This window comes from Rhinatrema bivittatum, chromosome 11 (genome assembly GCF_901001135.1).
Source record: "Rhinatrema bivittatum chromosome 11, aRhiBiv1.1, whole genome shotgun sequence".
In the NCBI taxonomy this organism is placed as follows: Eukaryota; Metazoa; Chordata; class Amphibia; order Gymnophiona; family Rhinatrematidae; genus Rhinatrema; species Rhinatrema bivittatum.
The window spans coordinates 23,582,159-23,726,337 of record NC_042625.1 but is presented as its reverse complement, the minus strand read 5'-3'; the positions used below and the strand labels follow the sequence as shown (position 1 = coordinate 23,726,337).

Genomic DNA, 144,179 nt, shown 5'->3' with positions numbered 1-144,179 from the left:
AAATGGGGGGAAATCCATTTATACATTTTTTTATTTATTATTTTTTTATATACCGACATTTGATCTCAACTGGGATATCACATCGGTTTACATTCAGGTACTGTAGGTATTTCTCTATCCCCAGAGGGCTTACAATCTAAGTTTTTGTACCTGAGGCAATGGAGGGTAAAGTGACTTGCCCAAGGTCACAAGGAGCGACAGCAGGACTCAAACCCTGGTCTGTAGTCCGCTGCTCTAACCACTAGGCTATTCCTCCTCCCCTTATACATCTTGGCCAATGTATGGTACATTCGCAATGAAATCAGTGGTAAGAGAAAGCTGGCTTCTCCTGAGCTTGCTGGGTTGACAATTAAAATATAAAGTACGGGTGTTATATTTTCCACCCTTGGGGGAAAAAAAACAACGCTTAGTCCACACCTCCGTCTAGTTTTGAAAACCAAAACATATGTTGCGTTGTACTGCATGGTTATGCTGCAGCTAGCACCTACAAGCGGGTGATCTAGTACGCCACCACAGGAGCAGCCAAACATGTTAAGAAGACGGCATTTTCCATGGAAGCAGCAGCTCAAGGGCAATGGGTCATGAGGTGGAGCAAGAAGGCAGGAGGCTCAAAGGAAATTCAAAGCGCCTGGAATGCTCTACCAGCAAAGGCGGAAGCAACCAAAAAGGGGGATGAGAGGGGACTAGACCACAGATTGCATAGGGTCTATGCTAACAACCTAGGCGGGGTCAACTGGGCAGGTCCCCTCACATCTGCTGCCAACTCCGATGTTACTATGCTATTTTAATTACTGTGAGAGTTGGCAAGAATTTATCCGCTAAGGGTGTACAAGGCTGCATCTCAGTGCTAGACACCAGGAGCAAGCATCTCAGCCGAGTCAACCTTTAGACCTTAATGGTTATCGCTAGGTTTGCATGTTTCGTCTGTCAGTCACACTCCAAAAAGCATATTTGCACTGTCTTTCTGGGATGCTGAATGATTTGTTTTTTGTTTCCTTAGGGCATACTCTTGGTATCCCACCAAAATATTATGCCATAAGAACTGTAACTGAATAGGAAATACAATAAAAAAATGATTTTTTCATGCGATGTAAAGATGGCTGGCTGTCATTTAAAAATGACAGTAAAATATCAATGATATCTGTTTAGTTTGGGCCACTGCTGTGTTGCCAGCACTGATGCTGTGCTACTTAAAAAAGCAATAAGCGCAGAGTAAGAGACCTACGCCCTCCGCCCACCCACTATCCCCATTATAAGGCCAATGGTCTTCTGTTCCTCATCCCCCTCCTCAATGAAGCACTGCCCGCCTTCCTTGACACACTACCTCCCCCTCCACCCCCCCCCACATAGCACCCCATCCCCTGACACCCAGGCCCCTTAGCACCCTAAATCCAAAGCCATGGTCCCTGGGAAGCAGGATCAATCCCAGCATGCAGAATGGCACTGGCTGATGATGTCTGTACCTGTGGACACTGCCCCCAGTTTACCTGTAAAAATGAAGGTAGAACGTGCATGCGTAGATTTAAACGTGCAACCTCCCAGTGCATTTTGTCTCCTAGGACCTGACTCTGCCCATTTTTTCCCCCACACAGAAAAGCTCATGCAACGGGCAGCAGAGCGCGTACTTCTACACCCCCCCCCCTCCCCGTACACAAGTTTTCATCATTGCCCCTCCCATCCCCTTTCCTGGAAAATCTTCCTTTTCACGTTCCACAAACTCTCTGATTGTTTCTGTCCCTAAATATAACGAGCAGTTAATTATTAAGTTAGAATCCGACAACTGTTCCCCAGCCGTGCAGGTACACTTTGTTATCTCCGTAAACGTACCGTTCATCTTGGGCTTCCAGCGACTGGTTGATTACCTTGTTCATAGAAACCTTCTGTTGATTAAGTTCTTTAATAAATTTCTGATAGAAGCTATTAAATATTCCTCTTTCAAATCGCAGATTATTGATTTCCTCTCTAAGCTTGGCATTCTTGGTCATTGTTTTGTCAAAATTCGTTGTTGCCTGTGAAAATATTGGCAGACGGGGAATGACCGTTAACGAAGTCACCAACTAATTCGATGCATCGATTACCTTCCCCCAACCCCCCCCCAATAAAAAAATAAAAATGAAGAGAGCAGAAGAAGATGGAAGGCCCCACTTTCCTCTAAGACTGTTGATAGCGGTGTAACACGGGCATTTTTCTGGGTTACCAGTAAGCCCTGGGACATACGTGTTAGTGCAGTTAGAGAGATAATTAGGGGGAGGATCCATTCAGTGGCAGCCCCTCCCATTGCAGGCGAGGTAATGCACACCGCCTGCGGGAGGTTTTATAGCAGAGCTCTGGGGGAAGTCTTAGTTTGAGAGGAAGATTGGAGATTTTTCCCCGACTTGCATTTTGGGCCCACCTGGAGCCTTGGAAGCCATCTGAGATTCTCCAGCGCGTGTCAGGGCTCCACTGCTGTTCTCCCCACCTGAGGTGCAGAGTGCTTGTCCAGAGATTAATTTGGATTTTTTGGATATTTTGCTTGGTAGACCTTGCTTTACACCTGGGCCTTTCCAGGACACAGGGACGGGGGAACCCTGTGCTCTGGTCACCCAGGGATAGGGAATACCTGCCCCTGAAGTGGTGGTGACCTATTACAAGGTATGTCCGGTGTTATTTGCTTTTGGGGATACAGAGGAAGTTGATTTTCCAAGGCCTGGGAGGAAGTGGGGGTTTTTTTCAGCCTCTCTTCCTACCCATCTGTGGACCCGTGAAACCTGCAGGTCCATCCATGACCCTTCCACCAGGGATCCCCATCAAGACACCTCACTGTAAGAACTCGTCCATAATTGGAGGACATCCAATCGGAGTCTTCACCACCCCCGGGGAAAGAGAGGAATTCACTCTCTGTGCAGAGACAGATTTTTGCCATCTGGGAAGGGTTTTCCCATCCACTAAAGAGGTCCTGACCGAAGGAGGATCACCATCTTAACCTAAGCCAGGAGGGTGGCTGGATTCCCGGCCTCTGCCTTTCCAAAAGACTATTGCACAGATAGAAAACAGAGAATTGTACCAAAGAGCCAGAAAGACTGTGGGGCTGTCACGTATAATTATTGTGCTAACAATCCAGAGTTATTTATTGTAAAGTTATTATTTTGGATACTAATCCAGTGGTCCCTGCCTCTTGCTTGGGTGCACAGTGTACAGAAATTCACCTCACCCAGGGAATTCAGGAGAAGGAAGTCAGTAATCCCGCACTGAGACCTGAGGGGACCCCTTTCTGCCCCCAGTCGAAAGAATCCACACGTGGCAGACCTACTAGTCAGCCACTAGAGGGCCCTAGTTCCCAGCCCTTCGGAGTTACATCAACTTGGGTGGAAACACCATTCCTGCACAGGCCCTCCCCCAGAGGCTTGCCTGTGAGCGTCGATCTCCTAATCCAGGCGGGGGGGGGGGGGGAGTGCTAGCCCTAGTTAGAGTGTGGCAGCGTAGATTTGATTTTGAGGGAGGAGTGTTTGCAGTATGCTGTCCAACAGGCCGACGCAATATCGGCGCGCAGAAAACAAACACTCGTGATTGAGCACCCACTCTCCTAAGGCGCGCCGAAGCATCTCTCCCAGGCGCCCAGTTTTATATTTAAATGGGCTGCCGCAGTAAAAAAGAGGCGTTAGGGGAAATTGTGTTTGGAAGAAAACCCAGTACTAATCTACAGCGATTATTATTAGCCCTCTCCAAATCAGAGGCCATGGATATTGGTGGGCATTTATGTGCTCTATGGCAAATCTTCCCACTTGCTTGGGTGAAAGATACTGTGAAGTACTTGGGGGGGGGTCAAAATACACAAAAACCCAGGTGATTGGTATAAATGTAATATTACATCGCTCCTTCTGGATTTTCAGAAGAAATTGGAAGCATTTCCCTTTATCGCTGCAGGGTGGGATGGTTTTGATTCCCAAATTATTCTACTTCCTTCATATGGTACCGTTTTTTGCTGAAGAAACAGGATATTATTTTCTTTCAAAAAAATCTGTTCCCCGTTCTTCTGGGGTGCTAAACGAGCACGGATGAAGTTCTCTGTTTCCTCTGCTCCCAGGGCTGCAGGGGGTTTGGGAGTTGCTCATCTCCGGTTTTATAACAAGGCCTGCCTGTTGCAGATTCTACGAGCACGGATGAAATGTCCTTCAGATCAAGAAAACTGGATGGTGTGGCTGGAGCAGGATTTTGTGAAATCTTATAAATTAATGTATTTGATTCATTCTCATAATGATGTTTTATCATCTTATCTATTTCTCAATCTTTATTAATAAGCTATATGCAGAAATGTTGGCGTGCATTTGGGATTACCATGGAAATTATCTCTGCATTTACCTTTATGGGGAAGTCCTCGGTTTTTACCAAGTTGGGATAGTAATAATTTTGCATATCTTTATAAGCAGGGACTCGCTTATTTAACTCCTTTTATTACTTTACAGGACGGGCGGATTCGCTCTTTTCAAGATTGCTGTCAATCGCTTTTGCTCACTGCTTCTGATCAGTTTGTCAGTTGTGTTAGGGCCTTCCCTGTGGATGATATTAGATCTTTAACTAATGGGCCTTTTCAACGATTTCTTCATTTGTCTGTCAAACCTAAAGTGTCTATATCGTTGTATTACAAATTTCTGCATTCTTCCACTAAATGCTCTATTTATGCACACCTAGCAGTCAATTTGTGGAAAGACCTAGGATGTAAGATAACCTGTTTAACTGTGAGAAACAAGTGGGGTGATTTGTGATGGGAGCAGTGTATTGGGAAATACATGTAAAAATTTTGCATAGAACGATCTTCTGGCTGCATAAAGCTTATCTTGTAGGTAGTGTTACATCAGATCATTGTCTTAAATGTTTTCAGCTCAAAGCCACATTAATGCACTGTTTATGGGATTGTCCCTGCATCCAAAAGTTTTGGACTGATGTAAAAAATGTCTTTAGTTCTATTAAAATTTATGTTTCTCTACGGTCATCAGCCTTTTGCCTTCTAGGTCACCATGACCTGATGCTAGCCATCAGCTCTTCGGATATAGCTTTTTTTTACAAACCATTGTTTAAATTGCTCTACGGCAGTGGTTCCCAACCCTGTCTTGGGGATCCCCCAGCCAGTCGGGGTTTTCAGGATCTCCACAATGAATATGCATGAGAGAAAATTTGCATGCACCAATAACATGCAAATTTTCTCTCATGCATATTCATTGTAGGGATCCTGAAAACCCAACTGGCTGGGGGGTCCCCAGGATAGGGTTGGGAACCACTGCTCTACGGTTAATTTTGTCTAATTGGATCTCCGTTTTAAATCAGACAATTGACAGATGGTCATCGTCTATGTTGGAGCACAGATCAATGCTACAATCATCTAAGAAGAAGCAGTTGACAAGTCACTGCGTCTGGACTCTTTATCAAGGGACTTGAAACCCCCCCTTCAGACTCATTTTTGTACCAATACAGCTTGAATTCATGGGTATCTTTCACAGGCCGTGGATCTCTATAGTTGCCCGCCCCGAGGGTCATGGGTGGGAAAAGTGATCAAAATAAAGTTACTGATGTCAATGTTATGGAAGTACTGCACTATGACCAGTGGTGCAATATTGTTTAATTATGTTGTGGCTGTAAGTGGAAAATCTTTAATAAAAAGATTACAAACAAGTAAGTGGGGATGTTAGAGTTGGGCAGAGAAGAATTTGAGTGAACGTTGTGGAATTCATGTCCAGGAAGACTTGCGGTGGCAGTCCCTCGCTGAACCTGTACTCTGATGGAAGGGGGCACTTCCTCCGTCTCCTCCGTCCTGAAGGTAAGTTCCTGAACGGTGGTGTCCTTACACCTAAAGGCACAGAGGTGCGTTGGACCAATTCTATTTTACGATCTTAATGCCACTGGGATGGAGGAGGAGGTACCCCTAGCAGCCTGGCACCCCTTAGGCAGAGGTTTACACCCCTTAGTTGGGAATCCGGGCCTGTAAGTAACTCCTTACTTCACGTGCTTAGATCCCAGCTAAGGCTTTGAAAACATATCCCTCAATGGTCATAGATCTGGAAGTCAACCTGTAAGAGGCACACAGAAGGGAAATTAACAAAAAAAAAAGTTCTATTTAATTTTGGGAGGAATATGCCCCATGAGCCACTCATTTGCCAAGATGTTCTTCATACTTTTGGTTGTAGAGTAATATTCTAGCTTCAGTGGGCACCAGCTCACAGCCTTACAAACAATGTAAAACTGTTCCCACCGGCTGAGGTGAAGCTGGGTTGCCACTACAGCCTAAGACAGTTGTGGTAACGTAGCTCCATCAGGGTGGTGACCAAAGTCAGGTAACGGGACTGTTCCAGTCCCACACAATGCCCTCCACGTGGAGAGAAGATTCGTTAGAACAGGGGGTGACTGAAGACCAGACGTACCGATGGGTTTCTTCCATTTTAGGGGTAATTTTTGAAAGGGTGTGTTTTGATGCCAAGTTAGGGGTACTTTTACCTGGTGGGTTTTGCAGCAATCTTCCTTTGAAGATCGTCCTGGGGAAAAAAAGTACCTGCAGACATTCACATTTCCTTTTTCTGCAAATACTTTTACTCTTAAAAAAAAGAGCATGCATAGTTTTGAAAATGCTAAACTATGCACGTCACTGCATCCCCTGACCTACCCCAACTCTACACAATGCTGGTACCAGGATGGGCCCTGTGGTACAACGCACCTACCGCTAGTCACATGGAAGGTAGCAATTTTCAAAAGAGCCCTTTCACCCTGATAAATCGGGAAATGGCTTTTGAAGATTGCCTTGTCTGTGCCGAGCCCCCGAACCAGCCTTCATGGTCGGGTTTTCAGGTCAAGCAAAACAACGCAAACAAACCGGGGTCTTACACTAAGTACACGCAAATGTTTCTCGTGTTTATCTTGAAAATCGGACCAGCTTGGGGCCCATGAGAGCCAGCGCTGAGAGCACCTGCTCCTAAAAGGAAGACCGTGTTTATCTATCTACAAGAATCCAGCAAGGTTTTCACATTACCTGGGCGACACTGTGGCCTTTTACTTACATGATTTAGTCGATTCTCCAGCGTTTGAATCCACTTTTGGAATTTTTTGTTTTGCTGAAGGCTTTTAATCTTCGACAGAATATTCTTTTCTTGAGAAATTTTATCATCCATCTCTTTGATCTGATTGAAAATATTTTAGTTATATTATTTTTAGAATTGCTGATGGAATTATTGTATTTGATAACTTCGTAAACCACCTTGGGTTGAAATTGGGTTGAAGGAAGGCGATATATTAGAATATCCTAACATAACATAATAAAATGTCCTACAGGCTCTGTAGCTTGAGACAGTTTTCCCTGAAAGTCAATATTTGCAGTAGAGTACATAATAACGATCAGATCTTTTTTTTTTTTTGGTAGTTGCGTCACAAGTCGATTACTGCAACTAGGCTGCAACTAGGCTGCTGACTAGAAGTGCAAGCAGCCGCAGATTCAAGCACAGACAACTTAGGTAACTGCCTCCGGCATCAAATTTTCACAGTGGCTGGAGCATCCCAGCTGCCCTGCCTGCGGCTGGGCCTGCTCCCGCTGTGGCGCCGATCTGCAGCACCAGCAAACTGGAAAACAAATTCACCGAGGGGCCTGGGAGGCCTAGCGGCACCCTGCCCCTTGCATGGGTCGTGGCAGAGTAACAGGAAACACGTCCTTCAGCACAGGAGCGCTCCCAGACCCCTGTGCTCAAATGTTTTCCAAGAGGCTGCTAAAGCAAGTTGGTGCCCCCTGCCTCCCTCTCCCCACAACTGTTGCCAGTGGGCACCGCCTTATGAGGGATGTAGCTCGAGTCCAGGCTCAATTTTCACCACCAGTAATTCTCACCCCCCCCCCCCCTCCTCCCCATCAAAAAAGAAATATTATGAATTTGAAAATGCCATGGAGGAGACCAATGAGAAGAGAGCTCTGAGCCATGGCAGCTGTCAGGGAAAGGAAAGGAAGGCTCAAAGAGAGAACCAAGAAATACAGAAGCTTACAGACCGGCAGATACAAGGGAGAACATGGAGGAAGGGACTGGAGGGTGCGTGGATGGGTTCGGAGGTGGAGAGGAATGTGAGGGAAAGGTTTGGACTGCAGGATACCAATAAGGATTCTGAAATGTGGGAGGGGGGCCCATGAACAAAGGGAATGAGTGGTTGGGGGAGGGGAGTTTCAAACCATCCACCCAGGCACATAGTTCCACAGCTATCTTGTCTTTCTGTCCATTTGTCCATCACAAATTAAGAGCAGGATCTCTGATGATCATGTGATGGGGCTTTGCCAGTCACTAATATTTTCCCCAGGCATATTTTTGTAGCAATGGGTTGTGGGAGGGAGCTGAGAACTCCACCTATCCGGCTAAGTAGCCGTGACCTCTGCCAGATAGCCGGATAAGTACCGACTTGTGCAGCTATCTGGCCGCTGCTTCCTGTTGCCAGATAAATACCGATTTATCAGCCTAAGTGGAGGTGGCAGTGATCTGTCAGGAATGCTTCCTCACCTCCTGAGTTAAAATGTGCATTCTGCCTGTACCAAATATTTAGCTGCGTTTTTTTTTGTCTATTTCAGAAAATAGACACTCGTAAAATTGGCCGTCGATTTTCTGAACCTGCTGACAGTCACCTCTCCTGGGCGAAGGAGGCGCTAGGGGCGCGTTACCGTCCCTAGCGCCTCCTTTTAGCATGGCCCTTCATTTAAATACAGGATCACGCGCCCAGGAGAGGTGGCTGGGTGCACGTCGGGAGAGAATCGGCCTATATGGCTATGAGGGAAAACGCTTACTAAATGAAGCCCCCTACGATTGCCCGCAGTGAGCCATGGCATTAACGAAAAGCATGCCAAGAAACCGGAAGGACTTTAAGGAGATGAAAGATTTGGTTTTACCTCATTATCAAGTTTGAAAATCAGCGCTCTCTCCTGCCTAATCAAAGAATCGCATTCATCCTTGGTCTGCAGCAGGACCTTCAGATCTATGACATTGTTGCTGTCTAGCGTAACATTTTTAGGACTCTTCAAAACGTTTATGCTCAGCATAATTTCATCATGTTCATGTTGCAATAAAGATAGCTCCTCCCTGTAAAATAAAATTAAAAAAAAATAAGATGTTGCAAACCAGAATAGAAAAGTCCGCAGCTCTCCCGCGCGCACATCAGCAGAGCTCTAGAATTTATTTCGGAGACAATTCTATTTTCAAAAAAACCGGCAAAGCGGCTGGGCAGAGATGACCACCGTGTGTGGCTAAAGAGAGTTTCCAGGCCCAGTCTTTGGTGGAGCACTAAAGTCCCTTTCCCAGGCATTGCCCAAGTCAGACACTCAAAAAAGGAAGCAATTTTCAAAGCATGAGCTCCGGGATAATGTTTACGCGGGGTTTTTTTGCGCGCGCAGCCCTTGCACCAGTTTATAGGCTTGCTGTGATTACGAAATGCCTGGGGACACTTGTGCAGGGACTTTTACCCCCCTGGAAAACAACGTACCTGCGAGCCTTATTTTCCGCCAGTTTGAGGGAGAGTGGTTAGAGGGGGCAATCGCCTGCGGAAATCGAACTGCACCTGCATAAGTGGCTTGGAAAATTCTTCATGCCAGTGTTATGGAGTTTGCACGTTGCTGCAGCTTTAAGCGGGCTCCGTGTGCCTGCAGCCCTTCACCCTCCCCCGAGTAAAACTAAGGGGTACTTACTGCTGGAATCGGATGGCATTCTGGGTCCTCTTGGTGAAAGACTTGCGAGATTCTTCCAGTATCTTAAACTGGGCGTGGACTCTCTTCAGATCAAACTCGCCCGGTTCTTTTTCCTTGACATCGATCAGAGACTCGACTTTTGCAGAACGTGACATGATTCTACTGCATATAGGGGGGGAAAGAAAGCGGGCAGAGTGCATTTAAAAAAACGAGAAAGTCAAGCATAAATTCTACTTACCATGCTCATACAAAGGAAGTCATTTAGCATTTTCCGAAAATATTCTCCCCAGTTGCTCTTTGGCTTCCGCCGGTAATAGCTATGAGACCCAGTTTTATGAGAGGTGATAAAATATTTTCCCACTTGCCTTCCTGGATTCTAACGTGTGCACACCTGACAAGCAACCCTGGATGACACTGATCAAACATTTCATTTTCAATCCATTATCCTGTGAAATTCTTTAAAAGGCGCCCTTACAATTCCCCTAGGTCCTTGGAAACAGCCTTGTATCAATAGTGTTTCCCAATCACAATATTGAAATATATATATATATATATATTTTTATTTTTTTTTTAATTTTAATTTTGAAGTTTTTGTTTGAAGTTTTATTTCATAGGGTTCCATCAAAAACATCATGGGGTCTGATTGCTTCATGCACTGGGTATGACGTCACGCACAATACGAGCCAATCAGATTGAGCGGGTGGGCTTCTCTTGCTGACATCACTGCCCCTAGCAATTTAAGGCAATTGTCGAAGCAGGCAGGTAATTGAGAGTTTAAAAATTACCAGTCTTGCGAACACCTTGAACACTGCACGTTCTCTTTTTGTTATCGGTCAAGCATTCTCCGGGACATATTCTCTCGGAATATTTTTGTTCCGGTCCCGACCGCCTCCCCCATGTTCGGGGTCGGGTCCGCTTACCTTTGTCCTGGTCCACGGAGGACCGCGCCGGGGCTCCGGTCCCGTAGGCCACCAGGCCACTGCCTCGCCATGTGGAGAACGCCGTCCAGGCCGCCAGAAGCTCCGCCCCCCTGGTTACCTCGCGCGCGCGCGCGAGGAGGGCCCTTATGTGCATCCAGCACCCGGAAGTTCAGGACGGCCCCTTTCGCTGATGTCACGCTCCGGACTGCATTTAACCGGCGTCCAGTCTCCGACTAAACGCCTTGCAACGAGGTTCTCCGAATACTAGTTGCCTTCCGTTCCTGTACCTGCTTCAGTGACGTTCTCGTTTGTCTTCCTGGTTTCCGACTCAGGTTTGCTTCTGCACTCTACCTGCCTGTCTGCCGCCTGCCTCGATCCCAGTTTGCTTCAGCACTCTACCTGCCTGTCTGCCGCCTGCCTCGATCCCAGTTTGCTTCAGCACTCTACCTGCCTGTCTGCCGCCTGCCTCGATCCCAGTTTGCTTCAGCACTCTACCTGCCTGTCTGCCGCCTGCCTCGATCCCGGTTTGCTTCAGCACTCTACCTGCCTGTCTGCCGCCTGCCTCGATCCCGGTTTGCTTCAGCACTCTACCTGCCTGTCTGCCGCCTGCCTCGATCCCGGTTTGCTTCAGCACTCTACCTGCCTGCCTGCCGCCTGCCTCGATCCCGGTTTGCTTCAGCACTCTACCTGCCTGTCTGCCGCCTGCCTCGATCCCGGTTTGCTTCAGCACTCTACCTGCCTGCCTGCCGCCTGCCTCGATCCCGGTTTGCTTCAGCACTCTACCTGCCTGTCTGCCGCCTGCCTCGATCCCGGTTTGCTTCAGCACTCTACCTGCCTGTCTGCCGCCTGCCTCGATCCCGGTTTGCTTCAGCACTCTACCTGCCTGCCTGCCGCCTGCCTCGATCCCGGTTTGCTTCAGTACTCTACCTGCCTGTCTGCCGCCTGCCTCGATCCCGGTTTGCTTCAGCACTCTACCTGCCTGCCTGCCGCCTGCCTCGATCCCGGTTTGCTTCAGTACTCTACCTGCCTGCCTGCCGCCTGCCTCGATCCCGGTTTGCTTCAGCACTCTACCTGCCTGTCTGCCGCCTGCCTCGATCCCGGTTTGCTTCAGCACTCTACCTGCCTGTCTGCCGCCTGCCTCGATCCCGGTTTGCTTCAGCACTCTACCTGCCTGTCTGCCGCCTGCCTCGATCCCGGTTTGCTTCAGCACTCTACCTGCCTGCCTGCCGCCTGCCTCGATCCCGGTTTGCTTCAGTACTCTACCTGCCTGTCTGCCGCCTGCCTCGATCCCGGTTTGCTTCAGCACTCTACCTGCCTGCCTGCCGCCTGCCTCGATCCCGGTTTGCTTCAGTACTCTACCTGCCTGCCTGCCGCCTGCCTCGATCCCGGTTTGCTTCAGCACTCTACCTGCCTGCCTGCCGCCTGCCTCGATCCCGGTTTGCTTCAGTACTCTACCTGCCTGTCTGCCGCCTGCCTCGATCCCGGTTTGCTTCAGCACTCTGCCTGCCTGTCTGCCGCCTGCCTCGATCCCGGTTTGCTTCAGTACTCTGCCTGCCTGTCTGCCGCCTGCCTCGATCCCGGTTTGCTTCAGTACTCTGCCTGCCTGTCTGCCGCCTGCCTCGATCCCGGTTTGCTTCAGCACTCTACCTGCCTGCCTGCCGCCTGCCTCGATCCCGGTTTGCTTCAGCACTCTGCCTGCCTGCCTGCCGCCTGCCTCGATCCCGGTTTGCTTCAGCACTCTACCTGCCTGCCTGCCGCCTGCCTCGATCCCGGTTTGCTTCAGCACTCTGCCTGCTTACCTGCAGCCTGCCTTGATCCGGGGTTACTTCAGTACCTTACCCGCCTGTCGGCCGCCAGCCCCAATTACGGTTTGCCTCTGTTCCCGGCTTGCCTGCCAGCTGCCGGCCTAGACCCCGCCTTGCTACTGGACTCTTTCCTTTGGACTCTTGCCCTGACCTTGTCCACGGACCTTTGGCCTTGTCCCTGCTCAGTATTTATTATTTATTTATTTAAAGAATTTATATACCGGGGTTCCTGTATAGTATACATATCACCCCGGTTTACAAGGAACCAAAACTATCGCTAAGGAACCGTAACTATCGCTTCATTTAGCGGTTTACATTGAACATTTAGCGGTTTACATTGAACATAGTTAATTTGAGAAAACATAAATAAACATAAATAAACATAAATAAACATAAAATAGTTAATTTGAGAAAAGGTATATAATATAAGCTGGGGAAGATACGGAGGATATGAAATGCCTTTTTTCTTGCTCATTAGTTCTATGGGAAAGCTTGTTCGAACAACCAAGTCTTAAGTTTCTTTTTAAATGTAGCGTGGCACGGTTCAAGGCGAAGGTCCGGAGGGAGCGAGTTCCAGAGAGAAGGGCCCGCTGTGGATAGAGCACGCTGTGCTCTATCCACAGCTCTATCCACGCTGTGGATAGAGCTCTATCCACAGCGTGTGCTCTATCCACGCTGTGGATAGAGCACGTCAAGTATCAGAACTTCCTCCTCGCAGCCTAAGTCCCAAGGGCCTGGGTCCCTACGGGCTCCTCCCGGGGGGATTCTGGGTCCCGGGTGAAGTCCTACCTGGCCTCAGACTCCGCCTCCTGGCCTGCCAGTCTGTCTACCCTGGCAGCCCGGTCCAAGGGTCCACTAACTGACTAGCACTCCCCTTGAACGGTAACAATTTTGGCTGCTGGGTGGTTTCTTTTCTCTTTTTCTATCCAGAGTAGAGGTGTATTAACCAATCAGCTTTCAGGGTTTGTTTTTTTTGGGTGGGGGTGGGCTATTTTATAGTTGCTTTTTATAATTCCACCCTCACTTACTTTTTTGAAAGATAGTGGCCGGAGGAATGCCTATATTGTGAGGCAGTGTTCCTGCAGGTTAGACATTCATAATAATTATTTTTTTTTATCCACCCACAGAACGCACACCATTATGTTTTTGATTGAACCCTATGAAATAAAACTTCAAACAAGAACTTCAGAAATGTTTTAATGTATTTCAGTATTGTGATTGTTTAAATGTTATTTAGACTTTTTCTTTGTTTGTATTTAGCTTCTATGTAATGGGGGTCATCAAAGTTGCATTTTACCAGTGACGCCAAGGACACTGAGCGATGATAAGATGAGTAGGAGTCAGTGAAGTGTTCTGAAAATCAGGAGCCCACCCGGCTCTCACTGCTTTCAGGGCTGTCTGTCTGAGGGAGCGGAGCACCTCTCCAGCCTGGGGCCCAGGATCGGGAGGCCCTGGTCTTCAGGACGGGAGAGTTTCCTTCTTGAGATTCAAGATGAACCACCGAGACTCTTGAAGAACCAGGAGGTGATCTGTGGCCAGAGGGGAGTTAGTCCCACATCCCTCATTTGCCTTGGGAGATCCTTTCAGCGACTGAGAGTTTCTACAAAACTGCTGCTCGCAGAGACGTTTCTGCCAGGAGGCTGCCGAGGAGCCATTGGAGGGTCCCTTGTAGAGTACCTGCTGCCAGGATGTGCAGATTCTCTGTTGACTGTGACTGATTTTGACTATTTGAGATTTTATTCTTGTAATTACGTTTCAGTTGTGCTAGACTATTGCAGAAGCCCTCAGGAAAAGTCCTAAGGGATCTGGTTTTCCTTTCCCCCTGTTGGAAGAAGAATCTAGGAGCATGGGTCAGAAATCAAATGTAACCCCAGAACCCCTCAGTGAGCCTTTGGCAGGGCAGGGACTACCTATAGTTGGGGGTGGGGGGAGGAGGGAGAAAAGAGTTGCAGATGTGAATTTAAAATGTGTATTTATTTTCTGTTCCTCATTAATAATTTTATAAGGTCACTGAGAGTTCATACTGTTAGCATGGTGCCTTTTGAGGATCCTGGAAGAATGGGGCCTGATTTAACTTCATTACCCCCAACAAACAGACTGGAAGCCGATGCAAGTTGACCGGGAGAAATGGATCGGTGCATATCAAAGAGACTTTATTCTGACACAATGCAATGTAACTTCATTACCCCGTACATGGCAAAATCTCGTTAAAAAAAAAAAGCAGGAGTGAAATATTTTAAAGTGGAGCTGTTTTACCTGCTACCATGAAGTAAGGCCTTCCCCGTGCTTTGTAAACATGTGAGGTGGTTTGGAGCTTAAGATCTTTCAGGCCCCAGGTGAAAGCTCGCCCTTGGTCCACCCTTACTGGTTACTGCACAATACGATGTGTCACAGTGTGTGAGCCCTTGTGCTGTGGCGAGGTTGACGCTACCCAAGTGGTGACCCAGTAGACTCTCGGGGGCCAGAATTCAGCTTCACCTATACCACTTTCTTCCGCTGCAGGTCTTCGGAAAGGGTCCCGAGAGGCCTGGGCAGGTAGAGACAGTGACCAGGCCAAAGGCAGGGCAAGCAGTGTCAGCAACCAGGCATGAGGTCGGGGCAGGCGGAGCTCATGCAAAGTCAGCATCCAGCCAAGAGGAAGTCAGAGGGCAGGCAGGGGGGAGGAGAGGGGGCTTAAGGGAGGAGAAGGAGTGGGACGGAAGCAAGGCGGGCAGAAGCAGGGGGTAAGGAGGGCTGGGCTGGAAGCAAGACGGGCAGAGGCAGGGAGCAGGCAACACTAACTGCTGGCTACGGCACGGCAGGAGGACCTGTTGCTGAGGCACGGCTGGAGTTTAAATACTCACCTGTGCTGACGTTGTCAGGGAGCGCCACTGCCTCTGTTCCCATCTTAGTGTGGCCAGTGGCGTGCGCGCCTAGGGGAATGGCCTGCAGCGGCCCTGGCGTCGGCAAGAGAACGTGGCGATGTTCTGGTCCTCAGTCCAGCTTGTGAGGTCCCAGGGTGAGTGAGGCTGCTTGCGGGGGCCGTCCCAAGACTGGCCCGGTGTTACAAGATGGCACTCTCGAACTTTAATCATTACACAAAACCTTCTTCCTGTCTGGTTCTGCGAGCTCTGGAAAAGCTTGTCAGCCTGAGATTTCCATTCTGATGACCTTCCCTTCATCCGCAGAGGGCCAGTGACAAGTTGAAACCTTCAGCATTCTGGGTTGAGATTGCAGTGGCCTATTCCGCCCTGTGCTCATGCAGTGCAGTATCAATGTCATCAGCCTCTCGTGCAGCGATGCTGTTTATTGGGGGGGGGGGGGGGGTTTTTGAGACAAAGAAGCTGCCATGTCAGCAAATGCCGGGTCTAAGTAGGGGAATATTTTCCTCCCGATTTGTGGCTGGCGCGTGAATGAAATGATCACAGATGGCTGCTAAATTGCAAAGGGCAGCCACATGATTTTAATGATGTACATGCGAAATATTTTCTCCTTTTGAGTTTTGGAGCATGAAGCAGAACAGGTGGTGACAGTGGCCCCCACTCCTGCACAGCACATGCTGTAGGCTCACATGACGAGAGAAACTTGGAGAGAAAGAGTGAAGTGCAGGCAGCCTGACTGTGCTACAGATACCCACCCCCGAGAAACTCCCTGTACTCTTCTCTTGGCGTTTCTTCCCTGTGCTCCTGCCAGATCTTGAGTTCACTGCATCAGATAGCGGTAAGAATATAAGAGGTACCATCAGTAAGAGCCACCATTTGCACTGAGTGATGGTTCACAAGTAGTGCCAGTTTAATTATATGTATTGCATACTGCTGGTATCATTTCTAATTTTACAAAGACAGTATTTGATTTCAAGAAAGCATGGGATAAACACAGGGGGATCTGTGAGGGAGTCATAGGAATTGTAAAGCTGAATTAGCTGATGCGGGTGGGCAGATATGCCATACAGTCTTTTTTTTTCTGCCGTCATGCTTCCATGTAACACCAATGCACAAAAACCTGAGCAGGTGTGCCTTTGTGTGTACATGGATGTGCATGCTTTCCTCGCCCTGACCCTGTCTCCTGGAATATCTACCGCGAGGGTAAGGAAAGGTACGTGCTAATCAAGTTATGCACGTAGATTTCCCCACACAACCTCCACCTCCCCCTCCCCCCCCCGGATAATTTGCAAAAGTTGATTAACCCCTAAGAGTCTAGTGCTATTTATCATTTCTGAAGCACTACCAGCTGAAGGTAGCGTACCCTGCTCCATGGAGCATATAATCTCATCAAGGCACACAACAAGACTAATAAGAGACTTCAGGAGATCTCTTTTTTTAAATAGGAAATATGGTTAAAATCAATAAGGCCGTGAACAGAGAGAGCCTGGGTTTAAGATTAAAAGCAGCTTCAAGAAGATGGAGACTGTAAGCAGGATTTGAAGATGGCCAGATTAATTAACATCAGATTTAAAGCTCTCGTTGTGCTTCAATGTTTAATGAAGAGGATGTTGAGGAAATACCCATGCCAGAAATGGTATTCAGTGGTGATAATTTGGAAGAACTGAAACAAATTATGGTGAACCTGGATGAGGTAACGGAAGACTGACAAACTAAAGAGTAGCAAATTGCCTGGACCAGATGGTTTACACCCCAGAGTTCTGAAAGAACTAAAAAATTAAATTGCAGTTCTATTACTAATAATTTTGCCATCTATCATTAAAATCATCTATGGCAGTGGTGCGCAACCTTTTTCCCATCCTGACACACCTGACAGACAATGTTCATATGCGTGACACACTGCTCATTACAATCCACGGCAGAAATAATAATAATAATTTAAAAAAAAAGGCTCAGTATTACTTTTATTGTTAGGAATGACACAAGGAAAAGATAAGTACTCTGAACAGAAATTTCATAAATAGCAAACCTCCCATACCGGAACAGCACCAAGTTCCAGCACTCAAACAGTAACCGCCTTACTTAAGAAAAGGCAACACTGAAAATATTACACCAGGCCTTAAGACACCAATACTCCTCCTATTAGGAAAATGGGCCAAGCCAGACTGCTATAGAGCCCTACACAGAAACTGAATGCACCAGAATACACTTCAATCACATGTGCAGACCCTCACCTAACAAAGAATAAAGAGACCATAAAACATAAACAGAAACATGCAGACAAAAATTGAACTGGAAACTGCAACAAGCCAGAGACTCTGTATGCAGTGCAACAAAGGAAAAAGAGAAACATCACCAATCCTCATAAAACAAATCAAGAAATATAAAATCAATAGCAGTAAAACCATACTAATAAAAGAACAGATTATTTCAAAACAGCTGATGAATGGAATATTCAATAATTAAAAACTCATATCAAAATGTTCCAGACACAAATAATATATTTCAAAACAGCAGACACAAAGACCTGATAATTAAAAATAATAAAGATAAAAAAATGCTCTGCTCTCCATACCTGGAAACATTTGATTTCCAGATGCCCTGAAATTATTGTGAATTTGTGTGTGTGTGTGTGGGGGGGGGGGGGGTGCTTGCAACTTTCTCCTCTCAGTCACACACAAGCTCTCAATCACACACATATACACAAGCTCTCTCTCTCACCTACATAGGCTCTCAATCACACACAAATACACATGCTCTCTCTCTCACTTACATAGGCTCTCAACCACACACAAATACATGAACTCTTTCTCTTTCACTTACGTAGGCTCTCAGTCACACAATTATACACATTCTCTCTCTCTTTCTCTTATACACACAGGCTCTTAATCATACATATACACAGAGGTGTACCTAAGTATTTAGCACCCCTCCCCATATATAATTTTAAAATTTCCTAAACATTGATAAAAATTTCAAAACAGCAGACACATCGAATAACACCCAATAATTAAAATAAGGATTTAAAAAATCTCCCGCTTTCCATATCTGTCATCCTAAGATTGTCATAGACTGGGGGCACACGTGCACACACACAATATGCGCCCTCTGTCTCACACATACACACACACATATACACATACACACTTGGTGAGAGATGGAGGTAGTGTGTGTGTTTATGAGAAAGAGAGATAGAGGAAGCGTGTGTAAAGTGTGTGTAAATGTGAGTGTGAGTGAGACACACACACACATATACTTCCTGTGTCTCTCTCAGAACACAAACATGCTTCTTCTATCTCTCACCCACACACATGCTTCCTCTCTCTCTCACACACACTAATACACACTTACACATATGCAGACAAAAACTGAACTGGAAACCACAACTAGCCAGATTCCGTATGCAGTGCAGTAATGTAAAAGCAGAACATCACTATTCCTCAAAACAATACAATCAAGAAATATAAATCAATCAGAACAGTAAAACCATACTAAAAAGTTATATATATCAAAACAGATGATGAATAGAATTACCAAACACTAATAAAATATTTCAAAATAACAGACACATCACATCTAATAATTAAAACTAACAAGGATAAAAAAATCTTTTGCTCTCCATATCTGGGAACTTTAGATTTCTAGTCATCCTGAGATTGTTGTGGATTAGAGGAGAGCGCAAAAATGTTAACCCCTCTCACACACATAAATACAGGCACACATGCAGAGGCACAGGCATACTCTCTTACATAAACCCACACAGGCACTCACAGATGCACGCACACATGCACACACACTCACACCCTCTCATACACTCAATCACACACACATACCCTCTCTCATACACAGGCACCCTCTCATACACACACACACACACACACACACACTCTCTCTCTCATACACACACACACACACACTCTCATATACAGGCACTCACTCTCACAGGGCTAATCTCTTGCTCTCTCACACACATTTTAGACTTTTTCTTCAGCGGCTGGCTGCAAAGCAGGGCTTCATCATCTGCCGCCAGCTCGGAGAAAACGGCGGCATGGCATGGCCTCTTCTGCCGTCAGCTCCAGGAAAACCCAGCACCCCAGGGCCTCGCTTTTGCTGGTGGGGAGTAGGAACCCCACCAGCATGTGCATCACCACGAGACCACAGCAATGGCTCCCCTCCCCCTGTTAGCACCTGGGGCAGACTGCCCTCCTTGCCCTCCCCCCCCCCCCCCTTAGTAAGCCTCTGCATATACATGCTCTCTCTCACTTATACATACAGGCTCTCAATCACACACAAACAGGCTCTCAATCTCTCACGTACATGCTGTCTCTCACATACACACACACAGGGTCTCAAACACATATGCTCACTCATTCACTCTCTCCCCCCACCGAACAACTAGTGGCAGCAACAGCTTTCTCCTCTTCCAGCCCTTGCAGCCTCGAGAAAGAGGCCCATTGGCTGCGGGGAGCTGATGTTGCTCCTCTTTCTACTTCGGGCCGCGCTGCTCTTCTCCTTCGGGCCGATGCTGCACACGCTTGTACCTAGCATGGTCTCTTCTTTCCACACGCGAGGCCTCCATACACCACTTCCTCTTCTGGGTCGTGGGGGAGGTGGGGCGGGAGGAAGAGACCATGCTGCTAGTACCTCTGAGTGCTTCTTCCATCTCTCCTGCCGCCGTCTGCCTGGTCGTCAGCGTTTTAAGCCCGGGCGGAGGAAGTGTTCGCATCTCGCTGGGGCAGGGGGAGCAGCTGGGCCAGCAGGGGACCGGGAAGTGTGGCATCACGCTGGTGTGTCAAGACACACTGATTGAGGACTGCTAAAACTATGGTGTCTGAAGACTGGAGGGTGGAAAATGTAACTCTGATCTTTAAAAAGGGCTCCAAGGGTAATCCAGGAAACTATAGACTGGCAAGTTTGACTTCAGTGCTGGGAAAAATTGTAGAAACTATTTATTTATTTATATGCTGCCTAGTCCAAAGAACAAAATCACATTACATATAGAAAGACATAGTTTAATGGGACACAGCCAGCATGGATTTACACAATGGAAGTCTTGCCTCACAAATTTGCTACATGTTTTGAAGGAGCTAATAAACATGAGAATTATTTATTTATTTAAAGATTTTATTTTTTTTTAATATACAGTTTATATATACAGACAAAGGTGTGAACTAATGCTCCATGAAGTTAGTAAGGAGCACATTCAAAACAAATCGGAGAAAATTATTTATTGCGAACGTGGTCCCTTGGGCTGAGGTGGGGTTGGCACTACTCGCAGGGAGGAGCCCTGCAAGTCCCCACCATCGGCAGGCTGAGGCAGAGGCCCAACGGGGGCTTTACCTGTACTTCGGTGCAGGCCTCTGTTGCTGAGGAGAAGAACTGTAGAGGAGGAAAAATCACAGGCCAGAGTCTGGGGCAGACTGAGAACAGACATAGACTGAAACAGGCAGTAATCAGGAACAGACAGCATTCAGACGAGGTCATAAGACAAGCTGAGGTCGGAGGCAGGCAGAGTACAAGCGAAGTCGGGTCAAGCAAGCCTGGGTCAAGGCCAGAGATCTGTCCAAGGAGAGGCAGACTAGAAAGGCAGGCAGGGAGGCCCGGAACAGCATGGATGGGCCAGAGACACAGAAGACACCAAGGAACTGAAGACTGACCCAGACAAAGACTTGACTAAGAACTGAAGAGACAACCAGGAAGACAGATGAGAAGACGAAGACCACAGGGCTGAAGACAAAGACGAGAGATGCAGGGCTGGAACAGACGATGAAGAACAATGGAACTGAAGCACAGAACTGGAATCAAAAACATGCTGGAACAGGGGACACAGGAATGAAGTTGCTGGCAACTCACACTACAGGAATCAGGATGACCTGTTGCCAAGACAAGGGGCAAGAGCCTTTTATAGGCCAGGACTATGACGTCATTCTCAGGGGCCATGGGGCTTTTCCTGCCGCTGTCCCTTTAAATCATAGCATGCCGCGCGTGCACCTAGAGGAGCCCTGGGAGAGAGTACAGGAGCGGCGGCAAATTCAGGTGGTGTGCATCAGGGCCTGGTCAGACGTGGTGGGCAGACGCATGGTCTACTGGGGGGGGGGCTGCTATGGCATCGGGGGAGCCCAAGTGCCAGTCGAGTCTGAAGGGAAGACTCCCGTGGCAGTCCACAGGAGCAGTCTGCGGACCGTGAATTGCAAGACTACCCCCCTTTTAAAGCCCCTCTCCTGAGGGCCTGGATTTGTAAGAGTCCACACAATGAAAACCCCTTCAGGCACTTGAAAGTTTCTTAGCTCGGGTGGTAGCTTCTACAACCAAATGATTAGTTTTCTCCCCTAGTTCATGCAATTACAGGGATGGAGGCAGAGCCACCAGCACAGGAATAAACCCCTCTGGGTTGCGTTGGAGAAAGACTGGCCTCACTACGAAGGTGGGGTGATTCTCTTCTTTTCAGAAGCTGAACGGGTAGGACTAAATAGAAGAACATAAGAACATAAGAAATTGCCATGCTGGGTCAGACCAAGGGTCCATCAAGCCCAGCATCCTGTTTCCAACAGTGGCCAATCCAGGCCACAAGAACCTTGCTGAAATAAGGTATGCAAGATTCATATCTCTTCATCTTTATTAATGATGACGAACTCAGGTCTCTCCTTGACATAATCGTATTCTCTTTGCGGACTTCCACACTCGGACCTCTCTTGTCCCAAGCATTCTTGACTCAACTTGGAGATATCTTCACAGGAATTTCCCTGGAGGTGCAGTGGAGTGGCTTGAGTTTCTTGAGATTCTTTATATGGGGTCAGGAGTCTCGGAAGGGCAGAGGCCACAGTCATTGGACAGAATGACCTTTCAGAGTCCATACAGGATTTGGCATACCCAGGTCTCCACTGGGTAGGTTCTGGCATGGACCAGTCAAATTGCGGCTGGGGTTGCTGGAGCTATGGTAGGCCCAACACAACTGGACATATGGCTCTGGACAGAACGTGGAAACTGATAGTCTCTGTGTGAGAAGGGCCAATATGTAACATGAGTGGCCCAGTGGACCAGGTCACCTGACAAGGAAGAGGGTCTCCATAGATGGATGATGGTGCCAGAGGGAAAGGAGGGGAAATTGTAAGAATTTGGAATCAATCCACAAGTTCTTGCTGTATAAAATTCCCCTGGAGCTGGAGTCCACCAAGGCCCGAGTGGAGACATAAGTTGAAGACTGCTGCAACATGACTGGCATAAGCAACTAGACAGTTGAGGTAGTTAAGCCTAGGGTCATTCACCCAGGAGACTCTGGTCATGGCAAGGGTTTCCTTCTCTCTGGGCATTGAGCTAAGAGATGGTCTTGACCCGTGTAGTATAGACAGAGGCCTAACTGTCTGCATAGATTTCTCTCCTCGGGTGTCAAACAAGTGTGACCAAATTACATGGGTTGTTCTGGTGGCAGAGTCACTGATGTGGCAGGATCAAGGAGAGGGTTGAAATGATGGTGTCCATGCTACAATCCTCTTTACCGAATGACCCTCTCGGGCTCATTCCTGAAGGTGTCTGTCTTCCCCGTAAGGTCAATGAGCGCTTCCAATGAGATGGGAAGTTCTCGGGCAGCAAGCTCATCCTTAATTCGAGGTGAGACACCTTTAAGGGAAATAGTAAACATAGAAACATAGAAATGTCTGCAGAAAAGTGTTGCGGTCCCAGTTGCGGCAGCCGCGACTAGGCCCTTACCTCCTTGGTCCCGGCCCGTCTCCGAGGGTCTGCGGCCTGTTTCGCGGCATCCCCGCGGGAAAGACACCGCCGAGAAGCCCTGCCTGGACGCCTTCTCCTTAGGCGCGCGCTTACAATCCGCGCTTATGAAGGCCGTTTCCCGCCACTGGAAGCTCCGCCCTATCCACGACGTCAGACGTTGCAGCCTATGTAAGGCCGCCGCGGAGCCCAGGACTTTGCCTTGCATCGGGGTTCCTTGTGGTCCTCTGTTGCTCCATGCCCCGGAGTGTGCTATTGCGTTAGCAACTCCGTTTCCTGCCTGAGACTTGTTTCACTCCGTGCCCAAGTCTTGCTTCTGTCTGGCTTGCTTGCAGTAACCTGTTCTGCTTCAGTTCCAGCTTGGTTCCAGTAGCCAGTCCTGCTTCAGCTCCTGTCTGGTTCCAGTAGCCAGTCCTGCTTCAGTTCCTGTCTGGTTCCAGTAACCAGTTCTGCTTCAGTTCCTGTTTGGTTCCAGTAGCCAGTCCTGCTTCAGTTCCTGTCTGGTTCCAGTAGCCAGTTCTGCTGCAGTTCCTGCTTGCTTCAGTCCTAGCCTGCTTCAGTTCCAGCCTGTCTCCTGATCCCTGCCTGCCTGCTCCAGCTCCAGCTTCCGTGATCTCCTAAGTCCCAGCGGCTGGACTCCTACGGGCTCCTCCCGGGGGAGTACCAGCTTCCAGGGTGAAGCTCATGCCCAGCTCCTGCCTGGTATCCGCCTCCTGACCTGTCACTCACCAGAGACTATAGTACACCTCTCCCCAGTCTCTCACAGGTCGGCCCAAGGGTCAACTAAACAGTTCACTCACAACAGATTGCAAGTCCATGGACTCGGCCGAGGTACCAGGATCCCAGGATCTTCCTGTGTTGGCTCTGCAGCTACAACAGCAACTACAGTACCTGGATGTCCTGGCCGGATCCGTTGGGCAATTGGCTGCCCGAATGGATGCCCACGATACCCGTTCTTCGCCTGCTGTGGGTTCGAGACCCGAGGATGCAGCCTCACCCGTGACTCAGCTGCCGCCGCCTGCTCGCTACACTGGAGATGCTAGAATCTGCCGTGGGTTCTTAAACCAGTGTTTCGTGCGCTTCTCGCTATTGCCCCAGCAGTTTCCCATGGACTCCGTCAAAGTAGCGTACATTCTCTCCCTGCTCGATGGAAAGGCCCTGGTGTGGGCCTCCCCACTGTGGGAGCGTAACGACTCATCCTTGGACGACTTGCAGCAGTTATTCACCAACTTTCACCAAGCCTTTGACGAACCCGCCCGCCAAGCCTCAGCCACGTCAGAGTTGCTACAACTTCGCCAAGGATCCCGTTCCCTGGCGGACTATGCATTGGATTTCAGGACACTCGCTCAGGAAGTAGGTTGGCAGGACAATAGCCTTAAAGCCATCTTCTTGGAAGGGTTGTCAGGGTGCATCAAGGACGAGATTGCCGCCCGGGATCTCCCGGAAGATCTTAATGCCCTCATTGACAGCGAGCACGAGAATTACGCACGACAAAGCACAGCCCTGCCCGCAGTTCCTCACGCCCCCTGCCTTCACCCAAGCCTGCCCGTCCTGATGTTTCTGCCTCTGAATCCATGCAGTTGGGACGTGCCCCGCTCTCCCTTGAGGAGAGACAACGCCGCCGCTCGATGGGCTTGTGCCTTTACTGTGGTCAGAAAGGCCATTTCTTGGCACCTGCCAGGAGCGTGCGGAAAACTCCAGAACCTAGGAGGTCGGGAGGAGCTCCTCCTAGGTTGTGCCACAGCTCCTCAGAGTATGATACCCATTACCTTGGAATTTCCCGGAGGGTCCTTGGAAACCCTCGCATTCCTAGATTCCGGAGCCGGAGGTAATTTTATCCAGCAAGATTTGGTCTCTCAAATGCAGATTCCTACGCAGAGACGAGAAGTTCCACTCCGGATTACCTCCATTCAGGGAACGCTCCTGCCAGGTCGCATATTGACCGCCACGGCTCCCATCACAGTCTGCACCGGAGCGATCCACTCGGAGGAGATAGCCTTCCTGATTCTTGAAAAGGCTGTCCACCCAGTGGTGCTGGGGCTGCCTTGGCTCCAAAGGCACTTGCCTGTGATCCAGTGGGATACTCTGCAAATCACTAAGTGGAGTCCCTATTGCCTCGCCCATTGTATGAAGGTTCCCAAGCCTCCAGCACTTCTGCTTTTGCACTCCGCCCTTGGACCTCCAGCACCATACGAGGACTTTACGGATGTCTTCTCGAAGACTAAAGCAGAGATTCTTCCGCAGATTCTGTAGCAAAGGATCTGTACACTCCCATAGGGGAAAGGCCCATGCTAGGGCCTTCCCATCCAGTAACGAGAGGATGTAGGTCATCTTTGTCAGATCGTCTGGATACAGAGAACCTTGTAGGGAGAAGTGCATGTGGCACTGATTCAAAAATCCACAACATTTCAGGGGTTCTTTGGCATACCGAGGTGGAGCCAGAAGCTGAGGTATAGGTCAGTTAGTTCCTGGAGGCAGTGCTGGTGCCGCTACTGGCGGAGGGTGAACGATGGGCATAGTCAAGGTGTCTATCCATGCGGTGAGACTGTTCAGGTCTATGGCTAGAAGCGCTACAGCCACCTGGAGTTCCTGAAGATTATGGGCTAGACCGGACAGGTCCACCGGGTCCATACACTGGAACAGGGGACTCAGGAATGAAGATGCTGGCAACTCATACCACAGGAATCAGGATGACCTGTTGCTGAAGCAAGGGCTGAAGGCAGGCAAGAGCCTTTTATAGGCCAGTACTCTGATGTCATTCTCAGGGGCCCCGGGACTTTTCCCGCTGCGATCCCTTTAAATCATAGCATGCCTCGCGTACGCCTAGAGGAGCCCGGGGAGAGAGTACAGGAGTGGCTGCACCTGCTGCATATCGGAGGTGACTTCGGGTGGTGTGCATCAGGGCCTGATCGAATGCGGTGGGCAGCTGCGTAGCCTACTGGGGGGCCTACCACGGTGTTGGGGAGAGCCTGAGCGTAAATCGAGACTGGAGATAAGAGTGGTGGTCCGTGGGAGCGGCCCATGGACCACCAGTTGCAACATTCTTTTTCACTCAACACAAATTAAGCTCTGGAATTTATTTCCGGAGGATGTGGTAAAGGCGGTTAGCATAGGTTCTTGGAGAAGTCCATAGACTGCTATTAACCAGGTAGACTTGGGGAACGTCACTGCTTATCCCTGGATGTTAGCAGCATGGGATCTTTCTACCCCTTGGGATCCTGCCGGGTTCTTCTGACCAGGATTGGCCACTGTTGGAAACAGGATACTAGGCTGGATGGACCCTCCATGTGACCCAGAGTGGCATATCTTATTTTCTGAGTGTGAAGAAAATGGGGGCTGCATGAGGTCAGTAGATCACCAAAAGTGAGTCGTACATTGGAAGGTGCTTTTTTTTTAAAGTGCTGCTGGGCTTTTAAAAGTCAGTGCATAATCTGAAAACGTTGAGCTTGCCTGTGTGTGACTTCGCTGTCTCTTCTCGCTCGCATCCGGCCCACCTTTTGATTATAAATCCCTTGCTTGATTTTGCTTATGCCTCTCAGCAAAAAAAACAAAATACAAAGTCTGTCTCTGCAGCTAATGTCACTGGACAAACGACTGACATCATGAAACGATGACCAGCTTGTGTGATGACATCTGGTTTCAGGTGAGCACATCCTGACCTTCATACATTCTTTTCCTCCCAGACAGGAATGGGGTGTGTGCAAGGAAATGAAAGGGAAAAAAAGCTGGAACTCAAGTAACCTGATCTCTACAGGACTGTGTCCCAACCCTCTCCTGGAGGCATGAGCGAGATTTGCATATCCTGGGTCTCCAATGTATGCAAATCTGTCTCATGCATATTCATTCTGGATATCCTGAGAACCCAGCTGGTTAGGCGAGCCTCCAGGAGAGGGGTGGGAAACGCTGCTTTAAACCATCTTTTCCACTGGGTTTTTGGACCAAGCCTTTCCATTTGGGATGTTTGCCAGACAGTCATAATTTTACTTTTATCATATGCCCTGCTCGAGTGATGATTATCCAAACCTCTGGCAAAGTGCCTCTTCTGTCATGCCATTTACTTTTTTGGTAGAGCAACATATTTTTAACTGACGTAAAACGTTTTGATTCCTAAGAGCGGTGACTATTTCATAGAGAATTGGCCGTAACAACAGCTTATGACCAAGCTGGATAATGAGATGTCTGAGCCGTGCTATTATTCTCCAGAGCCAAAGCTTTGGGCTGCGTCCCATGTACCGTTCCCAACACCAAAAATATAATGGCTGCCAAAATTCACAGAAAGTTCAAAGAGCGGGAGTTATTCTGGTAGCCCCAAACCTGACGAGAAAAAGCATTTTAAACCAGGTGTACAAATCCCAGTTCTTGTTCAGTCTCAAACAAGCATCGTGCAAGGACGCCGTGCTATAGAGCAACGTGGTATTGTCAAAAGGGAGACAAAGGAGGCAGCCTGATGCCCAGTGGTAAGGGCTATACCCCACCCTGTGGGAGACCAGGAAAGGATCCAGGGCCCCTGCTAGCTTTTTTGCTGCCCTGTGTGAACTATTACTGTGCTCCTACCCCCCCCCCCCCCCCCCCCCCCCCCCGTTCATTCATTCTCTGTCCCGGGCCCAGCTCCCTTCAGTGATACAAACTTTAAAAACTGATCCCCCCCCCGCCCCCGAATCCATGGCTGGGGCAAGGGTATTAGGTGCCCCAGGCGAACCTTATACCTTACACAATGCGGCCCCCCCCCCACCCCATTCCACAGATACAGTTGAGTTATGCCTTTATATTTTACATGAAAAAAATCAAAGTACAGTATTCTGAGGTAAAAATATCCCTTACATTATATTTACATGCACCACTGTGATGCCAACCAGAAATCCCTGCAAAAAAAGACACCTGGAACCCATATGGTATTAGGCCTATTATGATGTGTGCTGGGTGTGGGTTTGAACCTCTGAATGCCCTAAAACACTAATACACTTCCTATTAGGAGAATGCCTCACCTCAGTCACACATGCAGAACATAAACAGACCCTCACCAAATTCAGAATAGAGCAACCATAAAGTAGAAATACAAACGTGCAGACAGAAACTGAACTGGAAACCGCAAGAAGCCAGACACTTTGGGGCGGATTTTCAGAGCCCTGCTCGCGTAAATCCGCCCAAAACCGGGCGGATTTACGCGAGCAGGGCCCTGCGCGCCGGGAAGCCTATTTTACATAGGCCTCCCGGCGTGCGCAGAGCCCCGGGACTCGCGTAAGTCCCGGGGTTCTCGGAGGGGGGCGTGTCGGGGGCGTGTCGGGGGGCGGGCCCGGTCGTTGCGGCGTTCCGGGGGCGTGTCGGCAGCGTTTTGGGGGCGGGTACGGGGGCGTGGCTACGGCCCGGGGGCGTGGCCGCGCCCTCCGTACCCGCCCCCAGGTCGCGGCCCGGCGCGCAGCAGGCCCGCTGGCGCGCGGGGATTTACGTCTCCCTCCGGGAGGCGTAAATCCCCCGACAAAGGTAAGGGGGGGGTGTAGACAGGGCCGGGTGGGTGGGTTAGGTAGGGGAAGGGAGGGTAAGGTGAGGGGAGGGCAAAGGAAAGTTCCCTCCGAGGCCGCTCCGATTTCGGAGCGGCCTTGGAGGGAACGGGGGGAGGCAGCGCGGCTCGGCGCGCGCAGGCTATACAAAATCGATAGCCTTGCGCGCGCCGATCCAGGATTTTAGTGGATACGCGCGGAGCTAAAATCCAGCGTACTTTTGCTTGAGTCTGATGCGCAAGCAAAAGTAGGCTGATCGCGCTTCTTTTAAAATCTACCCCTTTATGCAGTGCAACAATGAGAAAACAGAACCATCACCATTCCTCAAACATCAAACAATAAAATCAAGAACTAAAATAAATACATAATCATAGTACTATAAACATACTAATAATATTATTTTTAAAAAGCTGATGAATAAAAGATAAAATAATTAAAAACTCATATACAAGTTTTTTTAAAGGTCCCAAATACCAGTAAAATATTTCAAAACAGGAGACACAGCAAAAAGCTCTTGAAAAATAAAACTTAAAAGGATTTAGAAAATTCATGCTCTCCACACCTGGGAACTTTTGATTTCCAGTCACCCTGGGATTGTTGTGGAGTAGTGGGAGTGGGATGCACAAACTTTCTCCTCTCTTATATACACACATACACCCCCCCTCTCAGACAAACCCCCAGGCATCTACAGCTCTTCTTTGGTTGGGATCTGCCAGCAGCCTCAGGCCCTCATCTTCATTTCAGTTGCTGGCAGGTTGGGATCCATCTGCAGCCCATTTTCTCTCTCTCACACTAACACAATCCAGGCAGCTCCCATTCTCTCTTTCTCTCTCACACACACACACACACACACACACACACACACATGCATACAAAACCCAAGTAGCTCCCTTTCTTTCTCTCACTTTGTCTCTCTCACACACACAGACACCAGACAAGTTCCCATTTACACCCACACTCCCCAGGCAGCTTCCCTTTCTCATACACAAACCCTGCTCATCCCGGGAAGGCTCCCATGCATGCATGTGCACATACACACACACACACACACACACCCATCACAGGCAGCATCCCATTCACACACACACTCGTGAGAATTCGTGAAGTTTAGCACTGTGAGTGTTGAATCCCGCGGGGCCAGCACTGGAGGAGGAGTTGCAAAATGGGTTTCCTCTGCTGTGGCCTCCTCTTCTTCTGCCGCCGGTGGGTTTGGGACCACCGGCAGCACCATAGGCCTCCTCTTCCTCCGCTGCCGGTGAGATTAGATCGACCGGCGGCACCACGGACTTCCATCTTCCGCCACTGGTGGGATTGGGTCCACCAGTGGCACCACGGGCCTCCTTTTCTTCTACCGCTGGTGGGATCGGGTCCGCCAACAGCAGCACAGGTTTCTCCCGTCTCCTGATGCCACTCCACCGGGTGTGCCACCCTGTGCAATTACACAGTTTGCACACCGGGTGGCGCCGGGCCTGGGAGGACCCCCTTCCCAGACCAGGTTTCTGCTTGTTTTGCTGCTAGGGGCTGGACTCTGCAGAGGCGGTGCTCAGCCCTAAGGGAAGGGAACCCAACCACTGTACAGTGTGGCATAATAGGGTAAATAAATCCTCCCCCCCCACCCCCGAACACACACACTGGAGCAAGCAGGAAAGGGCTAGAATCCTTCCTTTTTCTGGCTGGAAGCTGGCAGCCTAATTTTAAAGTAGGTCAAGCATTGCAAAGGGTTGCCAAAAACAGCCCTTTACCACCTGAAAAATCATCATGGCTCTGCTGCAGAGAGAAGGGAGCAGTAACTGGAATCCCAGGTAGTCCCACCTACAAGCCTCCTGATGACGTTTCTTCAAAATCGCCTTTGGAAACCCAAATCCGGCCTAGATGTCAGTTACTCATGGTAGCAGGGGCAGCAAGCCTTTAAAATGTGCATGTTTTATAAATAGACTGAGGCAGAAATGTTCTCTGCCTACTTACACTGAATAAGAGTAGACTGATCAGGAACCACAAATTTCTCTTATCGCCCAGCTGCATCCAATCGGTTCTTATGGTCTTTGTCTTCAATTATATTTCACCTATTAACATCCTTTGAGAGCTTACATGGTTTTCCCTCATTCTCCTCAAACACTGAGCGGTCCACATTCAGCCGCTGACCAGCTAGGAAAAGACTAACCCAAAAGGAAAAATCCACAAAAAGAACCAAGTAATACACAGGTGAAAACCGAATAATACCCAAAAGTAACCAAAGTTAAGAGAGCTTATAAAGAGACCATCATACTTGGGGGACATTTAATCGCTAAAGGCTGGACTATTCAGCAAAAGGATATGTCCCCTTATTTTTTCAAATCATTGGGCTCAATAAAGTGTCCACAACACCAAAAAACATTTTTAAATATTTTTCTAATATTTTCTTTTATAATATTGATAATCTTATAGATTCTTCAGAAATCTTCAAAGAAAAAGAATTACTTATCTTTTCCAAAATATCAGCATAATCTATCCACTTGGACACTAGCCGGAACTATTGGTATTATGCCAAGAAGATGCCCCTTTCGCTGGATAGTCCAGCCATGTTGAGCTTTGGATAAACTAATCCGGCAACCTTAGCCAGGATATTCAGCAGCATGGACACCCCCTAACTACCTTACAATTAGCCAGATAAATGTAACTAGCTAACATCAGGGCTGCTCTTCAGCTCCTTGAATACCTTGTACAATTCTGGTCGCCGCATCTCAAAAAAGACATTGTTGTGATGGAGAAGGTACAGAGAAGGGCAACCAAAATGATAAAGGGGATGGAACAGCTCCCCTATGAGGAAAGGCTGAAGAGGTTAGGACTTTTCAGCTTGGAGAAGAGACGGCTGAGGGGGGATATGATAGAAGTCTTTAAGATCATGAGAGGTCTTGAACGAGTAGATGTGACTTGGTTATTTACACTTTCAAATAATAGAAGGACTAGGGGGCATTCCATGAAGTTAGCAAGTAGCACATTTAAGACTAATTGGAGAAAATTGTTTTTCACTCAATGCACAATAAAGCTCTGGAATTTGTTGCCAGAGGATGTGGTTAGTGCAGTTAGTGTAGCTGGGTTCAAAAAAGGTTTGGATAAGTTCTTGGAGGATAAGTCCATTAACAGCTATTAATCAAGTTTACTTAGGGAATAGCCACTGCTATTAATTGCATCAGTAGCATGGGATCTTCTTAGTGTTTGGGTACTTGCCAGGTTCTTGTGGCCTGGTTTGGCCTCTGTTGGAAACAGGATGCTGGGCTTGATGGACCCTTGGTCTGACCCAGCATGGCAATTTCTTATGTTCTTATGTTAGCCGGACAGCACTGAAAATCGACATTCATCCAGCTAACTTAGCCGGATAACTGGCTTCACCCTGGAACACCCCCCACTTTGACCCCAGGCTAGTCGGATAACATTTTAGCCATGCAACATTTATCGGACTGTCTTGGGGTCGGTCAGTGTGGCAGGATTTTCAAAACCCTACAATTGTTCGCCTAAGTCCAGACTTAGCTGAACAAATGCTGCTGAATATCAGCCTCTGATTTGTCTGTCTGTCTGTCTGTCTGTCTTAATGAGATTGTAATCTCCACATACTAAAGCCTGTCTCTTATGTGTACTGTATCTGTACAATGCTGCTCACACTTTGAACTACTATATACAGATTTAGTAGTAGTAGCAGGCCAATTTACTCTTTATTTCAATTATCCAGGGATATCCACAGGAAAACCAGAATGCAAGAGGCAGACCTGTGAGGGTAAAAACATCTGAGCTCCCGAGGTAACAAGTCTTTTGAACAGTATTCATTTATTTTAGCAGAATGCAGAAGGCAGACCTGTTGAAAGCAGACAGCAGCTCTCACATGACTATAGTATGCAGCTAAATTGCCCATGTTGAATGCAGTAGCCTTTAAGAAAGGAGTTTTGTATATAATTGTAAACAGATAGGAAACGCTAATAGTGGAAGTAAGTCCTAAACAGTTCCAGATGATTCAGTGTGCTTTGAAGTCAAGAGATCCTGGGAAAACAAAGCGGAGGGACGTGCTCACCCTTGTCACAGTGGGACGCAGGGCCCCCATGGAGCAGCTTCCAGCGGGAGCTGCCATGTGTGCCCACCCTTTCAAGGACTACATTAAGAGTGTTTAAGAGGTTTTACCTGGTTGTCTCTCTGATGCTGCTGACAGGTTTCTCAGCCCTGTTATTATCAGCTCTCAGCAGCCAAGCACAGAACTTTTACATCATAGTGGGATTTCTGAGACCTCAAGCAAGTGATGTCATAAAAGGCAGAACCACCAGACCTGGCTCCAGATTGTCAGGACAGGCTGATCCAGTCCTGGTTTTACCCACTGCATGCTGGGACTTATTCTGGGTTTCCCTATTGCATTCCCTAAGACAAGCAAGACTATAAGTGCCAGCATGCGGGCTCCCTTTCACAAGGGAGCCTGATGCAACTTCAGTGTTCTGGATTTAGATTTCCTTTGGACAGAGGCAAGCACTCCGGGCCCGATTCATTTAAAGTTGTGCCTTGGAAAGGTTTGTCAGCAGGAGGCTATCCATCAACCTCAGCAAATAAAAATACTCATGGTTTCATGGATGCATATATCTCAGGAAACTTGAATAACCCCCTCCTTACCCTCCCTTTACATAAGTTGCTTGCCAGCCATCAGGCCAATGAGAGGTACCTGGGCTGCCTGGTCATGCAGTACAGGGAGGGGGAGCAGAAGATATTGCATGGGAGGTAAAGATGATAAAGAAAAAAAACCAAACAATTTGGGGTAGCTCACAGCAAAATGATGGCCTTTACTGCGAGGAATCTCTAGATATCCTAAACTGATACAAAAGAATGGTGTCTGTCGGGCCAGCCTTGAGGTTCGGCCATTGCAGTGCAGCCTTGGAGACTCGGGTTCAAATCTCCAGGCCGATGCGGTTGGCAGGGCTCTGTCATTTTGCTGAGCTGATGATGTGCTCAGGCTCCAGTAAGGTGGGTGCCACCTCTCCAGTGACCCCCCCTTTACTGGCACAAACATATCCCTGAGGATACTTCACTCCAGGCTCAGGCCAGAGAGAGAATCAGTCAGTGTTGCCCAGCATGACATCTGATGGAGGTGGGGGAGGCAGGGTATGATGGTGGGTGAAATGGGATAAAAAGCTATCCTTGTTCCTACTGATGTTGTATCACATATTCTGGATGGGAAACGGCCTTCCAGAAGTTATAATCTAGTTTCATCAGCATGTCTTTAAATAAAAGCGGCTCCGTTTTCTTTCCATTTCTGTTCATACTTTACTCTCCCCATTTCCTTGTGAAAGATCCCCTCTCATTAAGAAACTTTTTTCTGGATCTCCACTCGCCATGGGAATCCTTTTTTTCCTGCTTGAAAGTTTAACTGATGGAAAATTCTAATCGTAAATCCCTGCAGCTCTCTCCTGAATCATTACCAGGGCACTGCGTGGAGACAGCCTGCTCAGGGTTACAAAAGCGGATACAAAAGCTTGGGCTATTGAGACCAAAACAGGCTTCGGTCCTGACTTGATACACACGTGTTAAGTCATTGCTAATAACAGTTCCCTGCATGCCCCAGCTGAATGTATGTACCTTTTAACAGCACTGTCTGTTAGCCTAGCTTCCTACAGGAAAATTGGCCTTATAAAATATCATCATGTCTGTCTGTCCCACCTTGGCAGTGTGTCCACCAGCCTCCAATAACGTGTGACCCATTGATCCAGTTTCATTCACATTTCTGCGAGAGGCAGTAGAGCATCCCATGACGCCTGGCTCCTGCTTTTCATGTGCACCTCCCCTCCCCCTTCCTGTCTCTCCATGCATTGAGAACCACTGTCTGTCATTCCTTATAAATGGACAAGTTCCGTTCAAGTATAATCTCAGGGAGGCTAGAAAAGCTTGAAGCCACCCCCTGCCAGAGGCTGAGGGTGAGCATTTTGAAAGCCATCTTGCCACTGGTTAGTAGTAGTCATAATCATGTACAAATTCCTGGACCAAAGATGCAATCTAGGCATCATGAACTGTTCACAGATCTCCCTGGTTTATTATTGCAGATACTGCACTCAGATTAAACAACATTGTGCATGATCGTGTTTAACAATTACAAAAGAAAGAGAAGACGCAGGGTATGGAGCATGGGCCAGGAGGCTGGGATGAAGTGTCATGGTACAGGAGCATGGATGGGTCAGGATGCCCCGACCACGTACAGGAAGTTCTGCAGGATATGGCCTTTATCACAAGAGGACCTGCAGAAAATAGAATTCAAAAGGGGCTGTAATTGGAACGGGAGAAATAGGCAACGTGGCCTAATACTGTTAGAATATGTAAACACTAATCGTTCTCTTAAGAGCAAATGTAAGCCTTTTGAGATATGGGATCCCTATTTACAAACGCTGTCTCCAAAGGCACACAGTGATGTACTTAACTATCCTTGACGCTACTGGATTCCTTAGGATTGGGTCAGATATAGAGTACTGGGGGGGGGGGGGGGGGGGGGGCGGATTCCTAGGGATTGGAATGTGTGTCATTCTGGGTCTCCCTTTTCTGTCTGTAATATCTTTCAGTTAACAAGGGGGGGAGGTGAAGGTGAGGGGGTTTGACTGTGAGAGATGTGGAGTAAGGGGACTGCCTGAGCTGAACAAGGCATTTTGTGCATATTAATATAGTTTGAAGGGTTGTTCCCTCGATCTTAGTAGGGCTCACCCCTAATGCCTGGGGGGGGGGGGGTTAAAGGGTGGGAAATGGGGTTGGGAGAAGGTTCATGGGGATGTAAGGAAAACAATTTCATACAATGGATGTCACTTTTTTCTTGTATTCCAAGCTTCTTGTATTTAACTGGCATTTGATAAACAGTTTAAACATAAAAGGGGCTGTAATACCTGAAGTGGACGCAAAACAACAGTGATTTGATCTTAAATATGTCTTTGCTTATTTATTTGTCTTTGGATTTCTTACCCACCTTTTTTAATACAAAATTCAGCCAAGGTGGGGCGCAACATATTAGAAAAGCAGCATACAATCAGATTCTCGTAGCAGCTTAACCATCTGTAAGGAACCGAGATGGAATAAATGAGTGATAATGATTAACTTGGCATCATAAGCATCATCTCATGGAAACCCTGCTGGCAGTGGCGCGGTCAGGCCCTCAGAATGGTGCCGGGCAGGTTATAGCAGTCAGGGGAATTCTTCTGTATGCGGGCAGCAGGTTTCCACTGCTTTCCAGGCCGCAGGACGTTTGGGGTTTGGGTTTCAGCGCTTAGCGGGGCAGATCTCAAGGAGCTCACATAGTTGCAAAGAACGTGGGTGCTTTTAACGAGTGTGCTTACCTGGATAGTTTCTTTTTGAAAATGAGTGTAGGTTGCACCTGCTATTTTGTGTTGATGGCCGAGGGGGTAAAAATGGCCATTTCCCCACTCCTACCTAAACCAATCCCCTCCCCCCCCCCTCCATGGATCCCTCCTTGGAATCTGACTGATAGGCCTGCGTGGACTTTTAAGCCGACAGAGGAGGGCAATCGAAGCGTGTCCATCCATTTTAACACTGCTAGGAGTGCTTGGAAGATTGTTCTTCCAATGTAGAGTGAACTTTAAACCTACCAAAATGTTCTCTTCAAGGAGAGATTTTGAAAACACAAGCAGTAGAAACAGAAAGCTAGAGCTGCAGCTGGTGCACTGGGATCCATCAGCCACAGAGCTGTACAGCCTTAGCCAGGTCCTCCCTCCGTCTGTGACATCTCAATGGCATGAGAAGAAGTAGAGAGCAAGAGCTCCCCAGAGAGTGGATTATTAGCTTTCTTTCCAAAAGGAGGAAGGCTTACTGAGCCCACCATCTCTGTGTGTCCCCTCGTAATAACTTTGGGTTTAGTGTCCCAGCCACATGCCATTTTCAGGACACGGCAATGGATTTGGGATTTGGGATTTGGTTGCATGGACACATGCACACCTCCCAGAAAGCAGACTTCCTTAGTTGTGCAGGGAAGGTCGAAGTTTTTGCTTCGGAGTAGACGTTTGGTCCGCCTGCTGTAGGTAGGTGGCGCTGTTGCTTTTTCTCTACCACTGAGTGCAGGACCCATTTAACTGTTCTATAATTAGCCAGCCTCCTTATTTCGTAAGCTCAGCCTTTTCTATAGGCACAGAATGAGAGCATTTCACATACAAAGTTTAGAAAGGGTTTTCTGCTATTCGTCTTATATTTTGTTTAAACACTGCCAGCTGCAACATTATTAGTATTTGTATTTCTCAATGCCATGTTTTACAACATATTCAAACGTGTTTCCTAATTACCCTTTCCTGTGCTGCCAGACCATCCCTTTGACTGAATATAATGTTAAGGAAAGTAGTTTGAGTGGCAGTACTGGAAACCAAAGTCCTTTAATACACAAAACAGGTACAGGACGGACAGCGGCAGTGCCAGCTTCCCTCCTCCTCCTTTTGCCAGGCACTCCTGCTCCCTCACAACAGGTACAGGATGGGCAGTGGCAGTGCCAGCTTCCCCCACTTCTTCCAGGCACTCCTGCTCCCTCACAGAACAGGTACAGCACAGGCAGCGGCAGTGCCAGCTTCCTCCACTTCTGCCAGGCACTCCTGCTCCCTCACAGAACAGGTACAGCACAGGCAGCGGCAGTGCCAGCTTCCTCCACTTCTGCCAGGCACTCCTGCTCCCTCACAGAACAGGTACAGCACAGGCAGCAGCAGTGCCAGCTTCCTCCACTTCTTCCAGGCACTCCTGCTCCCTCACAACAGGTACAGCACAGGCAGCGGCAGTGCCAGCTTCCTCCACTTCTTCCAGGCACTCCTGCTCCCTCACAACAGGTACAGCACAGGCAGCGGCAGTGCCAGCTTCCTCCACTTCTGCCAGGCACACCTGCTCCCTCACAGAACAGGTACAGCACAGGCAGCGGCAGTGCCAGCTTCCCCCACTTCTTCCAGGCACTCCTGCTCCCTCACAGAACAGGTACAGCACAGGCAGCGGCAGTGCCAGCTTCCTCCACTTCTGCCAGGCACTCCTGCTCCCTCACAGAACAGGTACAGCACAGGCAGCAGCAGTGCCAGCTTCCTCCACTTCTTCCAGGCACTCCTGCTCCCTCACAGAACAGGTACAGCACAGGCAGCGGCAGTGCCAGCTTCCTCCACTTCTGCCAGGCACTCCTGCTCCCTCACAGAACAGGTACAGCACAGGCAGCAGCAGTGCCAGCTTCACCCACTTCTTCCAGGCACTCCTGCTCCCTCACAGAACAGGTACAGCACAGGCAGCAGCAGTGCCAGCTTCCCCCACTTCTTCCAGGCACTCCTGCTCCCTCACAGAACAGGTACAGCACAGGCAGCGGCAGTGCCCGCTTCCTCCACTTCTGCCAGGCACTCCTGCTCCCTCACAGAACAGGTACAGCACAGGCAGCGGCAGTGCCAGCTTCCTCCACTTCTTCCAGGCACTCCTGCTCCCTCACAGAACAGGTACAGCACAGGCAGCGGCAGTGCCAGCTTCCTCCACTTCTTCCAGGCACTCCTGCTCCCTCACAACAGGTACAGCACAGGCAGCGGCAGTGCCAGCTTCCTCCACTTCTGCCAGGCACACCTGCTCCCTCACAGAACAGGTACAGCACAGGCAGCGGCAGTGCCAGCTTCCCCCACTTCTTCCAGGCACTCCTGCTCCCTCACAGAACAGGTACAGCACAGGCAGCGGCAGTGCCAGCTTCCTCCACTTCTGCCAGGCACTCCTGCTCCCTCACAGAACAGGTACAGCACAGGCAGCAGCAGTGCCAGCTTCCTCCACTTCTTCCAGGCACTCCTGCTCCCTCACAGAACAGGTACAGCACAGGCAGCGGCAGTGCCAGCTTCCTCCACTTCTGCCAGGCACTCCTGCTCCCTCACAGAACAGGTACAGCACAGGCAGCAGCAGTGCCAGCTTCACCCACTTCTTCCAGACACTCCTGCTCCCTCACAGAACAGGTACAGCACAGGCAGCGGCAGTGCCAGCTTCCTCCACTTCTTCCAGGCACTCCTGCTCCCTCACAGAACAGGTACAGCACAGGCAGCAGCAGTGCCAGCTTCATCCACTTCTGCCAGGCACTCCTGCTCCCTCACAGAACAGGTACAGCACAGGCAGCGGCAGTGCCAGCTTCCCCACACTCCTGATCTGTGTGACTGATGCCTGCTTTGGAGTGAGGGTAATTCATTCCAGCTTTCATGGCTGGGCAGTCTTTGGCCTCTTTGCTGCCGACAGTGGTAACAGATAGTCTCAAACTGTGATGATGATAAGAACTGGATTGAGACCACCAGCTCCTCTCATATGGGTTAGTGGTATCATTCATCTAGGATTACAGGACAGTGGGATGCAGGCTGTATTCGAGGCCTTTCTGGTATCACTTAATTAAAAAAAAAAAAAAAGATATGTAAAAAAAATATCTTTCCTTATTTTGAGTTAAAGCTGACATCAGAATCACATCATTCACAAATCTGTGCATCACAGAATGCCATTTAAAAAGATCAAAAAGAAAAATTAACAATCTGCTTCACAATCTGGAAAGAGCTACATTTGACCACAGAATGCATGATTAAGACAGGGCTGGGGCCGCTTATAGCCTGATGCCTTTCTCTCCGGAGCTGTCTCAGCTCATTTGCAATGTAATTGATGAGGGAAACATGTCCTTTTAAGGAACATTTCTTGCTTCACCTGCAATTCCCCTAAGTACTTGCCTGCTAGCAGGTTGGTAGCCGAGATCTCTTGACAACACAGTCAAGCAGGTCCCTGGCCCTGGCCTGACTTAGATACAAATATAATTTGCCATAGATTTGATGCTATCTGATGCTGAATTTTAATGGGGTGAAAGTCTGCAAGACCTCTCCTGTTTTGCAGGACTGTAAAATAATATTAATATTAATTGATAGCATTTAAAGCAGAATTATAACCTGGTCTGTTTAAAATAGCAGTTTGCTTATTTCTTGCCCCATGCCACCACTTGCAGGTCTTATTCCTTGGTTGTCTTCCGTGTTTTTTTTAAGTTTTCTTTATACTGAGTATTTGGAAGACAGGGCTGGTTCTTCCATTCGGACCCCCAGGCAGCTGTTCAGGGTGCCAACATCTTCAGGTACCTCCTACCCAATTTTAAGGCTTGGCACCACGAAAAAGAAGGGAATGGGTAGATGGGGAGGGTAGAAACAGAGAGAAAGCTGGGTGGGTGGGAAGAGAGGGGAGTTCTGGCTAGTTGAGGGTGGGGTGGAGAGCGAAAGGATTCTGGTCAGGTACAGGGTGGGGAGAGAGGATGCTGAACGCTGCACTAAGGGGGCAAAGAGATTTGGCCGATGGTGAGCTGGGAGGAATAGGAGGATGATGAACAGAGGGACAGAGAGAAGGGATGCCGGAGGCTAACGTTTTGTTGAACGTAATGGAGACAACAGTATGGGACAAGATGCTCTGAATATTTTTTATCAGAGTCAATTACAGGAAGGAGGAAAGGAAGGTATAATTTGGATGAATAATTAACATTTTCTTAAGGGGAAATACTAACTTTTCCTCTAATTAGTATTTCCAGTACAATTTTCAGATTAGTTTTCCTTTATGTTTGGAGAGGTCAGCACATTTTTGAATGAATCGTTATCACCCCTTGTTCTAAAGGAGGACTTCTTTTTGACGATCACTGGTAGCACTCACCGTAGGGGGCTGCGGTTGTGGACTCCAGCCCTGCTGATTTATCTTTTGGCCATAAATATTTCTAAATGCCCGCCATGCTGCACATTTCTAAACTTCCCGGTCTAAGGGCCATGGTGAGTGGCCCTCCTGTGTTAGATACGTCAACCCATGCCTGGACATAATGCATTCATCAAAGACTCGCAGAGCTGCACAAAAGTAATACTCATGTGACTGTCGGCAGTGCATCTTTCTTTTCTTTGGCCTGGGTCTCTTTCAGAGCATCTGTTCTCCTAACGTAATGAGAACATTTTCAGAGGGCTTCCATTGCTCTTGCAGATGGCATTGGAAGGGAATTTTTCCCGGCCCCTAGTATTAGATTTTATTGAGATGGTTTGCATTTTTTTCCAAGTGTGTGCCATCATGTGAACAAAATCCTTTCAATGCCCAAATGTGTCAGTCATTGTGAGTCTCCTCCCCCTCCTCCCCACCCCCACCTCTGAATTCTAATCCTATGGCATATCCTCCTGCCTCTTATCTGATAGATGAAAGGCATTTTGTTTAAAAGGATCTTTAACTCCTAATCTAGCTGCGCTGGGATGTTTTGATAAGGCTGTATGATGTCAACAGCCACTGTGAAAGAAGATGGCTCAGTGTTATCGATTGACCAAAAGTAACATAGTTAACATTGTGCATGACTGACGGCAGAAAGAGTCCAACTGGTTTATCCAGTCTGCCCAGTTATTCCAGTCTGCACTGCTGAGGACGTATCCCAGCTGCCAGCCACAGACGCTTGACTGCTTGTAGGATAGCGCTCCTTATCCAAGTTAGTTGCGGTTACTGTCTTCCTGTTGATATCTCCGCCATTCCAGGCAGATGAGCATACAAGCTCCTATACCCAATCTAACACCCATTAGCCCTCTCCCTCTCATCCCACCCCAAGACCTGCAACATTTCAAGCAGCCTCTGAAATCAATGAAGTCACTGCCCGAACATTCAGCTGCCCAGGTCCCCATGGCCTTGCTGGACTATATCCAGCCACTATCAAGCAGCCGGCATCGACCTAGTTGATTTCTGGAGAATTGTGGCCTGCGGGTACCGACCCAGCTACTCTGTGGCATGCTGTATCACCAGATTTACTCAACTTTTCAACCCCATTCCTACCACCGCTTTCCATATTGGACCTAAACACGGCCAGATTCCATTGCAAGTGCTGGTCTCCCTCATTTCTTCTGTTAGGCCATGGCAGGCTTTGGTTCTTAGAATTCCATGTGTAATTCTTCCATTTCTTACTATGAAGTTTTGTGGCATTCCTACAGCCATCAAAACTTGTGAGGACATTATCCAAAAACAGCCAGCTTCCCTCTGCCCACTGATATTTGGTTTACCCCATCTTTCTTGGAAGCCTGATATAGTCATACTACCACTGCTAGAGTTTTAACCACTGCTCTTTGCAGATTACCGTAGCTTCCTTAGGAAGCCTGATGCAGTTGAACCACAGCTGTTAGGGTTGTAACCATCGCTCCATGCAGGTACCCAGGGAAATTAAGGTTTAACCATGGCAGCCTAAGGTAGACCTACCAATGATATTAAGGATTAACCAACCCTGATACAGTTTAGCTCTACTCACTGACTGCTGGCCTGGGTTTTTCCTTCCAAATTTTCATCTGCCTGAGCATACACTCAAACCACTGTTGCAATTCTGCTTGTGAGCTAATCTCACCAGCAGCCTCTCATCTCCGTTGCGGCCTGGAGGCTGCTGCCGGTGCCATCCTGACACCGCTGGAGCCACTGCCGCCGACCACCATTCCTTTGCGACTTGGAGACCGCCGTCAGTTCCGTTGCTGCCTGCGGTGAGGAGCTGCCGCCATCCAGTCTCTCATGTGGTGGGCCAGCCACCGCTGACACTCCTCTTCGCGGCTAGGAGACCGCTGCCAAAGTCCTCACTCTTCGCAGCTCAAGCCACTGCCAACCAGGCCTCCCATGCGGCCCGGGACCTGCCGCTGCTTCCTCTTCACGGCCTGGGGCTGCTCCTGTCTTCTTCTGTGTGGCTAGGCCGCAACCGAAGCTCCTTCTTCCTGCGGCCCGGAGGCTGCCGCTGAAGCCTTCTTCTTCCGGACCCAAAGGCCACCCTGGAGTTCCTCTTCGCGGCCCAGATGCTGCCGACGTCATCTCCTCCCCTGCGTGGGGAGTCTCTGCCTGCAGTCTTCTCTCTTCGCGGCAGGAGCCACCTCCGACACCTCGGGCCTGCTTCAGTACATCTCCACAGCATGCCTACTGTCCGAGGTCCTGCCTTCTTCCTTTGGTGTGGGGCTGCGCCTCTTCAGCCTATTTAAAGGGCCAGTCCTCCTGGCTCCTCCTTGTGATGTCATAGAGGCGTTTCCTCTTCAGCCCTACAAAAGGGCTCAGGCTTCAGTTCCTCGTCGCCGTCGCAAGGAGTTGGTCATGGAGTCAGACCTCTCCAGGATCTTCAGTTCCAGCTCTTCATTCCAGGAGTCCTCTGTGATCCTTCTTCACTTCTTCAAGTCACTCTGTTCCTCGTTGATACTCCTCGTCTTTGTCCATGGATCCTGAATCTTTGTCCTGATCTTCGTTCCATGTCCTGGCCTCTCAATGGATCCCGTCCTCTTGTTTCCTGATGTCCTGATGTCTCCATGTCCAGACCTCTCCTTATCTCCGGATGTCCTAATGTTCCTTTGTCTTCGGATGTCCAGACATCTCAGTCTTCTGATGTTTTTGTCTGTCATGTTCCAGACGTCCCTGTGGTCCTCTTCTCTAGAGGTCCCTGATGTCCAGAAACCTTAGATGTCCAGATATCCTTTTGTTTCCAATGCCTTACATTCCAAGTCCTGCTGTTCCAAGTCTCCAAGTCCTGACCTTGATGTCCTGACTTCCAAGTCCTGATTTTGATGTTCCAAGTTTCAAGTTCCACATCTCGATCCTGATGTCCTTTGTCCAATCCTGATCCCAAAGTACTGTCAATTCCTGGCTCTGGGTTCAGCTACGCTCGCCCTGGATCTCGTCTCCAGCTGACCTTTCCTGGGAGTAAATCCATATCAATCCGGTGTCCGTTTCCAGTGGCTGGAGTCCTCTTCCGGCAGGACCTGTCTTCGAGCACTGCCCGGATTCCTCCTTCATCCCAAGCCTCAGTCTTGTGCTTGTTCCACTCTCCACGTGGTCCGTGACCAGCCACTTCAGGTTGTGTAGGGCGCACCATGGGATAGGGTGATCCGCAACCAGCCCACGTCGGCTGTGTAGGGCGCCCTGAGAGGCAGTGCCTGTCTAAGTCTCCGAGTATCCTGAGTCCTTGTTCTCCTCCCTTCCAAGTTCCAAGCGGTCTCGTCCAATTTCCAGGTTCCAAGAATCCTTGTCTCGTCCCATCTGAGTTCCAAGTTCCAAGAATCTTTGTCTCGTCACATCCGAGTTCCAAGTTCCAAAAATCCTTGTCTCGTCCCATCTGAGTTCCAAGTTCCATGTCCTCGTGGAGGTCTTTCCAAGTTCCAAGTCTTTGTGTGAGTCTTTCCAAGTTCCAAGTCCTCATCTGAGTCCTTCCAAGTGTCCTTGTCTCATCTGAGTTCCAAGTTCCAAGTGTCCTCGTCTCGTCTGAGTTCCAAGTTCCAAGTGTCCTTGTCTCAGTTCCAAGTTCCAAGTATCCTCGCCTTGTTCAAGTCTTCAAGCCAAGTCCAAGTCCGAGGTCCCCTCTTGTTCCTAGTTCCAGTACCATCGCCTGTCCTCGACCTCTGTCTGTCCTGCCGCATCTGCCGTTCCCTAGTGGCAGGTCCGAAAGGGCTATCGAGTAGCCGGAGGGCTACCCCCAGAGACCAGCATTGCGTTGCTGGGTCTCTACTGGTGCATGCAGGTTCGGCAGAGGTTAGGGTGGTGGTCAGTCTGCTCCTCCCATGCTTGGACACGTCTTGCCTGCTGCGGTGCTTCCACGGAGCTCCTCTCTGCAGTCGCGTCGTAGTCCAAGAGCACACATCTCCCCAGAATCGGGAGCGTGCCCTAGCTCTCCCTCCCACAGGTTCCAACAACCACATCTTGATTTCTTCCACCTGTCATTCCCCCCAAGCCAAATGAACTGTTATCTGCCCTTTCTACTGGGCTCTTTGTCTGTCCCAAGCATGTTTAAATTATGCTGCGATTTTGGTTATCACTACCTCTGCCAGTAGAATATGCCAAGCACCCATCACCCTTGCGGCAAAGAAGAATTTACTAGCAGGGTGCATTCATTTGAAATGAAACAAACCCCCTCTCCCCCCCCCTTTTTTTTTCTATTGACTTTCATTTGACAAAGTCAATAGAAAAAACTAAGAGAAGCGAAATTTACCACCACCCCCATCTTCCCCTAAGCCTCCCACCTCCCTCCTCGCCCTCCCCTACCCCCCCCCCCTTCCATGCTTATCCCTTTCACACGGTTCTCCGATATAAGAAAGAGCAGGAGCACTCTCCAGTTGCTCCTGCCCCGCTGGCTCCCACTTTGAGAATGGTGGCACCATTTTGTTTTACAGCTGTACAGCGTAATGGTCGTAAACCAAAATGGTGCTGGCCTCAGGGCCAGCCAGTGCCATAGTCAAACATGGAGCCAGCAGGGCAACCGCTGTTGTCCCTTTCTACATCTGATACCCTCCGCAGAAGAGGTAAGCCTGGTCTTGGAGGGGCTAGGAGAGACCATTTCTGGTTTTTGTTTCGGTTTTTTTAAATTTAATGTTTATTTTGATTCAGCAGATAAAACTAACCAAATTTAAAAATAAGCCGAACCCTAAAAACGAAATGACAATTCTTTTTCTGTGTACATCCCTAGCACTTTCTCATGTTTCCTGCAACTTCATATCACGACCCCCTTGTCCTTGATTTTCGTTTTCTATGGAAGATTTAATCTTCCTGCACTTTATTCTAGCCTTTGACATATTTCACATTTTCTATCATATCTCCCTTATCCCTACTTTCCTGCAGTGAGTATATTATGCGCATCTTACACCTTTCTTTGTGCCGCAGACCTTGGTTCGTTTTAGTAGCCCTTCTCTGAGCCTTCTCCATCCTCTCAATGTCCTTCCGCAGGTACGGTCTCCACAAGCGAACCCAACGCTCAAGGCAAGGGTCTTACAAGTCACCTTGCAGAAGCAGTATTTTCTCCTTTTTCCTGCTAATGCCTCTGCTATGACTCCACGCATACTTTTAGCTTTTCCAGTTGCTTTCTTACATTGATCAACGACTGTGAGGTCATCTGAGAGGATTACTCCCAAACAGGTTCGGCTTCTTGTCCTTCTGACTGATATGTGGTTGAGTTCTAGCATCTTAAATGCACGGTTTTACAGTCTTTCGTACAAAAGCTCAATTTCCAAACCCTTGACCGTTCTTCCTGGTTTGTTTGTTTTGTAAGTCCCCCATTACTTTTTTCTTCCCTCCTGAGATGTCTCCTCTGTTAAAGATTTTAATATCATCTGATGCATCGGTGCATTCAGATTCTAGAGCAGAGTTTTAAGAGCTACAAACAAATAAGCAAATGCACACTATAATCCCCCAAAGTGTATTTAATAGTTCATCATATGACTTTTGTAATAGTCATTATTTGGTTCACATATGAGGAAACAGGAACAGCTGAGAAGAAATGTTACTAAACTAGAAAGTTAAGTTAAGCTACAAGAAGTTAATAACACTGCTGCAGGACAATATCTCCTTCAAAAGGAAGCTCATGACATAAATATACCAGAGGAATAAAATTCCCTAACACCAACATGGATAATTCACACAAAACTTGGAGATTTTGGAGGTATCCATGGAGAGCATCCCTCCAACTAATTGTGCATCATTTTTTCAACTAAGAGCTGAATTGTAAGTCGGGATCAGCAAATAGCCTCACTGGAGCATCTACCCTAGCCGATTTCTTGAGCTCATCAGGCGGAGATTCGGTTTAGTATCATATATATATATATATATATATATATATATATATATTTCTTCTTGTGTATCTCCCATCCTACACAGGATAGGTTAGGGGATTCCTAGTGCAGAAATGAGGTCCTGCATTTTCCAGCAGATTGAAGGGATGGATTAATGGTGCCATAGGGCCCCCTACTCCCATTCACATGTAAATACTGTTTACCATGCCTTTGATCTGAACCTGTATGGGCCTCTAGCACCAGCTGGTTGCTAAATAATTCTGGATTCATTGTTCCCACCCTTGGGCTCATGAAAATAGTTTATACCAAAATTTCGGCCTTATGAAAAGCTAGATTTAGTAGCAGATTAAAAGGTGCTGTCCTCAGCACAAAATTAAATGAAATATAAATGTATTTGTTTATTTAAAATGCTTATATACCACTCTATCATCAATTATAAGCAGTTAACGTGACAAAAATGAACGAAACTCATAAACCAGATTATATTGGATTTGATCTCTTTACCTTGTTATTTGTAACTGCTTCCTTCTACACAAATAGGTTATTGAATTGTTCACTGTACACCCCTGTTATATGTAAACCGGCATGATGTGTTTGCAACATGAATGCCGGTATATAAAAATTTTAAATAAATAAATAATAAATAAATAAATAAATCTCAGTCACTCAGTTATACCTCTGGTGCTCTTCTTAACACTTACATTGAGCCTTCTGGTGCAAGAATTAAGAAGAGGTCAGCAGTGTCATCTTCCCTCATTTATTATTGATTTTCTTGCTGACACTGTTCTTTTCTTCTGCATTTCTGTGTTTTTGCATGGTGTGAAATCTTTATATATTTGTCTTAGCTTAATAGTGTCTTTTGAATCCTTGCTACTGTGCTTTTAAGTGATTGTTTTTGTTAATTTAAAAAAAAAGGGCTGATATCTACAAAAGTTGATTGTTGGTGTGAAAAAAAGTGGTTTTGGATACATTGGAGGCTGGGGACATGCATGCAGCAATAGAAGGTTATATGGTAAGGATGGTCTACATTTGTCCTTGGCAGGAAAGAGGATGCTAAACAAGAAATTCATAGCATACATTATCAAGCATTTAAACCAGAGGGTGGGTGGCAGCAGGTGACCAATGAAATTGGCAGGTCACACCCAAGTGATACAGGATGTGGGAGGAGAAAATAACAAAATCAATCTGCTCAAAAAAAGCAGAAAAGGAGACTAGGAAGAGCAGCAAAGCAAGGGAGAAAAGTTGGAAAGCTACGACCACAAATGCTCATGGTCTGAGCAATAAAATTCCAGACCTGCAGGGCCTAATGGTGGAGGTGGACTTGGACATTGATGCTGTTACGGAGACCTGCCATCCTGGGCTACAGCTTGCTAAGGAAGAACAGAAAAGAGGGAGGAATAGCTCTTTATGTCAAAAACAATATCCAGGCACATGAAATGCAAGGGTCTTGGAGTACGGAAGATGCATTATGGGCTGTCCTAAAAAAAAAAAAAAAAAAAGAGGATGGTGCTTCCATTTACATCAGTGTGGTCTACAGGCCTCTGATTCAGAGCTGGACAGAGATCTGGTCAAAGACATCCAGATTTGAATCTGCTGCATGTAGATTGGAATATCCCTTCTGTGGAATCTATAAGAAATAGAGAGATAGTGGATGCCTTTCAAGAGGTAATGGAACCCACGAGGTGGGGTGTGATACTTGATCTATTGCTCACAAATGGGGATAATGTTTCTAATGTCCACATAGGAGCTCACCTGGGCACCAGTGATCATCAGACAGTATGGTCTGATATCACAAATAAGATACAGAGAAGTCACACGAAGACCAGAGTTTTAAATTTCAAAAATACAGTCTATCAAAATGGGGATGTTCTTGGAGGAAGAACTAGAAGACTGGGAGACAATGGATAAGGTGGAACAATAGTAGGCCAAATTAAAAAGAGCTATTATAAAAGCAACACATTTATATGTTTGAAATGTAAAGAAAAGTAAGAGAGAAAAAAAAAAAAGATCTAGTTCTCAAAGGAAGTGGCTGAAAAAAATAAAGGCAAAAAGAACAATGTTCAAGAAATATAAAGGATCCCAAAAAGAGGAACACATGGAAGAATACTTGGTGAAACTGAGGGAGATATAGAAGAAAATCAGGAAAGCAAAAAGTCAAGTGAAAGAAAGAATTGCCAAAATAGTAAAGCGAAAGTAAAACATTTTTCAGATATGTCAGAGAAAGAAGAAAGGTCCAAAGTGATTTTGTGAAATTGAAAGGTAACAAGGAGCAGTGTGTGGAGAGAGATGAAGAAATGGCAGAAGTATTAAATACTTCCGTTTGATGATCACTAAAGAAGACCCTGGAAAGACCGTTGCTGGTTGAGAAGACCATAAAATAGGGTGCGGTAGACAAAACTCTGATCACAGACGAGAATGTATGGGAAGAGCTAGGAAAGCTGAAAGTGGACAAAGCCATGGGGCTGGATGAGATACACCCCAGGATACTGAAGGAGCTCAGAGATGTGCTGGCGGCTCCGCTGTGTGACCTGTTCAATAGATCCCTGGAAACGGGAGTGGTGCTGCGAGATTAGAGAAGTGCGGTGGTGGTCCCGCTTCACAAGAGGAGGCTGGAAACTACAGGCCAATTAGCCTCACCTCGGTGGTGGGAAAAGTAATGGAGACTGTAGGGAGAAGAGCCATGAATTCCAACCCCTCCTCCCTTTATGTGTAAACTTCCTTATTTCTCCAGCAGCTTTTCTGTCCGTTTGCACAGAGAATTACCAAAGTGTTTGTCTGAAGAAATCGTATTTATTGCTAAGCTTAATACATCATCAGAAAACACACAGGGAAACAGAAAATAATAAAAACAATAGTTACAAAAGCATGACATCCGGTGTGTATCAGATTACAATTAACTAATGCCAGCATCACCTCTCTCTCTAGCAGAAACTTGCATGTGAGATATTAATAAGCTCTAACTTCCTAATACTGAGTAGAGAATGGAGCCAAGTTTCTTGCAGCAGCACCTGCTCTCTGGCTGGTCAGCAGTTTCTCTCTCTCTCTTTACAGGTCTTCAGTACAGAGGCAGAGAGGACAGTCACTGTCACCAATGCAACAGACTCTTCAACTCTCCAATCCCTTATACTTGGCTGCTGTGCCCTTGGCCTCCACAACTCACTTCTGCCCAGGATGCTTGGGGGCAGCGGCAGCACTCATATGGATCACCTTCCTCTTTAGATGGGCCATGATCAAACGACAATGACAACAACGACCCTGAGCGCTTGCACCCCTGCTCTTTTAAGGACTTACCTATGCATAACTCAGCAGCTTCATGCATAGTCAGGTGAATGCATAATTAAGGCTTTTAATTAGTTGATTTTCCTGCTTTTTTGCCAGTCCTTTGTATCCTTCTCCCAGTTCAGCAAGCAGTTAGTATGACGAATGACAGTTGTCCAGGTTTGACAGGGCACTGATAAACTTTGATCTTGGATTGGGACTTGGGCCTCTTTTATGGCCCTTAATGATTTTCTGGTACAGATTCACACACGGCACCATTTGTGCTATGTTTCTTTTGGCCTCTTTTAGTGCCTGCTCAGCTAGCAAACGGTCCATAAATCTATCCAGACTAGTCACGTCCACAGAACTGCAAGGTCTCTGCATTGGCTGCTCATAGCAAACAGGCAACGTATATTTTTACTGATGTCAAAGAGTCAATTTTTGGCTACTTATCCTTTTAGCAAGAATTGGGATATTTCCTACAAGACACTGCTGAAGGAGAGGATAGTGAACTATCTACAATCCAGTGGGTTGCTGGACCCAAAGCAGCATGGATTCACCAGGGGGAAGGTCCTGTCATACAATTCTGATTATTTTGATTGGGTGAAAGGAGAATTGGATCAAGGAAGAGCACTCGATGTGATTTACTTGGATTTCAGCAAAGGAGGTCCTGCATAGGAGGTTCGTGAATAAAATGAGAAGCTTGGGACTCGCAGTCACGGTGGTGGCGTGAATTACAAACTGGTTGACTGACAGGAGACAGTGAGTAATGGTAAATGGACCCTGCTCTGAAGAGAGAATGGTGTTTAATGGAGTGCGACATGGATCGGTATTGGGATCGGTTCTCTTCAATATCTTTATGAGTGACATTGTGGAAGGGATAGAAGGTAAAGTTTGTCTATTTGCAGATAATACGAAGATCTGCCACAGAGTGGATACGACTGAAGGAGTAGAGAGGATGAAAAGTCATTTAAGAAAGCTTGAAGAGTGGTCAAAGACTTGACAGCTGGGATTCAGTGCCAAGAAATGCAGAGTCATGCATCTGGGATGCGGTAATCCAAAAGAGCTGTATGTGATGGGGGGGGGGGGGTTTCTGATATGCATGGACTGGGAGAGGGACCTTGAGGTGATAGTGTCTGGAGATCTGAAGATGATGAAGCAATGTGACAAGGCGATAGATAAAGCCAGAAGAATGCTGGGCTGCATAGAGAGAGGGATAAAAAGGTAATAATGCCATTGTACAGGTCCTTGGTGAGGCCTCACCTGGAGTACTGTGTTCAGTTCTGGAGCCCGTATCTCAAAAAGGATAGAGACAGGATGGAGGCAGTCCTGAGAAGGGTGACCAAAATAGGGTGGGGTCTGAATCAAATGACTTATGAGAGGCTAAAGGATCTATGTAGAGAGAGAGGAGGTACAGGGGAGATATGATATAGACATTCAGATACCTGAAAGGGCTTAATAATGCATGTTCCTTGAAATTAAACAGTAGAACTAGGGATCATGATATGAAACTTCAAGGCGGGGGGAAGGGGGGTGACAGAACCAACATCAGGAAATATTTCTTTACGGAGGGGGGTGGTAGATGTTTACAGTATACATATTCAAAAAGACTTGGGATAAACAGCGTGGAGCTCTAAAGGCTGGAGTTGGAAATTAAGAAAAAGGCGCATGGGGGTAACTTGCATGGAGCAGCAGCTGCTCCCCCTAACAGAAGACATGGGGATTACTACCCTTAACCAATTGGTTTACATGATTTTGACAGAACTGCAGCATCGCTCTCCGCTTCAATAGGGGGGAGGAGACTTGGATTTAGATGACAGCCAACGCTGGGCCCTGACTTTTACGGTCTAAGGTACTGATTCGCATACATTAGAGGTGCGAGATTGCTTTTAAGGCCAAGTTTAAAAGCAAAGCATGTTCAAGCAGCAGCATTGTACGAATTATCAAGAAGGTTGCTCATCCTATAAAAATGATTCTAGCTGTAATTTTGTTATGGATTTCACAGTTGCTTGGTTTTGTTGTTAATATTAGTACCTTAACATAAGGCTTGGGGGTAACTTGCACAGAGCGGCAGATACTACCCTTAACAGAAATATGGGAGTAACCTGCTCAGAGTGACACTTACTACCATAAGCAGCTTGCTGGGCAGACTGGATTGACTGGTCTTTTTCTGCCAATATTACTATGTTACTGTGCATGTTACTATCAGGCCGATACAAAAAGAAACGCGGGAGAGCGGGCGCACTCTCTCCGGTTGTGTACTGTATCGCGCGCACAATGTCCTGTGCGTGCGATACAGTAAATAAAAATATTCAAATTAGAGCCCGTGGTAAAAGGAGGCGCTAGAGAGACTAGCGCGTCCCTAGCACCTCTTTTTTGACAGGAGCGGCGGCTGTCAGCGAGTTTGACAGCCGACGCTCAATTTTGCCGGCGTCTGTTCTCAAACCCACTGACAGCCATGGGTTCGGAAACCGGACGCCGGCAAAATTGAGTGTCGATTTAAATTTTTTTTTTTATTAGTTTTGATTATTTTTAACTTTTGGGACCTCTGACTTAATATCGCCATGATATTAAGTCGAAGGGTGTTCAGAAAAGCAGGTTTTACTGCTTTTCTGTACACTTTCCCGGTGCCGAGAGAAATTAACGCCTACCTTTGGGTAGGTGCTAATTTCTGAAAGTAAAATGTGCAGCTTGGCTGCACATTTTACTTTCTGAATTGCGCGGGAATAAATAATAGGGCCCGCAACATGCAAATATGCATGTTGCGGGCGCCATTAGTTTGGGGGGGAGGGTTTGGATGCACGTTTTCGATGCGCTATTTCCCCTTACTTGTAACCCGCAAAATCAAATTACAAATTGAACAATGCGGATAACAACACAAACGCTCATAAACACATTAAAAACAGTAAACCACACATTTCTCCACAGACATAATAAAACATTTCACATAGAGCAGCGGGCTATGACCCAGGAAAACAGGGTTCAAGTCCTGCTGTGCAAGTCACTTTACCCTCTGTTGCCTCAGGTATAAAATTAGATTGTAAGCGCTGTGGGGATAGGGAAATACCTACAGTATCTGAATGAAATCTGCTTTGATGTACGGTGTGAAGTGCCGAAAAGCGGAATATAAAAATCTAAATAAAATAAATATCAACATCATAGACTTGCTTAAAAAAGATTGATTTAAGTTGCTTTCTGAAAATTGTGTAATCTTCGAACTCTCTTACTGTAGAGGGTAATTAATTTCCAAGCACTGGCCGATTTTGAGAAAAAGCTTTCCATCTAGTTTGCTGTAATTTGCAAATTGCAAGGTGGGTATCCTAAGTACATTTTGCCCTTCAGAACGTAAGGATCTAGTCAGAACCTAGAGATCAATACAATCCACAATAGGAAAGTTGTCCATGATGTAATGATTTAAAGACTAAAGTCAGCAACTTAAATTTAAGAGTTGAGTGGTGCAGCATGCAGATGCCAGGCATTACTCAGATTGTTAGGGGTTTTAGAATATTTAGGTCTGTGCAGGGTCTTGTTATTTGAGCAGTAATGTGACAAATTTAAGAATATCAAAACGAGGTAGCTATTAGTGAGATACCTTTTAAAGATTAAAATTAAGACTATAAAGAAAGAGAATTTAGCAACATATGGATTTGCACTGTGCTTTTTCATGCATTCTTTACCCCTTTTTTATTAATGTAATATTTTAAGCACTTTAATAGTTACCTATTTTTTTTCATGATGGTTATTTAATACAGCAATCTGATAATTGGCTTATTTAGCCTTTAAATTCTATTTTTTTCAAGCATATTTTAGGAACTGGAATTACATAGTTATGTATTTGCTGAAACACTGAGCTTTTTGTAATTTTTTACGTATATTTCAGAAGGTGAATCCATTACAGTCTATAAAGAAAAATGATTTAGGTTAGTTAGAAGGATGACGCTTCTGTGAGCTGAGAAGTGTGGAATAGCTCTAAAGCCGAAACTATTGTATTTGGACATGAAAGAAGTAGGCAAGCATATGATTAGTTTTATGTATGGATGCATTTAACTATCTCCCACAAACATCAAAATAACTGAGCATCATTAAAACAGGACATTAATATAATTAAATGATTAGAAAGCTGAGTCTTCAATAAATGTTTGCTCCATCACTGGTTACACGCCTTCATTGTTTTGCCAGTCTGTCATAATAAAATTATGAAAGGGGCAGGGACGCTTAATTTTCACTTCAATCAGCTCCAGCGACACAGGAGCTTAGAAAGCGCCGAGCCGTCGCCGCTTCTCTGGGTTCCTTCTGGTGGAAGGCTCCGCTTTGCGTGAAGTGTGCTTTGACTCCGGCGTGCCCGCGGCCCCTACCCCCCCTCCCCCTCTGTAGATAAATAGTTCCCGTTCGGCAGCGTGCATATTCCTACGCCGCCGGCCTGACTGAGGCTCGCCATTTTGATTCCCCCCCTCCCGGCTCGGGTCGCCCGGAGTGGAAAGGGAGGCGCGTTGTTGCCCGCTCAGCGGAGAAAGCTGGCGTTACCCTGTTACAGAAAGGGACGGAAAATAAAAGAGGAGGCGGTTTTCTAGTCTTGTATAGGGTTTCTTTTATTATTTTTTTTTTTATTTTTAATTTTTTTTTAAACCTGGGCGCTCGGTCCTGAGGGATGGCAGATGTGGACAAGCTGAACATCGACAGCATCATCCAACGGCTGTTGGAAGGTAAGGAAAGGCTTCGCGTTCAGTGAGTTGGGTTCCCCCGGGTGGGGGGTTCGGGCACGGAGGTGTTTGGGACCGGGGGGTGGGGGCACTTAAGCTACGTGGTTTGGGAGGGAGGCGGTTGTTTGTTTGAAAGGGGGGGGGGGGTGTTTGTCCCAAGTCCCAAGGCGCTCGGTGGCTTTTATCCGAGACGGCCGCCGGAGCGCGAGGAGGGGAGCCGCTGCCGCTGCTTGAGACCACGAGTGGAAATGGAGGGGTAGGGGGTGGGAGGACAGAGGAGGGGGCAGAGGTTCAGGAAAGGCGCTTTGTCTCCTGGTACCGGTTCTATTTTTTTTTTCCCCTGTGCCGGGGAGACGAGGGTCCTCTCTTCCACCCGCGCTTTTCATCTTCCCTTGTTCGCTGTTTTCTCACAACCTAGCCGGTATCTTTTTTTTTTTTTTTATTCACTTATTTTATTGGGGGGAGGGGGAAACGCCGAAGCTGATACATTCGGATCTGTTTAGAGGATTTTTATAGAGGGAGGGGGCGGTCTTATTTTTTTTTTTTTATATAGTTCTGCTGCAGCTTTTGCACGGAGTGTCCCGAGTCCTTTAAACTTTGATATCAAAGGTTACGTGTTTGTGTGTTTCGTGCACGATTTATTGCACTGATTGTCGTTCCCACGCAGGGAGGGGAAAGTAGAGAGAAAATCGGGGGCGATGGAGAGAGGAAGTCCGTGCAGGAACCCGCTTGGCACCAGGCTGCCCCTTCGCCCTCTTGCTTGATGACAGGTTGACGTTGAGTCCACGGGCGTTTTAATTCCTTGACGGAAAGGGTACGAGGAAGCAGATGTCAAAACTCTCCGTGAAGCGCATTGTAATTCCGAGTAGGAGGAAAACCGACCCAGCTTGGGCTCAGATAAATCGAGGACAGAACAGCGAGATGTGGTTAGGAAATGGAAACATGTGGGCGTGAAAGAGAGAGCTCATCCGGATTTCGAATAACTGCAAAGACTGACTACACCATAAACGGGAACACTTTTTTAAATCTTAAATTGTAGGGGAAACTTTCATACCACGGAGCATTAATTTTGCATAATTTTGAAACGGGATGTTTATCAACCTTAAAATGATTATTGTAGTAATGATCGAATTGAATTCCCCAAACTGAAGAGTGGTATGGGGAGGCAGGTGGGATTAAGTTTAACCTTGATTTAAGAAAAGTTCCTGTGGATTGGAGCTGTAAGGGTAAATCTTGTGAAAACTGCTCCTTGTCGAAATGCTTTTGATACAGAAATCATGTATGTTTGGTTCAGAGCCTACTGATGTCCCACACTTTTTTTGTTCCATATTTGCAAGCATTTACTAGACGTTGGTTGTCATTGAAATGCAATTCTGTAAGAATTGTTAGCGCTCTGGGGGTAAAGGACGTGGCTTCAAAAGCCATGTGTCTCTTTTCCACAGATTGTGTGAATTTTAAGGTTAAACTGGGGAGAACATTTGAATATAGCTGAGACATAACAGTGGCATAGCTGCTCCTATTTGTGAAGAATAACTTCACTTAGCTCATTTATTGTGAAATTATTTATCTTTACTGGGACACTAGTTACTGTGCAGTGTGCCCTGAGTTAATTCACTCTGAGTGTAGATTGTTTGTTTTTTTTGTTGGGCGTACAGGAATTAACTAGGAAAAGTAAGTCGGGTATTCTTGACGTGGACAATCCCATTTTGGTAATCTGAAAGTGTTAAATTGTCCACTAAGTCAATTCACATTAGCAGATACATTTTTCAAAATGACTGAACATTTAGTCGAGTATTAACACATTTATGACTTTTGGGAGCTTCAGAAGACAGCCTAGTTGCTGAGATATGAACTGTTTTTTTTTTCTTTCTTGATGCATCACCAACAGTCAAGAAAAATGTTCCAGAATCAGAATCCTGACTTATTCTGAAGAAATACAGCTTGATATTTTCCTCAGCCTGGTTATCTGTGCAGTAGGTGAAGCTGATGTAACAGACTAGTGACACTTTGATACGAAGTTCCTGAAAAAAGTTTATTTAGAGCCAAGCAATGATAAAAGTATATCTTGGGGCCAGTATATGCTTTGGGTTAAAACTTGTGTACTGAAAGTTGATTAATAGTTTCTTAATGCATGTGTTCATAAAATTAACTCCGTATACAATATGCTAATTGTATACAAATGCATCAGGAATTAATGTGCTGACTTGAAAACATGCATATAAATCCAGGCTAAAATGTTCACTCATACTTTTGCACAGAGTTTATATGCACAAAATGTCTGTACACAATGCCTGTTTTTTTGCACATAAATCTCAGCACCATGAACTCTGGATTCAGCCCCATAGACTTTACATTGAATCCAGGAGTCAAACTTTGAGTTAACCAAATATGGGATTATCCTTCACATCTCTGCTTGAGGGGGGTGGTGGTTAATAGTTAATGCCCTCATTAGATTTGATTTACATGGCAGAGGTGCTAACCATAAGACATTTACAAACTCTGTGCTGCATTGGGAGTTGAATGTGCACAACTGTAGGTAAATCTTGAGTGTATCTTATGACAGACACGAGTTTTATTGCATACACTATTTAGGAATGATGGACTTAACTTTCAAGTACCATAAACAGGAAGTTTTAAATTTCCATAATGAATATTGAGATTAATTTATGTACATTTGATCCTAGAACTAGGTGAATTTTGATTCAGTCTTTTGTCAGAATACACATGATATGCTGACATACATGATACTGACACATTATCACAGGGCTAATGTGTCCACAGGAACCCCCTGATCCTCAACTGTGGGTGCAGAGCAGAATTTAGGATTTTTCCCTGAACTCATAATACAAAGTACCGTATATTTTATTATCTCAGTAACATACTCCTATTTCCAGTTGATTGTCCAAAAAAAACCAAAACAGCACATAGCATCTGACATACCATTGGAGCACTAACCCCAAGGAATCAAATAGCAAAAGCCCTCAACTATGAAAAGACAGTGTACCACCAATGCATGTCCCTTAAGAAAACCCATCAAATAAGACTGATATAAATGCTTACATGCTAGTAAAATTCCTCATCTTGGTCACACACTGAACTTAAAATGTAAATATTGAGGCAAAAACTGGAATGGGAACATAAAAAAGCCAGTTCTGCACTGCATGCAGAGTGGAGAACAAGAAACAAATAACATTTCTTCCTACACTAAGCAAAGCACAAAGATAGAAGAAATTCACATTCCCAAAACTGACATGCAGCTCTTGCACCTAGTTGCTCCCCTATCATCCTTTTCTCCTAATTACGCCCTTAAATCAACCCATCACATGTCCCTGCCCAGCATTCCTGACCACCCCACATCTCCTTGCCTGTGCACTCTTACCTGCTGAACTCTCCTTGTCCCCTTCTCTCTCCCCCTCCTTGTTCAGTTACTTTGGACCCTCTGGCTATCCCCCTGACTTAGTAGCTCAAGCATGTGGAATATAGCACAGCAGGAGTGGGAAAAACCTGGTCAGGTTGCCCAGGTGCCTGCTGTAGAAGTTAGGGAAGAGAGTGCTCCTGGGCTGAAGAAATAGAACAAAGTCAAAGAAACAAAAAAAATAAGCAAAAAGTGTAAGGAAGAACCATACATTTTCCCCCCATCTCCAAAGTTTTTTAGTTGGTATCTAAATCTTTTCTAAAACTTTCCATTATGCAGCACTTTTCAAAGGAGAAACAAGACTTGCAGCCTTCTAAGGTCAATGTGTCAGAGTAGTGGCTGAATTGGTGCCTGAAGCAGCTTAAATCTTGAATTTTCTAGATGGCCTTCATTTTGGAATAGTCTGTGTGCAGTAATTAAGTGTATAGTGTATACATGATTAAATGTTCACATGTGCGAAGGTGACTTTTGTATTGGATGTGTACATATTATATACATTTGTGGCTGTTTTGTGGTGATCAAGTGACGAAATATAGGGTATATCATGGGAGCAAAGTACAAAATGGCTTCAAGAAAAATTAAGTGAATACCAGACTTAAATATTGTTGGAACTGATGTCTGACCTGGATGGGGAAATGGGATAGTATTGTCTAGTGACAAATTCTGAAGACATGTTAAAACTCAAGGCATATGATTTTTTTTTTTAAACAGAACCTGGAAGTCACACAGCATTCATATGAAGGCATTTCAGAGTTTTCTTTTGCAAAGTGATTTCTAACAATGAAGAGACCTTTTTAAAAGTTAGGCAGTATGTTCTATGGAGTACTTCACCTGGGTGTCCAAATTTTACAACCCCCTTTGACAATTGTATGAATATTCTACTTTGCATTGTAACAGTAAAATATAAACTATTCCATGTTCAGGCAGGTCAGTCCCAATGAGTGGGATATATACCTCTGCTCTGTCTCCATCTGCTGGCAAAAGTTAATGTGAAGGCTATATAGTCCCTCCCAAACATCAGCCTGGCAGTACTCAGCCTCCAGCAGATGGTACATGCATTTCCCTTTGGGTGGGTTGCCTGTGAGTAAAATAAAGTTGGAAAGGAGATATGTAGCACCACTTGCCTCCTGAGATGATACTGTGTGGTCCCTCCCTCTGTAGAGTGCCTTCAGTCCAGTAGCCTTGACTGTCATGTACCTAAACTTGAACTAGTGGTTGCAGGCTGAGACTCACTCAGTGGTGAAGGCTTTATCCCTCTCCCCCCCTGTAGCTGGGAACCGTGCCTGCTCTCTGCCAAGGAGGGCTAAGTTGAGGTGAAAGTTTGCGCTTTTTTTTTAAGGAAGAAAATAGAAGGGTCTGTTTGGCATTTGACTGTCCCGCTCACACATCTAGAGTTCTGTGAGGTGAGAGTGCAGGCATTTGGCTAGGCCCTGCTCCCTGGCTTTTCCCATTGTGGTGCATGGTAGGCCGTGGGGTAGCTTTGTGTGTTGCTGCAGTCAGTGCACACCTGTGCATCCATTCTCATCTGGGCATCCAGTTGGGATGAGCGGCCTAGGCGCATGTGCTTGGAAGTACATTTTTGTGCATCCATTTTGGGTGAGGCTTATACACAAGTAATCTGGGCATGAACCTTGCAGCATGGCACCCATGGGGCCTAAACACCCATTTGTGTGCTGCTTGCCACATTGGGGCCATTTAGCTGGAGCTTTCTTTAAGCCTATCAGTGCTGCCTGGATGCTCTGAGATTTACCACCTCCTGATTTTGCTCATGATGGCCCATCTCTGAGGGGAGTGGGACACATGGCAGGGGTGTTCCCTCCCTTGATCCACAGGTCGAGTCCTTAAGAACATAAGAAAATGCCATACTGGGTCAGACCAAGGGTCCATCAAGCCCAGCATCCTGTTTCCAACAGTGGCCAATCCAGGCCAAAAGAACCTGGCAAGTACCCAACAACTAAGTCATGTTACCATTGCTAATGGCAGTGGCTATTCTCTAAGTGAACTTAATAGCAGGTAATGGACTTCTCCAAGAACTTCTCCAATCCTTTTTTTAAACACAGCTATACTAACTGCACTAACCACATCCTCTGGCAAATAATTCCAGAGTTTAATTGTGCATTGAGTAAAGAACTTTCTCCGATTAGTTTTAAATGTGCCCCATGCTAACTTCATGGAGTGCCCCCTAGTCTTTCTACTATCCAAAAGAGTAAATAACCGATTCACATCTACCTGTTCTAGACCTCTCATGATTTTAAACACCTCTATCATATCCCCCCTCAGTCGTCTCTTCTCCAAGCTGAAAAGTCCTAACCTCTTTAGTCTTTCCTCATAGGGGAGTTGTTCCATTCCCCTTATTTTGGTAGCCCTTCTCTGTACCTTCTCCATCGCAATTATATCTTTTTTGAGATGTGGTGACCAGAATTGTACACAGTATTCAAGGTGCAGTCTCACCATGGAGCAATACAGAGGCATTATGACATTTTCTGTTTTATTCACCATTCCCTTTCTAATTCCCAACATTGTTTGCTTTTTTTTACTACCGCAGCACACTGAACCGATTTCAATGTGTTATCCACTATGACGCCTAGATCTTTCTTGGGTTGTAGCACCTAATATGAAACCCAACATTGTGTAATTATAGCATGGGTTATTTTTCCCTATATGCATCACCTTGCACTTATCCACATTAAATTTAATCTGCCATTTGGATGCCCAATTTTCTTATACCTTCATGGTCTCTCCATGCAACTCCCCATAGAGGGCAGAAGTGGAAGCAACATTACAATGGCTGAATCTGAGAGCAGTGATTCATGTTACTGGATTGCAGCAAAATACAGGTTGTTTCGTTTTTCTCCTGGCCATGAAGGGTTGGCTATTTCGGCCCATACTGGATCTCAAGGGCTTCAACAGACATCTACAAGTCACACATTTCAGGATGGAAATGATGCACTCTGTCATGGCTATTCAAGCAGGAGAGTACCTCATGTCTCTGGATCTGACAGAGGCATAGCTGCATATTCCCATCTGGTAGGAACATTAGCGGCTCCTCTGACTTGCTATCCTGGATAGTCATTACTAGTTTCAGACCTTGCTTTTCAGACTAGCCATGGCGCCCAGGACCTCTTCCAAGGCTGTGGTGGTAGCAGCGGCCCTTTGCAAGGAAGGCATTGTCACCTAGGTAGGGATGAACTAGGTTGATTCAAGTCAAGACAGTGAAAGAGTCTTTGTGCTTCCTGTAGGGTGGTTTCCTTGCTACAGGAACTAGGCTGGGTGGTGAATATGGCCAAGAGCAATTTGCAGCCATCTCAGACCCTAGAGCATATCAGGGTTTGATTCGATACAAGGGAGGGCAGAGTATTTCTGCTGAAGTCTCAGATCCACACATTGCTGCAAGTTTGATGCCTGCGGAACTCTATTCATCTGACTGGTCTTATCTTCAGGCCCTGGGGTTGATTGCTGCCCAATTAGAAGTCTTTCCCTGGTTGAGGCCACATGTGTAGTATTCAGCATACCTTGCTCTCCAATGGAGTCCACAGTCAAAGAAATATGTGGTGAGGCTGCTCATTCAGTTAGAGGTGAGATCCCAGTTGGACTGGTGATTGCACATGGATCATCTCAGGAAGGGAACATTCCTGATAACACTGGATTGGCTTGTACTCACGACAGATGCAAGCCTCTGGGGCTGGGGGACTCACTATCAGGAGTTGGTGGTGCAAGGGTGCTGGAATGCAGCAGAGCAGCAGTGGATCAACAGATTGGAGGCATGAGTGGTTCACTTGGCATGCCTGTGGTTCGCTGAGTAATTAGGATTGAGTGATCTGGATAATGTCACAATGCGAAGACTGTGGCTTACATCAATCAGGGTGGAGCCAAGAGTCAAGGGTTGGAGGAGATAGATGTGCTTATGGTGTGGGCAGAGCAGCATCTCCTAAGACAATATCCTCTTTGGCAATGTGAGGTGGATATGCTGAGCTGATTTTCTCAGCAGGAGAAACTTGGACCCAGGAGAATGGGAGCTGGTGGATGAGCCCTTTCAGCTCCAGATGAACCACTGGGGCCTACCGGATCTAGACACATTAGTGTCCTTCAGTGCAAATGTGCCATACTACTTCGGTTGAAGGTGGAACCCAAAAGCAATGGACTTAGATGCTCTTGTTCAGGAGTGACCACGCAGTACCCTTCTGTATGTTTCTGCCTTGGCCTCTAAGCAGTCTGGTCCAGAAGATTGCAAGTCAACACTGTCCTTAGTGGCTCTGGATTTGGCTCAAAGGCCATGGTACACTGATTCTAGAGACTTCTGGTGGGCAGTCCCCTCTCAGGCTACCATCTTGGATGGATCTGTTATATCAGGAGCCCATTCTGCACGAGGATCTGGGCTGGTTTGGTCTTGTGGTTAGCCCATTAAAAGGGCTCTGGTTGCTGCAAGTGAAAAACCAACTTCAATTTCCACTTCGGGCATGGAAATTTTCTACTTTTGCTAGCCTATAACATAGGCCTGGTGCTCTGAGCAAGGTACTCTACTATCTGCTCAAGGTGGATATTCCTTGGCTTTTAACACCTTGAAGATTCAAGTTGCAGCCCTGGTTTGTTATAGGGGAGAGTCAATGGAGGGACTTTGTCTTCCCATCCAGATGTGTTCTCTGTGGGACCTTAACTTGGTCCTTGTGTTTTTGGCAGGTCCGACATTTTGATTTGTTGCATTTTCCTTGTTGCTGCTTACCTCCGACTGCTTTTCTGATAGCAGTCTGTTCAGATCTGAGCTGCAGGCTCTCTGCCATGAGCCTTTTCTCCGAATGACTTGGGTACGATTAAACACTTGACTGTACCCACCTTTTTGCCCAAAGTAGCTTCAGTTTCATTTGAATCAGTCCATTTCTCTGCCTGCCTTGGACCAGGGACAAAGATGAAGTGGAGTACTGCCTTGTGTTTCTCAGATGTCAAGTGTCATTTATTGCAGTACTTGTAGATTAAGGTTGTTTGGAAGTATGATCGCCTGTTTGTACTCCATGGTGGAGGTAAGCAGGGAGCACTGGCATGCAGGCAACATTTGCCTACTGAGTTAAGGAAGTCATTGTGGCAGCCTATGTGGATGTTGGGGTTGTCTTACACAAGCAGACCACATTCCATGAGGACTCGAGCAGTTTCAAGGGTGGAACTTTTGTTGCTGGCTGACATTTGCTGAGCAGTGACATGGTCATCTTTGCACACCTTTTTTCAAGTATTACCACTTGGATGTTAGAGCTAGGGAGGATGCTGTTTGGGTGGTATTGACCGGACTGCTGGCAGCCTCCCACCCTTTTTTGAGATTAGTTTGAACAACCCCCACATTGGGATTGACCTGCCTGAGCGCTGAGGAAGGAGAAATTACTATTTTATTTCCTCTTTGCTGCTAATGTTTAAGTGTGAGGTTAGCCTTTCTTTGGGCAAGCTATATAGACTATATTTCTCCTGCTCTTCATTGAAAATTGGTTAAGTGGCTTCTCTAGCCCTTAGTTTGCTAGATGTTACTTCTTTTGGCTGAACTCAGTGTTCCTCTTGGTTGAGAAACATTAATGGTTGACTGATAAAATTAGTTTTGTCCATAGTTTGGCTTTTTCAGAGAATATCAGCAGGCTGATGGAGGGGACTATAGCTGTGAAGTCAACTTATTCAGCCTGCTACTCATTGGGAATTGGTAATTTCTCCTTTCAACTCAACCCTTTTCCATTTGCAAAACTTGGCTTGTTGCCCTGTAGTATAAATGGGATATACTGAGAAACACGTCATAAGCTTGATATGGTTTGTTTATGTGACTTATATCTAACCATATATATTGCACAATTTTGTGATGTTATAAATTTGCTGTTTGTACAGATTGTGAACAATTGATACTAGTTATATACTAAAACTGAACTCACATTTATGGATATCTTGGACCCATACTCTAAATTTTGGGGAAGATACTCTATATTCACCTGTTTCTCCATGGCAGTAGTTACCATTGTGATAGTTGCAGATATGATCCTCTGGCTAACCACAGTAAGCTAGGATATCTACTCCAGCTGTGGCTGAAAGTTTGGATTGGTTTGCTTTTGCCCATCAACTTAAATGACTATGAATGCACATAGTCTAGCATGTATTTTCACACTAGTGCTACGAGTGTGTATCTTCATGGAGCTATACAGCCTGCGTACAAGATTTGACAGTACCATGCATTGAACATGTCGGAATCTCAGAATGTGATTAGTAGGATGCCTGGTGCTGTAGCAATTTTTTTTTAAACTGCTTTTCTATATGTGCCCCGATAGTGGAGGAGTAACCCAGTGGTTAGAGCACTGGGCTACAAGTGAAGAGACCAGGGTTCACTTTACCCTCTATTGCCTCAAGTACAAGCAAACTAGCCCTTAGATGCGTGGAACCTAATAGCGCCCTCAACATGCAAATGCATGTTGATGGCCCTATTAGGTATTCCCGCGCGATACAGAAAGTAAAATGTGCAGCCAAGCCGCACATTTTACTTTAAGAAATTAGCGCCTACCCAAAGGTAGGTGCTAGTTTCTGCCGGCACCGGGAAAGTGCACAGAAAAGCAGTAAAAACTGCTTTTCTGTGCACCCTCTGACTTAATATCATGGTGATATTAAGTCGGAGGTCCCGAAGGGTAAAAAATTGTTTTAAATGGGCCGACGGCTGTCCGGTCAAAAACCGGACGCTCAATTTTGCCGGCGTCCGGTTTCCGAGCCCATGGCTGTCAGCGGGCTTGAACAGACGCCAGCAAAATTGAGCATTGGCTGTCAAACCCGCTGACAGCCGCCGCTCTGGGCTAAAAGGAGGCACTAGGGACACGCTAGTGTCCCTAGCACCTCCTTTTGCCCATTTCTACTGCCGGGCCTCATTTAAATAGAGAATCGCACGCACAGGCGCGTGGCCTGTGTGCGTGCCGGGAGAGCGGGCGTTCGCTCTCCTGCGGACTTTACTGAATCGGCCTGTTAGATTGTAAGCCCTCCGGGGATAGAGAAATACCTAAGTACCTGAATGTAATCTGCTTTGAAATGCCAAAATGTGGAATATAAAAAAAATCTAAATCTCTAGAAAATCCAATATGAGGAATTCACACCTAATATGAGTAACCATAGTTGATTTGATTAAAAAAAAAGTTAGATGCAAATTTTTCATTTTCTTCCTGCTAGATCAGTAACCATATGGAATTCCCTTCCTCCACAGCTCATGGAGACAGAGGACACACCTAGTTTGCTTTTACTCTGGGTTATAAGAGGGGTGTGGTCCTAGTCCAACTCAGTCTGTCTCAGGAAACTGTGGGCATAGGTATAAGCCCACGAAACTGGTCCCTTCAAACACAAAGCAGGAGCCAGTCTTTTCAGGGGGTCACAAGAATGAAAGTAGATCCACCTGCAGCAGCAGGTGGCAGCTGTTCAGCCCAGTGACTTTCAGCAGGTCCTCCTGGAGGTAGGCCCAGTAGGGAGATGCCTACTGAAGTGGTACTTAGTGGATGTGAATCTCCTCAGATGTCCCCAAGTGCAAGAAACCAATCTCGGAGGTCTTTGTGGTCTCCCTTTTGTGCCTTGCCTCTTGAGTGGCAGTCAGTGGTACACTTAACAAAATTGCAGAACCTACAAGCAGTTGACTCAGTTCCCCCAACAAGAGGGTTCATAGCACTTAATATATTTTGTGGTTCCTTTCACCCAGTACTGGACCTAAAATGGGTCGGTCAGATACCTACATGTTCCCAGAGGGAGACAAGTTGGTAATGGCTTCAGTAAGGCAAGAAATGCTTGGACCCAGCAGAGGCTTACTTTTATATTCCCATCCATGTATCCCATCAGAACCTATTAAGGTTCTGCATATTGGGTGAAGATTTCATTCAAGTGCTGCCTTTTTGGCCTAGCAACAACCCCCAGTGCATTCACAAAGGTCATGATGGTGGTAGAAGCCCTTCGTATGCAGAGCATTATGGTACATCTTTCTAGAGTGGTTTATAGAGCCAAGTCAACTCACAACAGTCAGGCCTCTGAAATAGTACCCCACTTCCTTCAGCAGTTAGGCTAAGTAGTGAATTTTTCAAAGAGCAGTTTAGAACCATCAAACACCAGATTTCCAAGAGCCTGCTTCAATACAAAGCAAGAATGGGTGTTCAAACTAATAGACCATGTAATGCTAATGTTTCAGACTCAGGAGGTGCCCAGAGGATGGGACTATCTATCTTTTAGACTTTATGGCCTAAAGGTTGGTACTGATAATCCGGAGATGAGCAACCAGCGTGACCACACAGCTGGAGGGGGACTGCATGTGAGTCCTTGCCTATGGGATCAAACCTACTGTTGATGCCATAAGGCCTAACTAGTAAGGGGGGAAGCAGGGCTTTCTTATACTGCCATAGTGGTGGCATATATCAACAGGCAAGAGGATATTTACAGCCCCTTGCTAGGGCAGGAAGCAGCCTGGCTGTTCGAATGGGCAGAAGAACATTTCCACTTCTCAGCAGTTTACATAGGGAAAAACCTGCAAGCAGATTAGCAGGAATGGGCTAGATGCAGGAGAATGGGCATGGAGTCAAAGCATTTAGGAAAAAATTGAAGACCTGGCTGTTCAAACAAGCCTTTCCTTAATCTACAAAGCCGCAAATACTGACTCTTGATGTGTCCTTCTCCTTCCCCCTAAGTCTTCCTAACACTTCCTGTGCTTAAATACATCTTTCTACCACCACCATTGCCTAGTAACCTTAATTTCACGCCCCTCTACCCTTTAAAGCCCTATCCTCCCTCACGATTTGAGTTAAGTTCAGATTTTAATTTCTTGCTAACTTTATCTTCATACTAAGTTATCCTGAATTCATCTCCCTGTTCTATGTAACTTTCTCATGTTTCGCTCTTTTTCCCATGTTTGATGTAAACCGGTGTGATAAGACTTTTTGTCCTGAACATCGGTGTAGTAAGTGGGACTCCCATACACACATCTGCCAAAGCAGACATTTTTTAATCGCAGAGCTAGATGTACTCATGGCCAGGGCTCAGTCCACTGTCTTCCACCATGGCCTCTTATAGGCTGAACAATAAAGAAGGCAGGGAACATCCATTCCTGGTCCTCTAGTGGCTCCAGATTGTCTGAGGAAGCCCTGATACATGGATCTAGTGAGACTACTGGATGGAGCCCCACTGGTTCTGCCAAAGGAGTGGGGTCTTCTCTGGCAAGGTCCAGTGCCAGTGGATCTCCATTCTGTTGTGGCTTGGCCCTTGTAAAGGTGCACCTGCAAAAGAAGTTATTTGGCCTCAGTTTCATCTGTTAAAAGTACGGAAGCCTTTCACATCCCTAGCACATATATACTTTGAAGATAACTGTTCCAAGCAGAACATTTCTCCCTGGGAAGCAGATACCCCGCAGATTCTAGTTTTCCTTCAATCAGTCCTGGACAAGGAACTGGCTCTGTTCTTGAAGGTCTGGGTAGTAGCCATCACATGCTATAGGGATCAAATTAAAGGCACCCCAATAGTTGTGCATCCAGACACAGGGTGTTTCCTAAAAGGGGTAACGTGCATTAGGCCATTGTTCTGCCTTATACCCCAGTGGGATCTCAATTTATTTATTATTTAATGGCTTTTATATACGACGAACGTTGGGAACATCTCATCGGTTTACAGAGAACACAAAATTTAGCAACAGGCTTTACAATTAACGCATGATTATATGAAGAACAGTTAAACCAATAGGGATTACATATAATAGCTTCGTTTTTACAAGTAATATATGGGTAAGGAGGTTAGGTAAGGAAGGTTAGCTAACTTGGAGGAGCAGAAAAATCTGAATATAGGGGGGATATCTACATTTATAGGGTAAATATACATGAGTATGAGATTATATCGTCCTTTGTAATCTCCTTATTTACACTTAATGGAAAGAATGAGGGAAAGGGGGAATATGTACAGAGGAAAGGAGGTGGAAAGGCAAAGGGGAGGAAGGGGGGTGGGGAAGGGGAGGAAGAGTCAATGGAAAGGATGGGGCCTTGAAGAGTATGATGGGGTGGGGAGGGGGGTGGGGTTGGAGTGGGAGAGAGGGAGAAGGGGCGCAGGATAGGAGTAGGGGGAATGTTAGGTGAGTGGGCGTAGGTTAGGTGTATGAGTGCTTGAAGAACCAGGTCTTGAGGTTTTTCCTGAACATTTTTGGTGCGCAGCCAAACCTGAACAATTGGTGCGCAGCCACCAAATTGCCCCAGAGGCAATTTGGTGGCTGCGCTCGAGTAGTACTGTACACGTAAGTCTTTTGTGCACTTATTTTTGGGCACCTAGGTGTGTGATGCCCAAGTGTTGGCTGCATAAGTTTTGAGTGCCTAGGTTGAGTGTGCATTAAAAAGCTAGATGCATGTCTTTGGCCGCTGCTCAGCGCACTGTCTGCCATAATGGCACTTGTACCTGAGCAGCCTAATCATCTTTGTCTTTGCACTGCTTGTCATGTTCGGGTGGCTCAGCCAGAAGTGCCTGCTAATTTGTGCCTATGCTGTTTGGAGGCTCAGGGAGAATTCTTATCTTCCTCTGATTTCACTAAGCCAGGTTCTTCCCAGCCAAATGTGGGTCTGGGTAAAGACGAGTTGGGTGGGGTGCCCTTGAGCAGAGGGGCAGGTAGGATCCTTGCCTGGATCTTCCATTATGCGCTGGAATACTCCTAGTGGCAGCGGAACATCTGGATAGAGATGGCATGGATAATGCTGATCCTGACTGAGGATGGTGAAATCCCCTGATTAGAATGTATAGAACTGATACAGTTCTTTCATAGAAGCTCTGATTTCCCAGACCTTGAAAATGCTTGGAGCTCCTGGGGCAGATTCAGTGTCTGAGCCAAATCCCATTTTGGTTTCCTTGCATAAAGCCTCTTGTTTATCCCCTGTGATGAAAGCCATTTAAGAATTGATCTTGAGTGGGGTGCCCCAGAGGCAATTTCAAAGGGGGTCAGGTTTTGGAAGTCCTGTACCCTCTGGATCCAGTGGTTAGAGAGTGCTTACACTTTCTGAAGGTAGATGTGCTTGTGTGTAGTCTCCAAGTGGACCACTGTTCCCGAAGGAGGAGTGGCCTTTGAAGGATGCTCATAAAATTGAGACACTCCTTAAGCATTTGAAGCAGTAGCAATGACCTTGCGGACTGCTTCTTGTTCCTTGGTGGCTTGCTCTTGTTTGCTTCTCTCCTAGGAGGTTGACTCTGGGGTAAACTGCTCAGCAGATGCAGGCTGTGATCTTGGTCTGCACTTCCACCAAAGAGGTGGCTTTGATAGCAGTCAGGCATCAGTTATGGTTGACAAGTTAGTTGATGAGATCTCCAAGGCTAACCTTACCAAATTGCCCTTTAATGACTCACTTTTGTTTGGCAGCGAGTTGAAGAAACTGGCCAGTAAGTGGGGTGAATCTCTGGTTCCTAGTTTGGAGGATAAGATGCAGGCACAGCGCTCCAAGCATTTTTCTCCCTACAGAGGGAGTGACCTTTCAGAGGATTCAACCCTTCGGTAATTCTCCGTCCTTTCGTCCCAGACAACCCTGAAAAGGCAGAGGCTCGGGTAGTGGAACCTTCCGAGCCTCCCAATGAAGGTTTACTGACCCACCCTTAGGAGCAGGAGATAGAGGGCACATCTTATCAGAAGTGAGTCGATAACATTGGATCAGTGGGTCCTGGAGGTGATACAAGAAGGATATGCGATGGAGTTTTGCAGTGTTCGTGTTCAGTCTTCCTGCTACTCCCCACAGAAGAAACAGGCAGTTGAGGGTACGTTGGCAAAGCTCCTCAGTCCGAAGGCTGTGATCCCAGTGCCCATGTCTCAAGAAAATACAGGGTGGTATTCCATTTATTTCATTGTGCCAAAGGAGGAGGGCTCTTTTTGTCTCATCCTGGACCTCAAAAGCATCAACAGTTATCTGCAAGGGAAGCATTTTTGCATAGGAACACTGCATTTGGTGATATTGGCCATGCAATAGGGAATTTGACCTCTCTGGATCTGTTCAAGGCATGTCGCCCCGTTCCTATCAGACTAGAACATCCCTTCCTGTGGTTCACAGTTCCGGGATGCCATTTTCAGTTTCAGGTGCTGCCCTTTGGTCTAGCCACCACACCCAGAACCTTTTCCAAGGTAAAAGTGGTAGCTGCGGCAGAGTTGAGGATGGAATTTTGGACAACTGGCCGACTAGCACCGAGCAACCTGGTGACTTGCAAGTTGACTTCTGTTGCGGGAGCTCGGCTGGGTAGTGAACCTGGTCAAGAGCAGTCTTTTAGCCTGCTCGGTTGTTGGAATACCTTGGGATTCGGTTTGCCACTAAGCTGGATGAGTGTTTCCTGCTGGTAGCTTGAACTCCGAAGTTTCTGGTGCAGCGCCATCTGAACACCCTGTGCCCAACCATGTTGTCTTACCTGCAGGTACTTAGCTTAATGGTGGAAACCCTGAAGTGGTGGTATGGGCAAGATCACATGTTCTCACTGCTGTTTCGGTGGGACTCGCAGTCTCAGGACTATTCAATTCGGGTCCACTTGCCGATGGAGGTCTCCTCTAACTACAGTGGTGGCAGCAGATGAATCATCTAAGGAGGGGAGTCTCCATAGCCCCACCGGCCTGGCTAGCTCTGACAAGAGGAACGTGGGCAGCCTCCCGCCCTATTTGGGAGTAGGCTGGGTTCATCCCACTTGTTCCGGATTCATCTGACTAGGTGCTGAGAAATGAGAAATTACTACTTACCTGAATTTCCTTTTCCTTAGGACAGTCAGATGAATCCAGCTTCCCTCCTGTGGCTGCCAAATGATTGCATTATGGTCACCTTGTGACTGCGTTACAGGGATAACTAGTAAGTGTTAAATCAGTGCCGAGACTTATGTTTATACGTTCTTGTCTGAGCTCAGTGTTGCCTGTTGGCTGAGTATTTGAAATGGTTATCTGTTTTTAATCGCTTTTTGCTAGTCTGTCCACAGTTGCTTTTGAAGACACAACTGGCAGGCTGATGTCACTGCAGGGGTATTTGCACTGTGGTGTCGGTCTGTTCTGTCTCAATCTGCTGGTAGAGGTGCATAACCCACTTGTTCTGGATTCATCTGACAGTCCTAAAGGAAATTATCAGGTAAGTAGTACTTTCTCAATTCCAGACAACTCAGATGCATTGCAGTTGAGTCTTTCCTTTCATTAGGGCAGCCTAGTAGTTCTACCACTTTTTTCAACATTTTGGTGAATATTAAACTGTTTCCTTCTGTAGTAAAGGAACACTTTCCAACACTAGGAAAGGATCCCTTTTTATTTGGTAAGCATAGAAAGCTACATTTTGAACAGACTAGAAAAGCCATACAGTTTTACAGTGAGGACCTGCAAGTAGCAGAAATATTTGAAGACTACATATAAAGCAACACTAATTGGTGTTAGAAACACTTAAGGCTTAAGCCCTTTGATCTCAGTGATCACATTGCTATAGTTTTGGTGTAAATGTTCCGTAACTCAGGTGATGGCATGGAACATTCTTTGTGGAGAAGATTTAGGGAGGGTAACTTTAATATTGGGGTGGAGGAGTGGGCTAATGGGGCTGTGAACCAGGGAAGCCAGGATTCAATTCCCACTGCCACTCTGGCCTTAGGCAAGTCGGTTTTTTTTTTTTTCCTTCCATTGTTTGATACAAACTTAAGATTCTTTGTCATCCTGCAGACCAGTCTGAACTGCTGGGATCTTTCTTTCACCAGCAGGTGGAGACAGCTTTTCTTGCTGCTATGTTCTGGGACTGCCAGAAGTTCATCAGTAGTTCTCTGCTGCTGTTTGGGATAGCAGCACTTATAACACAAAAAAGTTCAAGAAAGCAAAGAGCAGCACACACACACACAAGGGTCCTTGGTAAAATCAGACCACTTCAGGCTGGTGCAAAGGTGTTTTTCCCCTGCAGAGCATGGGGGAGTTCAAACTGAGCTATCTTAAGAGGATGTTGAGTAAATCTGTAGCCCATAGTGAATAAATCAGTGTTATCGCAGACTGGGGGAGGAAATGCCCCAAAGCAGCCATTGCAAATAGAACACCATAGCGGGTTTGTTCTCATGCAAGTGTGAGGAACCAGATCTGCTGAATGAGATGGCCCAAGTAGGAAAAGGGTAGGAGGCAGTGCATCAAAAAGTCATGGCAGCTACAATTGAAATGCTCCAGGGAGATGAGTAGATACCCACACAGTGGCAGAAGGGCTGAGAGCAGCAGGTGTAAATAGCCCAGAACCCCCCCCAGACCTCTCCCCAGCAGAAGATAGTGGCCCTCCAGAGTCAGGAGAGGACTCTGAGAAGGAGGTAGGGAAAGCAACATGGCAGTAAGATAGTTCAGGAAAGAGGAGCTGGGCCACCTCATTCAGCAAGTGATGTCATCCCTGCATCTAGGGGAAGGCCTTTAAGAGATCCTTCCTTGGACATAAAGCAGGCATTCTCCCTACATCAGGGTGTTACAAATATGATAAACTTAGAATGGGACACACCAGATTCAAGGTTAAAGTCCAAATGTGCCATGTGCAGTTTGTATCCACTGTATTAGGATGAAGTGGAGACATTTTTTTTTTTCAAGCTGGTTAGGATAGATGAGCCAGTAGCAGTGGGCTCAGAGGACCACTATTCCAGTGGAAGGAGGCATAGTTCCTAAGTACAAACAGAATCAGAAATAGATTCCTTCCTGAAAAGGTCTTTTGAGGTAAGCCTCTCCCTGCAGTCTGGAGGTTGTGACTAGGACCTTAAGTTGGATCCAGAAATGGCAAGGTGTGGCCAGTGTAGCAGAAGATTGTTCTTTGTGAACAGCTCAGAGGCAAGGGCAACCTTTTTAGCAGACATTTGGTAAGATCCTCAGCAAAACAGCAATAGGGTTTATGTCCAGGAGATATCTGTAGCTGAGAAATGTCTGCAGATGCCCTATCAAAAGCTCAAGTAACTAAAGTTTTCTTTAAAGGACAGCTGTTTTGGTAAAGAGTTGGAGAAACTGAGAAATTTGGCAGTCTCTGAACCTTAGGCTACCAGAGGACCAAAATAGAAGTACATATAGAGGCTTCAGATGGAGGTCTGGCAGTTTCAGGCAGTACAGAGCCCCAAGACCCCTTTTGCAGGGAAAACCCAAGGGAGTCTTCCTTTTCAGGGAAATCAGAAAGGGTTTAAGGATAGAACCCCAGAGGAGAAAGGGGGACAGAGGTAGCAAGAGATGATGTGCGGACCCACTCTTCAGTTCCATGTAGGTAGTTGGCTAGCAAAGTTCTACAAAGAATAGGTCCACTTTACCCAAGGGTAGGTGGGTCTTAAAGATCATCCAGAAAGGGTATCCCTTGGTGGAATTTACCTTGCCAATCCCAAATTCATTTGTGGCTTCCCAGGGGGGGGGGTGTTCAAGCAAAAAGGAAGCTATTTTCAGGCAATGTTAGGTTGCATCTATTAGGAGCTATAATACTGGTGCTAGAAGGCCAAGGGGATGGGATGTTCCTCTATTTTGTGGTGCTAAGGAAAGAAGACACTTTTTGTCCAGTAAAAAAAAGTAAATACCTTAGAATTCTAAGGTTCAAAATAGAAATCTTGAAATTTAGTAATGGGGTCGGTACAAGGAGTTTCACACCTCTAGACCTATTGGAAGCATTTAAACATCCTGATAAGGGATATTTGTCAGAAGTATCTAAGGTTTGCATTGTTAGGCAACCATTTTCAATTGAAGGAATTACCATTTAGCTTGGTGACTGCACCACACACATTTACCAAGGTAATGGCAGTGGTGGTAGCAGCATTCCTGAGTAAACGTAAATATTGGTCCACCCATATCTAGACTAGTTAGTCAGGGCCAGGTCATGCCAGGAAACCAGCCAGTCAATGGCAAGAATCAGACAGCTGCTGGAGATTGGGGTAGGTAGTGAATGAGAGCAAGAGTCACGTGAAGCCCTTCCAGTCTAGTGTATTTGGTGCACTAATACAAGGATAGGAATAGTCTTTGACTCAAGACCTGGAAAATACAGAACCTGGTGAGGGGCATTGGCAGATTTATTTATTTATTTTTAGGTTTTTATATACCGGAAGTTCCTGTATACAATACATATCACTCCGGTTCACAATTAACAGAGAAAACTATCGCCGGGAAGGCGGTTTACATGGAACATACATGGAACATGGAACATATCGAATAAACTATAATAAAGTACAATCTAATTTAAAACAACTGAAATAAACTTAGGAAATAACTTGGTACATGTAACTGAAGCAAGATGAACATTACATTGCTGCAAGGCAAGGCTGGATGTTTGTTCTTATTGCTATTAGCTCTCTGGGAAAGCTTGATGGAATAGCCAAGTTTTGAGTTTCGCCTTGAAAGTAATGTGGCATGGTTCAAGACGGAGGTCTGGTGGTAGTGAGTTCCAGAGAGACGGGCCCGCTGTGGATAGAGCACGTTTTCTCAGGGTAGATTTTGCAGGTTGTGTGATCATTCTATTCTGGTATGCCGTTCTGGTTGGTTTGTTAGAAGAGTGTAGTTGAAGCTGGAAAGTTAGGTTGAGTGGGGAGATGTTGTGAAGGGCCTTGTGAATCATCATGCAGGTCTTGAACTGAATCCTATATTTGATGGGAAGCCAGTGGAGATGCTGGAGGATCGGGGTGATATGGTCCCTTTTTTTGGCATTGGTAAGTATTCTTGCAGTGGCATTCAGTACCATCTGGAGTGGTTTGGTAGTGTATGCTGGAAGGCCTTGCAGGAGTGAATTACAGTAATCTAATTTAATGAGAACGATGGCCTGGAGTACTGTGCAGAAGTCCCTATAGAGTAGAAGGGGCTTTAGTTTCTTCAGCACTTGTAATTTAAAGAAGCATTCTTTTGTGGTGTTTATGAATTTGTTGAGGCTGAGTCTGTTGTCTAGTAGTACTCCCAGATCTCTGACTTGAGGTGCTGTGGAGTATCCTGAGGCGTCTGGAGGGTTGCTGGATGTTGGCGGGGCAGATTTATCTGGTGCTATTATGAGGATTTCCGTTTTTTTGGTGTTTAGAACGAGGTTGAGGCTGGTTAGAAGATCGTTGATGGATGAGGCATTTTTTCCAATGATCCATGGTTTTGTGTATGGTCTCTGTGATAGGTATGAGAATTTGTATGTCATCTGCGTATAGGAAATGGGTGAGTTTGAGGTTAGTAAGTAGATGACAGAGTGGGAGAAGGTAGATGTTGAAGAGGGTGGGGGAGAGTGATGATCCTTGTGGTACCCCCATCTTGGCTTGGATGGGGTGAGATTCCTTATTGTTTATCTTAACTTTGTATGATCTGTTCTCTAAGAAGGATTTAAACCAGTTAAAAGCTGCTCCAGTGATGCCGATATTTGTCAGTTGTTGTAGTAGGTTAGGGTGGTTCACGGTGTCGAAAGCTGAGGAAAGATCCAGGAGCGCGAGGAGACAAGGTTGGCCTTTTTCGAGATTGAAGATGATGGTGTCCGCTAGTGTGGCTAATAAGGATTCGGTGCTTTTTTTCTTTCGGAATCCAGATTTGACCTCAGGTCATCTGCATATGCTAGGATTAATGACAGCAGCCATAGACTTAGTTCCCTGGGCAAGGGCTCACATGCACCCCTTTTAGTCAACCTTGTTAGCAAGGTGGGGACCCCACAGGGGCTGGACTACAATAGCCTTCCAGGCAGGACCGGAGAGTTGGATGTCTGACAATATGAGGGCAGGAGTATCATGAGGACAGTAAGACCCAAGCCAGACAGGATGGGGCCACATGGCAGGCAGATGGACAGAGATGAAGGCATCCTGGTTGATCAGTAGGCTGGAACTCGCAGTCAGAATGGCTTTCAGAAGGTTTTGCCTTAACGTGCAGGGATAAGTGGTAAGGATATTCTCAGACAGCACTGCAGTGTATACAAACGAGCAGTGAGGCATACAGTGCTCAACTGCAAAAGGAGACAGAAGTTTTAATGGAGTTGGCAGAAGCCCACCTTGAGGGCCTGTCAGCAGCACATATAGTGGGAAGGGCCAACAAATTACTTCAGCAGCTGCATGCTGGATCCCAGGGAGTTGGAACTCAAGGAAGCATTTATGAAGATAGTTCAAGCATGGGGACCCCATGCTGGGATTTGATGGCAACGCAGTGCAGTACCAAGGCAGGTGTTAGCTTGTGAATCCAAGAAATAGAGTAACAGCCTTATCTCAAGCTGGAGACTGATCAGAGACTAAATAGACACTCGGGCTGAACAAAGATCCCACAAGGATGTGAGGCAGCTGACACCAACCAGTCCTAGTACAGGCAGGAGTCTAGGTTGGCAACAGGCGTTCCAAACAGGGTAGAGAACTGAAGAAAACGCAGTGAAGCAGCACAAGCAAGCCTGTAGCCAAGGCAAGAAGGTGCTGTAAACATTGTCTAAATCCTCCCAAGCTCCCACTCTCAGTACGGGAGCTTCCAGCGAGGATTCCTGACATGCTGGGGGGGGGGGAGCCATGACAGCACGTTCATTCCACTGCGCTGCTGTCAGACGCTGCCAAAGATGGCCACTGCCATGCTGCCGGCCCACCGGAGCAGGACAGATTCTGGCTTGCTTCATAATAGTACCTCTCCCGCAAGGTTCCCCCTTCTGCCTCCTTGGCCTAGGCTTGTGAGGGAAACATTGATAAAATTCATGAATTAACTTAGGATCTTGAATGTTTTATGTTTTTTTTTCTGTTTATATACCATTGTTTGGAGCAAGCCTTCACAACAGTTTCCAGATGTTGCTGGCTGGTTCCCAAGAACTTTTCTCCAGGCCATAGCCTTCCCAGGAAATTAAATATTGTAATTCCTTTCTTCCTCGCCTGACATCAAAGATCTCATCGTCATATTGTCAACCATTGTAGGTGAAAAATGTTTCTTTCTAGAAGGCCAGGACAGAATTGCAGGTCTAAGGAGGGATACATGGAAAATACAGTGAATTCGAAGTGTTGAAGGTAATCAGTCGTTGCATTACATCTCATATGTCTTTCTGCTGGGAATGGTCCCACAAATCTTGGAGCAAACTTTAATGAGGGCATGCATAATCTGAGATTGAGTACTTAACCAAACTAACTCTCCTGGATGGAGCTGTGGGGCTGGTCTTTATCTGCCTGTTTCTGATCTCTGGCTGAGGCCTGCTGTAAAAGTCTGCAAGCATTTTTCCATAATTCAATTAATTCCTGAGTAACAAGATACCGCAGGAAAAGAGGAGGATGTGGTAGTAGTACTTGAGGATGATGTCCCAAAACCAAATAAAAGGGTGAAGCTCCTGTGGCTTGTGTAATGTGATTGTGGCATATCTTGGCCCAAGAGACTGATTAGTCCGTTCCACCAAGCCATTAGTCTGGATAATAAGCTGAGGAAAAATAGTTGAATCCTGAATTTTTTTTTACACAGATGTTCTTCCAGTAATGTGCAGTAAATCAAACTATCTGATACAATGTGAAGTCTATGAATTCAAAAGATGTGTTGAATGAATTTTGCTAATTCCGGTGCTGATGGCAATCAAGGGAGTGCAATGAAGTGGGCCATTTTAGAAAATCTATCACCTACCCATATAGTAGTATTCCCTTTGAAAGGGGGCAGGTCTGTGATGAAATCTGTGGCAATGAGTCCAAGGTCTCTCTGGTATTGGTAACAGTTGTAGTAAACCCCAAGGTTGAGTCTGGGAGCTTTTGTGGGTTGCACACACAGGGCAGGATTCCCCAAATCATTTCATATCCTTTTCCCACTGTGGCCACCAATAGTGACAAGCAAGAAGTTCCTTTGTCCATTGAAGTCCCGGGTGCCCCGCAAGATGAGTCATGAGCCTAACTGAACTCTTTCCTTTGCCTGTCTGGGCACCTTACTGGAACTATAAAGGTGGCAGTGACTATGATTCGAACTGGGTCAATGTGACTTGGTGGATTAGGAGTTTCATCAGGGTAAAAACTTCTAGATAATGTCAGCTTGACTTTTTTTTTTTTTCTGCTGGCTGAAAACGCAAGTTAGTCAAAGCTACTAAAGAATAAGGCCCATCAGACTTGTTGGGGATTTAGTCGCTGAGCGTGAGAGAAGCCAAGTTCTTGTGGTTGGTGTAGATATTAACAGTATGATTAGCTCCTTCCAATAAGTGTTGCTTTTGAGTGCTAGCTTGATGGCCAGGAGTTCTTGGTCACCTATAGAATAACTTTCCTCAGCCAAAGAATTTTCTTGAAAAATAGGCAGAGAACTAATTTCTCTGCCTTAGTTGATTGTAGAATTGCTCCTACTCCATTGTGGAGGTGGACACCTCCATGCTAGAAGGGTCTAGTATGGTCTGGATGTTGTAGATGGGAATCTTTGACTAATTCCTCTTAACTGTTGGAAGGCTTGAATAGCTTCTGAGTATGTATATCGGCCCCCTTTTTGGTCAAGGCCGTAAATGATGCCACTAAGGTTGATTATCCAGAGACAAATTGTCTAATTTGAGAAGCCTAAAAAATGTTGTAGAAGCTTGAGACCCACTGGTTGGGGCCAATCCAGAATTGCCTTAAGTTTCTCCAGGTCCATTTGCAGTCCAGTCCGAGGAAAGTATGTAACCTAAGAAGGGTAATTTTTTTTTTTCTTGGTGGAAAATGCATTTTTCTGATTTGGCATACAGCTTATTTTCCTGCATATGCTGAAGAACCTGTCATACATGAACTTAATTGCTCAGTCTTGGAAAAAAATGAGAATATTGTCTAGGTAAACAAACATGTGAATATAAGATCTCAGAATGTCATTTACCATGGCTTTAAATACTGCCGGAGCTCCGCAAAGGCCGAAGACATTAACTAAATCCTCGTAATGGCCATCACATGTATTAAAGGCAGTCTTCCATTCGTCTCCCTCCTGGATCAGAACCAGATTATAAGCTCCTCGAAGATCCAGTTTAGTAAATATCTATGCTCCCCTAAGCCATTCAAAAAGCTGAGTTATAAGAGGTAAAGGATATTGACTTTTCCTGGTAATGGCATTCAGGCCTCTAATTCGATGCAAGGTCGTAGGGAACCATCCTTTTTCCCAACAAAATACCCTGCTCCTGCTGGAGAGGACGGCCTGATGAATCCATGGGCCATGTTTTCTGAATGTATTGATTCATGGCCTCAGTTTCCAGAACTGATTAGAATATGCTCTTCCTCGGAGGAATTCTCCAAGGAAGTAGATCAATGGTGCAATCATAATCTTGATGTGGAGGCAGGGTTTCAGTTCATTTTTTACTAAAAACATCAGTGAAACCTGTGTATAGGCTGGGTAACCCAGGAAGAGTTGGCACAGAATGGAGGGCATTAAGAGAGGGTGCCTTTACTGTAATCGGTGACATTTTGGATTCCATTTGGCCAGTTGTAGTGTACTCCAATCCGTGAGGCTGATGTTAACTTCAACCATGGCAGACCCAATATTATCTGGTTCATTGCAGAAGGTAACAGACAAATTTTTTTTCTTGGTGCAGCAATCCGGTAGTCATAGTTAATGGTCTGGTAATGCGAGAGATCCCATCAGCCAAAGGTTCCCCTGAGTCTGATAGTGAGAACCACTTTTTTAGTGGTTCCATAAGAATCTGGTATTGCTGAACCACTCTTTCTTCAATGAAGTTTCCAGCCGCTCCAGTGTCTAAAAAGGCCTGCAGCTGTATGACATTTTTAACTGTGGATAGACTTACAGGAATTAAGATCTGTGGAGAGGGAGGCCTCTCCCACTAATCCTAGGTCTGAGATTTTCCCGGCTTCAGAGGACAAGTTATGGCATAATGATCAGCTCCTGCACAATATAAACAAAGATTGTTGCTTGACTCTCCTTGGAAGAAATCCTGACCCGGTCTATTTGCATGGGTTCCTCTGTGATGGGTTGTTCTTCCTGAGGTTTGGTGGAAAGAAGCAGGTGTTGAAAAGAGGGAGCTAATCACATCAGCCGACAGTAGCTTTCTTGAGACCATTCCTGAAAGCGAAGATCCAGACGAATTGCCAAACCGATTAAATCTAAGGAGTCTGGATCTCACCCTGCCAATTCATCCTTAATGGACTCTGATAATCCTTGGCAGAAGATGGCTTTGAAACTGTCTTCTCCCTAGTGAAGTTCAGCAGCTAAGGTCTGAAACTGAACAGAGAACAAGAGCCCTGCCACATCTGTAGAAGGTCCAAAGCTGCAGAAGCCAATTATCCAGGCTTATCAAAAACTAGGCGAAGATCTTTAAGGAATTGATCTAGGTTAACCAATAACAGATCATCTCTTCCATAGTGGGGATGCCCATGCTAAGGCTGGACCCTCCAGTAGTGAAAGAATGAACATAACCTTTGTTTTGTTGGAAGGAAATAGCAGTGCTTGGAGTGAGAAATACATTTTGGACTGATTAATAAATCCCCTGCATTGTTGCAGATCTCCATTGAAATGAGGCAAGCAAAAGGACAGTGTTAGGTAAAGAGGTAGCTGGGGATGGTGGAGTAGCTATGGCAAGAGCATCCATACGAGCTGCCAGTCTTTCCAGACCGCCCGTCATGTGGTCCAACACTCCTTGTACCCAAGTAGCCAGACCCATAATAGCTTGTAAGGCTGTTAGGTCTACTGGATCCATAGCCTCTGCCAACTGTTATGGTTTGTGAATCCAAGAAATAGTTACAGCCTTATCTCAAGCTGGAGACCAAAGAGCGACTCTCAGGCCAAACAAAAATACTGCAAGGATGTGAGGCAGGCAGCAGGTAAACCAAATCTGGGTCGAGACTGAAGAAAACACAGCAAAGCAGCACAAGCAAGCCTGTAGCAGAGGCAAGCAAGTGCTGTAAATGCTGTCTTTAAATCCCCTCAAGTTCCATGCTCAGTGCAGGAACTTCCAGCAAACGCCAGACAAGCTGAGGGGGAGGAGCCACAACGGAGCACATGTTCTGCTGCGCTGCTGTCAGATGCCACCAGAGTGGTACAAGTTCTGGCTTGCCTCATGACAGCAGGGAAAGTTAACTGAGGCAGAGCAGTAGTCAACTGACAAGTTACTGAATATCTTCCTGCCATGGCTGATAGGAAAGTCATTAAGAGCATCTCCTACCACAGGGGCTGGGTCACCTTGATGGTCCCAGATTGGCCCATGCTTCCAAGGAGACCTTGTGAGGGCCTGATCAGCCTAAAAGGGATCAAGGGGCTCTTGCGACAGGGACTGTTGACCCTGGAAGATATGCAGCCCTACTGTCTTACAGCCTGCCTGTTGAGATTGAAAGCCAGAGGGTATTAAGATAGTCATTAGCATGTTGCTTAGATCAAAGAAAAGTTCAACCTCCCTAGCAAAAGGGAGATTATGGAGACTATTTTAATCATGGTGTAAGAGTAAAAACATCTCAACACAGAGGCTTGATTGTGGAGTTCCTGCAGGAAGGTTTGGAAAAAGGATTAGTGCTAAATTCTTTAAAGGTAGAAGCTCTGTGTTCTAGTGGCCAGGTTGAAGGGTCTTTGTGGTCCCATCCAGACGTGGAATGCTTTGAGGGCAGTAAAGCATATGCCCTCCACTCTGCCAGGTAGTGTCAGCTTGGAACTTTAACCTAATCCTGAAGGCCTTAAGGGAGCTCCCCTTTGAGCCTTTGCAGGAAATATCAGTAAAGGATGATACTGAAGACGAGTTTTTCTGGAATCAGTATGCCCCAAAGAAGGATCTCTGAGCTCCAGGTGCTCTTGTGCAGGGATCTGTATCTGATTCTCAAAGGTAGGGCCACAATAAGGCCAATCCCCCCCCTCTTTTTTTTTTTTTCTTCTCCCCAAAGTGGTATCAGAATTTCATATCAACCATGAAATTTCTCCCAGCACTCAAGAATTCAAAAGAATGCAAAGGAGAAGATAGAAAGCTACATCTAATAAATGTTGTCGTCATGAGAGACCTTGAAGTCATGAATTTCAGGGAATCAGGCTGTTTTAGTAGCCCAAGGAAAGGCCAGGCAGCTTCCAAGGCTTCCATTGCAAGATGGATCAAGGAAACAATAGCAGCTTACATTAGTCAGGGCAAGCAGGTGCTGGTAGGCCTGAAGGCCCAGTTGGCAAACTGGGCAGAATATAAGGCAGCGTCTCCTCTGGAGATTTGCATGGCAACAACTTGGGCATCATTGCATTAATTTATATGCATCATAAATTAAATTTAGACAGGATACAGGTTTTTGCAGGATAGAGTTGACTGTGATAAAATCTGTACCCCTCCCAAATTAGTACTGCTCTGGCACATTCCAGAAGCTGACAGGTCTGCAGGATGAAAAGGAAGGTGAAATTTAATCTTAAAATGGCAGTATTCTGCCTTCTGTACACTTTGGGCTGCTCAGAAATTAACATCTGCTCTGGGTAGGCATTAATTTGAGGGTAAAAATGTGCACATTGGGTGCACATTTTTTTTTTATTTGAATCTGGAGAATCTCTAATAGCCTCATCAACATGCATTTGCATCTGAGCACCATTAGTTTCATGGGGATTTGGATGAACTAGTTCCCTTATAGAATAAGGGGTTGTGGACACATGTCCAAAACCTAAGTCCAACCACTGATTAAACAGTGTGTTCAGCTGAGCGCACTGAATTGCATCAGCCTGAAAGTGATGCACTTAAAATAGTCATACTAAGCCAAAATCTTCCCTTCATCTCAGTGTGAATACCTTCACCCAAACTTTAACCACTTCCTAGTCCCCTTTCAGCCCATGACCGCTTCTAGACACAGTTTCCATATTACATATTGTATAAATATTCTCTATAAATACATTTGATTGTGTAAATATTCTTGCCCCTATCTTTCTTCTTCCTCCTCTCCCAGTTGTAAACTTCCTTGTTCATTGTAACTACTATTTCTGCACCAGTTAGTAACTTGAGTTCTCTGTTCAATGCACAAAATGTTCAATGTAAACTGACTTGATGCGTCCTTTGGGCGTGAAAGCCGGTATAGAAAATAACAAAAAATAAAAATAAGTGTGTGTAATTTTACTCTAAAAATTGGTATAACCTATGTATGTAACAGCCTGCAGACTTATGCAGGCTGTTACAAAATTACCCCATAATGTACAAGTTTAAATTGAAGACTTGCTTCAAAGCATGGTACAAAAGCTCCATTGACACTTTGCTACACTTCTGCCCACTTAAAAAGGATAGATGAGAATCCAGTGGTTCTTTAGTGAAGGAAAGGGGCTAAGATTGCCATTGCTGCAGGAGCAGCCTGCTGAAGTACAGGAATAGAGTTCAGCCTGAGATGACTGCCTCCTTCCTATTTGCCTGATGGAGTGGACCTAGAGCTCTGCAGAGCTGTCTGCCTCTCTCATAAAAGGAGAGGAGGAAATATGTGCCCCACTGCTGCTAAAAGGTTACCAGAAGAACCAGATATTTTCTATATTTAGATGTATACCTTACAGTGAATAAGATTATGGTGGCTGAAATTATTTTACATAAAGCATGAGCCAAGGTCTTTGTGTCCAAGGGAAGCTATGTGGGGGAGAAGGGGTGTTTGTTTAGCCTATTGGTTCTTAATCTTTATATCAATTTTGGCTATTCCAAAGCACATTTATCCTGTCTTGAAATGATTCAGATTATAAGTCAAATTCTTTGCTTTCCTAACTTCTAATGCAATTCAGTTGACTTTATCCACATACAACTCCTATGAAAGGATATCAGCATTTGAGAATTGCCTTTCGTGAAGCTAACATTCATTAAAGGCTTCATGCTGTCTTGTGAACACGGATTAGATTTCTATACAGTTAGTTTTTATATTCTATGTATAAAATCTTGTATTCCATTACTTCTGATTTAAAGTCCAGAGTGGGCACAAGTACAAAACATACATAATCACATTAAACAAAACCACAAGCCTTAAACTAAAACAGACTAAATCTGGGCCTGACTGGTAGAGAAGAAGAATAAAATAGATGAGCAACACAGTAGCAGGATAGGAATGGCAAACTTGCTGAAATTAAAAAAAAAAAAAAAAAAAAAGTATATGCATGACCCTTAATTGTTGCTCTAAAGTCCCAGTATGTTTGTACTGCTAGATGGTGAACACTGGAGGTTATACACCTACAGGAGAGGAAGACTTTATTTTCCTCTGAAATTAATGGATAAATATTCATAACTATCTATTCCCTACTTTATAGTTTGCAATATCTGGCACTCCTGTACCCTCTTGGGCTGGCATAATATTCGTTTGGCTATTCTTGGGGGGGGGGGGGGTGTCTGTGTTTCCATATGATGCCAAATATACACCTCTGCATAAGTTTCAATAAACTATTGGGAACTTCTATAGGGAGCGTCTGAAATAGATATAGCAGCCGAGGGAGTTTGTTCATTTTAATGGCAGCTATTCTCCCTATCCAGGATAGCCTAAAATTTGTGCCAAATTTCCAAGTCATGCATGATTTTACTCGTCAATTGTTTATAATTTAGGGACAGTAAGACTGAGCTATCAGCACTCAAGTTTACACCTAGGTAGCAGATGGTGTTCCGTGCCCACTTAAAGAGAATTCTCTTGTAGCTGCATTTGGGAGCCCCCTGGAAGCCAGATTGGCAATATTTGTTTTGTCATAACTTTAAATCCTGATACTCTACTATATGTCTAACTCCTCCATGAGTTTGGGCAGAGATACTGCGGGAGAGCTTATGGTAAACAGTATATCATCGGCAAACATAGAAATTTTGTAGCATGACTCTCCTATTTTCACCTCCTGAATTCTTGGGTTGCCTTGCATGTTGGTCGTGAAGGGTTCCATTGCGAGTGCAAACAAAAGTGGAGAGAGCAGGCGACCCTGTCTAGACCCTCACCATACTGCAAATCTGGGGGAATATCCTCCTTGTACTTTTATGGCTGCCTTAGGTGCAGTATATATAGCTTCTGTACCCACCATATAAAAATTGGAGAAATTTCAGTTTGGTCCTATGTTGGGAACAAAGTCCCAGTGTACTCGGTCGAATGCTTTTTCAGCGTCCATGGCCATTAAAACGGAGGGTAATTTTTCTCCTGCATGTGCTAATTAGATTAAGCACCCTATGGACATTGTCTATTGTGCGCCTGGGAATAAATCCTGACTGATCTGCATGAACCAGATCAGGTAACAAGTGCCCTAGTCTGTTGGCTAAAATTTTAGCTAGCAATTTTATATCTGTTTAGAAGGGAGATGGGGTGGTAAGACTGCATTACAGTATATCTCTTCCTGGTTTGGGCAATAGTTATACCTGCTGTATTGCTGCTTGTTGCCAGATTAGTCTCCTAACAAGTTAAATTCCATAGTGAGCAAGGGGGAAAGTAATTCGGAGTAGTACCCGGTGCTTTTCCGGTTTTTAATTCTTTAATTGCCTGTTCTTTCTTCCATTGATATTTCCTTATTCAGAAATAACTGCTTTCGCTCGTTGGGATGGGGTAATGTGACTGAAGATAAATATTCTGAAACTGCCTCTAGGATTATAGAGGGTTCCTTTGTGTAAAATTCCTGGTAGAAGCACACAAACCTATCCCTAATTAGGTTACCGCTAGTCAATAGCCGAGCTGGCTCGCCATTAATCTTTATAATTTGCGCTTGCGTCCTTTGCTTTTTTTGATGCATGTGCTAGCAGCTTACCAGCCCTCAAAATGGCTTTGTTTTATTAAATCTAATTGATAAGCTGTTTCAGCTCTATTCAATTGTTGTAACTCTTGGCGGTATTCATATAATTTTCCCACATCTTTAATATTTTGAAATCTTTTATGAATAGCTTCTAAATCCTTTATTTTTCCTTGTGTGGTTCTAATTTGGTTTTTATTTATATAAGATGGCCACTCAGTACTACTTTTAATGCCTTCCCAATCAGACACCAGTGAAACCTCCCCATTATTGAGCTGTACACATGACATCCTGGATTTTCTGAACTATTGTTTTTATCCTCTGTCATTTCCATGCTAGTAGTCTCCCCATATCATCGTGTGTGCCCCCCTCTACTGTGACTATAGATAGATATAGCGTCATAGTACAGGGGCATGATCCGACCAAGATAGGTTTATGGAGGCTGCAGCAATTCTATTGGCCAGTAACTTGTCCACTAAGAGCATATCTATCCTGGAGTACAAACTATGTACAGAGGACTAATAAGCATAATCGCATGCATTGGTGTTGAAATGGCACCATATATCCACCACCCCAGGTGATACATCACTTCAATCCCTTACGTTGAAGGGAAGAGACTGAGCTTCTGCCAGAAGTATCCACATGTGGATTCAGTGCCATGTTAAAATCTCCACCTATTATATAAGTCCCCTTGTACTGTTTCTAGTTTAGATTGTAGTTTCTGATAGCAATCAGCCTGATTGTGGGTGGGGCTATACATATTTACTAAAATGTCCTTGCAGATTAGACATTTCCAAAATTAGATATCTCCCTTCTGCATCTTGTTGCAACAGTTGGAAGTCAGCACAAATGGTGTTGGCTATCATTATTCCAACCCCTCCATATCTGTTTGCAGCCGTACTAGGAGTCAAAAATACCTTAGAGAAATGACTATTGCCCCCATTCCTTTGCCTCAAGTGTCTCCTGAAAACATATCAGCTTTTAATTGTTGCTTCTTTATATAGCATATTATGTTTAAAAGGGGAATTCAGACCCTTAACATTGAGATGCTAATCTGAGTAGCCTTGATGGTAAGTCTCAGTGCTTAAAGCACTGAATTCCAATAGATGAGCATGTGATTGCATCCTTTGACTATGAAGAGCCTGCCCCTTATTCCCTTTAGTATCTCTTTTCCCTTGTGATAATTTGGTCCCCAGCTATGCCCCTCAGTCAACTGACCTAGTATCACCTTATAACCTTCCCCTGCCCCCTGTAGATGGATAGGCTAACCAGTCGGCAGCCTAAGGCTTATTGTGAAAATGACATCCGCTGTGTTCCCCTGCTGCCGCATTTTAACATTAACAGTAGTCTTACAGCATATTATTCATAATTCCTTTTCCAGCAGTTCTTCATATTGAGAGGTTAACAAAAAGAAAATAGGATACATACCCAGGTACTGTAGCTAGTGGCATGACCAGTTACAATAAGATTCCTGCCATAGCATACCCCTTCACTAGTTAGCTGTTGCTCATAGTGAGCACCTGGTCACATTAAACTGAAATGTAAATACAAATTTAAGATTGTCTATTGAGATACACATAGCCCCCACTGAATGTGAGCACCTACTGGAGGAAGCTTATCTTAATGCTCAGATTCAGGTGTACCAAAAAAGATTGAAACATGAGCTTATGTTTCTGAGATCCTTGATGACAAGCCCCAGATTGTTGCTGCAGTCTTCGCCTTCCAGAAGTGACCTGTTGCCATCTTGGAGTTTCTTTTAACAGCTCCTGTTCCTGAGGTAATTGATCTGTGGTATCTGATGTGCTGTTCATAATACCTGCTTGCTTAAGTTGCATGGCTTCTGAGTATGTTTTAACTCTAGATGTGACCCCTCCCACTGTAAAGGCCAAGCCAAATGGGAATAACCATTTGTATTTTCTCTCTGCACAGTGCTTCAGTGATCCCTTGCAAACCTTCTCTTTTGGAGGGTCCTTGGTGAGAGATCTGTGAAAAGTGCTATTCTGTGGCCTTGTCAGACCAGTCTCTCTTCCTGCTGCCATGTCTCCTTCAGCTGGAAGTTCCTGAAACAGGCAATTAAGTCTCTTGGCAAACTTTTTCTCTTCGGGCCCAATGACCTATGGGCTCTTTCAAGGGGTATTTCTTCTATATCACTTTCTTCTAACGTTGAGCAAGATATTCTGTACCACAAGCTTAGCATCTTTATGCTCCTGCTCTGGGATTCCACGAAAACAGAGGTTTCCTAGCATGTAGCCAGATGGACTCGGGGCCAATGGGTATTGTGCTCTCCTGATAGCAGAAGGGAGACTGAGTCAGATTTCAAAGCTGTCGTCAGCCTACCATATATCCATGCAGCATGCTTAGCTCTTCGGTATTTCTCAGTCTCCATAGCAGATGTGGACACAAGGGCAGACAATCATGTAGATTATTCCCCACGAAAAACAAGCTGTAGAAAAATTAAGGGTGTAGGTCTTGTGTGAAACAGGATGTTCAAATGTAGTCATGGAAAGGACACTAAGTGATTGTCTGCCCTTGCCCCAAACTGTATGTTGGTAAGACCACCCGTTCGGTGCATACTAGGATCATTGAACACTGTGGGAGGCTATTGTCAAACGCAATAGCAGATACAGGGTCCTGAGAGCAACCTTGACCAAGGGTAACTGTTTAACTCCCTCCCACCCCTGGGGTTTTGTTTATCTGCCTGCATACATAACTTCTCACCTTTTATAGGCTGGTAATTTGGTAATTAAGTGTTATCCATCAAATTTACAAAAATGAGGACTATCCAATGCAACTGCTGTGGAGCCTTTATATTGAGGGTAATCATATGGAAACTTAAGGCTTGCCCCATTTGTTCAGAACTCTCTACCTTGGAAAAGGAACTGGCTGAAATTAAAGCTGAATTAGCTTCAATAAAGAGTGCCAACCACATTTACATTATTCAGGAATTAATTCCCATTACCACAGAATAACCAAAAGTCAAGGAAAAAAATTTACTGTGGGCTCAGGAAGGATAAGACCTGTGACCCACAGACACCTGTTATTGACAGCTGTACAGCCCACAACTCTACACCCCCCCCCTCATACAGGGCATTAAGGAACTCAAACAGTATTACAGTGGGCTCTGGAAGAATTAGACCTGTGATTCAGACACACACTGTATCAAGTGCAACAAGTACAAAATTCCTTCTCTGTACTAAATACTGAAGATCTTCTTGAGAAAAAGATTGAAGTGTTATCTGAAAAGAGGAGAAACCCAATGCATACAGAAATTCCAGATCAGAAACCAAAGAAAAAGCTCACTGTGATGGATAACTGTCATCAGAGGCACTAATCTTTCCCCTTGCACAAATACAAAGGGAAAATTGGATAACAAAACTCAACTAAAGAGGTCACACAAGGAGTCCAGGAACAGCAGTAAACTGAACCAAGAAAGCTGAAAAGCTATGACACAAATACTCATAGTTTGGGCAATAAAATCCCAGATTTGCAAGACCTAATGGTGGAGGCGGACTTTGACGTTGTTTCTGTCACAGAAACGTGGTTTACGGAATCTCATGACTGGGATATGGCAATACCAGGCTATAACTTGTTAAGGAAGGACAGAGGATAGAAAAGGGGGAGGAGTGGCTCTTTGTCAGAAACAATATCCAAGCATCTGAGCTGCAAGGAAGATGGGGCAATGAAGAAGCACTATGGGCCAACCTAAAAAAAGATGGGGCATCCATTTTTATTGGAGTGGTTTACAGACCTCCAAACCAAAAGGAAGAACTGGACAGATCTGATTGAAGACATCCAAAAGATAGGAAATAAGGAGAAGTGGTGATCGTTGGAGACTTTAATATGCCAGATGTAGACTGGAGAATCCCATCTGCAGAATCTAATAATAGAGTAATAGTGGATGCCCTGCAAGTAGCTTTGTTCAAATAAATGGTAATGGAACCCACTAGAGGAGGAGCCATACTTGACTTAGTGCTCACCGATGGAGATAATGTGTCTGTCCAGGTGGGCACCCACCTCTGCAGCAGTGATCATCAAACGGTATAGCTTAATATCACAAAGGATACAGAAAAGAAGCACAAAGACCCAAGTTTTACAGTTCAAAAACACACTTTGATGAAATGGGGAAGTACCTGGAGGAAGAACTAAAAGGCTGGGAGAATGAGATGTGGACCAGTCTAAAGGAGCAGTTACCAGGGCAAGTAATCTATATATTAGGTTTCATTTTTCTTTTGCTTTTCTTTAGTTTTCTATCTTGTTCTCAAAGGAGGTGGCTGACAAAATAAAGGCCAAAAGAACAGCGTTCAAGAAATATAAAAGATCCCAAAGGGAGGAGCACAAAGAAGAATATCTGGTAGAACTGAGGGAGACAAAGAAATTAATCAAGACAGCAAAAAGTCAAGCAGAAGAGGATTGCCAAGGGCATGAAGAGAGGTGACAAAACATTTTTCAGATATATCAGTGAAAAGAGAAGTTCAGTGGCATAGTGAAATTGAAAGGTGGAAAGGATCAATGTGTGGAGAGAGATGAAGAAATGGCAGAAATATTAAATGAATACTTCAGTTCTGTGTTCACTAAAGAGGACCCTGGAGAAGGACTGTCGCTAGTTAACAAACTGGAGGGGAGTGGAGTAGATGTAACTCCATTTACAGTAGAGAATGTATGGGAAGAGCTGGGTAAACAAAGTGGACAAAGCCATGGGGTCTGAGGTTCATCCCAGGATACTGAGGGAGCTCAGATGTGCTGGCAGGTCCGCTGTGTGACCTGTTCACTAGATCCCTAGAAACGGGAGTGGTGCCGAGTGATTGGAGAAGAGCGGTGGTGGTCCCGCTTCACAAGTGGGAACAGAGGCTGGTAACTACAGACCAGTTAGCCTCACTTCGGTGGTAGGAAAAGTAATGGAGTCACTGTTGAAAGAGAGAGTAGTGAACTATCTACAGTTGGGAGAATTGCTGGACCAGAGGCAGCATGGATTCACCACGAGAAGATCCTGTCGGACAAATCTGACTCTCTTTTTGACTGGGTAACCAAGGAATTGGTTCGAGGAAGAGCACTCTATGTAGTCTACTTGGATTTCAGCAAAGCTTTTGATACAGTCCTGCATAGGAGACTGGTGAATAAAATGAGAAGCTTAGGAGTGAGTGCTGAGGTGGTGGCCTGGATTGCAAACTGTTGACGGACAGAAGACAATGTGTGATGGTAAATGGAACTCTCTGAAGAGTGGTTTTAAGCGGTGTACCGCAAGGATCAGTGTTGGGACCGGTCCTGTTCAATATCTTTGAGCGACATTGCGGATGGGATAGAAGTTAAGGTTTCTTTTTGCGGATGACACTAAGATATGCAACAGAGTGGACATGCCGGAAGGAGTGGAGAGAATGAGATGGGATTTAAGGAAGCTGGAAGAGCGGTCTAAGATATGGCAGCTGAGATTCAGTGCCAAGAAGAGCAGAGTCATGCATATGGGGAGTGGAAGTCCGAATGAACTGTATTCGATGGGGGCAGAGGCTGATGTGCACGGAGCAGGAGAGAGACCTTGGGGTGATAGTGTCTAATCATCTGAAGTCGGGGAAACAATGTGACAAGGCGATAGCTAAAGCCAGAAGAATGCTGGGCTGCATAGAGAAGAATATAGAGTAAGAAAAGGGAAGTGATTATCCCTTTGTACAGGTCCTTGGTGAGGCCTCACCTGGAGTACTGTGTTCAGTTCTGGAGACCGTATCTCCAAAGAGACAAGATGGAGGCAGTCCAGAGAAGGTCAACCAAAAAGATGGAGGGTCTTCATCGAATGACTTATGAGGAGAGATTGAAGAATCTAAATATGTACACCCTGGAGGAAAGGAGGAGCAGAGGTGATATGATACAGACTTTCAGATACTTGAAAGGTTTTAATGATCCAAAGACAACCACAAACCTTTTCCATTGGGGGGGGGGAAAAAATCAACAGAACCAGAGGTCATGATTGAAGCTCCAGGGAGGAAGACTCAGAACCAATGTCAGGAAGTATTTCTTCACAGAGAGGGTGTTGGATGCCTGGAATGCCCTGCTGGAGGAAGTAGTGAAGACCAGAACTGGGAAGGACTTCAAAGGGGCGTGGGATACACTGTGGATCCATAGTCTAGAGGACGTGAATGAAGAGTGGGTGGCTGCTACTACCTGGAGATAACCTTATTCAATAAACATACACATGGTTAATGCAACTCCAACATTGCTCTAAGCTTCAACAGCAAGAGGAAATGTGGAAAAAAGGATTTGCATTCACAAAAAAGCGGGGAGTAGCTTGCTTGTTGCGGCGGTTACTACCCCAAACCAAATAAGTCTGATACTATATCCAGCATAGCTCTCTGCTTCAACAGCAGGGGGAACGAAGAAAAGTGGATCTATACACAGACAACCAACAAGGACTGAATTACATAGTCTGGGTAAACAAATAAGCATGAGTGTAGCTTGCTTATTGCGGCGGTTACTACCCCTAACTAAGCTAGATATTTCACTTAGATGCAGTTCCAATACTGCTCTCTACATTAATGGTGTGGGTGGAAGGGAAATAGACCCAAAAGGTTACTAAGAGCCAAGAGAAACAGATAAGTATGAGAAGAGTGTGAAGCTTGCTGGGCAGACTAGATGGGCCGTTTGGTCTTCTGCCGTCATTTCTATGTTTCTGTTCTAACATCCAGTCAAACTGTGCCCCTAGTTCCCCATTGGGTCTATCATGCACATACTGAAATGGATTTGAAGTTTTGGTAATCTGTTGTACCACCTCCAGCAGAAAGGGGTAACTTTCTTGAGATATTAGTATGCAGGGAACAGAAATGAATTCACAAACTGGATTGTCTATCTCCTAAGGGCCTTACTAATGAGAGAATGGCACAATGTCATTTAACATTGCTTTTGTGTTCCTATGTTGTCCTTCTATGATTGGTTTATTTGCTCTGTGCTGGTGCGGTTTCATTTGCGCAGCCCTTCGTGCCAAAAATCAGCCCTTTAAATTCTTGCTCCTGTCAATGCTGACCGCTTTCCCTTGACTCAGATATGGACACTATGTTAAGGTCGTCTCTGCATAATTCATAATGCCCTATTGTACAGTCTGTAGTTTCTCATGAATATTTGTTTTTCTTAGTGGTTGAAAATATACACTTTAATAGTCCCTCCCAACATAGCTTTTGGCGAAACACGGGTCCATGTTGGGGGACCTAGTTGACAACTATTTTACACTGTGAGCTTTTGGAGTAGCCGTATTGAATTCACAAGAAATAAAGAAGAATTTCTTTACCATTAATTTTTGGACTGTGTATCTACTTTGCATCTCCCTCTTTGTGTGGATGCTGTTTGGGGAAGGAGAAGCAACACTTGGGTAGAGTGCAGGGGGAACATCCATATCGGTAACGCTCCGCAGCCATTTTTGCAAGTTGTCCCAGAAAGGAAGCACGAAAGGGCACGTCCACCAGCTATATGCCCACTTGCCCGCAGTTCCTCCAGCACTGATCAGAAATGTGAGGGTACATAGCATGCAGTCGAACTGGAGTCAAGTGCCACCTATACAATAACTTATACAATGCTCTTGGATTGCGGAGGAAATTGAGCTTTTAGTGGTTTGCTGAAACAATATCCAATTATCCTCACTTAATACATCCCCATGGTCAACCGTCCATGCTGTTTGTATGCTTTGTTTAATTTATTCTGTGCTGACAGCTTCATAAGAAATCTCTTGGCCATATCCATAACTTTTCCCTCTGAGTGCAGAAGCCTTGTTGGCATATCAGATTCAGTGGTAGTCCAAAGGCTGCCTGCCTGTTCTCCCTCTAGAAGTTTAGAAACAATGACGAACAGCCCAAGTTTTTCAATAACCATTTGTCTGGTAGCCAATGGAGCTCTTTCAGTATTGGCATCAAATGTTCCCACCATGGTAGGCCATGTGGCATACTAAATCAATTGCAATGCATTCAAAAGTAAGCCCTCTTTGATATCTAAATCTGATTTATAGAAAGAGCAAGCCTTGGGTCTCCTGTGTCACTGCTGCCTAACTATTGAATCTGCTTCTTTAAAGCCTTTCATATCCATGTTATGCAACAAAATATTACATGCATGCCATTCATTTAGAGCAGAGGTGGGGAAACGATGGCCTCTGGGCCAAACCCAGCACAGTGACAGACTTTTTTTTCTGGTCATCCTACTCTGCCCCATCATAACCAGCCTGTCAGCACCATTCAACAATGGCCTAACATTGCGGCCCTTTGTCTACCTGGGTGTTGGCAGCTGGCAGTGATGTCTGAGGTGTAGCAGCATAGGGAGAGGAAGAAGAGGACCACTGTGGCCCTGCAGGAATCTGCAGCTTGGTCAGCAGGGCCTTAGGAGAAATGGTGATATGGCTTTCTCATCAAGGCCATATTTTGGGTCAGCCATGGAGGCTGAAGACTGAGACTGCTGATGGAGAGGCAAAATAAATGTGTGGGTGAGAGCATGCATGTGTGACAATACCTCTTACCCATCTTCCTGCTAATCCATGACAGTCTCAGGCAATCTGGAAATCAAGCTCCCAGGTATGGGGAGTGAGGAACTTTTTTAAAATCCTTAATTTTGATTAGGTGGTATTTGTGTGAAATTTCATGAGTGTTTGGAACATTTTGAGTTTAACTGTTTAGATGTTCTGTTTAACTATTTTGAATTTTTTTATTGGTATGGTGGCTGCTTTTGTCCTCATACTGTATGATATATTTACCACTGTAACTACCCCTCACCCCTACTCAGAGTTCTAAGGGGGGCTTGCCCTGCACCGCCCCAGCCCTGGTTCCAATAAGCCCTGCTTTAAAAAAAAAAAACAAAAAAACAAACCTCTAATTTAGACTAGTAACAGAATTAAGTGGTATCTGGTATACTGAAATTGAGCAGGGTACAAAGGACTTTACATAGTACCTTGTGTGCTTTTTCATCTTGAAGTTCATAAGTTTTTACTGGTTTAATTGGGTGATATTTTTTTTTTCTCTCCCTAAACAGTGAGGGGATCAAAACCTGGTAAAAATGTTCAGCTTCAAGAGAATGAAATTAGAGGACTATGCCTGAAGTCACGTGAGATTTTTCTGAGTCAACCTATTCTACTAGAGCTTGAAGCTCCACTTAAAATATGCGGTAAGTATTTAACATATGTTGCTTTTGGATATTGGTTTGGGGAAAGGTCTGATTTACTATAGGTATGATGAGGAAAATGGAGAGGCTAGACAAAAAAACCATCAAACATAATTCAAGTTCAAAATCTAGAAGCTAGTTCAGGGGTCGGGAACCTATGGCTCGTGAGCCAGATGTGGCTCTTTTGATGGCTGCATCTGGCTCGCAGACAAATCTTTAAAGTGAAAATCTAACATTACCCCAGAACCCTTTATAAATATTGGTTACATTGGCCACCCTCCAGTCTTCAGGTACAGTGGATGGTTTTAATAAGTTACAAATTGTAACTAATCAGAAATTTCATTTTTTAGTTCCTTCAGTACCCTAGGATGCATACCATCCAGTCCAGGTGATTTGCTACTCTTTTTAGTTTGTCAATCTGGTCTACTGCATCTTCCAGATTAATGATTTTGTTCAGTTTGACTCATCACCCTTGAAAACCATCTCGGATTGGTATCTCCCCAACATCCTCATTAGTAAACACAGAAGCAAAGAATTCATTTAGTCTTTCTGCAATGGCCTTATCTTCCCTAAGAACCCCTCTTAACCCCTTGGTCATCTAATGGTCCAACTCCCTTGCAGGTTTCTTGCTTCGGATATATTTAAAATTTTTATTATGAGTTTTTTCCTCTGCAGCCAACTCCATTTCAAATTCTCTTTGCCTGTCTTAATGTTTTACACTTAACTTGACAATGCTTATGTTTTATCCTATTTACTTCAGATAGATCCTTCCAATTTTTGAAGGATGTTTTTTTTTGGCTAAAATAGCCTTTCACCTCACCTTTTAACCATGACTGTAATCGTTTTGCCTTCTTTCCACCTTTCTTAGTGTGTGGAATACATATGAACTGTGCAACTAGGATTGTATTTTTAAACAGTGTCCATGCCTGTTCAACACTTTAACCTTTGCAGCTGCACCTTTCAGTTTTTTCTATTTTCCTCATTTTATCAGTTTCCCTTTTGAAAATTTAGTTAGCTATAGATTTAGGTGGTTTCTCCTGCATATAGGGGAGCTAAAGAGCATTGAAATAGCAGGAGTTTGGGGGTATTTGTCAGGTCTATCCAGTACCGAGCGGTAGGAAGAGCTGCGTTAGTGCCCGGCGCACCCGCGGTTGCCGCACGCACAGTGCAGCTCACCTACCGCTCAATCCTGAACTATAATTTCATGCAAATGTAAACCGCGTCTAAGAAGGGTCCGTGAAGCGTTAGGCCCACGCAACCCATTTTACTGGATAGAGCGCCTATACAGTATCCTGGGTGCGCGGGCCTAACACTTCACGCCACGCTGGTATCTCATTTCAAATGTCATTTGAAATGACAGATACCAGGAAGTCGGGACTGCCAGTCCCCCCCTCCCCTCCTCCCGAAGCAGGGCGAGAAAAGCAGCCTTGCTCCGGGAGAAGGGACTGGCAGTACGAAGCGGCGAAGCAACTTACTTTTTGCAGCCCCCTCCGGACATCGGACGACCTCTCTGCCTCCAGCTGCTCGCGAAGATGGACGCCTGCAAAAAGTAAGTTGCTTCGCTGCTTCACACTGTCATTGTCTCTTCTTCCCTCCTCCCGAAGCAGGGCGCGAAAAGCAGCCTTGCTCCGGGAGGAGGGAAAAAGGGGCTGGCAGTACGAAGCGGCGAAGCAACTTACTTTTTGCAGCCCCCTCCGGACATCGGAGGGGGCTGCAACGTTTTTTTCGCTTTTTTTTTTTTTTGCTTCGGGAGGAGGGGAGGACTGGGGCTGCCCCGGAGACCGGCACCCATGATCGCGGCCGGGGCAGGTGAGCAGGGGCTGGGGGAAAGCTTGCCACCTACCCTTACCCCTGCCTCTACCGCAGGGGTAAGGGTAGGCGGTAAGTTAGGAGGTTAAACGCGCGGCAAAACTGCAGGGAAAGATAGCGATAGTCGGGGCATGGGTTACGGGATGCTAGGGAATAGCTAATTCGCTCGTTTGCATGCAATATACATGCCGCGTGCGGAAGGGGTTGCCCGGGGATTTTAGGACGCGGTAGGAGTAGGTTAAAGGGGATTCGGGATCGCAGGAAGGGCTAACGCGGCCGGAAAGTGAGTAGAATGCGGGTTAGGAGCGGGGTAAACGTGGCCGCACTTTACTGGATAGACCTGTACGTTAGGATTGTGGAAGGGCAGATTTTAATTAAGCCAAGTAGCAAGTCATTTGGCCTATTAAGAGTCTATAAAAAAAACCCCAGCTAATGACCTGTGTGGGTCTCTGGAAAGAATGATTAGAAAGGGGTCACTTGAGAAACACTTGATCTAATTGACTAAAAAGCTGCTAGAAATCTTTCTGGGGCAGTCTTCAGAAAGCAGAGCTAGGAGGGGAGGATCAAACTTCTCATTTCCCTAGGAGCCACAAACAGAGCAACAAAAATATAACCCAGCATTGTCATCACATTCACACATGCTATAACAGAATTAGCAAGGTTGGCTTATCTGCAAGCAGGGGATGTTACCAGATGTTGAAAAACTAGATATCTTCTATCAATTTTGTTTTCAAACAGTTTACTTGGGATATTTTCCATGGTGCTTTTTTTAATGTGGGAGGAGGTTCCAATTGCTTTTTGCTGCCTTTGGTTTCCAGCTCAATCCAAATTGGTCTCTACTTGGGTGATGCCATGAACCTTATATGCAATCTCCCTTTCCTTGGCTATCAATCTCTTCCATTGCAGCCAGGGGTCACAAAACACAGCTCCCTACAGTCCACATGCACCTTTTCTGGCCACAAATGTTGCCATTGAGGGTAATTAAGACGCCCATCTCAGAGCCCAATGTAACAAAATTGAATTAACAATGCTGGAATTTAGCATTTTTCTTTACTTGCATATTAAACCAGGTTAACCCTGATGCAGTAAGCAAATGATGTGCAAATACAACAGGACTTTAAAAAAGTATGCTAAACTTAATCTTTCTACCTCAGCCAGGTATGCTAAAAACTGTAGCAAAGTGTTTGAGGGGGGGGGGGACCCTTTAACTTAAAAAAAATAAAATAAAATAAATTTAGAGGTACTCTAGTCCAGCCTCCAATCCCTTCTAGTTGGGGGATTCCAGAACACCCCACTCTTACAGGCCCTCCTGTAGCCCCTTGCGCATTCTGTAGAAATGCTGCCTTCTGTCTTACTGGCCATTTAAAAAAAAATAGTAAGGGTTCATTTGAGATCACGGACTGGAGTTAAACTTCCAGTGCTGAATGCTTAAATTCACATTTTAACACATCCACCTGCTTTGGGAAGATCAAATGTTATGCCGGGTCAGCACAAAAGTACATTGAGCCTAGCATCCTGTTTCCAAAAGTGGCTAGTTCAAGTCATTAGGGCAGTGGTTCTCAACCTTTTTTCTGTCGGGGACACACCTGACAGATGGTTCTCACATGCGTGACACACTGACCCATGATCGTCACAGGGCTAGATGTAAATGTACAGTTTGCATCCACGGGAACCCCCCTGATCCACAATAATGGATGTAAAGCAGAATTATGACATTCCCCATTCAACTCACTCTACAAAAAAGATATTCTGGTTCTGGTAAATCAATCTCAGTAACAGCAACTCAAACTCCTTCTTTCAGGCTCAATAGCCCTACTTATGAAAAGACAGCAGTTTACCACCAATGCATGTCCTCTTGAGAAAATGCAACAAATAAGACTGATAACACTTACATGCTAGTAAAATATCTCTGTAACAGACACAGAACCGACCTAACATACTCCCAGGATCTGTAGTAATGCACATAAACTAATCTGCACACAGTTACACCTGTATTATGGAATACACTCAAACAGGAGCAACCCTATCTATGAAAAGGCAACACTACAAATATTAAATCAGGCCCTAAAAACCAATACACCTCTTATTAGGAAAACAGAACTAGCAAGCAGCTATAGATCCCCACACAGAAATAATTGTAAAACTATACTAATAAGCAGAATAAATGTTTCATAACAACTATGAACAGAATAACATCCAACAATTAAACTCATAAAAACTATTAAATTCTCCAAACACCAATAAAATATTTCAAAAGCACACATCACATAATATTAAATTAAAATGGCAGTCAATCAAGAAAAATAAACTGTCACCTTTACTTACCCCCTCCAGCAGCTCTTCTACTCCTCTTCCATGCAGGCTGTAGCACACACCAGAAGCAGCAGTAGTGGCTAAGCTCTATACTCATGGTCCTCTTCCTTAGGGCCCATGTCTCTCTCTCACACACCATACCAGTCATGCCCCCATGACCAGTTTCTGTCTCTCACACACCAATCATCTCCCAGTCTTTGACAAACACACCAGCCACCTTCCTGAACAGTTTCTCTCATGCCATACACACACAGGCTTCCCACTCCCGTGTTCCACTTACATATATGGGCTTCTCACTTTCTCTTTCTCACATACACTCACCAGTCTCTCACGCCCATGCTTGTTCTCTCCACATGCACAGGCTTCTCATTCCCATAATCACTTTCTTTCTCTCACACATACACACACACACACACCCGTCACCTGATCTCTCTCATGCATACACACAGGCTTCCCACTTCCATGTTCTGTCTTACATACAAAGGCTTCTCCCTCCCATGCTGTGTCTCACACACCCAGGTTCTCACTCCCATGCTCACTCTTCACATGCACAGGCTTCTCATTCCCATAATCACTTTCTCTGTCACACACACACACACACACCCAGCCTCTCTCTCATTTCCATGCTCGCTCTCCACGTGCACAGGCTTCTCATTCCCTGAATCACATACACACCAGTCACACCGTCACCTTACCAACCAGTCTCTCTCATATACATGCGCACACACAGGCTTCCCACTCCCATGCTTTCTTTCACATACACCCCCACAACACCAGGCTTCTTACTCCCATGCTTTCTCACATACCCAGATTTCTCACTTCCATGCTTTTTCTCTCGCGCGCACACACACACACATCCCTGCCTCTAACACTCTCACATACACATCAGTCATCTCCTTGAGCAGTCACATTCATTGTCTTTCACATACACATACATCAGCTCTCTGACCAGTTTCTCTCAATCACACACACTCTCGATCAAATACATTCTCTCACTTACACACAGGCTGGCTGGCTGCTTCTCTCTCTTTCTGTCATTCACTTCCTCTTCCCCCCCCCCCCCCCCCCCCCCCGCCCCCGAGCACAAACGGTAGCTGCTCCTCCTCCAGCCCCCGCAGGCCAAGAAGGAAGAATTCCATCGATCGCAGGAGGCTCATGCTGCTCTCTCCTTTCCCAATTACAGTCTGCTGCAATAGCTTGGGGGCCGATGCTGCAGCGGCCGCTGCTAGTTTATCACGCGGCACGGCCTTTCTTCTTCCCGCGCACCGCGTATCACTTCTTGGTCCGGGGGGGAATGCAGGCGCGGGAAGAAGAAAAGGCCAGCCGCGGATGCCACAGCTTTTTTTTGCACCGCTGCCGTTCCCGCTGGGCTTGAACGTGCTGATAGCCCAGCGGCAACGGCAGCAGGGAAGAAAGAGCAGCGGGAGGGACCGGGAGCCACGCGACACCCCTGCCGGTGCTTGGCGACACACTGGGGTGTCGCGACACACCGGTTGAGAACCGCTGCATTAGGGAGTACCCATCAGATCCCAAACAGTAGGAAATATCTAATCCCTTCATTTAAATAGGATATGCAAGGAGGTGTGCTAATTTGTACACATTTTATTTTTTGAGTGCTAATATTTTGAGTTCAGTCTAGTGCATACATGTGCAAAAACAATAAATGTGCACAAAGCTTAGCGTACTACTACATTGGCTTCTTAGTGGCTGAATACACCTTTGAAGCACCTATGTATGGCCCTAGGAGCAGAAGTAAGACTTTGAATTAAACCTGAATCTCCTACATGTCAATATGCCATTGCCCTTGAGCTAACCATCTAGTAGCTTTTATTTTACATCAGGTACTTGATAAAAGATATCACTAAAAATAGTTACAGGTTAACTTTTTTTTTTTTTTTAAGGGGATATCCACGGACAGTACTATGACTTGCTGCGACTCTTTGAATATGGTGGTTTTCCACCTGAGAGCAACTACCTCTTCCTTGGAGACTATGTGGATAGAGGAAAGCAGTCCTTAGAAACTATCTGCCTGCTACTGGCCTACAAGATCAAATATCCAGAGAATTTTTTCCTACTCAGAGGCAACCATGAATGTGCCAGCATTAATAGAATTTATGGCTTTTATGATGAATGTAAGTATGCTGTTTAATTGCTGTTAAAATTTGATCTTCCTTTCTGTTAATCTTTCTGTTCAGATGTTTTTAATGGACTTGTAACATACATAAAAAAAAAAGTTACAATGGACAAGCATCAAATTCAATAGAAAACTACAAAATACCCATTCTTAATAGTTCAGGGCCTAATATGAGAGGAGCAATAACCAAAGAAAAATATCACCACATCAAAGAAAAAAACAGCTGTCATGCTAACTCTCATACTATTTAAATATGAATAGACCATAGCTGGATTTCAAAACAGACTACTTTAGTTTACTTGAATAAAGTTGGAGGTTCTGGATTTTTAAACTTAACCTGACATCTAGTTGGGTATTTCAATATTTAATTCTGTCCCCCAAGCTCAATATCTTTGGCTGATAGACCAGAAAGTCTCCATCTGTCCTAAACAAGGCCAAATGTAAGATTATGGCACACAGAGGACCAGAGTTGGGAAACTTTGCCCTCAGAAGATGGGTGTCTTCAGAATTTATAGAGGAGCTGGAAAAATATCTGCTTTTGAAGATTGGGCAACTTCTGTGCCAAACTCGCTGGCAGTGTTGAAACAGCTGAAAACACTAGAGGCTAAAGTAGTGGACTCAGAGGAACAGTCTTAATTGAATATAAGATTCCTGAATATAACCCATTTGTCTGGACAGATCTGGGTTTATTCATCCCTACCAGCAGATGGAGGTAAGGAACAAAACTTTGGGCACTGCCACATATACAAGAGTGCCACCTGCAGTCCCTCAGTATTTCTCTACCTCCAGCAGATGGTAGAGGTGCTAAACCTGCAGTTCTGACTGAGGTGGTGTGAGGAAAACTTGCTCCCTGAGGTGCCAGGTTCCTGGACAAGGGCCATCCCTAGGGTAGAGCCAGGCAAACGGGGTTGGATACCCCTGCCTAGTTCAGCTGCATCTCCAGGACCTGGATAGCCAGTGGTCTGGCTCCCTCAGTGGGACCCGAAGCCCCGCTCTGGCCAGAACACATTTCAGGAAAGTACCCAACATTTTTTTTTCCTCCTATGGAGACTTATCTGGGGTGTCTGCCTCTAATTTAATTTACAAAAAAAAAAAAAAACCTGCTTTGTGACTGAGGCAGCTCAGAGAAACCCGAGCTGCTCGAGTACAGAAGCCTCTGGGATCGTCGCGGGTGGGTCCAGAGGTAAGCAGAGGCAATTTCTCCCTGGGGGGTGGTCAATTAGCTGTTTTTGCTATTTCAGCAGACTGAGCTGCACAGCCGTTGCAGCGTGCAGTTTTTTCTGCTGGCTCAGAGGCCGGTCTTTCTGACAAACATAACTCTGCTTTGCAGTCAATATACAGCAGTCTTTCGGCATAGATCTTCAGGGCGGGCCTCTGGACTGATCTATGGTATTACAGGAACGAAAATTAGCAGGTAAGTACCAATTTTCCTATTGTGGGGGTCCTGGAAAAATGAGTTCTTGGAAAAATTCCTCCATGAAGTACCTTGCTTAGAAATTGATAAGAGGATGGCAGGAAACAATCAGCCTGGCAATTTCCTATGAGCATTTCTGGCTAAACTGCACTGATTCCAGACCAAAGAGTGGGTCCTGAAGTGAGCATGGGAACTCTGCCCCTTAATGTATCAGGGAAGTCACATGGCCATCTTATTTAGAGCTTCTCTATACAGACGTTCATGTAACATCACATCAGTTTACATAGAATTCAGGTTACTTCCCACTACAGCGGAGAGCAGAATATCTGAAAGTCAAAACTTCTACATGAGCAGAAAATAAAGTTGACTCCTCTATCCAGCTAAATGATTTTAGCAAGTGGGTCCTGGAAGAGCTTTGACATGCTGCATAAGGCAATGGTATCACATCAATAGCTAAAGATGGCTACTCCCCATCTAGACAAGGAAACTGGCTCTGGGTGAGCCAGCCTGGGGAAGGAAAATGGAGGGAATCTTGTGGGAAATTTGGGCTTCTCTGGGGCAACTGATAACTGCTTTGAGTGATAAGGATGAATGGCCTAGCCTGTCAGCATGTATGGGTGCTCTGACTTCAATAATTAGTGCTGTGCATGATTCTGGTCACTCTGAAGGGGAAAGGAGCATGACCAGCTAGCATTGCTGCAATCAGAGCAGAGTGACTACTGAGGCATATTTTATATAGGACTGGCTAGCTGATGGGAGGTGAGAAATGTAGATCTGTTAAGACAACTTGTCTGCTGCCTGATAAGCTTTTGTGTAAGATATAAAAAAAAAAGGAAATCTTGCACTTACATTGGGGAACAGTGGGGGGTGGATGGGAGGGGAGATATAAAAGGTATAGGTATGGATATTAGGTGTGGCCAGGGGGAGTGCTATGGGAGAGCATACCTGGAGATGTGTGGGGGAGGGAGTAGGAGTGTGATGTGATGCAACAAGCTTGTATTCCCTGTACGTACCTGGATCAGTCCAGACAGTGGGTTATATCCCCCGACCAGCAGATGGAGTCAGAACAGAGTTTGAGAGCATCAGCATATAGAGTAGTGCACCCTCTGCTGGAGCTCAGTATTCTTCTGACTCCAGCAGATGTGAGTGGGGGGATCCACTAGCTCCCCCAGATTGACAGGGTTTCTTCATTTTTGGTTATTTCTTTCTTTTTCTCCACAGTATTTCCCTGTCTTATGTTTCTCTTCATTTTGGATCCTTAAAATTAAAAAAAAAAAAAAAAACTTTTCAATTTTTGAGGAGGTGTGTGTCTGTGGCTCTGCCTTCTCTATTCTGTACTCATTTCCTCTTCCGTTGGGGTAAGTGGAAGTTTTTTGAGTTTTTTTTCTCCACAGGTTTGCTTCTTTTTGGTGGTGCCCCGTGGATGCCGGTGGTTCTGGCCACTCCACGTGTCGTTTGTGGGTCCCACGGTTCGCAAGCTCCGCCCGTGGGTGTGTGCTCAACTGAAACTGGTGTTTTCCCCCGCAGTTCCTGGACCCCTTCGGCGGGTTGTTAAGGCTATTACAGGCCCCCGCGGCACTAGCTCGTTTTTGGGGCCCCCCCCCCCCCGAGGCTTTTTTTCCCGGTGCTTACATGCCATGGTCCTCGGTGTGAGGCCTGTGGTGAACCGGGGAATCAATTTCTGAGGGAGGGGGTTTGTGAGCGGTGCTTCCCCGACGGGGAAGGCACCCTGCAGTCCTCCGGTGCGATTTCGGACCTGCCGCCGCCTCAGCCCGGGCAGCGCGGGCCGGCCACGACGCCGCCTTTGGCGGGAACGGCTGCCATTTTAGGGGGACAGCGTGAGACGGACTCGCTCCCAGATGCAGACAGGATTGGTTGCACTGGCTCTCAACAGGCTTTGCCCCTGGCGGGGGGTTTGCCCGACCAGGGCTCCCAGGACGGTCCCCCCCAGGGATTCCAATCGGCTCCCCGTTTTTCTCACCTGATTTTATTCTGGCAATGCACATGGCTTATTTGCAGGGTATGGGAGCGCAGGCGCCAAATCCCCTGGGGGCCCCTCCCCCCAAGGTTCCTAAACTTGCTGTTCGTCTCACCGCCTCGCCCGTTACGCCTGGATCCCTGCCGGGTCCCTCTCCCGTGCCACCCCGGCGTACCACGGGGGCAGCTTCACCGGTGAGAGACGACTCCCTGGAACCCCCGGAGGCGCATCCGGATGGACATACGGAGGGGGACGACCCTCGAGCCCTACGGATTTTTCAAAAAGAAGAGCTGGATGAACTCATCCACCATATTATTCAGGAGCTGGACCTCGACCCACCTCCAGATCCTCCGATCCCTGTGGCTCCTGCCGTCGCCACCTCTTCTCGCAAAGGGGATCCAGTACTTGCCGCCCTCCGTCCTAGGGCAAGGGCTTTCCCTATCCATGAGTCCTTCCTACAGCTTCTCACCAGGGAGTGCGACACTCCCGAGGTGTCCTTGAAAGTCACACGTGCCATGGAAAAGCTATACCCGCTCCCTGAGGATTTTTTTGGATCTTATCAAGGTGGATTCAGCGGTGTCGGCAGTGACCAAGAGGACGACCATCCCAGTCACAGGTGGAACAGCCTTGCGGGATACGCAGGACCGTAAACTAGAAACCTTCCTCAAGAGGGTCTTCGAAGTCTCCGCCCTAGGTATGCGGGCCGTGATGTGCAGTTCGCTCGCGCAAAGGGCCAGCTTACTCTGGGTACAGCAGCTTTTCACCTCTCAGGAGTTGCCCCCTGAAGAGGCCGCCCAGGCGGACCGTCTGGAATCTGCCATAGCATACGGGGCGGACGCCTTGTATGATCTTTCGCGTAATGGTGCGGTCCATGGTTTCGGTTGTAGCAGCCCGGCTCTTATGGCTTCGCAACTGGGCGGCGGATGCTTCCAAGTCGAGCCTTGGCTCCCTCCCCTTTCGGGGGAAGTTTTTATTTGGAGAGGACCTGGATCAGATCATCAAGTCACTGGGGGAAAATTCGGTGCATCGGCTGCCGGAGGATAGACAGCGTTCCTTCAGGTCATTTTCTTCCAGTAGAACCAGGGCCAGGGCACAGCGACGTTATAGGTCTTACCGGCAGTCTGGTTCCCGGATACAGCCGACAAGATCCCAGCCTTGGTCTCGTTCCTTTCGTGGGCGGAGGCCCGCGAGAGAGGGTCCAGGGCAGGGAAATCCGCCCACAGTCATCCCAATGATGCCAAAGGAGCCCACTTCTCACCTCCCCGGATCGGAGGCCGCCTCAGACTTCTACGAGGAGTGGGCAGTTATCTCCACGGACCAGTGGGTGCTGGACACCATAAGAGACGGTTACGCCTTGGAGTTTGTCCACCCCCGAGGGACCGGTTCATCTTCTCCCCCTGCGGTTCGGATCTCAAGAGGATAGCGGTTCAACAAACACTAGACCAACTGCAGGAAATAGGGGCCATCATTCCCGTCCCCTTCGAGGTGGGCTTGGGCCACTATTCCATTTACTTCATCGTTCCCAAAGGACGGTTCCTTTCGGCCCATCCTGGACTTGAAGGAGGTAAACAAGGCCCTCAGGGTCAGCCGGTTCCACATGGAGACTCTTCGATCAGTGATTGCCGCAGTGCACAAGGGAGAATTCCTCGCTTCACTGGATCTCTCGGAAGCATACTTGCACATTCCCATCCTGCCGGCTCACCGGCGGTATCTTCGCTTCAAGATTCTCGGTCAACACTTTCAGTTCAAGGCGCTTCCCTTCGGTTTGGCGACCGCACCTCGGACCTTCACAAAGATCATGGTAGTGGTGGCAGCGTCCCTCCGCAAGGAGGGTATCCTAGTACATCCGTACCTAGACGACTGGCTGATTCGAGCGAAGTCCTTCTCACATGGTCAGACCTCAGTGGCCAGAGTAGTACAATTCCTACGCTCTCTGGGCTGGGTGGTGAACCTTCCAAAGAGTTCCCTTGTGCCCTTGCAACACCTGGATTTCTTAGGAGCGAGCTTCGATACCCGGCGGGGTATGGTGTTCCTGCGCCAGGACAAGGCGCAAGCCCTGAGGGAGCACGTGTCTCGGTTTTCGGCTTTGGAAGAACCAACCGCCTGGAATTATCTGCAGCTCCTGGGAGTAATGGCCTCCACCATCGACATGGTACCCTGGGCGTTTGCACACCTGCGTCCACTGCAAGCGTCCTTGCTATCCCGTTGGAAACCAGTGTCCCAGGAGTATCGGGTGATCCTGCTACTTCCACCATTAGCCAGGAAAAGCCTGGATTGGTGGCTCGTCCCCTCACATCTGGCTCGGAGTCTCGCTCGAGGTTCCCAATTGGGTGGTGGTGACCACCGATGCCAGCCTCGCGGGATGGGGCGCCGTCTGCGAAAGAAGCGCCACGCAGGGGACTTGGACGCCACAGGAGGCAAAGTGGCCAATCAATCGCCTGGAAACGAGAGCGTGCGTTTCGCTCTTCAGCGTTTTCTTCCCCTGGTGCGACACAGAGGTGAGGATCCTCTCGGACAACGCCACCACCGTGGCCTACATCAATCGTCAAGGGGGGACAAGAAGCAAGCATGTCTCCCTCGAGTCAACTCCCCTGATGGAGTGGGCGGAGAGCAATCTCATCCGGATAGCGGCCTCTCACATCGCCGGGGTGGACAATGTTCAGGCGGACTTCCTGAGTCGTCAACAGCTAGACCCCGGCGAGTGGGCGCGCTCCGAGGCAATGCTTCTCATCGTCCGTCGTTGGGGGACTCCACGCCTCTCTCTCATGGCGACCTTTCTCAACGCTAAGGCTCCATGCTTCTTCAGCCGCAGAAGAGCGCGGCGCGGAGGGGGTGGATGCCCTCGCCCTTCCGTGGCCATCGGATCAACTGCTCTAATTGTTTCCTCCTTGGCCTCTGGTCGGCATGGTTCTCCGCAGGTTGGAACATCATCGAGGGACTGTAATTCTCGTAGCCCCGGAATGGCCCCGTCGGCCATGGTTCGCAGATCTACTTCAGATGACGGACGGCCCACTTCGCCTGTCCCATCTTCCTCATCTTCTGCGTCAGGGGCCGGTATTTTTCGAGCAGGCAAAACTCTTCTGTCTTGCGGCCTGGCTTTTGAACGGCGCCGTCTCCGCCACAGAGGCTACCCGGAGACAGTGATCTCAACGATGCTTCGTTCCTGCAAGCCTTCGACCTCCGTCGCTTACGTTCGAGTTTGGAAGGTCTTCGAAGCCTGGTGCTCCAACCGCGGGGTCCAAACCATGGAGGCGACTGTCCCGCCGATCCTTAATTTCCTACAGGATAGTCTGGATAAGGGTCTCACCTATAATTCACTCTAGGTTCAGGTGGCGGCCTTGAATGTCTTGGTACAGAAGGACTGTTCTCTACCCCTTCAGCCGGATATCGCACATTTTCTGAAGGGTGCCAAACACCTACGGCCACCGGTCAGGGATCCTTTCCCTTCTTGGAGCCTCAACTTGGTGCTGCGAACGCTATCGGGCCCTCCTTTTGAACCCCTGAGTGGGTCCTCCCTCAAGGACCTGACCCTCAAGACAGTTTTCCTGGTAGCCATCTCTTCTGCTCACCGGATCTCAGAGCTCCAAGCCTTGTCCTGCTGGGACCCTTATCTGCGTTTCTCCGACTCCGGGGTTTCCCTTCGTACAGTGCCATCCTTCCTACCAAAGGTGGTCTCGGCCTTCCACGTCAATCAAACAGTGGAGCTTCCAGCGTTCGCTCCAGAGGAACCCTGGTCTCACCGGCTCCTGGACATCAAGTGTGTGCTGCTCCGTTACCTGGAGGTTACCAATGACTTCCGGGTATCGATCATTTGTTTGTCCTCTGGTCAGGACCGAGGAGAGGTTCTCAGGCATCCAAGACGACTATTGCGCGCTGGATAAAGGACGCCATCTCATCGGCTTACATTGCGGCGGGGCGGGTGCCGCCTCGCAGCGTGTCGGCTCATTCCACGCGATCCCAAGCGGCGTCCTGGGCGGAATCTCGCTCAGTTTCCTCCCAGGAAATCTGCCGTGCGGCGACGTGGAAGTCGTTGCACACTTTTTCCAGACATTACAGACTACACCTGGCGCCTCAGTACACGGGTTCTTTTGGTGATCAAGTTCTCCGAGCAGGTCTCTCAGGACCCCACCCGGTTTAGGGAAGCTTGGGTACATCCCACTGTCTGGACTGATCCAGGTACGTACAGGGAAAAAAATTATTCCTTACCTGCTAATTTTCGTTCCTGTAGTACCATGGATCAGTCCAGACGCCCGCCACTAGGGGTTTCATTAGGTCCTGCTCGGATTCTTCCAGGTAACTTTCATTCTGTTTGTCTCTGATTATTGTTACTGTTCACAGCCCCTCACAAGTTGACTGTTGGTGGTCCCGTTGACCGTTTGTTTACTTATCTTTCTCTGTTCCTTTTTGGGGACTGATCTGGATCCAAAATGTTGTGTTTTGCTTTTGGGCTTTGCTATGCGTAATACTGAGCTCCAGCAGAGGGTGCACTACTGTATATGCTGACGCTCTCAAATTCTGTTCTGACTCAGTCTGCTGGTCGGGGGATATAACCCACTGTCTGGACTGATCCATGGTACTACAGGAACGAAAATTAGCAGGTAAGGAATAATTTTCTTTTTTCCTTGTCTCTTCTGCCTTAAGTGTGTGCCTCAAGCTGCCCAGATGAAATTCCAGACATAGAAGTGGGGAGGCAGCCCCCAGTAGAAGGGATGCTTTGCATCCTGACGCATAAGCAGAGGACATCAGTGGTCTGTCGAGCATCAGCCTAATAGTCATAGAGAGAAGGTGTACTCAAGCTTTTTCATGGTGGAGGAAGATTGCCCTGGAAATGCATGATGACCAGCAAGAGATTTGTACAATGGACACCATAGCAGCTAGAGCCAAATTTAGTTGGGACTGGAGGGAAGAGAGGAGGCGGGAGGTAAGGGGGAGCTTGTCGTTTTTTGTTTTGGGTTTTTTTCTTCCCTATAAGTGCATGCAAGACAGTTCATCTGTGGTATTGGAAGGGGAGTTCGGTTGGGTGGAGGTGGTCTGGGATTTGTGGTAGGAAGGGCTCATTTCCCAGTATGACTTACATTTTGGGAAGAGGATTAGAAGTTGGGGGTATCTAGGTATAGTATGCAAATTGTTCATAGCTCTCTCGCAAATTACATCCAAACAGATTTTTCATCTGGATGTTTTGACATTGTCTAATATTCCTTCTCTTGAGACTAATCTTTCAACATGCAAGGAGTGAGCACTCCTATTAAACATAAGTGTATTTTAGACTATGAAGAAATGGAATGTGAAAATAGTATGTTCATGTCACTCAGCTTTGTTTCAGGAGATGGGTGGGGCAAGCTTTTTTTTTTTAAATTTAAAGATTTTATTGATCAAACTTTCCAATAGAACAGTGAGAAGCAATACAAAAGCTACTTGTGTTTTATATAATTCATTTTCATTTTTTCATTTCATTTAATAAAATTTATTAATCTCCTAACACTAAAAGGCCTAGGCGATATACGTAATATACATACATAATAAAAAAACCAAACACAAGTAACACAATCAAATGTGTAAGGTTTCATAGAAACCATATCAAGTTATCAAAAATCTAACATTAGAGACTTATCCCTACAAGGAGATTCACTGAGTAACATTCCTTATGGTAGATCTAACAGGGAGATTCAACAAACACTCCATGAGTTCACTTTAACATATTAAAGACATTCACATTGGTAGCACACTATCGCTCAGTACCAATTGCCGACATCTACTAGGCCGCGAAATGGAGCTCTCTTCACACATTTGCAGCCCTCTACTACTTAGATAAGGAAGTCCTTCAAGACTCTGCCTTTGGCCAATCTGTCTTGAAAAACTTTGTTCCAGTATAATCCCCAACTCCTTCCACAACCACCTGCTGTGATTTCAGGTTATTGGCACACCATAACTGGTGCCAATAGCACCCCAGTTATGGTGCCTGCTCTACGAGTTGTCTGCTATTGGCCTGTTGTAATATGAGTCAGCCTGTAGCTTGCTAATCACCCGTATGTGAGGACTACCATTCTCCTTGTCCTGGGAGAAAGCAGAGTTGCTTACATGTAACAGGTGTTCTTCCAGGACAGCAAGATGTAGTCCATACAAAACCCACACCACACCCCACCCCGCGGAGTTGGGTCCACTCACGTTTAATATCTTATCTTTTGCTCGCGCTTTTTGCTACAAACGAGACTGAAGGGAGACCCCTGTGGACACAGGTATCATGGCATGCTGGGCATGCTCAGTGTGCCAGTCAAAAGTTCTAGAAACTGACAGAAAAGTTTTCCATGATAGGGCTTTGTCCAGTGAAGTCACCCATATGTTAGGACTACATCCTGCTGTCCTGGGAGAACATCTGTCACAGGTAAGCAACTCTGCTTTCTCTATTTTCCATTACCCATCTCTGGGAAGGCATACAGCCTTGGCGGGGGGGGGGGGGGGGTGGTTTACAAATATTTATTTAAAAATTAAGGAAGGATCTAGGGACACTGGGTTCTTTGCCTGTTGCTCTGGCTTCCTTGCCAGTAGTCTAGACATTCTTCCTTTATAGCAGGTGATTGAAATTATGAGGATGTGTGGTCTGTCTGGCAGCTGAGGAGTGGGGAAATTCCAAGAGTAAAGACTGGTCAAGCAGGACTCAAAGGAAATTGAGGTGTAGTAAACTTACTATTTTGTCACTAGTGCTTTCCTTATTGAAAAGAAATCTGAGTACTACTAGAAAAGCTTTGATTTCTTAGCTTGAGCAGAATGTTTTCTGCTGACTCCTGGTCAAGTCCTTGTAGCATAATGATTCTCATCCTATTCAGGGTACTGCCTAGTCAGTCTGGTCTTCAGGATATCAAGTATGAATATACAGTATATGCACTGTCTCAATTGTATGCAGCTATCTCATGTATATTCTAAATATACCGAAAACCAGACTGGCTAGACAACATCTAAAGACCAGAGAACTATGGCTAATAGTGTGCGTGGGCAGGTTTTATCTTGCTGGTCTTGTGCTAACAGGATATAAATCTATCAGTGGAATGGCAGGTGTTTACCAATTTTTATTCCTTAAAAATAAATGGAGTCTAACAGCATGTGTCAGGATTTCTGTTTGGGGGAAAATAGGTAGGATCAGCATTAGAAAATTTCTTCTTCACTGAAACGCTGATGAATGTATAGTATAGTTTCCCAGGTGAAATGGTAGAAAAAATGAAGTGCAAGAAAGCCAGCACTGACTCACACTTGGCAATAATGTCTTCACAATAGCTTTGCATGACCTCAAAACAGCATCCAAAACTTTTAGTTGTAACAGACATCCTGCTCTCAATATCTCAAAGGCTACTACTCACTTGATTCGGACTCCCAACTTCACACACTTCCAAATTTGTTATAAATTTGAAATAATAAAATTGTATACTTTTCTCTTATGTATTGTATTTTAAATCATTTACCGGTATATTCTTTCCCACCTAGACAAGTAGTTCAGGGTGGATTATGACTTTAAAATACAGAATTTGACAGGCATAACAAACAAGTCATAAACTAAAATTGATAACCCTGAATTAATAAAACTAAAACAAATGTTTCAGTATCCAAAGGCTTGAATAAAATGCTTTAAGCTGCACAACTTCATAATTGCAGTAGGTACAACATTCCAAAGATTGGTCAGATCACTGAAAGACTGCTGCCAATTTGAAACCAATGAACATCCAGCAGGAGAAGGAACTGTCTTAATTTTTTCTTCTGTTTTCCTTCACGTAATTGCCTGTTTGTAGCATACAGCTTTTTTTTAAAAATAGAAACTTGATTGTAGAACATACAGCCTTTCCAGTTAGCCCATCCACACCAATTACTCAGTGATAGAGATTGCAGAGCTAACATAGATCTCCTGTGCTTATCCCATGCTTTTTTTGAATGTTTAGATCTTGAAGTCTGTCTCAAATGCTTTAAACAAAAAACATTGTAGCAGCCATCCTCAAACTGGATAAGCCAGTCCAGTCACCTTTTGAAGGTACAGTTTCCAGAATTTTACAGGGTATTCCAAATGAGTTCTCATCAGGGACTTATACTAAGGCAATATTACTTTTTTTTTTTTTTCTGCTGACCATCCTTCCTATGCCCCAAGCATCTTTCTGGCTTTTGCTGTCACCTGTTTGGCCACCTTGAGATCATTGGATACAATCACTCCCCTAGTCCCACTCTTGATTTGTGCTTAGAATTTCATCCCTATATGGTACCACTCACTTGGGTTTTTGAGGATTTAGCCTAAGCTTTACATGCTACTCACTAACCCAACTTTAAGCAGTGAGGGAGAAGATCACCTTGGTAGAAGTTTTGTCAGCATTAGTTATACAAAAATGTTGATCTAAATGGAAAACTACTATAAAATTAGTGTAGTTGGAGGTGAGGAGAAGAAAAAAAACATTTCCTGTTGAGACTTTGCTACTAAACCCTACCGCCTTGCTGTTCTGCTGATCCGGGGGTAAAGAGGAGCTTGGCCCTGACAGAGGAATTGCTGCTTCTGGCCGGTGATGTCATCTGGGAGGGACCGGTAGGGTTTAAAACCAGACCCTCCTGCGGTGCACAGCTGCCGCCGGCGCACTGCCCAAGCCACGCACGCCTAAGGGGCATGCAGCTTTGACTGATTCTTCTTGAATATTAAAGTATAAGAAAATACCTGGATGAATAATTTGGAGTGCACATGAGTTTACAATTTCATCAGTATCTCCTTTCTCCTTAAGTTTTAAACTTTTGGTGTTTAGGACTGTCTCCTCGTTAGCCTCCAATCCAGGAGAGAGAAAGCACTACAGAGACACGCATTAAGAAGATCATCTGTTGGCTTCTCATTTATTTACTTAATTATTGAGGCCGCATACTAAAAGGAAGGCACGGCTGAGGGAGGTGTCTACATCATCCCCCTTGCCAATGGCCTTGCAGCTGCCGATATCCTCCTTTTTTGCAGCAGCTGATATAATACCGGAGGACATAGCCGTTGTGGGGTCTGCTTCTGAGCGAGGGGCATCCCCACAGGCTGAGAATCTCGTTGAGCCCTGGTGCTCCTAAAACTCCCTCTCCACCAAGTAAGTCAGATGAATCATGCAGATACCCCTGTAGTGGAAAGGGGAAATGCTGATATAATTAATATACCTCTAGAAAATAGAGTAGAGAACCGGCTGTGGGGGAAGAATGGAAACCAGGATTGGAACTGGAGATAATTTCTGCAGGTTTTTGAGGCACTATTAATATGGATTTATTGTGGTCAGCAATTAAATCCCTTGAGGTAGCAATTATAAAAATGTCCCAAAACATTAAATTTGGAAAATTCGGTATTAATGGGGAAAAATAATCTGGAAAAATAGAGAAACCTTTGGCAAAGGTGGAAGCTGTACAGAAGAGTTTAGTTAAATCTGAGATAGGAAATGAAAAGAAATTTGAATTTATAGAGAACTTGCTGAAATATGTAAACTTGAGGGTTCTGAATTTTCCTGCTCAGAACTTAACTCCTGCAATAGATATGTTAAAAGGGTATCTGCATTATGTGTTAAAAATTCCAAAGGAGTCTTTACCAGCTTTTGCAAAGGTATATTATTTACCTATGAAATTAAGGACAACAAAAAACCAGCAGGTGAATTTACAACCCGAGAGTAATAAAAATTTGACAGCGATTTTAGAGACCTCTATAGACACAGATATTTCAACTAGGGCTACTTATAGCCTCCTTTCTTTTTCCAACAGAGAGATATATCTTAAGATTATTTTTAAGAAACAGGTTGCAAAAATTTCATGGTCAACAAATATGGATATATCCTGATTTAGCGAGAAATACTCAAATTAGAAGAAAGGAGTTTGAGATTGAAAATGGAAGTGATAGCTAAGGGAGCCAGATTCCTGTTAAAATACCCATGTAGATGCGAAGTGAATTATTTAGAACATAAGTGTTTTTTAATGAGGTTACCCAGCTCCAGACATTTTTGGATTCCCATCCCCCATTAAACACAGGTGGGTTAAGAGCTAGAAAGAGAGAATTCAGCTGCATTCTCTGTTGACCAAAGGGATTATTAACTTTTTTCCCTTTAGCCTTTAATATGTTTTCATTTCCTTGTGATCGCTCAGTTATATTGTCTCTTCTGGAATTTCTTGTGATAAATGCAGATAAATGTCCATTTAAGTTAAATATCTTTAATTTGATAAAATATTTGATATCTGTATACAATTATAAAACTTTTGGATGTTTTGTAAAGTTTGAAAATGCAAAAATAATAGTTTCTCACCCTAATAGTGAACTGTAAACTTGTTTTCAATTTCCCCTGAATTCATTTCTGTAGGATTTAGAAATATTATTCATTTTTTTGCAGGTAAAAGAAGGTACAACATTAAGCTATGGAAAACCTTTACAGATTGCTTTAACTGTTTACCAATAGCAGCCATTGTAGATGAGAAAATATTCTGCTGTCATGGAGGTAGGTAATGCCTTTTACAGCTTTAAATCAAGTTAATACGTTAGCATTCAGACAGGTTAATCCACACCAGGGGATTATGCACCTCTACTATCAAATGGAGACTGAGTAAAGCTGGTGTCATGATAGATAAGCCTGCCCCCCCCCCCCTCAGTATTGTCAGTCTCCAGCAGATGGTGGGGATTGCTTAAAAAAATTTGTTTTAAAGAAAACTAATCTCCCCCCCCCCCCCCCCCCCCCCCCCCGCTCTCCTGTGGTGATCCCTTATGGTCCCTCCCTCAGTCAAGTTTATCCTGAGGTGATTAAGAAGATAAGAAATTGCCATGCTGGGTCAGACCAAGGGTCGCATCAAGCCCAGCATCCTGTTTCCAACAGAGGCCAAAACCAGGCCACAAGATCCTGGCAATTACCCAAACACTAAGAAGATCCCATGCTACTGATGCAATTAATAGCAGTGGCTATTCCCTAAGTAAAATTGATTAATAGCCATTCCCTGTACATACCAGGATCAGTCCAGGACACCTGGGTTGTGACTCCGCACCAGTAGATGGAGACAGAGCAAAACTTGTGGGCGGAGCCATATATGCCCCTGTGCCAGTCACAGCCCCTCAGTCTTACTCTGTCTCCAGTAGATGGTGCAGGTGCGGTCACAGCCTCTTCCCGCCCTGGGTCTTTTTTTAGTCAGTCAGGGTGGTTTGCTTTTTTCTCAGTGCTGATTAGTTTGAGTTTCAAGAAATTTATTTTAGTTTGGAAAGTTTGAAGGAATCCGGTCCGTCCTGCCTCCCAGGGGGGTTTGAAGGTCCTGAGGGGACTATCCCCCCCCTGGTTGAGGCCGCTGCCAGGGCTGAGGGCCCGGCTGAACTAGTGGCAGCATCGGGGGACACCGGGGAGCCCGGTTCACTCACCCCCGCTGGAGTAGGACCTCAGGACCGAGGACAGCGGCAAGTACAAAAAAAAAGTTTGTTTTGTTTCTGTCGGCTCTCCGTTTTCTTTGCGCTCCATCTCGGGGGTTCCTCGGGGAGCGGCTGGACGGGGGGGGCCGAATCCTAATTTTTTTCTTCAGTTTTTGTTGTCTGTGTTTTTGCCGCGTTTGTGCAAGAGGTTGCGGGGGTCGGTCTGCCGGTCATGCGGCCCGGCGCGTGCGCGGTTTCTAGGAACGGACTCTGTTCTCCCTGCATCTCGGGTGGAGAGGGACCGTCCGGGACGAGTCGGGGGTGCCGTTCCCGCTCAGCTCGATCACCGCCGCGTGTTGCTGCAGTTTCTGAGGCCTGCTGCGCCCTTCCCGAGTAGCGCGGGAGTGGCGGCCATTTTAGGGACAGCCCGCAAAATCTCGCGGGAGGCTGCCGGGCCTAGCGACATGTCTCCCGCGTTTTCTTCACAGAGAAGGCCATCGGGAAGGGGCGCACCGGGGGGGGGGCTGAGTCCCCTGTGCAGGCCAGTGCGAGTGAAGATTCTTCGGACTCTGGGTCCTCATTTTCCTCAGACTTTGCCCTGTTGCGGCGCAAAGCTTAAGCTTAAGAGACGCTGGCGCAGGGCTGAGAATTGTTCCTGCGGAAGGGGCAGGCAAAGCTAAGAAGAGGAAGACCAAGAAGGTCCCAGGCTTTTCCCCAGCGCCGCTCAGGAGGACGCGGCCGCCGAGAGGAGTCCCTCAAGGGACGGGCACAGAGTCCTCCTCGCAGGAGGAGGTGGATTCGTCCGAGGAGCCCCGGGGGGGCCCAAAGGGATAGCAGAGGCTGGTTCCGCCCAGCCCGGAGCGGGTGAAGGGACACAAGTCGTCGACGGGGATGACCCGAAAGTGGTTCGGCTGTTCCAGGGAGAGGAGCTGTCCCCTCTTATCCCGGCCATCCTTCAGGATCTGGGGGTGGAGCCCCCACCAATAATGTTCCTGCCAGGAGCCAACATAGACCCAGTGCTCTTAGGTCTCACTGGCCTAGCAGTGGCCTTCCCATTCCAATGTTTTTTCGTCATTGGATATCCTGTTTCGCGAATGGGATACACCAGAGTTAGGGCTGAAGGTCAGCAAGGCCATGGATAAGCTCTAATCGCTGCCAGGAGGACGTCCTGGAGCTCCTACGGCTCCCCACGGTGGACGCGGCGGTGTCGGCATTGACGAAGCGGTCGGCGATCCCGGTCACGGGGGCCACGGCTCTGAGACGTTCAGGATAGGAAGCTGGAGGTACAGCTTCCAAACATTTTGAGGTGTCAGCCTTGGGAGTCCGTGCTCCCATCTGTAGCATCTTCGCCATGAGGGCTAGTCTGCGCTGGGCCCAGGTCCTCCAGGCGAATGCAGCTCTGTCAGTGGAGGAAGCCACGCAGGCGGGCCGGCTGGAGGCGGCGATAGCCTATGAAGCAGATGTCCTCCACGATCTCCTTCGTATATCTGCTACATCCATGGTGTCGGCCGTCTCGACACGCTGCCTTCTTTGACTCACAATTGGGCGGCGGATGGATCCTCCAAGGCTCACCTCGGAGCGCTACCATTCAAGGAGTTGGATAATTTAACAATTTCCCTTGGGGAAACCAGGGTTTTTACACTGCCTGAGGACAGGTCCAGATCTCGGTCCTTTTTCCCTAGCAGGGCACTTTTCGGGGAAACAGAAGATCGCACCCCAGAGGTCTACCGGGCCTTCCTACCGGTCGTCATCTTCCCGGTCGCAGTAGCAGCGGCGGGATTCGGTAGACAAGGGGGTGCCCTGTCGGGCTCGGGGCCCAAGGCTTCCCAATGAAATACAGTTGGTTCATCCCTCGCATCAACCTCAGGCCATCTTTCCAAGCGTAGGGGCGCGGTTGACGTGGTTCTTCGAGGACCGGGCCACAATAACATCGGATCAGTGAGGAGTCAGCGACATAATACACGGCTACGGTCCGGCAGACAAATTTCTGGTGTCACCCTGCAAGTGTTCAAAGAAAGGGACGGCAGGGCAAGAAACCCGGTGGCGCCTGGAAAGCTTGGGAGCCATCTCCCCCGTACTTTCCGATCAGCGAGGCACGGGCCGTTACTCCATTTTCTTCATCGTGCCAAAGAAGGATGGCACGTCACGGCCAGTTTTAGATTTGAAGGGGTAAACAGATGTCGTCGCATCCCACTCTTCCAAATGGAAACAATTCAGTCTGTGATTGCCTCGGTGTTTCAGGCGAGTTCTGGCCTCTCGGGATCTCACGGAAACGTACCTCCACGTGGGCATCCTGCATTCTGGACAGACATTATCAATTCCGAGCTCTCCCTTTTCGGCCTCGCAACGGCTCCTCGCACGTTCCCGAAGGTGACGGGGGTAGTGGCGGCACAGCTTCGGGAGGTTTTCCTGGGGCACCCCTCCCTGGACGATTGTCTGATCCGGGCCAAGTCCGAGGATCGATGTCGTCTGGCAGTCGCCAGAGCCCTCCATCTTTTGCGGTCCCGGGGCTGGGTCGTCAACCTCAACAAGAGTCAGCTAGTCTTCACTTAGTCCTTGGAGTACCTGGGAGCCCTGGTCGACACAACACAGGGCGCTGTGGTTCTGTCCGGAGAATGGGTGCGCAGGCGGCAGTGTCCAGTGAGCCGGTTCCTATCTCTTCGACTACCGCTGGTTTGCGATTCCCTGACGGTTCTGGGCTCTGGCATCAACGATTGAGGTGGTTCCCTGAGCTTTGTGCTTCTACGGCCATTACAATCAGCCTTCCTTTCCCGATGGCAGCTGGTGTCGGGAGAGTTCCACCTATCGCTTCCACTCACGGCCCAGGCCAGGTCCAGTCTTCATTGGTGGTGGGATCCGGACCACCTGGCTTGTGGAGGATCCCTCCTGATTCCCAACTGGACGGTAGTAACCACGGATGCCAGCCTCTCCGGTTGGGGAGCAGTCTGCCTGGGCAAGTCCGTACAGGGCCGGTGGTTCTTACGCTCAATCACAATGGTCCATCACCAAGCTAGAGTCCAGAGTGGCTCGCCTGGCGCTACTGTCCTTTCTGCCGTTGATACGGGGAAAGGCGGACCGTGTGTTGGACAAGGCGGACCGAGTGTTGGACTAAGCGATTTTCCGTAGCCGACATCAATCGCCAAGGCGGGACACGGAGTCTACTGCCAGCGGAAGAGGCGCAACTTTTGATATCCTGGGCGGAACAACATCTCAGCGACATTGCAGCGTCTCGCATTCCCGGGGTCGACAAAGTCCAGGCAGATTTTCTCAGCCATCATCATCTGGACCCCGGAGAGTGGGAGCTAGCGGATGAGGCGTTTCTCCTCATCTGCGAAACGTGGGGAGTGCCTCACATGGGTCTGATGGCCACATGGCACAGCGCGAAGGCTCCGCGATTTTACAGTCGGCGTCGGGAGAAAGGGGCCGACGGAGTCGACGCGTTGGTGCTTCCCTGGCCGACGGATGGCTTGTTCTACGTGTTTTTCTCCCATGGCCGATGTTAGGTAAGATCCTTCGGCGCACAGGGTTGCACCCGTCCAACGTGTTCATGGTGGACCGTGGTTCGCGGACCTCATTCAGTTATCAGTGGATGCTCCCCTTCGCCTTCAGGGGTTGGCGGGGCTCCTCCGCCAAGGCACCGTCTGTTGGAGGATGCGGATCATTTTTGTCTCGCGGATCACTTTCTCGTGGCGTGGCTTTTGAGGGAAATCGGTTGCAGAAAACCGGTTACTCGGATGCGGTGGTGTCCACGCTGTGGAGGTCCAGAAAGCAGTCTACGTCCTTGGCTTATGTCCGAATCTGCCCTACTTCCGCTTCCGTCCCCGAGTTCCTGGCGTTTCTTCAGGCTGGTCTTGCCACAGGACTAGCGTGCAGTTCCCTCTGAGTCCAGGTTGCGGTGCTTGCTGGCGAGGTAAGGTTCGTGGATCCTCCCTCGCCCTGTTTCCGGATGTCTCACGTTTTCTTCGGGGGGGCGAAACATCTCAGTCCTCCATTACGTCATCCGTGCCCGTATTGGAATCGGACCTGGGTTCTTTCCTCCCTCTGCGCGACGCAGTTTGGGCCCTTGAAGCGGTCGACTCTTAACGATCTCACGTTGAAGACTGTATTCCTTGTCGCCATTGCTTCGGCACGGCGGGTTTCGGGCTTGCAGGCGTTGCCCGGTAGGGAGCCATTCTTGCGCACTTCCGAATCGGGAGTCTCTTTGCGCACAGTCCTTTCTGTTTTGCCCAAAGTGGTGTCGGCGTTGTTTTCACTGTTGAGCTTCCCGAGTTCCCGGTAGGAGATTCCTCTGACCCGAAATTGCAGGAATTACGGCACCGGGATGTGCGGAGGTCCCTCCTTCGCTATCTGGAGGTCACCAATCCTTTTCGAATGACGGATCATCTCTTTGTTCTGTTCGCCGGTCCCGAGAGAGGGGCCGCGGCTTCCCGGGCGCCGATCGCCCGTTGCCTCAAGGAGGACATTGGCTCAGCATACTTCGTGCAGGGAAAGCCTGTGCTCGTGGGTCTCAGGGCTCACTCGTCACGATCCCACACTGCGTCTTGGGCGGCATCGTCTCAGGTGTCGCCTCTAGAGATTTGTGGGACAGCTATTTGGAAGTCATTACATATCTTCATTAACCATTACCGGTTGGATGTTCGGGCTGCTGAGACCGGGGGGTTTGGAGATAGGGTACTCCGAGCGGGACTCTCTGCTTCCCACCCTCGGTAAGTTGGCTCTGGTACATCCCAGGTGTCCTGGACTGATCCTGGTACGTACCTGGAAAGGAAAATTAGTTTCTTACCTGATAATTTTCGTTCCTGTAGTACCAAGGATCAGTCCAGGATCCCGCCCGCAGTGCTACGCTAAAGTTACAGAGAGTCCGCTCATCGTTATTTTTAGTAAGCTGCCCCTAGTTTATTTGCTCGCTCGGTTGCGGAGTCTGGTTCCTGTAGGGGTGTTGGATTTATTTCCGTTTCATTAGCAAGTTTGTATAGTTAGCTATGGTTGCCTTATGGATTTTCTACTTTGACATTATGTATGACTGAGGGGCTGTGACTGGCACAGGGGCATATATGGCTCCGCCCACAAGTTTTGCTCTGTCTCCATCTACTGGTGCGGAGTCACAACCCAGGTGTCCTGGACTGATCCTTGGTACTACAGGAACGAAAATTATCAGGTAAACTAATTTTCCTTTAATGGACTTCTCCTCCAAGAACTTATCCAAACCTTTTTTGAACCCAGCTACACTAACTGCACTAACCACATCCTCTGGCAACAAATTCCAGAGCTTTATTGTGCGTTGAGTGAAAGAATTTTCTCCGGTTAGTCTTAAATGTGCTACTTGCTAACTTCATGGAATACCCCATAGTCCTTCTATTTTCCGTTGATAAGCAGGGCATTTAGCCATGCATGCTGGGTGACATCATCCGTGATGTCACGAAGACAGAGCTTACTCTTAGCTCGAAAGAGCTTTGAAGTGCGCATGACCTCGGGTTCCTGTGCTCCTCAAGCTTCCCTTCAGTTTTTGTTTTCTGCTGGTTAGTTTTTGAGCACTACCCTTTGGTTTGGCCACTGTGCCCAGAACCTTCTCCAGGGTCATGGTGATAGCAGCACTGAGAGGATGGCATTCTGGTCCACCTGTACTTAAGACGATTGGCTAATTTGGGCGAAGAGCATGAAAGACTTAAGCTTCACGCAAGGTGGTGATCTGGCTACAGGAACTAGGTTGGATGATAAACTTGGCCAAGTGCATTCTGCAGCCATCCCAGACACTGGAGTATCTTGGTGTTCATTTTCAACACGAAGCAAGGCAGGGTGTTCCTGCCTGAAAGCCGCATTCAGAAACTGACATAGGTGCAACTATTGAGAAACAATACGTCAGACGCTGTGGTCTTATCTACAGATGCTTGGGTTGATGGTAGCCACCCTAGAGGTGGTTCTGTGGGCAAGGGCGCATATGCGTCCATCGCGCATTCCTTTTCTAATAATTCCCAACATTGTTTGCTTTGACTGCCGCAGCACACTGCACCGACTATTTCAATGTGTTATCCACTATGACACCTAGATCTCTTTCTTGGGTTGTAGCATCCAACTACGCACAGTACCCTCCTTCCTCCCCAAAGTGGTCTCACACTTCCACCTTAACCCAGACCATCTCACTACCAACGAAGGATGGCTTGAGGAATTCGGAAGAAGCCCGTAGTCTACGCCACCTCAACATCGGCAGACTCCTATCCAGATACCTGGAAATGTCGAAAAACAGACCACCTTTTCATCCTTCACAGCGGAAAGAGACAAGGGGAAGCGGCCTCGTGGGCAATCATTGCCCACTGGATCAAGGAAGTCATCAAGGCCGTCTACATAGAAGCAGGCAAGTCACCGCCTCTACAGGTCAAGGCCCATTCTACCAGAGCCCAGGCAGTATCCTGGGCAGAAACTAGAATGCTGTCACCTGCCAAGATCTGCAGGGCGGCTACATGGTCCTCCATCCATACCTTCTCCAGATTCTACCATCTGGATGTTCAGGCTCGGGAGGACACGGCATTTGGTTCGGAAGTAGCTTTTATACATCCCATTGGTCCTGAGTCCATCTGCTACACGCCAGGAAATGGAGAAATTACTTACCTAATTTCGTTTTCCTTAGTGTAGACAGATGGACTCAGCATCCCACCCTTGGCTGCCGTCACGCATGGTCTTTCAAATGATACAAGAGTAAGCCACGTTTTCATTTACCTAGGGCATCCACCCATCCGGGTGTCGACGCTTTCCGGTTGAGTACACTGGCGGTCTCCAGCTATAGTCAATCAACCAGATCAAGTTAATCAAGTTTTGAACGTTAACCAAGTTATGAAGTTATTCAAGTTAAACAAATTAATAAGTTAATCAGTCAGTCACACATATATCCACAATGCTTTTCAAGGAGAATACTGAAGAGCTGCACTTCCTGCAGGGGTATATGTACTAGGGGCTGATGTCCGATTGAAATCTGATTCGACTCCAACTGCTAGCAGGAGTACACTATTACCCATTGGTCCTGAGTCCATCTGTCTATACTAAAACGAAATTATCAGGTAAGTAATTTCTCCAATTCCAACTTTTTTGGAACTTCAAAGGGGATTACATTCAGGTACTGTAGGTATTTTTGTCTGCATTTTCCTGTCTTTAATTTGTGGTCCCTTATTTTGTATTAGGTAATGGTCTGTTCTGTTTCTGAGGTGAAGGATTCTGCTGGCATGTTTGTCTTGTTTTTTTCCAGTAGGTGTATTGGTGTTCTAGCACCTATAGTAATTTGCAGTGCTGCCACTTCCCAGGTACAGTTGCTGCTATTTGAATCCTGGAATTATGATTTGGCAGGTTTCTATATAGGTTCTGAATGTCTGAAAGGATTTTGTTACTTTAAAAAGTTTCTAGCAGTGAAAGATGTTTGTGTGGCTGAGATTCTAGTATTGCTTCAGTTTTTTTTTCTTTTTTTTTTTTTTTTTTTTTGTATGATGAGGTTGGTGTGGGCCTGTCTCTTGGGGTGTGTATCCCTTTTGGGTGGCTGGGGAGCATCTCATCCTATCCCATGCCTCACCTCAGGCAGCAGATTCCTTTGAGTCGATCCTGATGGCCAGCACCAGTTACCAATAAAGGGGCCGATGCAATACCATGCACAGCTTCTAGTGCACGGTTTAACACACAATTGGATGCACATTTTGGGGACACGTCCATAACCCCTGATGTAATACGGGGATTATCTCATCCAAATCACCTCGTAGCTAATAGCACTCATCACATGTAAATTCCACGTAGATGAGGCTGTTAAATAATCCCCACAATACAAACAATTTCCCAAATGGTCAATGCGCCCATTGCAATGCCAGGGCTGGTGTAAAGGCATGCCACACTCAAGGGTGCACTGAAAAAGAAAGGAAGATTTTTCTGTGATTCCTCCTAACTAGGATAACCCAAAAAAGATTTAGGTGAAAATCTTTGGAAGAAAAAATTCTGGATGCCCAATATACACACACAAGATACAGTCCAGGCCATGTATTTTGTACATGTATATGCCAGTAGTGAGAGATAATGGATGCTCCTAGATTGAGCATCCATTTTCCCAACCTGCACTGACAGCTGCCTCTCCTGGGTGCCCAATGCTGAAGAGGTGCTAGGGATGCGCAATCTTCCCTACCGCCTCCTTTTTAGTGTGACCCCAACTTAAACATTACATCACGCACCCAGGAGAAGTGGCTGGGTGCACATTCGGAAAACAGATGCTCAACACTGAGTGTCCGTTTTCTGTACACAAATACTGCATCTGTCCCAAAGTAAAGCTCTGCTCCTGTTCCTTTTTTTTTTTAATACTTTATTAAATTTCTTAACATTTTTCTAATGAAATAAGAATAGTGGGGTAGATTTTATAATTTTGCGCGAGCACGTACTTTTGTTCGCGCACCAGGAGCAAACAAAAGTACGCTGGATTTTATAAGATACATGCGTATCTTATAAAATCCGGGGTCGGCGCGTGCAAGGGGGTGCACGTTTATGCAACCTGTGCGCACTGAGCCCAGCGCACGCTGCCTGTTCCCTCCGAGGCCGCTCAGATTTCGGAGCGGCCTCGGAGGGAACTTTCCTTCGCCCTCCCCCCGCCTTACCTTTGTTGCACAATTTACACCTGCTAAAAGCAGAAGTAAATCTGCTGCTGGCGCGCCATCACCCGACCCGGGGGCTGGTCTGGAGGCCTCAGCCACGCCCCCGGGCTGGCACCACGCCCCCAGGCCCGCCCCACAACGCTGCATCATTTAGGACATGCCCCTTTTACAAAGCCCCCGGGACTTACAAGCGTCCTGGGGCTCTGCGCGCGCCGGCGGCCTATGCAAAAACGCGTGCAGGGCATTTAAAATCCGGCCCATTGTGAATTACATCAACAAAGTAGGCAATCTTATTATATAAGTAAAAGAAAAAACAAACAATATCACCAAATACAGTCCACATTATGGGAAGCACAATCATTAAACAATATTCAAGAAAATATCCAACTGATAATTCAGGAGATATATAATATTTTGCCAAACTATCCAACTTGGAAGCTGCTATAACCCTATCCACCTTTTATCTAGAAGGAAAGTTTCCAGATGACCAGGGTCTGAGAAAACAAATTTATTCTTTTGAAATGTGATCAAACACTTGCAGGAATATTTGAGGAAGAAAGTAGCCCCTAAAGTCAATACTCTCTGCCTCATTGAAAGAAACTGTTTCCTTCTAAGTTGTGTACTCCTGGGAACATTTGCACTAGTTGACCACAGAAGAGTAAACTTGTATTTTTAAAGTATTCAAAGCACAGCTGAGGTTTGTGGAAGCCTTTCTGTTGGAGATTGACACCACAAGATGTAAGGGAGAGAAGACTGCAACCCGGAAGAGCAGGCAAACCAGCTCCTGCCCCTTCCCCCTGTTGTCAGCTGGGGGTGAACGCTGTGCTATTTAATTCAAAGCACAGCCAAAGCCGCGTGCCAAAGGGGCACGCCCCTGGGAAAGACTTTGGAAAAAAGATCCTCTCCATTTCTATGGGGAGAAAAAGGAAAATAAAGATCTTGGCTTCTACACCTGTGGTAAAGAAAATGAGAGGACCAATGGATGATCATCTAATAAGGAGGGTGAGTCAAACCTCTAGAGAGGCTATCCCAGATATTACATTCTCATCTGGGGCTTCTGTGAGTCCTGCCCAGAGCCAAATATCCAATCCACCCTCTGGTAGCAATGGGGTTAGTGAGGTTGAAACTTCCCCAAAGCTGATGACTTTAACATCTATTAATAACAGAGGGAAAGATTTAATGGATCAGGCATCAGAGGCCAAAGCGGCAGATGAAAGTAATACAGCAATGTGTGCAAGTAACTTGCCCCTTGAATTAGATCTAGAGAAGTGACTGAGCCTGAAACTATTACCTTGACAGATGTGTGGCGAGCTGTTATGAAAATGGAGAGATTATCTCAATCCATGTCCCAATCCACCAATTTTGCTTTAGAAACTAAGAACATTAAACTATGGAAAATGTTTAGAACTGGAAACTTCAAATACAGCTACAGCTATGCAAATAGTTTCATTGCAGACATCAGGAACTACTTTTATTAAAGATTCATTGATTAAATATAAACAAATAGAAGGATTGGAAAATTCTATGAGAAGCAAAAATTTGCGTCTCGAACTTTCCTATCACTAGATTACTTTCAGCACAAGAATTATTTAAAAAATGTGAAGGAAATATTGTGTATATCTATTTGCTTATATCAAAAATTTACTATGTTACATATTTAGAGAGTTGTGGCTGTAACAGATGGGGGAATGGATGTTCTTGTACCTGATAGCCCCAATTTAACATCTTTTTTGGAGGCTTCAGAAGATAATATTCAAACTAGAAATACTTTAAAAGCTCTGCTTCTGTGCTAGGTGGTCAACACTTTAAATTGTCTCCCACAACTTGCATCAGCAAAGGCGAACTCAGTGTTGCTCATATTAGCATGTCTAGATAATTTTGGGCCTGGTCTTTATTGATGTCAGGCTGGGGAGGCAGCTCAGAGGATTGGTAACATGGCAGCAGCAAATTTTCTGATCTACCATCAACTTCAACAGTCACCCTATGCCCCTATCCAGAATTGTACACAGTATTGCAAGTGAGGTCTTGCCAGGGAATCACCTCCCTTTTTCTGCTAACCATTCCAATCCCTATGCAGCCAAGCACCTTTCTGGCTTTTACTGTCATATTCTGATATCTAAACTGGATATAAAGGGAACAATTCTCTACATGCCCAACTGCAAGGTCCATGAGCAGTTTTGTACACTTGTGTACCTTGTAACTGAGTTTCAAAGAGAAACTATCCGGCTAGCTTCTTTTTGAAAATTAGCTAGTGTAAAGTGTACCCATACAAAACACATGTATTGTATATGTACTTTGTGCAGGCATCCAGTTGAGAAGAGGGATGAAACAGCATGTAAACATATATTGGACATATAGTGCCAGATACAAAAAGGATTGAATTAGCCCAAGCCGAAACTTGTCAATGTCAGTCATCGAGGCTTCTATAAATTGAAATTAATTCCCTCTAACTGTGGGACACCAGTTGCAGATCTCCAAAAACATATCCAGATCTTTCTAAATATGATTGGCCAAATGTGTGTAAGAACCTTTGTAGAAAGATGACATTTTTCTATAGGGACGTCCCTTCATCCAGGAATTATATCAGAATCAGCCTTTTTTGAAGATTTAAGTGATCTTAGAGGGATCAAGCTTTCTGACTGCTTTCTCTGTCCACTTCCTCCTCTTCAAGTTGGGGGACGGGACAGAAAGTTCTCTGCAGGCTGCTTGTGAGGGGAGGAGCAGGAGCAGAGAAAAAGCTGACACTGAAGGTAGGCAGTTCCTCTGCAGCTTTGTTTAAAGGATAGAATTGAGAAGTGTTAAAGCTTTCAGGAATGTTGATTCTGTGGCAGATTGTAAAATATACAGCAACAAGCTAGCTATGTAGTTTTCTCAATTGCAGGAGGCTAGGGGTACTGCCTATAGGGTCAGTTTGTATAGTGCAGTTTAAATGTGCTTTTTCCAAATAATAAAAAAAACAGTAGTTTGGACAACCTCTTAGTATGTTATCCCCTGTATCTCTTTACTAAGTTAGTGCCCACTCCTTTATCCTTCTAACATCTTGGCTGACCTTTTGAATGATGGATGCCCAAAACTAAATGTTGTACTCCAAATGTGGTCTAGCATGCTTTTCTTTTAATGTTTATCTTAATGCTGGTAAATACGGTAACTTTAGGGATGTGTGTGTTAGAATATAAGGCCTAACCAGTCTGCCCAGTTTTCTTTGTGTTAATGCCATATACCTCAATTGATCTCTAGCTTTCCATTCATTTTTCCTCAACTAGGTTCCTGCTTGCTTATTCTATGGGTTCTGGATGTGTAAAAATAACCATTGTTCTAATGTCCTATTTAGAGGACAGCCTCTTAAAAATGTGGGACATAATGGGCTAAGCAAGTATATAGACTTTCAAATGAAGGTGTTCTATGTCTTATGCAGAGTAGAAAAGGGGGGCATTGATATGATAGCTGATAAATCCTGCATTTGAACTTGTAACAGGTTTATCACCAGACCTTCAATCAATGGAACAGATTCGACGAATTATGCGTCCCACTGATGTACCTGACCAGGGTCTTCTTTGCGATCTCTTATGGTCAGATCCTGACAAAGATGTGTTAGGATGGGGTGAAAATGACCGAGGGGTGTCCTTCACGTTTGGAGCAGAAGTGGTTGCAAAGTTTCTTCATAAACATGATTTGGATCTTATATGTAGAGCCCATCAGGTAATGACTTCTAGATTTTCAACTACACTTTGCGGTCTCTTCTGGCCCTTTCCTTTTTCAGGAGAAAGTACATTAAATTGTAGCAGAATACACATTTCAAGAGGTGTAGTCCCTTTTATAAAAATGGTTCTCGTTTGTATGTAATCTGGCTATATTGCTTCTATTTAAAAAAATATATATATATTTAGCAATTTTTAATCCATTTATAAGCAATATAATTTAACATTTTCAGAGTACTAAGATTGGGATAAGTTAAGAACTCTGTGCTGTTTTGCATATTACTACTAACAGCATTGAGATGTAAAATCGATCTGGTTGAATAGCTCATGGAATGGTTCATAGTATAGTAATGTCAAGTCATCAGTGTCTAGGGTTAAGTAATCACTTTTTTTCACTGCTCTTTGAATTGAAGTTTCAGCTGCAAAAACTAGTCTAGGTGTGCATTGGAAGGTTTACATCTTACTGCCTGCCAAAAAGTTAGGTAAACTTTGATACTGGGAATTAGTGACATGCCACAAATTACATTTTAACACATGCTTGAGATGCCTTGGATTTGCTGCTTTAGAAAAGTGAATTTGAGTATCTATTTCTGAGCATTTTAAAACTGTAGAAAACTAATCTAGTTCTTAATCTCATTTTCTCTGTGAAGGTGGTTGAAGATGGATATGAATTCTTTGCTAAGAGACAATTGGTAACTTTATTCTCCGCTCCAAATTACTGTGGGGAGTTTGACAATGCGGGTGCCATGATGAGTGTGGATGAAACGCTAATGTGCTCTTTTCAGGTAAAGTATATAATACCTTTTGCAGAATAGACATTTCTTTTTCATAGACTGTCCTGGGAAACCAATTCATTATGCACAGAAGCAAGGAAAATCATTTTACTCATCAGTAAAATTCACATGAGCTTTTTTATGTGATACTAAGGAGCTTGATTACTGATAACCAGTTTCAAAAGTAGAGAATGTGCGAGGGCAAAGTGTGCCAGTTTGAATACAAGGCAATATCCACCCATACTAAATGCCTACATTTGGAAGTGCTTAATGCAACAATAATACTTAAATATAGTGCCCATACCAGAAAAATGAAGTTTCTACAATCGTGTGGTATCATGAGATGTTACTGCTTTCAAACTGTAAGTATATGCAGATCTTTACTACATCTGCCAGTCTTTCCTGACTTAATCGGTGAAAGTGCTTAAATTCTAAATGTGCAGCATTCTGTTAAAAAAAAAAAAAATGTTTTATTATTGTAGATTTTGAAACCTGCAGAGAAAAAGAAGCCTAATGCCAGCAGACCTGTAACGCCACCAAGGGGTGTGATTACAAAGCAAGCAAAGAAATAGACAATTTGATGTTGCCTGGTTGGACTTGTATTATAGTATATAATCTTCATTTTTAAAAGAAAAAAAAAGCAAACTTTGTGTAATGTGTACTGGTCAGCTTGCTCAAAATAGATTGTGTTTGTGGTTTTATAGTTTGATTTAATGAATGGCATTTGCTGTTTATGACAGCAAATTGAGACTGATTCTCTATTGCCTGCTCTGTCCTCTCCTTGAAAGGAGCACTTTTAAAAGATTCTGTAGTTCCTTTGATTTTGTTTACCTGATGTCAGTGTTACAACTGTACACACCAGAGGGGACTTATCCTCCATCCTTCGAGGCTGCTGTACAATCCAAATGTATTTCTTTTTCCTTTAGGACCTAAAGAGGGCACTAGTGTGCTGCTGAAAGACTAGAAGTTTCATATTGCTATGATTTGCATTCTGTTTATACAAACCACTGTGAACAATTTATTTTTTTTACTTTAAAAACTGAAAGGGATTGCTTTTCTTTTTAATGTTGTCATGTACACACTTGTTGTATAGCTCAGTATAAGAAACACCCTCAATTCTGCCAGCATCACTGGTTTGTATATTTAATTGAAACACATTTTCCCATTCTATACTTTAAATGACAATTAAAGCCATTATTTTAAGTGTGTGCTATTTCTTAACTATTTTACAGTTAATGTGAATCCAGGAAGCACTTTCTCATTTCCATGTCTTCCACTTGAGGCTAGTCTCTTCTGTTAATAGTTACAAGACCAATTTGGTTTCATAATATGTAAACTCTGCTATTAAAGTACATGTATGAATTAGCTTTACAAAGTGAAAACTTCAAGCAAAATTTGCTCGGTGCTGTGGGTGAGGTCATACCTGTAGATGGGTTTACAAGAAGAAGTCTGGAGTATCAACATCCAAAGAGCCAGACCAGTATGCCATTCTCCCTTCCCCAATCCTAGCTAAGGGACAATGGTATATGCAAGGTATCAAAGTAGTTAGCTTTTATAGCATTTGTGAAAATGGGAAAAACACATTGTGAATTTGACAGATTTGATGAGTGCCAAAGAGAAAATAGTTGGAATCCTGGGATTAAAGTACATAGCTACAAAACTGTATGTTGAGATAAAGCTAGAAGTCCCTGCAGTGGAAAAATGGTCTAATCCTCAAAGTATAGGTAACAGTATGTATATGTTATAGGTAAGGACTCTGTATGGTAACATCCCTGTTCCATTCTTTTACTCTGCTTTCCTAAAAATATTTTGCATAGCCTTTTTGAATAGTATTTGGAAGCAAAAATAAATCAATTTGGTAAGATAAGAGCTAAACATTTTGGTTTACTCAAGCAAGTGGTAAGAACAGATGTACCAATCTAGTCAGAATCTGAGGTTCAAAATAGAACCTTCCTGAGCTTTAAGCATTTTATCAAATCCAGCCTGTTTTATTCAACTCTAAAACAGGGATTATCAGCTAGATCTACAGCTAGGTCTAGTTTTCATGCTATCAATGATTTATCAAATATTTGCATATCTATGGACAAAAGCTAGTTGCACCCTGAAAACCAGACCTGTTTGCAGCTGTCTGGGGAGTGGTGTTGAGAACACCTTACTCTAAAATTAGCATTTTAAGTTGCACAGTTTCAGTAGAAATGTGCTTTTCTTTACTCTGTACATGCCTTTGTTAACTAATTCTGGAGTTGTAAAGTGCAAATGTGCCATTTTACTGGAATATCTGAAAGATGGCACTACTTTCAGACTGAAGTCAGTAGGATAACTTTTGTTTGCATTAATTTGCAGCAAGAAGGGTTTTCTTGCATATCATTAACCCTAATAAAACATGTACAGATGTGTAAGATGCTCCATTGTCTCTGGGTTAATTGTTAGGTTAGAGTGTTCTGATTGTAAGAATTGTCTTCATTTCTCTATAACAGTGTAAAGGATTTACATCAAAAGTGGGCATTGATGTTTGACATTATACTAATGGGTGTTATATGAAAGCTGTTCTCTAATACTAGACACCTCATTGTACACAATCATGTAATCGTTAGTTGGTATACATTTTCTGAATATTTTTATATAAGTCCTTACTGCCACCTTCTGTTTCTGCTGGTCTGTGCTGTTTAAACCAGTAAACGTTGGAGGAATATTAATTTAAGAAACAGGTAATTTATTACTATAGTCAGAACATTAGCCTTCACAAAAAAAAAAACCTAAGGTCAGTGCAAATACACATTTGATAGTTAAAAACCGATTTAGGAAAGGGATAACTTAAATTCTCACAGGACAAGCAGGATGGTAGTCCTCACATATGGGTGACATCACAGGATGGAGCCCAATCATGGAACACTTTTGTCAGTTTCTAGAACTTTGACTGGCACCCACTGGGCATGCCCAGGATGGCACTAACCCTGCAACCAGTAGGGATCCCCCTTCAGCCTTTTTTCCACGCAGCAGTAGCCACACGGGTTAAGGAGCTCTACAGAGATTCCTGACAGGAATTTTCCTCATGGAATTACTTCATAATTTAATACCCCACAGGGGTCCCCCTATTGAATTTTCACTTCCGGGGTGGTCCAGTAAGTTTTTTTTTTAATTTATTTTTTTTTACCTGGTTCCGGTCAATTCCTGTTGGGTTCGGCCCTCGCAGCCTACTGGCCGTCAACCATACTGCGGATAAATATTTTGAGGCCATAGCGTCGGGGTTCAGTCAATGCCCCGACTGCACTCACACAATGTCCATTACAGACCCTCACAAGGTCTGTATAATGTACTTAGGGAGCAAGCATGATGTTCTTACTTGCACCAAATGTGCCCTAATGACACCAAAAAGTCACAAGGCTAGAATGGAGAAGATGGAACTTCTCTTTTGGTCACTAGCCTCGACATCGTTCGAGCTGACAGTCTACGTTGCGCCATTATCGTGCACCGTGGCAGACACCCCCCCCCACCCCCTGTTTCTCCTTAGGAAAAGGACCGAGGAGATTGAGAAAAACATCGCCATTGACACCGTAGGTCTCAGACCATGGACGCAGGCCAGCCCTTGACGTTGCCATAGTCTAAGCCACCGCCGAAGAAAGCCAGTCTAGAAAAGGCACTGTTCCTTTCTGTGTCCGGGTCACCGAGGCAACTCTCACCTGGATAGGTGATAGGAGCCGAGATTCCACCTCCAACGGTTGTCCCTCCACCTCTTCTGGTTCTAGGGCTGCATGCTCCACGTTTCTGAGAGTAATTGGATCAGATGATTCAAGAGGCCATCTGCAGAGCGATGCAAGGCTTCAAAATTCCTCCGGTGCCAATTCATGAACCGGCTATGGATCCAGTTCCTGTAGCGCTGGCACTGCTACTGACGAGGATGGAAGCGCTGCTTGCCGCTTTTCCTCTGGATCCGGGGGCACAGATGGGCCCAGTGCCCTCATCCCCCAATTCCTCTCATCAACTGAAGGAGAAACACCATTATTCCTTCCTCCATCGGGAGTCCTAGCGTTGCCTCAGCCATCGATGTCACTAATAGCATCTTTGCTACCATCAGTGCTGCCATTGATGCCTCCGGTGACTCCCTCAGTGCCTAAACCAGAACCTTCAGGAATACCAACATTCCGTCCCTCTGAGGATCCTAGGGGTGTTGGTGATGAAACCTATGATCCATGGACCGATGACTTACCATCACCACCCTCTCCTGCCAAAAGCAGGAAGCGTTCTCCTCCAGAGGATTTGTCCTTCATTAATTTTGTGAAGGAAATGTCTGAATTGGTTCCATTCCAACTTCAGACAGAACAGGATAATAGACAGCAGATGATGGAACTTCTGCAATTTTTGGATGCTCCTAAAGAAATCACTTCTATCCCTATCCATGATGTCCTCTTGGATCTTCTAAAGAGGAATTGGGAGCACCCTGTTTCGGTGGCACCAGTCAACCGAAAAGCAGACACCACATACCTAGTCCAGTCAACTCCAGGTTTTCAAAAAAACTCAATTAGATCACCATTCATTGGTGGGTTCAGTCAGCCCAAAAGAAGGCCCGACGCTCCAAGCCTCACTTTTTCCCTCCAGGGAAAGAGCAAAGGTTCCTGGATACCATAGGTCGGTGTGTCTTTCACGGGTCGATGCTTATATCCCGCATTGCTTCTTACCAACTCTATATGACCCAGTACAACAGGGTCTTTTAAGTAAATGCAGGACTTTGAGTCCCTACCTCAGCAGTTTCAAGAGCAATTATATGCCCTGGCTCAAAAAGAATTAGAAGTGGGCAAACATGAAATCAGAACAGCATATGACATTTTTTACACTGCTTCCAGGGTATCAGCAGCAGCTATTTCTGCGAGGAGGTGGGCTGGGCTAAAGTCTTTGGACCTATGACGTGAGGTCCAGGACAGATTATCTGACTTGCCTTGCACTGGTGACAATCTTTTTAGTGAACAGATACAGCAAGCAGTGGCACAGCTCAAAGATCACCATGAGACTCTTCATCAACTCTCCTTGTTGCCTTCTGAATATCCTGCTAAGCAAACATTCAGAAAGGATTCCAAAAAGTCTTTCTACTGCCAAAGGAAATCATATCCTCCACTGTCCAAAGGTCGCTCTACTAAGCCTTACCAGAAAGGCCAGTCCAGGCAACCTCGTAGGCAAAAAACACAGACACCCCCTCAGCCAGGTCCAGCATCTGGTTTTTGACCCTTTCCTAGAGCGCAGCATTCAGCCTCCACTATTACATGTACCACTTCAGCAATATCTGGCACACAAATCACCTCAGACCAGTGGGTCCTTACCATAGTTACTTAAGGCTATCACCTCAACTTTCTCTCCATTTCGCTGGACACCCCACCTCGGCTGACACGGGGAACTTCTGATCACTCACCACTCCTGGATCAGGAAGTCTCCCTCCTCCTGCGATCCAGAGCAATCGAACCAGTGCCCTACTCCCAACAGGGCTTAGGATTCTATTCTTGGTACTTTCTAATCCCAAAAATGTTAGGTGGCATTCGCCTGATACTGGACCTTCGTGCCTTAAACAAGTACCTTCAAAGAGAAAAGTTCAAGATGGTAACCTTGGGTTCCCTCCTTCCCCTTCTGCAAAGGGAAGGCTGGCTCTGCTCTCTAGACCTCTAGGATGCTTACACACACATCGCAATAACAGTCTCATCGCAAATTTCTGTGATTCCTGGTAGGCCCAAAGCACTATCAATACAGAGTGCTACCATTCGGCCTGGCATCTGCACCACAAGTCTTCACCAAGTGCCTCGTAGTAGTAGCAGCATTCCTCAGGACTCAAGGTGTCCACGTCAACCCTACCTCGATGATTGATTGATTGATCAGGGCTCCCACCCAGCAAGCTGCTCGGATGTCCCTACGTCTCACTTTGCACACCCTGATCTTCCTAGGGTTTCTCATCAATTACCCAAAATCCAGCTTAGTCCCATCCCAAACCCTGTCGTTCATAGGAGCAGACTTGGACACCTTCAAAGCAAAAGCATTTCTTCCTCTTAACAAGCTCTCACTCTCACTTCTCTTGCCCATCAACTGCAGTCTCAACAATACTCAACTGCACATCACTTCCTAGTTTTGCTGGGACACATGGCATCCTCGGTACACATCACTCCAATGGCTTGCCTTGCCATCAGTCATGCGGTGGGCTCAGGTCACAGTGGATTCAATCATCTCAACCACTGTCAGCTGTTGTCCACATCACCAACCCACTTTGCCTGTCTCTGGCTTGGTGGAAAAGTCAATCTACTCTCCTCAAAGGCCTTCCTTTCCAGGCTCCAGATCCTCAAATAACCCTTATAACCGATGCCTCCAACCTCAGCTGGGGAGCACATGTTGCCAATCTACAAACTCAAGGGACCTGGTCTCCAGAGGAAGCCAAACACCACATTTCCTGGAGCTACGAGCAATCAGATATGCCCTCAGGTCATTCTGATTCAGATGGACAACCAGGTGGCCATGTGGTACATCAACAAACAAGGAGGAACGGGCTCCTACCTCCTATGTCAGGAAGCTGCGCAGATATGGGCGGAGGCCCTTTCCCACTCGATGTACCTCAAGGCCACTACTTGCCTGGAGTGGACAATGTGTTGGCAGACAAGCTGAGTCACACCTTTCAGCCGCACGAGTGGTCCCTCAACCCCATAGCGGACTCAATATTCCAACGTTGGGGTTACCCTCACATAGACCTCTTTGCGTCACCTCAGAACTGCAATAGAGAACTTTTGCTCTCTCACTCGCAGCCAACACTCACTACCAAGAGATGCGTTCTCCCTCTCATGGGCCACCGATCTCCTATATGCAATCCTTCCACTTCTCTCAAAGACTCTCGTGAAGTTTTATGTCAGGACAAGGGAAGCATGATCCTGATAGCCCCTTGCTGGCCATGCCAAGTGTGGTTTCTGATTTCTTCAGGACCTCTCCATTCGCAAGCACATTCCCCTGGGGAAGGACCTGCTTCTGATCACTCAGAACAATAGATGCCTACGCCACCCCAATCTTCAGGCCTTGTCCCTGATTGCTTGGATGTTGAAAGGTTAATTCTTCAGCCACTCAACCTTTCGGAGCCAGTTTCCCATGTCTTGATTGCTTCACGAAAGCCGTTCATGAGAAAATCTTACTACAAATGGAACAGGTTTAAGTTATGGTGTTCTTCCCTGTCCCTTGATCCTTTCACTTGTTCCATCACGAAATTTCTAGACTATCTCTGGCACTTGTCAGAATCGGGTCTAAAAACTTCTTCAGTGCGGTAGCTGCCTTCCAGAAAGGTGTTGGGGATGTACCTATTTCAGTACAACCACTTGTAACACATTTTCTGAAGGGCTTGCTCCACCTCAAACCTCCACTGCGCCCTCCGGCCCCTTCTTGGGACCTCAACCTTGTTTTGGGTCGGCTCATGAAACCACCATTTGAGCCTCTCCAATAATGTGGTCTTTGCTATATCACATGGAAAGTGATTTTTCTTTTGGCAATCACATCTGCTCGCAGAGTTAGTTACAGGTCCTAGTTACCTACCCGCCTTACACTAAACTTCTGCACGAGCGGGTAGTATTCTGCACTCACCCTAAGATTTTGCCTAAGGTAGTATCGGAGTTTCACATTAATCAATCCATTATACTACCCACATTCTTTCCCAGTCCCCATTCCAATCCAGGAGAACAGGCTCTGCATACTCTTGACTGTAAATGGGCTCTAGCATTCTATCTAGACCATACAGCTACCCACAGAAAATCCACCCAACTTTCTTTCCATTCCAGCAGATTGGGTCAACCTGTGGGTAAGCAGACTCTCTCCTCCTGGTTAGCGGACTGCATATTCTTTTGCTATCAGCAAGCAGGCATTCCACTTCAAGACCGTGCTAAAGCGCACACTGTCAGGGCCATGGCAACTTCAGTAGCGCACCTATGCTCGCTGCCGCTTCCTGATATTTGTAGGGCTGCTACCTAGAGTTCTCTACATACATTTATAGCCTATTATCATTTAGACAAGGCTGGCAGACAAGATTCCATCTTCGGCCAGTCTGTCTTGCGCAACCTATTTGCAACTTGATGTACCCACCCCCTACCCGTTAGGGTTCAAGATGCCCTCTACCAAATTCCACCCCAGTCCTTTTGCCTCTTGCACATCTTGGGTACATTTGGTGCATTTCTCAGACATCCTCAGCTCTGTACTCACCCATATGTGAGGACTACCATCCTACTTGTCCTATGAGAAAGCAGAAGTTGCTTACCTGTAACAGGTGTTCTCATAGGACAGCAGGATATTAGTCCTCACGAAACCTGCCCACCACCCCGCGGTATTGGGTTTGTTACATTTTCTTTTATTTGTTGGCACTTTAACTTTTAAACAAGACTGAAGGGGGACCCCTGCTGGTTGTAGGGTTAGTGCCATCCTGGGCATGCCCAGTAGGTGCCAGTCAAAGTTCTAGAAACTTTGACCAAAGTGTTCTGTGATTGGGCTCTATCCTGTGATGTCACCCATAGGTGAGGACTAACATCCTGCTGTTCTGTGAGAACACCTGTTATCCCAGGACAAGCAGGATGCTAGTCCTCACCTATGGGTGACGGCATTGATGGAGCCCTATCACAGAAAACTTTGTCAAAGTTTCTAGAAACTTTTAACTGGTATCCTGAGCCCACTGAGCATGCCCAGCATGCCATGATATTCTCAGCTACGGAGTCTCCCTTCAGTCTTTATTTTTCTGCACTGTTTTCATCATCGCGGAGCAGGAGCCCTGTGTGAAATTCTGACTAAAAATCAGATTAAAATTTTCATTTTTTCTCACTCCCATAGTGGGGTCTCTTTAACCACTGGCTGATGTGTAGAGTATTCCTTCCAACTCTTATCAAGTTTACAAAACTTTTAGTCACACCATCGACAGCTGTCGGTGTGATCATGGCTATTGGTTTTAAAAAATGCCCCAAATGTAATCAAATGATGTTGATTACTGATCCACACCTTGCGTGTGTTCTTTGTTTGGGTCAGTCCCATGCTGTCTCATCATGCCCAAAATGTGCGGACATGACCGCTAAAGGTCAGAAAGCATGGCAAGAAAAGATGGAACATTTGTTCCACATCCAACTGCTACCTTCCACATCGACATCCACCCATTTGTCTCTGGCCGCAGTATGGAAAAGAATTCTTAAAAAGCATTGTCTGGAGGGTTTGGGGGACCAGTTGTCATGACCTCATCCACAGCATCGACAAAATCAACATCGGGCCTTGAAAAAGCCACGGAGCAACGTTCTAAACATCGGCATATTCTTCGATTCCGGAATCCCTACTCTCTCTGGGAAAGTCGGGAGCCAAGTGACCTCTGCTGCAAGAGACACAGAGGCGTTCTCCACCTCTCGACGTGCCGGACATCGAGCCTCCACAGGGCCCTGTGGTAGAGCCGATGACGCCCCCACCACCACCATGTGTAGCTGCTCCAGGAACATCTACCATCAACACAGATGCAGAAACTCTGGCTGAAGCAGACACCATTGTCTATGCCGGTGCCCGCACCGAGGCTGGGACTAGCACCGATGCCGATCCAGATGACATTCCCAATGCCAGTACCCACGCCTGGGGCTCCAGGGAAACTGGACATCTCAATTTTTCAAATGCTAATCGATAGACTAGACGCCCTTGTCAGTACCATCCCACCACAACCTCTCCCTACTAAGCCTGCAGGACTAGGGGACTTCCTGGACAAGGCCCATTTGATGAACCTCAACCAGGACCTTCAGGACTCTTCAGACCAGTGGTTCCATCACTTCAACCGAGGTCTCCTCCTACCTCTTTCCAAACAGGTACCATACGACTCATGGGAGGAGAAAAATACAGATGCTTCGTCTGAGTCATCTCCTCCTGAAGGAAGGAAAAAGTCTCCACCAGAAGACTTGTCCTTCACTACCTTCATCAAAGATATGGCAGACACAATTCCTTTTAATTTAGTGTCTGAGGAAGATACAAGGCAGCACACATTAGAAGTCCTACAGTTCATGGATCCACCCAAGGAAGTCCTGGCCATTCCTATCCATGAAGTCCTCCTGGAATTACAATATCGGCTTTGGGAACATCCATGTTCTGTTCCACCACCAATCAGTAAGAGAATGGATACGACATGTCTTGTACAACATGTCCCTGGTTACCAAAAGTCACAACTATCCCCCACCAAGCCGTAGTAGTTGAGTCTGCTCAGAAAAAATCTAAAAGTATGACCTCATTCCTCTGCACCACCAGGGAAGGATCATCAATTCCTGGACTCTCTAGGGAGAAAGGTATACCAAGGAGCTATGCTTAACTCCAGGATAGCGTCTTACCCGCTGTATATGACACAATACCAGAGGAATCTATGGAAGCAAATGCAGGAGCTCACTGATTCCCTACCTCAGCAATACCAAGATGCAGCCCAAACAATCCATAAGGGACTAGAAGCTGGAACGAATGAAGTCCGTGCGGCTTACGACAGCTTTGAAACTTCAACGGTTGCAGCTTCAGGGATCAGTGCACGCCACTAGGCCTGGCTAAAAGCCTCTGACCGCAGGCCTGAGGTACAGGATAAGTTGATGGACTTGCCCTGTGTGGGCGACAACTTGTTTGGGTCAAAGGTACAGGACGCAGTGGCCCAACTTAAAGAACCTACAGAGACACTGTCAATTATCTGTGGTCCCGCAAGACTCTTCCTCATTAGCGTCCGGCCGTCCACCAAGAAAGGATGCCAGAAAACCATACTACAGGCTAAGAAGGTATTATCCACCGGCATCTAGGGGTAGATTTTCTCGTCCACAGCAAAGATCTCAGCCCAGGCAGCCTAGAACTGCTCGCCCTCAACCGCCAGTGCAGACAGGACCAGCTGCAGGTTTTTGAGGCAGGCGCCAGAGAACAAAAGCCACTTCCACAATCCCAACCCAAACTTACCAGTAGGAGGTAGAATCTCCTTCTACAATCATTGGTTCCAGTTGACAACAGACCAATGGGTACTCTTAATAATATCATGAGGTTACTAACTCAATTTCCTATTGATTCCAAGAGACTCTCCTCCAAGGCCCTTTTTTTGCTAAACTAAAATTACATTATTCATCTGCAAGCAGAATTATCCACCCTTCTGAGTCCAGAGCCGTAGAACGGGTACCCCGGCTGCAGCAGGGCAGAGGATTCTACTCCTGTTCTTTCCTCATTCCAAAGAAAACAGGAGGCCTATGTCACATCCTAGACCTCAGAAATCTCAACAAATTTCTAAGGAAAAAAGTTCAGGATGGTTTCACTAGGCACCATACTTCCCCCTTCTTCAGACAGGCTTTGTTATCTGGCTCTACAAGATGCTTATGCTCACGTTCCAATATTTCCTCCTCATCACAAATATCTGCGTTTGTGGGTGGGTTAACAGCATTTCCAATACAGGGTACTAGCCTTCGGCTTTGCCTTAGCACCCAGAGTATTCATGAAATGCCTGGCCGTAGTAGCAGCAGCACAATTACACAAAGAAAGTGTACATTTATTTATTTTTAATTTTTATATACCAACATTCTTGCATCAAATGCAAATCAAACCGGTTTACAATGAAACAGAATAAGTAGGAAATATGATTCCTTAGTCTAATACATTGAACATCTATAACGAAACAATTGTTAACAAAGCAAAAGGCTAAACAACTTTAATAAAGGTTAATTAACAAAGGAAACATAAATAACATTTTTTAAAAGAAGCACAAAGGTGTGCACAAAGGGGAGAGCCCCTTTGTCGCGATGCCCGGCGTAGTTTACCCGCTCTAACGCTGAGCGTGGTGACGTCAGAGGGGGCAGATCTCATTCTCCCTGAGCTCTCTCAATCTTCTTTGTTTCCTGGTGATTTTTTCACTTTTTTTGTTTTCCCATATCTGGACGACTGGCTCATCAGAAGTCAATCTCAACAAGGAGCTCTTGTTTCTCTCAGATGAACAATCACTGCTGCACTCGATGGGGTATCTCATCCCTTCTCACCTTCTTCAATTCATCGGAGCAGAATTGAATACCATCCTTTCAAGAGCTTTCATACCTGAGGATTGGGCAGAAACACTCTTTATTAGCAAACTCCCTATACTTGCAGAAACAAGCGACAGCTCATCAGTTTCTCACTTTACCAGGTCACATGGCCTCCACAGTTCATGTCACTCCTATGGCCAGATCAGCCATGAGAATAACCCAATGGACATTAAGGTCACAATGGATACAATAACCCAATGGACATTAAGGTCACAATGGATACAAGACTTGGATACAAGTCGTCTCCAGTTCAAGTAACCCACCAGCTACGTTCATCTCTCCTTTGGTGGGCAAACAGAGACAACTTGCGCAAGGGCCTACCCTTCCAACAACCAGTCCCACAGATAACTTTAACGACAGATGCGTCCACCTTAGGTTGGGGAGCTCACATAGACAATCTCCAAACCCAGGGTACTTGGACAAAACTCAAAGCAACATTTCAAATCAATTTCCTGGAACTTCGAGCTATATGTTATGCTCTACATGCATTCAAGGACTGCCTTTCCCACAAGACTGTTCTAATTCAAACAGACAACACAGTAGCCATGTGGTACCTGAACAAACAGGGAGGTATGGGCTCGTATCTCCTTTGTCAAGAAGCAGCACAAATTTGGGCCTGGGCCCGGGCCCTGACACATTCCATGTTTCTCCGGGCCACTTATCTAGCGGACATCCACAACGTAGTTGCAGATCGATCGCCTCAGTCGTCAGTTCCAACCTCACGAATGGTCCCTGGATCCCTTAGTAGTGACCAGGATATTTCAGTGTTGGACAACCAACAATAGACCTTTTTGCATCAGACCTGAATCACAAAGTGGACAGGTTCTGCTCTCTGCACAAACAAACACCAGCCAGCCAAGGACACCTTTGCTCGCCCTTGGAACTCAGGCCTTCTATATGTGTGTCCTCCGATACCGCTAATCACCAAAACTCTAGTGAAGCTACAACAGGACAAGGGGTCCATGATACTCATAGCCCTGCATTGGTCTCGACAAATATGGTTTCCCATACTTCTTGACCTCTCGATCTCAGAGCCAATTTGCCTGGGTGTAGCTCCTACTCTCATAACTCAAGATCAGGACAGGTTGTGTCATCCCAACCTTCAATCCCTATCTCTAACAGAATGGATATTGAAAGCTTGATCTTATAACCACTCCATCTTTCCACTAATGTTTCTCAAGTGCTTATAGCTTTACATAAACCTTCCACACAGAACAACTATTCTTTGAAATGGAAGATTTATGTTGTGGTGCACACAAAAGGACACTGACCCTTTCTCCTGCCCCACACCTTCTTTGCTAGACTACTTATGTCATCTTTCAGACTCTGGTCTCCAGACCTCATCTGTGTCAGTACACTTAAGTGCAATCTCGGCTTATCATGATAAGATGGGAGATGCACCAATATCCATACAACCTCTTGGCCGTAGATTTATGAGAGGTTTAACTCACCTTAAACCACCAATACGGCCACCAGTCACAGAATGGGACCTTAATTTGGTGTTAACAAGGCTCATGCTTTCTCCCTTTGAACCCATGAATTCCTGCGATTTTTAAATTTCTTACATGTAATGGCTATTAGTAAGAGAGTCTTCCATCTGCTAGAAGGGTTAGTTAGTTACAAGCACTTGTCACATACTCACCCTACACAAAATTCCTACATGATGAGGTGGTACTCCGTACACACCCAAAATTTCTTCCCAAAATAGTTACGGAATTCCATTTGAATCTCACTTTAACGCCTCTTGAATAAGGTTTCACAAAACACCCACTCTTATACAATGGTGAACACTTCCTTCGTATGTTACCACTTGATGGCCGTGTTTTTGAATGCTACGGAGGTGGCGGTATTATAGTGAGAAATTGGAGAGGTAACATACGAAGGAAGTGTTCGCCATTGTATAAGAGTGGGTGTTTTGTGAAAACTTATTCAAGAGGCGTTGAAAAGTGAGAGTCGGGGAACATATCTGTATGTATGGTGAGTTTTTTTGGGACATACAGATGAAACCTGTGCGCAAATATATTGATGGTGTATAAGTAGTAGGAAATTCTTCGAAGTTCTCCTAAAGAAGCCTGTGGGAAGGTGAAACATGTTGAGAAGATGAAGAGGAATTAAAGGAGTTTTCGTTCCAAGACTGAAGAAAAATTTGTGCAATAGAACTCTCTCTGCTTGTGAACCAATTGTTGTTGAAAGATTAACATTGTATTGTAAAGAGGGTTTTCACTTGTGTGTAAATAATTCATTTGCAAAAATGGAAGAATTTTAATGATGGGAGGTATGAAGGATGTGTGTGAGTAAGTGGTATGAATGGTGTATGATTATAATGGGTTGGGATTTTTAGATGGATATTCCTTGGGGTGATGTGAAGTTTTGAGCATTAAGTTGCTTGGAAATTTCTTCTTTGAATTTAATAAAGTGTAACATTAATGTCACCATAGGTTTAGTACCACCTTCTAGGGCACTGAGCCCATGTGGCCCACACTTCATTGATGTACCTATGATGCACACCAGAAGCCCATACAGTTCAATCCCAATGCAGTCAAAGCTTGCATTGACACTTCCTTGCCATGATATAAGGATCCATCAAAGCTCCTACTTTCAAAGCATCCAAACATGCCATTCCATCAAGGGCAAGACCCAGCTCTTCAGGCTACTCTATAACTGTATGTGGCTCCTGTTAGCTCTGGGCCGCCCCCCCCCCGCAGTAACAAGAGTCCTCACTTTATCCAGGTTGCTAGCAGAGTCTCTTTTATTTGGAACTTAGTGTATTTGGTGTTTCCATAGTTCCATTCACTCCCTATCCAAATGCAGGAACCTATCCTTTCCTCTGAAGCGTATGTTCCTCTGTTGACATGGAGTTGGAGGACATGTCAATCACTGGAGCAGACTGCAGGTTTGGTGAGAAGTTTCTTTACTGCTTTGATTAAGGAGTTGGAGATTCCACTCTCTCGCCTCTCCATTATTGTGCTGCTTCTGAGGGGAGCCCTACTTCTACCTATCTGCCTGAATACATCATCAGAACACTTAGTGTAGGGTTCTTCATCCTACTTGCTTGTAGTGTAGTCAGTTGGTCAGTGGTTCATCAGCAGAGGCAATTGAAAGAGCTACCTGCTTTTTATCCCAGGACAAGCAGGATGCTAGTCCTCATATATGGGTGACGTCAGCAACGGAGCCCTAGTGCGGGAAAACTTCTGTCAAAGTTTCTAGAAACTTTTGACTGGCAGCCTGGGGCTACTGAGCATGCCCAGCATGCCATGATATTCTGTGCCACAGGGGTCTCACTTCAGTCTTCGTTTTTCCACGCTGCTGGACAGCAGCACGGATACCGGAGTCCTCTGAGTTTACCTCAGCGATACGTCTTACGTATACTTCTCATTCTCCCGTAAGGGGTCTCATTTTCTTTTAAATTCACCGGCTGGTGAACGACTTTAACGTTTTAAACAAAACAAAAACCCACTATTAATTTTTTCTGTCATCGACGGCCGTCTATGTCAAAATGTCCTCAGGGTTCAAAAAATGCCCGACTTGCAACCGCACAATGTAGGTTACCGATCCGCACGAAGAGTGCGTTAGATGTCTCGGCGAAAAACATGACATTTCCTCTTGCGAGAAATGTCAAGAAATGACACCAAAAAGGCCGTAAGCTCCGTCCGGAAAAGATTCAACAGTTTTTCAGTTTACAACTGACTCCTGCTCCGGCCACTTCTTCGAAGTCTTCACCGACAGGAGTTTCGAAAAAGGTATTGTTAAAAAAGTGCCGTCCAGACGGTTCCAGAGATAAATCCTCCCCGTCGACATCGTCAATACGCTCGGCGGCAGACATTAGGCCTAGGCATAAACATCGGCACAGGCACGCCTCTGCTTCACTGTCGGGATCTGTCCGAGGAGAACAGTTAGAGAAACGGCCTAAAATTACCTCAGCCTCGATGCCTGAACGGTCTACTCCGTCAAATCTTCCACAGCAGACTGAGTCATCGATACCTTCACCGGTGACGCTTTCTACATCGATGCCACAAAACGTCACAGCCTATATAAAAGAAGCAGTCTTACAGGCGATCAAAGAACACTTGCCGGTGATTCCACCGATGCCAGCGACACCGCTGATGCTG

General features: G+C 46.1%; 2 protein-coding genes across 4 annotated transcripts in view; one reads left to right on the top strand and one right to left on the bottom strand.

Annotated features, from left to right (window-relative positions):
- The window catches only part of CCDC63 (coiled-coil domain containing 63), a 45,453-nt gene extending 12,755 nt beyond the window's left edge, over positions 1 to 32,698 (bottom strand). The window contains exons 1-5 of one of the 3 annotated variants that reach the window (XM_029572091.1): positions 32,626 to 32,698; positions 9,668 to 9,829; positions 8,876 to 9,065; positions 7,023 to 7,142; positions 1,828 to 2,009 (exon numbers count right to left, since the gene is read on the bottom strand). In XM_029572091.1, coding sequence (XP_029427951.1) covers positions 1,828 to 2,009; positions 7,023 to 7,142; positions 8,876 to 9,065; positions 9,668 to 9,822 — 647 coding nt within the window. In that variant the 5' untranslated portion in view covers positions 9,823 to 9,829; positions 32,626 to 32,698. Of the gene's footprint in view, positions 1 to 1,827; positions 2,010 to 7,022; positions 7,143 to 8,875; positions 9,066 to 9,667; positions 9,830 to 15,235; positions 15,570 to 32,625 lie in introns of those variants that run through there. The other 2 variants (XM_029572093.1, XM_029572092.1) reach the window with 2 other exon arrangements.
- Positions 32,699 to 53,563: 20,865 nt separating this feature from the next.
- On the top strand, positions 53,564 to 130,438 carry PPP1CC (protein phosphatase 1 catalytic subunit gamma). Its single transcript, XM_029571053.1, has 7 exons — positions 53,564 to 53,953; positions 93,823 to 93,954; positions 99,975 to 100,205; positions 113,958 to 114,062; positions 127,040 to 127,263; positions 127,913 to 128,047; positions 128,518 to 130,438. Exons 1-7 carry the CDS (start codon positions 53,899 to 53,901, stop codon positions 128,605 to 128,607), a joined length of 972 nt encoding a protein of 323 aa, XP_029426913.1. The 5' UTR covers positions 53,564 to 53,898; the 3' UTR covers positions 128,608 to 130,438.
- The last annotated feature ends 13,741 nt before the right edge of the window (positions 130,439 to 144,179 follow it).

Coding starts and splice junctions, on each gene's coding strand:
- PPP1CC (XM_029571053.1), top strand. CDS start 53,899: ATGGCAGATGTGGACAAGCTGAACATCGACAGCATCATCCAACGGCTG. Junction 93,955..99,974: donor AGCTCCACTTAAAATATGCG/GTAAGTATTTAA, acceptor TTTTTTTTTAAG/GGGATATCCACGGACAGTAC. Junction 127,264..127,912: donor TTATATGTAGAGCCCATCAG/GTAATGACTTCT, acceptor TTCTCTGTGAAG/GTGGTTGAAGATGGATATGA.